The sequence below is a fragment of the Camelus bactrianus genome, chromosome 2, assembly GCF_048773025.1.
Source record: "Camelus bactrianus isolate YW-2024 breed Bactrian camel chromosome 2, ASM4877302v1, whole genome shotgun sequence".
Classification (NCBI taxonomy): domain Eukaryota; kingdom Metazoa; phylum Chordata; class Mammalia; order Artiodactyla; family Camelidae; genus Camelus; species Camelus bactrianus.
This window is the reverse complement of record NC_133540.1, coordinates 53182359-53326537: the sequence shown is the minus strand read 5'-3', so window position 1 is coordinate 53326537 and position 144179 is coordinate 53182359.

Sequence of the window (144179 nt, the reverse complement as noted above, 5' to 3'; positions counted from 1 at the left end):
AGTATGTTGGACTAGAATTACCAGATTAGGTTTAAGGACTTTGGAAGCTACTTCTTTTTAAAAAAATTTTTTATTGAAATGTTGTTGATTTACAATGTTAATTTCAGGCATACAGCAAAGTGATTTAGTTATACACATACGTACATGTAACATATAATGGAAAAGAATCTGGAAGCTCCTTCTTTTATCCAGGAATTAGCGCAGCTGCTGGCAAGAAGAATATATTCTCTTTAAAAGATACTTGAATGTATCTTTGGAAGTTTTCAGAGTTGTTTAATTCAGTTGTGGATATTGGGTTCTAGTTTATGGACTTGGACAATCATGCCAACATATTTTCAGCCACAGTAGCAGAGAGCTCTACTTAAAGTGGCTTAAACAGTGAGAAAAATTATCACACAGACTATGTCCCAATGGATGACAGTTAGTTAATTCAGTGACTCAGTAAAATCATCAGGTGCTCTGGTTCTTTCCATTTAGTTTTCTCTGCAGTACTTGGTTGTGAGCTTTATCCTCAGGCTGACTGCCTTCAAGGTCACAGCATCTCACAACATTTCTTGATACCACATACATAAAAGAGGAAGATAGTCTGGCGTGTCTCCTTCAGACAAAGAAAAGCTTTCCCATACATCTTCCAACAGATTTTTCTTCCTATCTCGTTAACAAGAACCGCTTCATTTGTCCAGAGAGGGAAATGGCATTACTGTCACTGGGGAGATCAATTAGAAGCTACCCCCTGATGGATACCCTTTTGTCATTTATAGATGTCATATCTAGAAATATTGTTCCACAGATCAATGATGCTCTTTTCATTTTTTAAAATGATTTCCCCCTATATGTTTCATTTTGCGTACTTTATATTGCTATGCCTTCAGGTTCATTATTTTTCACTCCTACAATGTGTAATATGCCTATTAGGCAAATTATCCTTATCCACATTATCCAAATTATCATATATGTAGTGTATTTTTCCTCTTTAATGTTATAGCATTCATATCTAAAAGTTTAACTATCTTCTTACATTCCCCATGTCTCTAACTTTTTGAACAAATGGAATATAATAAAAAGTTTTAATATTTTTATCTGCTACTGGTAACATTCATCCCAGTTCTATGTTAACTTTTATTGAATAATTATTCCTCTTATTATAGGAGATATTATTCTGGTTCTTTGTATGCTAGAAAAATTTTGTTGGATGGTAGACATTGTGTGTTGGATATGTTTATATTTCTATAAATATCCTTGTGCTTTGTTCTGTGGTGTAATAAAGTACCTAAAAGCAGTTTTATCCTTCTGGGTGTTGCTTTTTTCTTTCTTTTTTTTAAACATAGCTTTGGGGCAATGCTCCAGCTAGGGCTATTCCCAACTACTGATGTAAGACTTTCCTGAGGACTCTGCCCAGTGCCCCTTGGATTAAAAAATTTTCTAGCCTGGCTTGCGGGTGGAACTACAGGCACTGTTTCCTTAAATCCTTTGGGTGGTGCTTCCCCAGGCCTCAAGTGTTTCCTCGCATATATGATAAATACTCTTCTGAATACTCAAGATGGACCTGCCAATCTCTCTTTGTACAGCTCTCGTCTCTCTGGTACTTTGCCCTGCAAACTCTAGCTTCCTTGGTTTCCCTGCACTCAGCTCTATCTTCTCAACTCAGGGAGTTCCCAGGGCTCCACATCAATTTCTCTTCTTTACACTAAAGTCTGGAAACTCTCTCAAAGCAGTAAGGGCAATTTTAGGGTACACCTCATTTGGCTCTTGTATCTCAAGGACCAATGTCCTTCTTTGCCCAATGTAAACTATCTTGAAGACTGTTGATTTATATATCGTTTTAAAATTTTCTTTTGTTGTTGTTTTTTCAGGCACAGAGAGGGCAGGTAAATCTGTCCTTTGTAACTCTTCTTTACCAGAAGCAAAGTCTTCTATACTCTGTATCTTCTTTATTTTTTTCTATTTTCCATAGCTTTTTATTGTTTTGGAGGCCTCTGAGGAGTTTTTCACCATAAGTGCTACCTCTCTAATTTTAGTTTTTTCATTCACTTCTAGAACTTCTGTTTATTTTATTTTTGTGCTTTCCAATTTTCAAGAAAAGTTTGCAATCTCACCTTTTATTTATTTTTTATTGAAGTATAGTTGCTGTACAATGTTGTGTTAGTTTCTGGTGTGCACCATAGTGATTCAGTTATACATACATATTCTTTTTCATTATAGGTTATTACAATATATTGGATATAGTTCCCTGTGCTATATAGTAGGAACTTGTTGTTTATTTATTCTATGTATAATAGTTTATATCTGCTAATGCCAAACTCCTAATTTATCCCTCCCCCCAACCCCCCTTTGGTAACCATCAATTTCTTTTCTATGTCTGTGAGTCTCTTTCTATTTTGTAAATAAGTTCATTTGTATCATTTTTTTTGGATTCCGCATATAAGTGATACTATATATTTTTCTTTCCCTGACTGATTTACTTCACTTAGTATGATAATCTCTAAATCTATCCATGCTGCTACAAATGGCATTATTTCTTTTTATGGCTGAGTAGTATTCCATTGTATACACACACACCCCCCACATCTTCTTTATCCAATTATCTGTCCATGGACATTTAGATTGCTTTCATGTCTTGACTATTGTAAATAGTGCTGCTATGAACATTGGGGTGCATGTATCTTTTCAAATTTAAGTTTTCTCTGGATATATTCCCAGGAGTGGGATTGCTGAATCATATGGTAACTCTTTTTTAGTTTTTAAAGAAATCGCCATACTGTTTTCCATAGTGTCTGCACCAAATTACATTCCTACCAGCAGCGTTGGAGGGTTCCTTTTCTCTGCAATCCCTCCAGCGTTTGTCATTTGTGGACTTTTTAATGATGGCCATTCTAACCCGTGTGAGGTGATAGATACCTCATTGTACTTTTGATTTGCATTTCTCTGATAATTAACAATATTGAGCATTTTTTCATGTGCCTATTGGCCATTTGTGTGTCTTCATTAGAGAAATTTCTGTCTAGGTCTTCTGCCCATTTTTGGATTGGGTTTTTTTTTGTTGTTGTTGTTGTTGTTAAGTTGTATGAGCTGTTTATATATTCTGGAAATTAAACCCCTGTCAGTCTCATTGTTTGCACATATTTTTTTCTCAGTTCACAGGTTGTCTTTTCATTTTGCTTATGGTTTCCTTTGCTATGCAAAACTTATAAGTTTCATTAGGTCCCATTTGTTTATTTTTGCTTTTATTTCTATGGCCTTGGGAGACTGCCCTAGGAAAACATTGCTGTGATTTATGTTTTGCCTATGTTCTCTTCTAGAAAATTTGTAGTGTTCTGTCTTATGTTTAGGTCTTTAAGCCATTTAGAATTTATTTTTGTGTATGGTGTGAGGGAGCGTTCTAACCACTGATTTACATGTGGCTTTCCTAACACCACTTGTCAAAGAGACTGTCTTGTCTCCATTGTATATTCTTACCCACTTTGTCAAAGATTGACCATAGCTGTGTGGGTTTATTTCTGGGCTCTCTATTTTGTTCCATTGATTCATATGTCTACTTTTGTGCCAATACCACCGTTTTGGCAATCCCACCTTTTATTTGCTCAAATATATTATGCATACACATTTTAAAAGTCTGTGTGTGATAATTCCAATGTAATGAAGAGACAATTTATAGTATCTCTTTGAATTCTGATCATGGTGTCTACTCTTGTTGAGTGCCTGCTTAGGTTGATTAAATGGTATACAGTGAATTGAACATTTGTAAACGTTATTTGTGGCCTAGAACGAGGTAAGCATTAAGTTTGCTTTTTGCAGACACTTGGTGTACTAGCAATCTCAAACCACTTAAAATTTTAGGGGTCCAAATATTTTAAAGTTGGGCCTTACCCCATTCCAGGCCCAGTTTGTTTCAAGTTTATAGTTATATCTGTAAGTAGAATAGTATCTTTTTAGGTTTCAGTTAAAAGCATGAAGCATTTATCTGGAAACCCCTCTTTGGGAGCTGCAAACTAAAATTTTAGTTCCTTTAGCCCAGCAGGTCTTTATTAGGCACTATTTTGTCCCAGGATATTTTTGGTATTACCTGGGGGCAACTTTGTTATCATATCTTGGTAGAGGAAGGTTGTTGCTGCTAGCATCTAGTGGGTACAGAACAGGGATACTATTATACTTTCTACAATACACAGGACAGCCCCAGAACAAAGAGTTATCCAGTGCAAAAATTTAATATTGAAAAACCCTCCCTAGCCCTAGGAAACAGTGAAAAGTTCATTTCAGCCTCAGAGTTTCTCATTTGCTTCTTTTTGAGTCAGCAGAGCAGAGGGGAAATGCAGCCCTAAATGCCATGCTCACATCTCTGTTTTCCTTATTCTTTTGGTTCTTGCCCATAATTCTTTCTTGCCTACTTAAGTCTCCAAAGCCTTTGGTTTGATGACTTTTTCCTCATCTTTTTCCATATTCCCAAATGATTCTTGATAGGAGAGCATCACTAGACAATCATATTTTTCCGACATCTTAAAATGCATGCATCCCCTATTAAACTTTGCTGTAAAATTTTGAAATACTTGTTTAAATTTTGCTTTTGAAATAATTTGATAATAGATGTACACTATATGTCAAGTTATTTCAAACCAAACCAAGAATTGTATGAAATTATATAAATTACATGAATCTAAAATGTCTAATTTTTTTACTTAAACAACTTTTTTTCCATTTTCGCTTTTTTATTTTTACTTTAACATTTGGTGCAAAATTATTCTTCTTCCAACTTAAAATATTTTCCCCCATAGTTAGAAAATGATATAAGCACCTTAAAATTTCACAGAGATCTATTATTTAATGTGAATATATTAAGTACCACATTTTTAATTTATTACAAAAAATACTCTGGGAGAAAAACAAATACTTGCTAGCAGCATACACCCATCACTCAGGTATGAAGTGATTTTGTTGCTGGGTTTTAAAAGGCTTATAAATAACTTTCATCTAGCTATCTCAGAGCTGCATGTATTATAGCTGATGTATAATTGACAGAGGTAATTCTCCTCTCCTTAAAACATTAATTGCAACAAGCATCTCCCAGTAAGCTCATGAATACAAAATATCTCAGGTCATTTGATGACACTGTGCAACATATATTTTAAGGTCTGACCAGTCCCATTTGATGGATTGACCATCAGAAGACCTACTTTATGGAAAAGAGTACTTAAATGTTAGGTAATTTAAGCTATGTTTATATAATGTAGAAGCACCTCACAATTTCTAACTTTAAACATAAATTTTTCTCTTTTGTTATTATAATCAATTTCCAGGGTTAGAAAAAACAACATTAATAGTTCCATGAATTTGATTTATTTTTCCCAAGATACCAAGATACTACGTGATTATGTTGCAAACACAATTATTTAAGTTTCAAGATTTTAAACTTCTCCTTCTTGTTTCTATATTCTTACCTGTTTTTTCACCATATTGATATATTCACCACTACTGAACATACAATAAATTTTTCCAATGATCTGATAAAACCTTAGAAACTCACATAAGATCATCAATCAATAAATTCAGCAGAAACCTGGAAGACTGATCCTTCATGTAAGCATTATAATTTGGATCTCAGTATGTATATGTATATGTACTGGGGTTGAATAGTTTCCGCTCAAAATTTGTGTCATGCCCACCTGGAACCATATAAGAGGGAAATTCAGACACAGAGGCACAGGCACACAGGGGTCATACTATGTGACAATGGAGGAATGATAACCCTACAAGTCGGGGAATCCTCAGAAGTTATAAGAACCAATGAGGTCTTCCTGGGAGCTTTCAGGGAGTGATCATGGCCCTGACAACCCCTTAATTTAAAGCTTCTAGCCTCCAGAATTGTGAGAGAACACATTTCTGTTGTTTTAGGCCACCCAGTCTGTGTAATTTATTAGGGCAACCCTGGGAAACTACTACATTCAGTATTATAAAACAATCAGAATAATATTATGCTACCTTTTCATATTTTAATTGTATATTTAAGCATATCATAGCCAATAGATGCTTTAAAAACTCCTCATTCCAAAATATGAGCATTTTTATACAAATACATACCTACACATTTCTACTGATACTTTCTGGGTTCTGAAATTCAATGTATCTTTATAATAACTTGATGTGGTTTTACTTTTTACTTTATGGCAGAATAAACTAGATTTTTTTTCTTTTTTTGGTTAAGGAAATAATTCATTTACTTTTACAATCAGCTTCAGGATAACACATCATCTACCCAGTAAAATGTGTAGTTACAAGCATTCAAAAAGGAAGAACAAAAAGCAGTAATCCTTTGCTTTACCAGAAACTATACTTAAACCACACTGCAAACTAATCTACCTCAGTCTAGGCTATGCAAATTATAATCTCGCAGTGCACCATAAACCATTTCAACTCAAAGCAAAATTCGTATAGTTTTCCTGCAGGAGTACATCCCTTTGGTGGCAAACTGAATTTGTTATTACATGTTAGTTTATTTATTTCAGTCACTTACCAGTATCCTTTTCTAATTAAGTATTTATAAATTTAAAATTAAGTATAAAAATTTGATTGTAAGGAAATAGTTTAAAACCTTATTGAAATACACATATAAATAAACAAAATTTGAAATTCTGAGCCCGTTATTAAAGTCTTAGGCAAATGACATTGGATTCTAAAGTGTGGGTACTATGATCTGTATAGTATAAATTGCTGTTTTACTTGATTAAATGCCTTCATATTATATGACTAAACATAGTCATATAAAATTAAACTATAATCAATAATTTGATGAAAGTGTGAATTTTATTTGTAGAAAACATTTTTTTTCCAATTCAGCAGACACCTTTAGATAACCATTATAAGGAATAACCAAATTCCCACAGTCTTCTGAAGTATATTCTAGCTACCAACAGGCTTCTTATATCACCAGTCTTTCAAAGGTATGCAATAAATTGTATAAATTTCAGGTTACCTAACATAGAAGCCAAACTAATGAATCGCCCCCATAACCTCATTAGCTCTAGATAATCACCCAAAATAGCTATGAATATAGCTGAAGAAAATAAGGTTCATTTAACCTTTTTCTGAATTGGTAAACACTTGTAAGATTAAAGAAACGATCCTTTCCAAGCAAAGTAATCAAGTCCACTTTCTTAGGTTATGTTAGTGTGATTAATTCATCAATCCTGATTTTTTTAGGAGCTATCAACATGACTGTGAGATTAATATCAGTGTAATATTTTTACTATTTAACTTCCATTTCCCCTAGAATTTTGAAGTCTTAGTACACACACTGCTACATATTACTCTATCTAGTAGCCCATTAAAAGCAATTGTGTGTTTGTGTCTATTGAGTCAAGGAGCTCCACAGTAAAACAGTTTTCAACAAAATTAGAATGGTTAAACATATTAATAAGTACTGTTAAAACTGCTTATATTTATATGCTGCCTTATAGATTATACAGAGCACTTCAACTCACATGTCATTGAATTTTCTAGCAATGGACCAAATAGGAAAATATTAAAAGAGTTTGAAAATTCACTGTACCTCTTCCAAACACAAGGGTCAAGTAGAAAGTTCTCTCTATGGTAAGACATTGATTCTAGCAGTCTGCATTTTTAAACTAGAACTCTTGAAAGGAGGGTAAAATATATTATAAATACAAAATACACACACACAGACACACACAGATAAATAGCAGCCAATCAGGAAAAGAACAGGTGACTTCTGTTTAAACACATGGCCTTATTAAAAAATTCAAGTTCCATTTCTTTAACTATTCATGCTCATTTCTTTTCTTCATCATCATCATTTTCCCTAAAAGTTGACATTTAATGAGTGCCTACTATATCCTAAGCATTTTAATTGTATCTCTCCTCTTTAGCAAGTATGATTTCCACTTTCTGGGTGAGGTGTCTCAAAGAAAGTGTGTTTTTGTCTCAAGCCAAAGAAAGAGTAAAAAGAAGAGCTAAGATTGAGAAGAAACCTGTCCTAAGACCACATTCTTATCAGTTGGCCGAATCAAGTAGCTTATACTATGTAGATGATCAAGAGGGAGAGATATTTGTTCCTTAAGTGCAGAGTTCAGAAATTAAAGGGACAAAAGGAAAGATTCTTTCCCCCTTTGTCAAACTTAGCTGTGTGTTAAAACATAAGTAACTATGTAAGTGCATGTGGGATTAAATAAATATGAAGATGAATCTAGTGTCCTTTGGAGAATATGGTTTATTTTTCATTATGAATGTTAAAATTTATGACAATTTATACATAATTAGAAACACATCATAAATTTACATGAATAATATACATCAATATGATATTAATCATAAAGAGAAAGACAGTAACTTTAGAAAGGGGAAACCTATCAGATACCACACTAACCAAAGTGGACATAGGGTATGTTTTTGTAATTACTGTTTTAGTGTTTGTTTTTATGCTTTCTACTATCTGTATAATTTTTGGGTCAGTTTTTGTTTTCTCTTCATTAGATTTTCTATTTTCCTCCTTATGTGCGTATCTGGTCATTTTGTGGGGCACCAATCATCATGAATTCTACCTCAACTGTTACTGAATGTTTTTATGTTACTATATTCTTGAGCTTGTTTTGGGGATACAGTTAAGCTTTTTGGAAATAGTTTTATCCTTTTGAATCTTGCTCTTAAACTTTGTTAATCTGGATTAGAACTGTGTTTAATCTAGGATTAATTTTTCTACCACCTTTGTGGCAAGACCCTGCTTAATACTGTAACCAGTGGCCCCCAATTGTAGTTTTCTACTTTGGTTGTTAAGAACATGTGTTGTTCTATATCCCCTTTAAATGCAGATACTCTTACCTCTAATCTTCTGGAGGGTTCTTTTCCTGGCACCAGGTGGTGTCTTTACTTCATTCTATGACCAGTAATCAACTGAATATTCAAGAAGCTCTTCTCAATGGATTTGAACTTCTCTCTCTGGGTACCTCTCTTTTCTGTAGTACTCTGTCCTGCAGATTCTACCCTCCTTGGCTTCCCAAGACATCTAGCTCCATCTCCTAAATTCAGGGAGAGTGTGGGCTCTGTCTGGACTTCCTCTTCCTGTACTACAGCCTGGAAAGTGGGCCACCTCCTTATTTCCCATTCTTTGTCTTTCACTTCTTGATACCCAGGCCCTCAAGTGCTGTTGTTTCAAATATTTTGTCTGATTTTTTGTTTGTTTTTACTTTTAGGCAGCAGTGTATCATTACTCCATCTTCACTGGAGTGGAAGATACCACGATTATTTTGTAATACATATTTAAAATGTGTACTTGTATTATCTCACTGCTTTTTATATTTATGGGATTGATCACTCCGTAAAACAAAACAGTTTTGTGTTTCTTGTACTGTTACAAGAAATATGTAGTTTTTAAAAAAATACTTCAGACAATTAGATACATTTCTACACATAGTATCACTTCTTTCATAATATCTATATGGATAGATGTATTGGAGACTATCTGCAGTTTGTTTGCACTTCCTATTTGGAAATCGCTTTTAGGTTTTAACTTTGGGTTTTATTTTCCTTTAATTTAGTTTGATTTCTTCTCTAACCCAGTTGATAAGTTTTAACATATATTTAAGACCTAAGTAATAGTCCTTTGAAATCATTCTTACATCTTTCCAAGTTTTGATCCCTCCCAAGAGACTTGACAATTTCTACTGAAACTGATGCAAAAAAAAAAAAAAATTAACTCAGTTAACAATCAAATAAATAGATGTCCCCAAATCAGTGTTTCAGTTCATTACAGAAAGACAGTAACCTCACAACACTTAATTCTCTGCCTGTAAACTGACAAGTTGATTTTGTGAGTTATATAATCTCCATCCCAATTATGAGAGATGCTGAAAAGTTGTATATTTGAAATGAGGAAATATGGTATCTTTCCTAAGTTACAGAGAAACAATCTGTGATTTTAAGACCTAAATTATCTCTTATACAGAGTCACAGAGCAAGAAACAGATGACAAAAAGGTTTGAACACAGATCATTCTTTCAGTCCAAAGTCCTTTCACCATACCATACTGCCAATCTTTAGAATTTTTAATTAAAAAAAAGTAAGCTATTTTAAATCTTATTGTTAACTTAGGACCTGATTTGTCCTCTTTGCAATGTTTGAAAATCATAAGGTTTGATAAATGCATTCTGAATAAACGTATTAAGATATATAATTTGGATTGTTCAATGTGTTTTGAGTCAGTAACTTAAAGAGATTCCTTATGCCATGTCTAATAATACAATAATAGTAACAAAAATTTTTCTGATATTTTTCATTACTTTACATAGCACATTTTTCTTTATTTTAAAGCATAAAAAAGAAACAGAAAGAAACAATGCTTTAGAAAATATGTTACTTAATCTATACTTACCTGAAATCTATTCTAAGTGTCCTCCAATATTAAGATGAGACTATCTTTAAATTTTAAAGAGGTAAGAGCTATAGTAAACTATGATATTAGAAATGACTCTCAGGGAAGAAAAAGTGCCAAATACATAATAATAATGGAAATAGACCACAGCTACTGTTTATGAATTGATGTGCACTTACCCTTCTGTCTGTAAATGGTCTTTACAGATTAGACATTGTCTACATTCACTTGAACTGATGTAAACTGCCAACGATATGTGTGTTGAGAATAGCTTTTTCCTGACACTGATCAATATGATTTTTCATCTTATTCTACTTTAGCTGTTTTTCTGAAAGTTCTCTAATTGCACTTCAGTGAAAATTACAGAATCTGAAAAGTCACATTTTCATCTAACAAGGCATTGTCTTCAGCCATCGTAATACACGTTCAGCTTTAAATAAGTGAAAATACATAAGTAGAAGAGACTGTTAAATGCCATTCAATTTATTCTTTATGTGTAGTTTCTTTATTTCAAGACAGATGCCAGGAAAAAAAATGCTAGTATATAGTAGAAAGTAGAAAACATTTGGAGATAAATTAAAAAGAAAATTAGGAAATGCAAATATGTTGTGATTTTATTATTTTTTGTATAATTTTAGCAAATTAGCATAATATAACAAATTGATATACTCCAGTTACTCGTGATTTTCTTCTTTCTTCCTACATTGATTGTTTTACATTTTCCCCCAAGTCTTTGATTTTGTCAAAAGCCAACCCTTTTATATAACATGTTCTTTCCCATCCCAATTGATCTTTCTGCTGAGAGACAGAAAAGGCTTTAAGAGAATAATGGAGAAATAAACAATAAAAATGTAAATAATTTCTGTAAATTGAACCTGAGAGAATACTTTTACACATTTTAAAATTTGGGGCACTCTTCACGTAGTAGTTAGTTTTGGGGTACCTACATTGAACTTGGCTCTGAAAGCCATTCATTTTTCATCTAACTATCCATTCCTTTCTCTCAGTAGTCAGCTCTCACATAACGGATGTATGGATAGAACGACATGTCCAAGTTCCCTCCAACACCACCTTCTACCTTGTTCACAGCTAATAGCATTAGAGAAAGATATTGCTGAAATTAGACCAAGGTATAATCTCTAACTCTTAGGAAATAGAGTTGGAATATGAGAGGTATGTTTCAGTTATATATAAGACCTAGTCCTTTAAGACGTATTGATCCATTTGCTAAGGTTGCCATATTGGAGTCACAACATTCAGGCCACGCTAGTCTAAAAGCATGAAGAGGGAGCTTATTAGTAGAAACAAAAAAAATGAATAAACATATTCAATTGTGATTAAGAAGTAGATCATTTGACCCTAGCAAGTAAAAGAAGAAATAGATGCATTCATTTTTCTGGAGGTTTACACTTTCTGTGTCTTAAGGATCTTGCTTGCTATGGTTCTTGCCCGTAAGTTCCAAGATATGCATCAGTTTACTTACAATATTTTACTTAGGCTCATTTGGATATACGTCTATTTCCTTCAAACAAATGATTCCTGATGTAGAAGCAAAACACAATATTTTCTGCCTTTTCTTTTACTTATAACGTAAATGTAAATGTTTTAAGCCTGTTCTCTCTTCTACTGTTAATGTTGAATTCCATTGCTTAGCCTTGAAAATAATGATAGTGAAAAATAATCTCAAAGAGAGAATATACTGTTTCTCCTCTTGCAGCTAGAGAAGTGCAAACACAATTCAAATTCATAAAGTTAGAGCTTATACTAAGTTGAGAATATTCTCAAAATACCAGGCTTATTTCCTTTCAAATATGGAAGATGCATTTTTTAAAAATGTACAGCTCTGTTTTATTTTCTGTTATTGCAAAATTCTCTTTGGAAGTATTTGAACTAATAAGTCTTTTAAGATGCCTAGGTTGCAGAGATTAAAATTATTCTGCTATTAAACAGTTAATAGCTTCTAACTATCCAGATTCTACAGTTACAGCTGTTGCCTGGTATAACAATATCATAATTGACTCCTGAGTATTCCTGTGAAGGAAGTATGGATACACTTGTAGAATTTCTTGGCCAAGTGAAAAAAAAAAACAAAAAGAAATTTAACACTTCTTTCTTCTTCCTTCATGGTTGAATGAAAAGACAAGCCACAGATTGGGAGAAAATATTCGCTATTTGCACACTATGTGTCCCACAAAGAGCTTATATCCAGAATATGTTCCTTGGAAAGAACGCTAAAAACTCCAACTCTTAATGAAATCTATTATAAATCATACAATCCAATTTTTCAAAATGGGCCAAAGACTTAGACACTTTCCCAAAGATAGATGACCAACCAACTCATGAAAACACGTTCAATATCATTAATCTCTGGGCAAATGCAACTTACAGTCACACAACAGCATTATTTATAATATCCATCAACATAGGAATAGGCACAAATTGTAGGGTTTCCACACAATAGAATACCACACAGCAGTAAAAATAAATTAACTATTGATTCATGCTACAACATAATGAATCTCAAAATAATTATCTGAGTGAAAAAAATGAGACCAAAATAAAGGATATATAGTCTATGAATTCTTTCAGATAAAATTTGAAATCATACAAACTGATCCACTTTAACTAAGCAGATCAGTAGTTGCCTGGGGATGGGGTGTGAGGGCAGGAGGGAGGCATCGCAAAATGGATGTGATCATTATCTTGATGGTTAAAGGAATGTATACATATATTCAAGCTTTTCAAATGGTATGCTTTAAATATGTGCTTCAAACAGCATAGTCTCATAAAAACAAGCAAATAAAAATAAACCGAAAATGACCTCTGTCTAGGAGAGAGATGTGCTTTTACTTTCTCAACACTTGAGGCTATTCCAGAAACATGAATAAAATGCAATAAGAGTTCATTTTTCATTAAAGCAGACCTCTCATTATAAACAAGTGTTATCAGAGTTACACTCCCTTCTTGGTCAAAACTTCTGTGATTGAATGTTGCAAGAGTTTTTGCAAATGCTAAAAAGACATCATGACAGATGTGGTGAAATTTTTTTAATTTTGATAGGACATAAATAATGCAACCGGGTTTGAGTAAAATGTTCATAGAGCAGCTAATTCTTAGTATAAAGAAATGTCAATTTTTAAAACATCACAGTTTAAAAAAAAATACAATTTAAAATAAGCTGTACTCCATTCTTGTTTGGCTGCATTTGGATTCTGTAACGGTGACTTGCAGTCTGCTAAAGCACGAACAGCATTGACCTGGCCTCCACTAGTTTGGAGAGATAAAAGTTACATGCAACCTGCATTTTGTGTCCAAAGAGAGGTCTAAAACCGTTTTAATGCAATGTCACACAATTTTCATGGTGTCTTTAAATTTAACTGATGCCAATGGAAGGTAACGTCTGACTGTAAAGGGCCAGCTTCTTTTCACAGCCGGCTTTCTCACGAAGCAGTTTTCTCGAGGTGTATGTTCCAACAATCTTTTTTTTTTTTTCCACTTTAATTTGCTTTTTCAGGGAAGAAAACAACCTTTTTTCTATCTGTGAGAAATAACAAAGTCTTTTCAACTGGAGAGAATAAGATTGGCTCCACAGAATTCATTATTGCCTCAGTAAGATACTACTAAAGCTAGGGAAGAGAACCCTCAAACTACAATTAGTTAAACAATTTCACTAGTTAATTATAATGTTACTCCGGGTGAGCATGTAATATGTGTGTTAAACAAAGGGAAATGGACTTGGATTGCTGACCATTTGTGTGGAATAACTTCTATCATTTCTCAAAATAATTGACATGGCAGAGTCCAAAATCGGTAAAAAAAAAAAAATATTAGTATTCATTTTGTGATCTTCTGAGAGATAATAATTACTGTTTGGCAAACAGAAAATTGTTTATGCTGTACTTCTTCAATGCTATCTAGAAATTTCGTCAGCAGCTGTCAAGTATGAAGTTATATCAAAGAGGAGAAATAAAACAAAAAACCTTCCAATCTACCTACTAAAGAATTTTTTTTTAATTTTCTTTTGTATTTAAGCATCCATGTGAATTATTTTTCTGATGGTTACTTCTATGTTAAAAAATATAGTGGATGAAAACATGAAATATTTATAAGCATACTTTTGAATACTTCTAAACAAAATAATTCACAATGTGAAAGATGTATCAGGAATTAAGGCTTTCTGCATGTCTCTTAATAGGTACCTTAGGTAATTCACTCATTGTACTACAAAGTAATTGTGTAATATTAGGCATTCAAAATGCAAAACTATGTCACAAGACATATGTTATCTAAAGTGGCCACTTCTTTGCTTGCCTTGTATCAACATGCCTTTGACCCTATTATCTACCTCTCTTTTTCCAACCTCTTCTCTGCATTAAAGATTTATAAAATAACTTCTTTCTGAAAGCCTCTAACTGGATGACTAATAAGTGAATCTTTTTCCTATTGCTGTTGTAACAAATTATCACAAATTTACTGGCTTAAAAAACATAATATATTACATTTCTGAAGATTAGAATCCTATCACTGGTTTCCCCAGGGCTAAAAGTCAAGGTTTCAGTAGGGCTGAGTTCCTTTCTGGAGGTTTTATGAGAAAATCATTCCCTTGCCTCTTCCAGCTTCTAGCAGCCACCCACATTCCTTGGGTTATGGTCCATTTAACCATTTCCAACATCAGCATCATAGAGCTGAGTCCTGCTCACTCTGCCTTCTCTTTAAGTTCTTTCTTCTGCCTCTCTCTTCCACTTTCGAAGAGCCTTGTAATTACATTGGGCCCAACCAGATAATACAGGCTAATTCTCTATCTTTAAGGTCAGCTGATTAGCAACTTTAATTCCCCTCTACTCTATCAAGTAGCATCTTCAGAGTTTCCAGAAAGCTGAATGTAAATGTCTCTAGGGAAGTCATTAGTCTGCTACCACAATAAACCATCTTAAGATACACAGAATTCTCTCTACTTCTCCTAAATGATCAGTTCTGCCCCTGAGTAATTACTTCTCCATCTGAGTAATTACTACTGTCATGGCCAATACCTAGGAATAAGTAACCCCTTGGTTCCTCTCAGTTCCTCTCCTCCATATCCAATCCAGCTGCAAGACTTGTAGGCTCTAACACCAACAAGAATCCCAATATCTCCATTTCCACTGGGACTGCACAAATCCATTCCTGGATCATCTTCACCTGGGGGATCACTGTAGCCTCCAACCAGTCTGTAGTTCTCCACACAGCTTCCAGGGTAATGTTTTAACCATACTTCTATTTCCATTATTCACCAGCTTAAAATCTTTCAAAAGCTATTTCATTTAGAACAAACATTCAAACTCCATATTTTGCACACCCCCATCCCCACCTCTTCCTTTCTTGCTTGTTTTTTGAACACAATTTTGCCCTCTTTCTGCTCATCATTTCTTATAAATTCTGCAATGTAATTCTGATACTAATGACCTGGAGTTACTGTAGATGTCTCAGGCTGAGATCTGAGTCTCCACAAGACTCCCTTCCCTTCAAACACTAGCTGAAAGCTCTGGGGTTCGCCAGCCACCTGCACAACTGGCTACTTGACTACAAATCTATTGGTTCCCACTGTCCTTTCAGATCAGCAGGAAGGACTCACAGAGCTCAGGAAACCACTACGATTATGAATGCAGTTTTGTTTTAAAGGATACAAATCAAGACCAGCGAAAGGAGACTCAAAGGGTGAGGATGGGAGGGTTCCAAACATGGAGCTCCCTTGTCCTCCGGATGTGACATTCTCCTGGCACATCAGTGTGTACCAGCAAGTATACTCTAGCTATGTTCAGAGTTTTTATTGGAGTTTCATGACACAGGCATGACTGATTCACTCATTGACCAGTGATTAAGTTCAACCTCCAGTCCACCTCCCCTCCTAGGAAATCTGAAATCATCTGAGCCAATGCCCATGTTTTATATCTCAGAATTCCCAGGACCTGGGGGAGACCTACAAATAGTTAAGCTGACTATTTGCTTCTCATGTTTTCTTTTCCCTACGTATCTTCTTCCTCTCTCTTTCCAATTTTTATGTAATGTGCTTCAAAAAGAGGCCTGAGTGAACTTGATTGAAATACATGTGTGAAACAAGTCTATTTAACTGGAAAAGAATTTAGATTATGTATAAAAAAGAAAGATGCAAGAACAACAAATGTCTAGTAAAATTATCATTATAATGTGACTACAGAAACATTTCCATGTGCATTCCTTGGCAAACACACTAAAACAAATACACAAATAACCATGGAGTGCTGCATAGCATTCATGATTTTATTAAAGGATCCCTAATAATTCCTCAACAGAGTCAAAATATTTAATGGGTTGAATTATCCTGAGAGATGAGAACACTGAGGTTTTCAGATGCCGACTCTAGGATGTCACTGGTATGGCTTCTCATAAGGAACATAATCCACCAGCACCTGCAGCCTGCTGTGTGGGTGGGTAAATGCTGCAGGCATGCTTGCAGTGCAGTGAAACGGTGAGTGAAGGGTGGACATGGAGGTGGACAGTGCCTACTACAATCCCAGCACTAAGGATGTCACAACTTATTTTATGTTCACAATAGGTTAACAGTCCCTTTGACATATGAGAAAACCAGAGCTGATAGTGAGTTTAAACAATCTTCTGGTCACAAAGGTAGCAACTGACAAAGCTAATTATTTGGAATCTAAGTCTCTCTGATTCCAAATACTTTTCTTTATACCACTACAGTCAGTGTACTCTCCCTAGAAGAACAGCTCTTTATGTCCTTTGTAGTCTCCACTTCTGTATTTATTTTTAGATTAATTTAGTTAAAAAAAATTGGGTATGCATGGCAATAACTCAGGATATAAATCTTGGATCTCATTAATGTTTTAAATGTTTTAAATTGGATGATTTCATCTACTTCTCAACCTCTATAACATACATTTAGGTCTGCTGTACAGCTTATTTTGAACAGAGTTCCAATGTGATTGATATATTAAATAACTTTAACATAACACAACTTTGCATTTACTTGTTTGCAATTTCTCCTGAAATAAATTTTTTCTTTCTTTCTTTCTTTCTTTTTTCTTTTTTTGGATGGGAGTGAGGTAATTAGGTTTGTTTGTTTGTTTATTAATGGAAGTACGAGGCATTGAACCTAGGACCTCATACAGGCTAAGCATGCACTCTAGCCTTGAGCTATATCCCTCCCCCAAAATAAACTTTTCCTGAAAGCAACTAACTGCATTCAACCAAACCAAGCCAAGTAGGGCTACACAAAATGAGCCTGTGCGCACACACACACACACACACATTCTTCCAACATCTACCTGCTAACCATGTGTGAGCCATACCCACCCACATCTGGTCGGTATTACAGCTCCCCCTCCAGTTATAGACAAAATCCTCTGAGCACTCCTCAATAATTCAAAAGCTGCAGCTGGCAGTCCTTCCCAAACCCATCTCCACAAGCAACTCAGAGGTCTTTTTCAAGATAAAATGTCATATTTATTATAGCATTTATGCATTTCTTAACAATTTGACATATGAATAACTGTGCCACTGTTTTTATTAGTTTCCTACCTTCTTTATGGGATCCATAATGAAATTTTTGAGTATCGTGCCTCTAATAACATTTCCCAATAAGTTCTATGATTTTTGTGTGTACCTTTCTGTTCTGCAGTGTAGTCATTTTTAAGAATGCATAGGTAACATTAAAGCAGAATGGACTATATCTCTAAACACATTTTCCATATTCAGTATTTCTCATCTGACTCATTTTCTATATTTTACATTTTAGTTAATGGCATCACAAAGCTAAGTATCTTAGAATTATACTTGCAATATACATTAAGGCATATCAACGCCATTAGAGAAATGATTATAAAATTCGACCTCATACTGATAGCTCTCCATCAGTACAGTATGTATGAATGTATGTATGTATGTATGTATGTATGTACATATGTATGTATGTATGTATGTATGTACATATGTATGTATGTATGTATTTTCTGGAGGAAAGACCTCCTAATTGTTCTGATTGACCTATCAATCAACTTCAGTGTCTTGCCTAATTGTCTAATAGTCACCTCCAAATATTTTGTATGTTACCACTATTGTCATACATGAAATACACACACACACACACACCCCATTTATGTGACTCTATTTGTGTGCCACTATGGAACTGTCACTGTACTGCAAAACAAAGTGTAATCTAATTGAAAGAAGTAGATGAAATAATAGTAATTATAGTAATCTTAAATGAATTTCATTTCAATTTATACAGTATCAAAATCACTAACTGAATATGCTTCATTTGTCTGAAAATTCCAATTTAATTCAGTATGATACAATGATTCTGATACCAGATTCTAAATTCATTTAACATCATCATGTGAATTTAACAACTGTTGTAGTTGAGAAAGATATCAAAATATATTGATCCAAATGGAGTAAGTGCCTCACTAGCTCCATTGTACTAATTCAAGACATTTGCTTTAAATTCTCTTCATCAGCTCTGCAAAGTTTCACCCAGAAATTTTTGAAACAAAGCTCATGAATTACTGTCGCTTTTGATGTCAATCAATTGTTCTTTAAGAACCAATGTGTTGCATTTTAATAATTTTAGCAAATATGTTTGAACCCCACAGAAGGTTTTCATGTAACAAAACTTTGAAAGAAAGTAGAACATTTCTTTACCCATTTTTCTATAGTTTTCCATTATGAAATTTTTTTGGGGGGTGACAAATTTCTATTATTTTTGGTATCAAAATCAGCGTGTAGTGGATAGAGAAATGCTAATAGGCAAAATAAAATAATACAAGTTTCTTTAGGTAAAAGTTACATAATAATGGCACTCAGTGTGAGAGACAAACATCCCTGTCCCCACAAGGGACCCCAGTGACACACATTCTCTGGACACCTGCCAGGGAAGAGCCTATTCAATTCTTCCTAAAGTTTAACTTCAGTATTTTTTCCTTCCTCTTCCTCTCTCCCACACTGTTCTAGAGAGCCTGGACTCATCCCTTGTTTGCTCACCAGGGGCAAATGACTAGAAACAACATTACCTCCCTATGTGTTTATTGCATGTTTACTTAAACCTAGGTGAACTCAAGTTAATTTCCTGGCAGCCCTTAAGCAGGTTGAAATGTCACATCTTACAAAGATCTCTTTTAGCTGATGGAAACTCTTCCCATCATCTATTTTCAAAATGCTCTACGAAATTCTCCTGAAAATCAGTTAACTTTACCTTAAAATGTGTACACTTATTCTTTCAAAATCATCTGCTTTGTGGTGTATTTTTGACTTTCTCTTTCATACCGGAAAAGCCAATCAATTTAAAGCCTATGTCTTTTTGGAAAAGATGGTACTCGTATCTAGGTTTGTCCAGTCTTTTGAATGCCCTGTAGATGTAGATGTTTCTCTTCACTTTCAGTGTTCTGACTGCTTGGTGTTAAATTTCTTAACAATCCTAATTGGTTGACACTATCAGCTAATATTCCAAGTTACCGAGTCACTATTATACTACTTTTTCGGGCTGTACCTATTTGTTTTCGAAGAGGCATTTGCCCAACAGGAAGCCTACATTAAGTCATTCACAGTATTCCTCACAGAGGAGAGGAGACTCTGGCCAACAGACTTTAAGTCATGGTTTACCTTCCTGGTGCTTGCAACTTTGAGAACCAGTGCCTTACTTCTAGCCAGTGGAATGCTGCCAAGGTGATGTGATGTGTGCGGTTACAAGCAAGTGATTACATAAGAGGAGCACTGTTTCACTAGAGTCAGCCTTTCTCACTTGCTCTCTCTCACTGGCTGTGAGGAGGCTATCTACCATGAATCTTCCAACCACGAAGAACTGATTTATTGTCAACCCTATGTGAGCTGAGGAAGAATATTTTGTCCTCCTCCAACCTCCAGATGGACTCTCTGACCAACACGTGGACTGCAGCTAGGTGAGACATTGTATACAGTGTTCAGATAAGCTGTGCCCAACTTCTGGCCTGCAGAAACTCAGATAATAAATCTGTGTTTTGAGTCAATAGGTTTGTGGTTAAAAAAAAATGCAGCAATAGGCAATTAATACAGCATCTCTGCATTTCCCAATCTGTGATTTTCTCCTTTTTGGGGCAGTTGGGACAGTGTAGATACACAAGTCACAGAAGTCATGATAACACTGATTTCAAACCAAAATACATTTATTTCTTTGATCTTTCTCTTTACTCATGAGGTTTCCTATCCAGTGTACCTTGCTCAGAATCACCTGAAAGGACTACTCCTTATAATTGCATATTTCCATTTTTAAAAAATTGTTCCTTTATTTGAGTATGAACAGTGCTTTGGTACACCTTCTACTCTTTTTGCTCCTTTGTGATGTCTGATGATAACTGGTTTTCTTCCAGGTATGTACAAAATATAATATTCTTTCCAGATTACAATATTACAAATGACTGAAAGACCCTAGAGGTCTGAAATATTTCCACTGTGATTTCTCAGCTCTTTCTCATTTCTTCTCTGATTAAACCCAAAGTGTTAAACAAACCATTCCTGCTGTTCCCCACATTCTGTCCTGATATTAATGCAGCCTAATAATTTCCTTATCTTCTGAGAATTTGAACTAATGGACAAAATGCCCAAGAAAACTGATTCACTAACTGAAAAGTAGAAAAGGGATGGGAAAAAAGTCAGTATGGTAAGTGACAATGGTTTCAAGTTGGGGTTAATTTCTCAAATTTTATAAAAACTTATGAATATGTGAATACACTGTTAATCCTTTCCTGCAGGGTTTTAGAAAGTTTCATGCAAATGATCTGCTCTGCTTTAACCTTCTTTAGCTTTTCTGTGCCTGCCTCTCCACTATTAATATCACTACTATATCCTGCAGTAATGCCAGAGTTATTTATTTAAAGAATTAAACAATAAAAAGAAAATTTTCTTCAATTCATGATGCACAATAGTATAAACTTTTCAATAACCAAATCATAAAGTCTAAATTACTTAAGAAAACATATAAGACCTTTTATAATCTGATCTCCACTTTGATCTTCAATCTGATCTCCACAAGTCTCCATCGCCTTATGAACTGCTTTCTATATCGCAGTCACTTCAAACTTCTTGTCTTGTATTCATTTCACTGGGCTTTATATAGATTATTCCTTCTGCCTGAAGTCGACTCCCTGCTTTCTCTCCCAACCAAAATGAAGACCCATCTCCAATGTCAACTCATTTCCAAACCTTGTTCGGAGTCTTTTGACAACTGCACTATTGCATTATACCACAACTGCTCATTTACTAGTGTATATTTCTCTGGAAATTATGGGCTCTTTGAATGAAGGAATCAGGTCTGTTCTATGATGAGCCCCAGTGCCTGGATTAATGTTTTTCCCTAACGCAATGCTAGGTCAGCAGTTTTCTTTTATTTTCCCCTCATTTCTCTCTTTTCCTCTCAGTAGGCACACTTGTATCCTTTTCCCAAGCTCGTAGTGGTAGGTCAGAATCAGACAAGACAAATACATATATGTATATATGTCTTTCTAAACAATATGTCACATTTTTGGAAACATTTAGGATGTTTAATCTTTGAAAACATTAGGAAATGTACTTTCATTATTTTCCCTTTGCTATTACTTTTCTATCAACAATAAAAACACATAGTTACTCACCTAATGCAGTTTTTGGATTGCTCTTGTTACTGTGAAGGCTCTTGTCCCTGTGGGTTAATGTGTGTGTATATATACACACATATATGATATTATATATTATATGAATGAATGCTATATGAATATATTCTATATCATATCATATATATGCATATACATATAAGTAGTATATATATTAGTGTGCGTATATATATGTAGGTTGTTATATATATATGTGTGTGTGTATATATATATATATAAAATACCACTTGCCAGGCAGCCAAACAATATAAATACAGGTGAAAATAGGAAAGTATATAAAAGTATCCTTAAAATTAAAAATAAAAGAATGGCAAAGAGTTCTGTGAATAAAATATTAATATCAAGTCTTGAAGTTAAGTTTTGGTTCAACATGCCAGAGTTTGTGAAATTCCAAAATCTTCATTATGAAATATATATCTTGTGAGTCTAACATTGGTGGTTAATGCATTATATTTAAAAACCAAAACCAAACAGCAATGAAAACCCTAGTATATGAGTCTGGTATTTTTACATTCTACATATAAGTGAGATTAAACAGTATTTGTTGTTCTCTGTCTGACATATTTCAATTAGCATAATGCCCTCAAAGTCTATCCATGTTGGTGCAAATGGAAGAATTTCATGCTTTTTAATAGCTGAATAACACTCATGTATATAGCTCTCCTTTTCTTTATCCATTCATCTGTCAGTGGACATTTAGGTTGTTTCCATATCTTGGCTGTTGTGGATAATGCTGCAGAGAACATGGGGGTGCAGATATCTCTTCAAAACAGTGATTTCATCATCTTCAGATACATACCCAGAAGTTGCTAGAAAGCAGAGGTTTAATGTTCTCACCATAAGAGCAAAAACAACATAATAGTAATTATGTGAGATAAAGTATGTGTTAACTAACCTTATTTGGGTAAATATTTCACAACATATTCGGTATTAATAATCACATTGTATACCTTAAACTTACACAGTGCTGTATGTTAATTATATCTCAATAAATCTGGGAAAAAGGGGGAAAAAGTGTATACTAAGAATATAGTGATCCAAAGGGAGGTTGGTTATCTATAGAACCTTTGAGTAGAGTTGCATGTTGGCAGTGCCCATCTGAGCAATCTCTAGGATAGAGGCAATCTTGACCGAGGATCCAGTGTATTCCAATCTAACCGAGGCTGAGTACTATGTTTCCTATTGCAGACGTTAGGCAACTTGACTATAATTCTTAAAATACTTTAATGATGAAATCCTTGTTCTGAGGCTATGCTGATTATCCCCTAAAAACATTATCTCCTTCAAAATATATCTGGACACATGGCCTCTCAGAATGTAGTTTTTATTTTCTAGCACCCTGGCAAGTAGTAACAGTCATGTGACTAAGTTCTAGCCCATGGAATGAAAATTAAATGTATGTGCAACCTTCAGAAAAAAAATAGTTAAATGGAAGTAGCATGCCCGTCACTTCTCTTTCTTTCTGCTTCTTGGTTGGAATGTGAATATGATAGCATGAGCAGAAACAGCAGTTTTAAACCAAGAGCATACTACAACAACCAGGTCAAAGAAGCCCATCTTCTGAAACAGGGGGCATCATTCCAGCCCTGGAGCCACTGCCTTGATTTAACATGAGAGAGATTTTTTTTTTCTTTAAAACAATGCTAATTTGGACTTTCTGTCACTTTTGGCTGATGCAAGGAAGTATATTCAGCCAGAAAATTTATGATTTTAATTTGGCTTCCAGGTAGATCTGAATAATGGGAGAAGGTATTTTAATCTTGCAGATTCAAGGAGTACAACCCACATGGATATTATGTTTAGTAGTATAAATTATGAATATATTAAGAACACACTAATGAAAAACACAAAGTATATTAAACACTTGTAATGTCACCTGTTCAGAATTAGCAGGAAGATGAGGTCCAAGTTAGTCTCACACGTTAAGTTTCATAACTCATAAATGGATTTACTCTATATGTCTTGAATTCATCATTTTCAAGGCTGCTAGACTGAAAGCTGACCTGAGTGGAAAATTCAGTAATGTTATCTGGCAAGGACTTGTCAGTGACAGTCAGCAATCCTTTCTCTGAATATATTCCCAAACTATGCATCTTTTCGATTTGAAATACTATCATTCCCTATAAAATTAAAAGATTGCTGAAAATTTTGGAATGAAAGCATATCATAAATTTTGAATCCTAGTGACAGTGATCATTGAATAGAAGAGAAGCTCCTGCACTTATAGAAACAGGAGAGATTTCAAGGCACAATGGCTAATATTGGCAGAATACAGAAATAGCTACTTTTCTATTTGCCTAAGAGAGTGACATCACTGAAATGCAGTCTTTGTATCTGGATGGTCCTGCATAATAATTTCATCTGGAAAGGAAATAATGCAAACTTACTAACCTTTTCATGGTGTTCTGTGAACGTATAGATTCAGGTAAATGTCCCAAATATTTATCTTTACAAGTTCAGGGAAACATATGCTAGAAATAATATGAAAGGTTACTTGCTTTGTATTCAACATTTGGGACAAACCTAGGTAAAAAAAAAAAAATGGTAAACTATTATTCTGAATTTTATTTAAATCCCTTTACCCCATTTTATTAAAATCGTACTAGTAATCTGCATCATTGCAGGCAGACCGAGGTCTCTCTGCACCAACATTTTGAAAAAGGTACATTCTGAGATCAGTGAGTGACGATAAGAGCTTAAGTTTCATGGCTCTTTCAAATCATTATAGATAGATAATACATTTCTAAGCATTTCTGATGTCTAACTATTTTAATCAATTTTCCAAATGCCTCCTAAAAAACATGAGTGCACAGATAATATACTTTTAAAAAATCCCGTAATTTAATGGCAGATTTAATTCTGTTCTAAAAACTTAGTTTGTTTAATATAAAATCATGATAGACTATGCTATGGTAACAAATAACCTCCAAATGTCAGTGGGTTCATGCGGGAAATGTATAACTCACTCTCGCTCAAAATCTGCTGTGCATCCAGGCCATGTGTCCAGGCAGTTATTGTCCATGTGTAGATTCAGTGGTCCAAGCCACTTCAACCTGAATATTTCTCTAGTTTTCACAGAATTCCTTTATTACTTCTAGCCATTTCAGGCCTTGGAGAAAGACAGAGGCAGCCCTGATAGCTGTCAGCTGGTATCTGGCCCGGTGCTAACAGCTACACTGTGATGTTCCCTTCTTAAGATGGAGACTCCCACAGACCACCATTAAATGTGCAGTTCCATGAATGTGTTGGAGCAGAACAAAAACAAATCACTCAGTAATCATGTCTGACCTCAGACAAAAACAAGAACACTGCGCAAACCAGAAAGTGACCAAGCATCCTCCTCTCTTAGTTGCCCGTGGTAAACAACACTTCTTTACCCATTACATTAGCCTCACTTTGTTTCACCAGTCTCCTCGGTGATCAAGAAGCTCAATCATGGAATTACCCGAACTTTCTGACGCCATCTACTCTAGAGGAAACCCTTGCTTCTTTGAACCTTGCCCAAACCACCCAGCACAAACCCAAACCCTATAGTGCCGCACCTGACACCCTTTTGTTGAGATGACTCATGGCCCCTGTGATGTGTGAGCAGCTGCTCTCAATTTTTTAAGCTACAGGCGGGCTCCTGGTGGTCTTCAGATACCAGACGTTAATACCTCTGAACTTCTTTTTCTCACTTTATTCTCTATTTCTTCTACAATAGATCTTTTTAAATTAAAAACAGCCAAAATCAAACACACATTCCAAAATAACTAAAACATACAAATGCACATGATTTCTCTATGTGGTCAAATTTATTGAAAAAAATTTGCTTATAATATACTCTTAATATCCTTTTTTTCTACATTTGAAGGATCTATGATGATATCCTTGTTTTCATCCCTGACATTCACAAATTGTTTTTTTCTAATTGTCTTTGTGAATTTTTCAGGGTTTAGTAATTCTATTACTAAAGGAACAAGGTTTGTCTTAATTCTTTTGTTTGACTGCTTTTATATTACTCATCTCTGTTCTTATCTTCATTATGACTTTACTTCATTTTGCTTTTAATTTGCCATACTAATTTTTGTTCTTGTTTTTTTTTTCTAATGGAATCTTAGATCATAAATTTTAATCCCTTTTGCCTCCTGTGCTGAATGGTCCTCGAGACATCTAGGTATTACTATCTCTTGGATCTTGTGCATATGTTATCTTATATGGCAGAAAGAACTGTAAACATGTGATGGAGTTAAGGACTTTAATATGGGAAGAGTAGCCTAGATCATCCAGGTGAGTTCAATTGATGTAATCACAAGCGTCCTTATAAGAGGGAGGCAGAGGCCCCGCCTATGGAGGTGGGAGGCAATGTGCTGACTGAGGCGAGATGTTAGGCTCCTGGTTTTAGAGGAACAGGCAGGGAGCAAGGGGTGCATGTAATAACAGCTCTAGTCACTGGAAAGAGTGAAGAGATGAATTCTTCCCTAAAGCCTCTTTCCCTGCAGCCCAGCCGGCATCCTGACTTCTGGCCAGTGGAACTGATTTTGGATTTCTGACCTCCAGAACTGTAAGAGAGTATATGTGTGTTGTTTTAAGTGACCAAGTTTGTGGGAATTTGTTACAGTAGCCACAAGAAACTATTGCAGTCATCTTATCTAAACTTACAAAGTTTTAAGTTTTCCTATGATTAAGCCATAGACACAAATATTCATTTATTGTGATTTCATTTTCATTTAGTTCAAAAATTTTTAAAATTTACTTTGTGTTTTTTTTTTTCTGCTGAGTAAAAGTAGATTTATTTAGAGAGATACATGCTACACAGAGGGTAGGCTGTTTTCGGAAGGCGAGAGAAAGTCTGTGAGGTGTAGAGGTTGGTGCTCAGGTTAAAGTAAAAGTAAATACATTGTCCACAGACTGAGTGTGGGCCGTCTCCCAAGACGAGGGAGGGAGCAAGAGAGGCGGCCATGAGGCCGCAATTTTTATGGGCTTGGTAGCGTCATATGCTAACATGTTGGAGGATTTTGTGATTTTTTAAAATTAGATTCCTGTGTTAATTAAAATTCTTACAGTATAATTTCCAAACACTTAGGGATTTTCTATACACCTTTTAAATACAGATGAATGAAACACTGCTGTGGGCAGAGAACATATTCTGTATGATTTCAGTCCTATATTTCAGTACGGTTTGAAATTTATTGAGATTTATTTTATGGCTCAGTATATGGTTTCTTTTGATGAAAGTTCTTTGTGTACTTAAACTAAATGTGTTTTCTGTCACCATTAGGTATAGTGTCCCATAGATATCAATTAAATCAAGTCGGTTAATAGTATTTTTTAAAATATTCTATATCCTTAAGATTATTTACTTGTTCTACCAGTTATTAAAAGAGAAGTGTTAAAATAACTATGGTTATGAGTTTATGCTCCCTTGATTCTAATTTTTAAATTATTTTGAAACTTAATTGCATACAAATATTTAGTCTCTCATAACTTAAGTAGTTGATCAGTTTTTTCATTCTGAAATGTGTTTTATCTCTAGTATTTCTCAAGGTCTTGAAGTATACTTTGAGATATTATGAAATGCAAAAGCTTCCTTATAGTGTTTGCATGAATTTTTTGTTTTCAATCTTGAATGCCCAGTATATCTTTTATTCATTTCCATCTCTAACTCATAGTATAATTTTAGAATATGGAAATAAATTCCATTAATAAATAAAATTTCGAGAAGATCACTATTTCTCTACAATATGGAATTTTAACCCTAGAATCTTGATTGTAACAGCATGAAGATATTTCACAGAGAATCTAAAAATACTAAAACAACTGGTATATATTTTATGGAATTACCTCATAAGCTTTTATTAAAGAGGTTTTAAAATACTGATCAGGTAATGATCAGGCAATTTTTTCTTAAAATTAATGTAAGGGCATTATTACTCTTGAGTGCTCTTGTGGGAACATAAGTGTGACTCTATCATCAATTTGAGAATTGTTGGAAATTCACATACTTTTTTATATTAAATAAAGGGGAGAATGCAGCATTATCCCTTACAAATACAGTCTGTTTTTCAGCAATGCAGAGCTCCATAAACAAAAAGATAAATAATAAACGCAATTTACAGCACATGAATGATATCCTAATTCAGAAATAGCATGCAAACATATTTATTCTCTCAGCACGCTGACGCTAATTTTTAACGACAAAGAATTAGCAGCTGAAAGCAGGTTTCCCTCAGACAGCTGAAGGCAGTCAGTCCAGCTGGAACAGTATTGTGAGGCATGGTGACATCCCCAAAGATCTCCCTGGGTCAGTTTGACTTTCTCCTCTGCCCTGGAAGTGTTTACTTCACAGCTCTTTCTGTGTGTGAAAGAAACCACTGCTGCTCCACCTGCCTTTTCTGGAGGCGGTTTTCTGCTCTTCTTTTCCCCGCTGAGCTCCAGTCCCGCTTCACATCTTTATCTATCAAAGTCTCTTCACACTTTATTTTATAAAGTAAATTCTATATCTACTAGGATACCCTTTATTTACTAGAAACTTTACTGCATTATTATTTTGATTGTGATTTAGTTAATGCTCCAGTGACAAAGTTTTGTAGGTTTCAGTGACCCTCTGATCTATTTCCAAAGAAAGACTTTTCCATGAGTACCCAAATAATATTTTTAGTGCAGAAACTCCTGTACTCCTAGGAGTACAATGGATCTGATTTTAAAATTTAGGTCATTTGATAAAATAGTAAAACAACAAAGTCATACTGTTCAGCACAGGAAACAATAGTCAGTATCTTGTAAAAACATAGAGAACATGAAAAAGAATATATATGTATAACTGATATAATGTATATGTATAATATGTTGTACACCAGACACTAACACAAAATTGTATGTCAACTATACTTCAAAAAAAATCAGTACCATTTGACCATCTGACATAATCACAAACAATGCCATTAACTTTGAAAATACTTTTAACTCATTTTTTGGAGATGTATTTTATACATTGATCTCTAATCTGATTTTTCATCAATAAAAAATAAACTGAAAATATACACTGAATTTACATAAACTCACCTAATTGACAACCAAATAAACTGACCTGCAGCTTTTTAACAAGTAACCACACCACTAAGACAAAAAGGAATTTAAGAACCATAAGATTAAAAGCTCTGGAAATTTGCTTGTGTTTGTTATTTTTTATTATGATGGTTGTAAATAGTTGACCCATCATCTTGTAATCATCAAGGAATTCTATTATAAATTGTGCATTTTAAGATATTAAGAATATCAAACCACACTAGAGAAATCTGTGAAAGATAGTTGAAGAGACAATATATAACACTGTCACCAAGTCAAAGTCTTTAAATGCCTTAAAATTCTTAGTCCTTTAAAAACGAAACCAAATGGTGATGAAGCAAGTTAATACTGAATTCATAAGTAATGAAAGCAAAGAGAAAGGATAACGTAACTGCTTTTCTCGAAGCTTTAAAAATGAATGAAGCAAAACAGCAGAAAAAATACTGCATCATAGAAAATGATTTGCTGTTTCAAGATTCATTTCAGGTTCATAATAGATTTTGTTTCCCGGCTTTTGCAGTAATACATTTATTTCATGCCCAATTTAGAGCAAAGTCAACCACAGAATCCCTTATAAATGTCAGATGAAGTTACTTTTTACCTTTTGAGCTACACTAGTCTGCAACCTAGAGGATTCTAGTGCAACGTGGAGAGAAAATGTGAGCAGGGTTCTAGTGCCTTACTGAAGGAAATACTATTATTTCACTGACATACAGCTGCAATCTATTCAGCCATTACAAATCCATTTCAGTTGACTCAGTTCTAAGTATTTAGGTTGGACACTCTTTTTTGTGTTGATCACTAAGTTCTCTCACATGGAGAGAGCTATAGTACACCTCCAATAAGCTGGCAAAACCTAGCAGGCCTTCCCTCTCTGTTTGGGGTGCTCCATAATGCACAAGCTTTTGAAGTAGAAAAACAAATCTATCAATTAAGCAACCAGTTAATCAAATATGAAACATGTGTGTGGTTTTTTAAATAACCATTGCTGAAGGAAGAATTTTTCCCTGAGCCTCGAAATGGCCAATGGTAATAATGCAGAAGTGATACTTGTTTAACGAGACGGTCTTGGTGAGATTAGGTATGAAACGCACAAATCTATTTAATGGCTGAGAAGCAGTCTCTTTGCCTTCATCAGCTAGGCTAAGAAGTCTTTCTATTTCTAGGTATGTTTACTAATACCGGCTTTTTTTTTTTCCCCTCAGCTACATTGAACTTGGTTTACTTTTCATCAGATTAATTTAGCATGGTTTTGTGAGGCTATGGGTCTCAACAATAGAAATAGATCTTAGAAGTGGGGGAAAAAAATCAAATAGAATGAAATTATTGTGACCCTAATTTTGTTTAGAATGTGCATTTTTAAAGAGTTTTAGCTGAAAGTCTATAATATTTATTGAACATTTATATTCAATAGTCAGTTATTAATATGTTTATATATTTCAATGTTATTGGATACAATTTATAAATTTTCAAAATAAAATTGATTTTGTACATACACAAAACATGGCCCACGTTTATATACTGCAGTTATATAGCTGTGTATTATCTACAGTCAATGGTAGGCTGGATTTGCTCTTGAAGATCAAGGGCAGATTTCTCTTAGGTAAATGTGACACGTTGAGGGGTTGAGCAGGTACTATAACTACACTGAGCCTCACTGGATATCTCTCAAAGATTATCTTTATATTAAAAAAAGAGCACTTAGACCCATGTAACTCTCTTTCCGATCTTTTTTTATCCTCACAGGAATGATCAAAGCAACACATTCTCATATCATAAAAAGCAAATACTACATAATGAGAATCATTGTCCATCCTCACCACCCACCAACCTACACCCCAGTGGCGAGCACTGTTGGCAATTTTTTAGCTCTATAAAATTTACTGCCTTGTTTAAAATACAGTGCTTTTAAACTTGGATATATAGAATATGGCTACATTTTACTCTCCACCTTTCTTTAAAACCTTCAAATAATTACACTAATAGTTTTGATTGCCTTATAGGTTTTCACTTCATCTTCAAATAGCATATAATTCAAACCCTATTTTATACGTACCACAGATTGCATTTCTCCCATTTTGTAGTGACCCCACCCACTCTTCTCCTGACCCCCTCTTCACCTTCCCAGACCCTCACAGCTGTCATTACAATTTTCTTTTGTCTAAGTTATAACCATTGTAAAACATTCCAAGATTGTCCTCTAAATTGATGGCAAAAAATGGAAAACTGGTGAACCGTTAGGAGATTTCTCTGGCAGACACACCTATGTGGTGTCCATGGAAAGGATGGCGCTCAGTAGCTAAGGGAGCTGAAGATGAACTTTTTCAGGCTATAGATACTCACACTCTTATTTTTCTTTTATGTATTTGGTTCTTAGAAAACAAAGTCATTTTAAATTCTGAATATGCTGCTTTATTTTCTGCAGCATCTGTTACCTAATTTTCAGTGTACATACAATTTTAAAATATGATAGTGGAATGTCTGTCTTGTATTTTCGTTGGGTACACTCTGTGCAGTGAACTGAATAATTTTTTCAGTAACATCCTTATTACAGGAAGTTTTTTAATCTAGGTTTTTTTCTCAGCACACTTTATAGAAACTTATTAACATAATAAAATACATGTCACTAAATGTATTTGTATGGAAACAGCCAGATGCAGTCCAGGTATACAGTTCTCTAAAGTCTTCCTTATGTTAACAGATACATAGTAGATTATTTAAAGAAACAAGCAGCAAAATTTTTAGACAATAGCTCTCAAAAATAATCTAAAAAAGGATACAAATTCTATTTATAAACTGAAAACAGACTCATGGACATAGAAAGCAATTATGGTTACCAAAGGGGAAAGGGTGGGGAGGGATAAATTAGGGGTTGGGGATTAACAAGACATGTTACTATATGTAAAACAGACAAACAAGAACCTACTATATAGCACAGGGAACTATATTGAATTTCTTGTAATAAAATAAAGTGGAAAATAATCTGATAAAAACATAAATGTATACATATGCATTACTGAATCACTTTGCTATACATCTGAAACTAACATTATAAATCAACTACACTTCAATAATTTTTTTTAAAATAAGTTTCCAACAAGTTCAGGGTTTAAGTAATGTTAAGAATGTATTCTCTGAAAAAGATCTGGAATATGGCTTTTCTGTTGCCCAATAATGTGAGAACTTCAAATTTTAGTCAACCTTGGATTTGGGTTAATGCTCCACCAAAATAATCAGGTGGACAGACAACTTCTGAAAAACAAATTACCTTACCCACCTCTACTGGGAGCCCAATAAAATGCATTTTTTTATTTCTCAATTTACCACATTGTTCTCAGAAAAAGGTCTGTATAATTAAAGCTTTTGAAAGCCTTGGTGTCTTCTTGGCCTAGAACTATTTTTGTATTTGTACAAGGAAAAAAGAAAGGTAAATTCTCAGTTTATATGGTACAAGATCAATATATTTTAAAACATGAATTCTCTTACCTTTGATCTGAATGTCTGCCATGAAACCTTCCCTGCTTTCAGGCTTTGCTGTGATAGAAAGCAATGCTTGGTACACAATTCACTTGAATAGATCTGACCTAAGGGTCACCATGGACTGCCGGATACTTTTGTAGCTTAGCAAGGGGAAAAGGAGCTAGGCCTAGCAGTCTCGAAACAAAGAAATGCGGGAAGAAGGTGCCAATTAGCAGTGAGAACTGAAGTGTATATAGGTTCGAGGAAAAGAGGCCAAAAAAGTCATACTAACTACATACAAATAAAAATTTGGCTGAACAGAAGCTTTGGGCACACTGAAATTAGTCAATTTACAGTGAGGAAAGAATGAAATAGGTATGCAGATAAAGGAGAAATGTCATATGGACAAACAAGGGCCCTCATCCTGCAAGCCTGAATATAAGCAGCAGTCAACGCTGAACCTCTAATGAGGGCTGCATCCCACACCTCGAACAAGCCGCGAACCCGGACCACTGTCCTTCCAAGTGGACTGGAATCTCCATCACTACCAAAGGCGCAGCCCATCAAGGTCATGGCTGGTGAGTCCTTTAAACATCCTTTTGGGCTCTAATCCATTTAGGGTACTGCCTTGACAAATACTGTTTTAAAAAAAAAAAAAGTTCTGGCCAGTTAAACTATCAGACTTTATTTTCCTGGTATCTGTATTGATTATCTGTGATGGGGTCGTCTCTGGTTATATGTCCCCTTGGTTAACCAAAATTTCAGAAACAAAGAAGTATTTATTTGGTGTTTATTAGGACTGGAGCCCGGAGACACAGATTCAAGGAGCGCGTGAATTGTGTTCCCCTGCACTACAAAATGGAGAAAGCTTATAAAGGCAAAAACTTCAAGACCATGGTTAGTTACATAAGTTGTTTGTCAAGAATTACAATTGGAGCTAGCAAGAAGTCAGGGTTCTGTTAAGTTAGGATTGGTTGGCATCCAAAATGATAGTTACAAGGAGGACCTTGAGACCGTAAAGTTGCAGCTGGTGGATGTTATTCCAAATATGTCTGGTGGTATCCTTGGGTTTGATACAGTTCGGAGAGAATTCAGGTTGTCAGTGGTGCAGGGACATGTCTGAGACCTGATCCTCAATCCTGTCCCTTAAAAGATCAGCAAGTATCATTGGGAACAGACATTTAGGGAGAAGCAGTGGCTGTAACTTTATCAAGTAACTGAGGCTGGGTGTTGATGGTTCTCTAACTCCATTTCTATCTGCCTGAACTCTGATCGCTCCATTAGAATCTCAATTTGTCATCACCTTCCACATTTCCATCCTCATTTCAGCCTATAATTCCTTTTGTGTCACCCAAATCCTCTCTCATACACACCCAAATAATTTCACTGCATGCTCTGAAACCTTGGAAACTCACTCCTAACTGTTCTCAGCTCCCTGCTGTGACTGAGATCTCCTATGCTCTTTCCACTGCTGCCCTCTCCGGAGGGTGGGGCTGAGCCCTGCTAGCTGTCATGTTGCTCTAGACCTCTCCTCTCCACCCTCTGTAAAATAGCTGGGCCCCGTTGAAAGGAAGGTCATCTCTTCTGTTTTCAAGCAAACTTACTCAAGTTGTGTTGATTTTGGAACTTCGCTTATGTTTTCCTCTCTTGCATATTTGCCATCAGCCTTGCTGATTTCAAATCTGCTTGGAATATTGAACATCACCCAGCCTCAGTTACTTGATAAAGTTACATCCACTGTTTCTCCCTGAATGTCTGTTCCCAGTGATATTTTCTGCTCTTTTATTTTTTTTTTAAATATAGTCAGTTTACAATGTTGTGTCAATCTGGCGTACAGCATACTAATTCAGTCATACGTATACATACATATATTCATTTTCATATTCTTTTTCATTATAGGTTACTATAAGATATTGAATATCGTTCCCTATGCTACACAGTATAAACTTGTTCATCTATTTTTTATATAGTAGTATCTGCAAATCTCGAACTCCCATTTTATCCCTTACCACCCACTTTCCCCCTTATATGGAATCTGGGGGGTAAAAAAAAAAGGACAAATGAACTTATTTACAAAACAGAAACAGACTCACAGACATAGAAAACAAACTTATGTCTACTTTCTGTTCTTTTTAATAATAACATCCTAGGTTTTTGAAATGTTAAGTTCAAACATCTCATAGTTCCATACTTTATCTCATTCAGTTCCCCCTACTACATCTCTTCCTTAACTTTGAGAACTCCAATCTGTGACGCCTGTACGTTTTTTGTTTCTTTTGTTTCTGTTTGTTGCTGCTGTCCATACAATTCTGGGTTATGTATGTCTTAGCTTTCCAGTCTAGGTAAAGTGGTGTATCATTTGAAGCACACTCTTAACAAGAACCTCACTCTCACTTAGTGTTGCCCTTCCTTTGAACCCACCTGGCAAATCTCTAGTCATGGGAAACTCTAAACGTATGTTGTTTGGCAATCTAAAGTCATAAAACTTTAAAGGTTTTTGCCAGTATGAATTCAGAGGATTCATCCTCAGTTGTGCCTTCAATCTTGCAGGATAATCATCTATTTCACTCACAGTCTTCACAATAGCTATTTAAATAGTTTCCCAATTTCTCTAGGCATTGAACCCTACAAATTCTCCTCTAGCAGCAGGAAAACTCAGTCTCTTGACAGAGAAAATAGTATCCAACTCCCTGCCATTAAGCCTACAAATATATTTGTATTCCCACTCACTAATTTTCTGATTCTTTTTTCAGTAACTGAAAAAAATCTATGTCCTGGAGCTCTTCCTCTTGTTTATCACCTCCTAACTCTATAATGGAAGTGAAAATTTTAATATCTTATGGGTTAAACTAGCACCACTAACTTCTTCCACCTTATAAGCAATCCGTGTACTTAGGATATTCTCATCCCTACGTTGACCCTCACAATCATAGCCTCAGTTTTCTGTTACAGCGAAACTTATTCCACAATTGATCAACTTTGGTTTCTTTACGACTCTCTTACCCCTCAATGCACAGTGATCTCCACCTCCAGCAACCCAGTAGAATGGCTATGCAGTGATTAGCACTGGGCTACTGATTGATAATCTGAATTTTATTCAGTCAACAGACATATTATCAGAATAGCAGCAGAATAGTGATTTTACTATTTGACAATACTAGGCCTTAGAAAAAATAATTTCTTGCCAGAGTTGAAATAATGTTCCTTTCTTTTATTTATTTTTTTTTTTGAATTTATAGATCCATAGACCATTTTATATCTGAAATAGCTAAAGGTATTTTAGGAATTCAAAGGAACTGAGAGTGAAACATTGACACTGTCATTATAGATAGAAATTTCTGAATTTCTTTTTAGGAAGATTATCTGAATTTCTTTTACAAATGTGATCATTTACAGATTTGTTTAATACAGATTGTGAACGATTGCCATTTTCCTAGCCCCATAAAGAACATTTTAGATAAGAGTTCAGAATCGAGTGATTCAAAAACCATTTTGACCAAAACTTTTTTGTCATCTAGAAAAAAAATACATAATCTACATAATATCAAAGGTATTTTAAAATAAATTGCATACTTTTGTCTTTCTTTGCCAATCCACTTAATTTTTCTTGCAAAATGACATTTTTTCTTTATGCGTCTTCCTTCACTGATACTTGGGCTCCCTGACATAATATGGTGTGCATCCAAAATAATGTTATTCAAAGTGTTGATACATCAAGTCAGTAAGTAGGTTGTTTAAATGACTTTACAGATTGATAAGCAACTGTGTGCAACAGGGAGAGTGACAGTGTCTCCATATAAAGGTAATGAACTAAATTGAAGGAAATTGAACAATTTCAGTTCTGTTAAGATCATCTTCTAATTTAGCAATAATGAGAAAACATTTACATCACATAAAAATTTTTAAATGAGAGTTTTGGTAAAACAGATAAAGTACTTCAGAAGTCTGCAAAATCAACACTCATGCTGACATTTATTTTACAGAATCGTTTTCATTTCAGGCATGATCATCAAATCACTTATTTGCATATTTCTCTCCACCATCTTTTTGTTACCACAGCATTTAATTTATATACATGGCATTGTGCAGACGCTCTGTGGATAAGATTGAGACTTAGACTTTGTGTGAAATAATCTTCAAAGACAGATACTTAAAAAAAAAAAAAAAGCTACTTATGTGCTAAAAAACAGCACTCTGCCAGTTTGGTCTTTGTGGGGTCATGATTGTTACTTTTAACTAGTTCAAATGAGCAGAAAATAGTGGCTTTTTAGTAGAAATGGGATATAAAATTAATAATAACCTCACCTGTAAGCCTAATGTCTCACTAACTTGAGTTATGGGGTGTTGACTATATTAACTAATTTAAATGTTCTTTGAGATAAAGTATATACATGTTCCTAGTTGAACCTGGAATGAGTCATGTATTTGCATAAGATCAGCATCTATCTATTCAGGAAATGTTATTCTGGACATTTATGATTAGCAAATTCCTTTTAAAGATTTTTGCAATTGCTCTAGGCAGCAAAAGCTAAAGAAACATACAATTAAATGTGTTGGTCAAATCAATAAGACATCTGGGTAACACTTGTAATTAGATTGCTTAAATAAATGTTTAATTTGTATGTACACAGTTGTTAGTTATTTGAAAGTCATTTAATCTAAGATAATTCATAGTTTTCTCTCTAGTTAACTGAGAAAGGTGGTGCTATAAAGTATAGTTTTGCATTAGTTTTATTTAGGCATAGATGCTATTGGAATTTTTGGTATATTTTTAAAATTGAAGTATAGTCTGTTTATAATGTAAGTTTCTGGTGTACAGCATAATGCTTCACTCATATGTGAAAATACATATATTCATTTTCATATTCTTTTTCACCATAAGTTACTACAAGATATTGAATATAGTTCCCTGTGCTATAAAGTGTAAACTTGTTTATTTTATATATACTAGTTAATATCTGCAAATCTTAAACACCCAATTTACCCCTTCCCACCCACTCCTGCTCCGGTAGCCATAAGCTTGCTTTCTATGTCTGTGAATCTGTTTCAGTTTTGTAAATTGCCTTTTTTTCTTTTTTTTTTTTTTTAGATTCCAAGTATAAGTGATATATGGCATTTTTCTTTCTCCTTCTAACTTACATCACTTAGAGTGACATTCTCCAGATCCATCCAAGTTGCTGCAAATGGCATTATTTTATTATCTTTTATGGCTGAGTAGTATTACATTGTATAAATATACCACAACTTCTTTATCCAGTCATCTGTCAATGGACATTTGGTGTGTCTCCATGTCTTGGCTATTGTAAATAGGGCTGCTATGAACATTGGAGTGCATGTATCTTTTTGAATTAAGGTTCCTCTGGATACATGCCCAGGAGTGGGATTGTTGGATCATATGGTAAGTCTATTTTTAGTCTTTTGAGGGATTTCCTTACTATTTTCCGTAACGGCTACACCAAACTATATTCCCAGCAACAGTCCAACAGTGTAGAAGGGCTCCTTTTTCTCCACAGCCTTTCCAGCATTTATTGTTTCTGGACTTTTGAATAATGGCCATTCTGACTGGTGTGAGGTGATGTCTCATTGTAGTTTTGATTTGCATTTCTCTGATAATTAGCAATATTGAGCATTTTTTTCATGTGCCAATCGGCCATTTGTACATCTGGAGAAATGCTTGTTTAGGTCTTCTGCTCATTTTTGGATTGGGTTGTTTGGTTTTTGTTATTAAGTTGTATGAGCTGTTTATATATCCTGGAAATTAGGCCCTTATCTGTCTCCTCTTTTGCAAATACTTTCTCCTTCTCTGTAGGTTGTCTTTTTGTTTTGCTTATGGTTTCCTTTGCTGTACAAAAGCTTATAGGTTTAATTAGGTCCCATTTTTTAATTTTTGCTTTTACTTCTATTGCCTGGGTAGACTGCCATAGGAGAACATTGCTAAGATTTATCTCAGATAATGCTTTGCCTATGTTTTCTTCTAAGAGGTTTTTAGTGTCTTGCCTTATGTTTAAGTCTTTGAGCCACTCTGAGTTCATTTTTGGGTATGGTGTGAGGGAGTGTTCTAACTTCATTGATTTACATGCTGCTGTTCAGTTATCTCAACACCATTTGCTGAAGACTGTCTTTACTCCATTGCATGTTCTTGCCTCCTTTGTCCTTTGTCAAAGATTACTTGACCAAAAGTTTGTGGGTTTATTTCTGGGCTCTCTATACTGTTGTTTAAATATAAACAAGTATATTAAAATTTACCCCTCTTTTTTGACAATATAATAAGTTTAATCAAATACGTAGTTAAATCTGACTTTAGCATTGTCAAATTAATGGTATAAAACAAGGGCTGACAAATTGTATGTAAAGAGCCAGGTAATAGGCTCAGCTTTGGGGGGGAGGGGGTGCACAGTTGCTATGGCAACCACTCAAATCTGCTGTTTTTAGCCGGAAATCAGTCGTAGGCAATATTTAATTAAGCGAACGTAGCTGTGCTGCCAGAAATTTTACTTAAAAATAAAACTGGGCTGTAGTTTGTTGACCCTTCATGTAGAAACTAGCATTAAAATGAGCATTAATTAGAAGGTAATTTAGTGTCTAGCATAAAGCCTTTTTGAGAGAATGTTCCAAATTTTTGTTTTAAATGAATTAAGAGAAGTGCATCTCTGTCTAAAAATAAGTTCAAATTATCAAGCATTACTTTAAAAATACTAGAAATATTTAAAAAGCTTATCTGCTTGAGAGGCCAAGATCAAAATAGAAAAATATCAGAAAACAAGGCAATGCCAAAGATACTGCAAGTTGTCTATTTGCTCATACTATTTGGTCTCCTGAATCTACTTTTTGAGTCTTGATCTTGTAACTACAGCTAAAACAAACATTTTATCGAGATAAATAATAAAAATTTGAGATTTTAAGATATTTAAAGATAATTTTGCCTCCCATAGGGTAACTTTTTCTATTGATAACTAGCCTGACAATTAGGCAATGCTTAATCAATTTTTTAAAGATAAATAATGAGTAATATTGTTTTTTCCCTGCCAAATTTAAGTATTTCTAAATATATCATTGCTAACCAAAGTTTCAGGTAGCTAACAAAATTATGAGCACCCTATCATTGAGAAAATGCATTTTCCCTCCCATTATAAATAATCAACTCATTTATAAAATATTGGACACCAATTATGGCTAAGAACCTGATATGACATCTATTGGGGACTAAAACTTAGAAATATCCACAGGAAAAAGTGAAGGAAATTGTTCCCCAAATTCATTCCTCTTTTTAATGTTCTGTCTTCTCTATCTGGAAGGTCTTAGTCTCAGAAAGACAGAAACAAAATTATATCAAGTGTATTCAGTGGCAATTTCAAGAACAAAAGAACCTCAATCAATTTGTTTTAGGAATGGGTAAGCCATAGGTATAATATCTAGTATAAAATTTATTGGAGTGTGTTATGATACGCTTCAATATTTAACACATACTTAATTATTGAAAATCCAATGTGTCACTATTGAGTGTACTAAAAAAAATGGAAAATTTAGTGAAGCATGACTAATTTCCTCACCAGTTTCTCATTCCTTGGTGTGTGTGCGTGTGCATGCATTTTGTGGTGTTATGACCACGGACTAGTTTCTTCTTCTTTGTCCTAGATGGGATAACTAAAAGATAAGTATAACTCACTATGTTCAGGATCATTTGACTATCACTGCTGTAAATTAAGTAATTATGAACAGAACAACAGTCTCATCCTTGCATATGAATTTGCAGGAAGGGTACAAAATAAGTCAATGGGAAAATGTGATTTTGATGACAGAACTTCTAAAGCAACTGTTCTAGGGCTTCCTGAATTCCTCATAGAAAGTGATTTTCCATCTCTCAGAAACAAAATGGGAGGGCTTTTCCTCAAAACTTCTAGCTGCTCTTTCTCACCTCTCATCTCACTAACCAGTAGAGGAAAATAAATTATTTTCTTTAAATTCTACAAAATCCCTAGGCTGTTGCTAAATTGTTGAGTATGATTTTCTGTAGAGGAGACAAGATGTCTCATTCAGGAGCAATACTCTCAGCTGGGTCTACAGGCAGTAAGAGAGTAATATGAATAAGAACACCACTGTGAAAGTAATTATACAAACCTGAAAATATTCCAAGATAGTTTTAGGAACTAAAGTATTCCTAAAGGTCTAAAAAGCTTTTGGCCTCTTAGGAAGAATATTGACCTTCATTAGTTTACCCAACATACTTGAGGAAGCCTTTTTAAAAACCATCTGTCAGCCTGTTCTGAAAAGCCTCTTTTATTTGGGAAACACTTTTACTCCTCAGAAGGGATTCAAGAAGACAATAGGGACAAGAAAAAAATGCATGAAATATCAAAAATGAGCAAGAAAAGTGATGTTATTAAAAGTCAAGAAGATCTTCTGAAGCTATAAAAAATTTTTTTAAAGTATTTTTTGAAAATATAATGGATGTGAATCATTTTTTCTTCATCCCCCATTTTCCTCTTCACAGTAATTAGAATTAAAAGCAAATGTTTACTAGAATGTCAAAACAAGGGAACTAAGTAGAAAATTCAGTTGAACTAGTTAGTTGGCATTAAGCTAACTAAATTTAGATTTTTTAATCTATAAAAAATTTTCACTAATATTTGTGTGTACTTAAGTGCACAGAAAACTGCTTGAAAGGGAGTTTGCAATACTAGACATTACAGATTATAAAAAGGCTTCATAGTCATCTCATATAAATTTTTACCCTCTATTCTATTTTCCAGGTTTCTATTCAATTATTAATTATATATATATATATATCTGAAAATATACATATATATCTGAAAATATATATTAGCAAATGTGTGCTTTACCTTACTCTTATGATATTTAAAGTAAACTTTATAAATTAACATTTAGCATATAAAAGATCGAAATTGATCATTTGAAAATTTATCTCTTTTGTAGATAACAACTTTATTGTCAACAATCAATACTCTGATCAAATTACTTTGTGAATTTGGTAACTTGTAATTATTTTTTCTGTAACGAATGCAATTGATTCATAGATGATAATCCTTTTTTAAGCTTATAGACAACCCGTTTTTTGTTTGTTTATTAATCACTGAGCCAAATCAAGGTGTGGTCAAATAGATGAATTTAAAATATGTCATGTCACTTTTTCTGTACCAATATATTGTTCTCCATTGGTCTACTGTTACACATTTTTCTCTTCCTACAGTACATATAACTATCATCTATGGTCATTTCTTAATACTAAACTACAAACGTGGTACACAATTTCATCAAAAGGCTATGTTCAAAACTTGGGAGGCAAAGAATGACTTATGCATAGAGGTACTTGTGAATTCAGGAGTTCATGTGGGTTTTATTTCTCAGTTGAAGAAAAATTATTTGAAAGAAAAAGCAGACCTGAACTTGAAGCAATGAATAGAATAATTTTTAGAAGGAAAAAAATGTGTTATGGGGATAAATAAACCTTGGTAGGTCAGATGTTGTGGAGGACTCTGTGGTGACTCCTTCCAACCAGGTGGGAACGTCAGGAAACAGAAGATGGAGCACAGGAACAAGGACTAGGATGAGAATGCAAGGGACGTGGTGGGAAATGCAACGAGAGTAAGGTCCCAAAGACAGACATCAACTTTGCACCTTCATCTTCCATTTTATTTTCTCTGTGAAAGTCAGGATGAGGACCTGTCTTTGTCTTTCTGTATCGAAAATTCAGAGATCTCATTAACGAGAACAGTGAGAGTTGGCAACATTATAATTAAATCTCTCCCTGACTAGTAAGTTTAAGGAATAAAATGTTACAATATTTCTGTCCCATTTGAAGTTTAATTCTTCTTACCAAAATGATGGCCAACTTTTCTGAATTTGTTTTTACTATAATATTTCCATTTCTTAAACCTCATTTGAATTTCTTATTCCCCTTTATTGGAGTTCGATTATTCATTTTGTTCTTTTATGGTAAACATCAAGAATATTTAATATTTTTATTCATACCTATACCCCCTCACACAATTAGTCTGATCTGCTTAAGCAGCTACTTAGCAAGAAAAATGAGGGAATCCCCACCATAAATTATGTGCTCATAATCTAAAAATGCCTAGTAGCTCGTGCAAATCTTTAACATTTCTCCCTCCAGATGGTGAGGTTTTTGAGACCAGAATATAAGCCAACATATATAATAGCTTTTGGGGTGGTGTAAGTACACTGTGATTAAATATGGAATGAATAACTACCAGATAATGTGATTAAATAATTCCCTATATAATAAATAACACATGCAAATCCCTTGATCTGACGCATACTTGTTTTGACTGCATACCATTAAGGGTCATTCAGATGGCTGCCAGCCAGTTCCCCTTGTCCATTTCCATTGAGATACCTTGTACTAGGCATGCACATTTTTACCTTTGAGATTTTTCTCCTTTTGGAGGATAATTTCTTTTGTATAACATAAACAGTTTTAAAGAAGTTGAATTTTTCCCTGAGCCAGATTTTCCCATCTTAAAAGTAAAATTTTCTCAGTGATAAAGCTGAGCACTTTTATATATTGTCCAGCATTCGTGTTCTGGTGTACGTGCATTTTTAAACCACTTAGTGAATCAACCAATTGTGAAACACCATCTATTAAAATTCCATATATTTTCAAGTGGAGCATTAAATTTATCATACACAGACTAAATTAAGATAGGAGATCCAAGACTGAACATAATGGATTAGCAAGAATGTGAAAGAAATCAATGATTCAGCATTTTTGATTAATAGTATATTCAATTTCTGCAAAACTGCTGGACTTTGATAAGAACATCCATGTTTCTTAATATCACTGAATAATAAAGCTCTCTACAAGCCATCATACACTTGGTGACTGGCATTCCTAGCAAGATTCAGTATCATAAAGGTATACCTCAACTGTGAAAAGTACTATGACAGGCTGAACTCCAAGTATTTATTTCTCCCTCTCCATTAAATTAAGCCTGAATCTGTTCAGCTCCAGGAAAATATATTTTCTTTTAATACCCGTAAATTATATGCTCTTTGTAATCGAAGTTTTAAGAATTTTACAGTATGGGAATGAAACCTGTTCATCAAATTTCTCTTAACTTAATAGGGACCCAACCACATTAATAAATTATACACATGATTTTTCCAATATAATGATAGTGATTACTTCCCTGTTTTACAACTTAAAAAGAGATGATTCACTTTAAAATGACTAAACACCAAAAAGCTAGCGTGGACATGATAAACAGTGGATAAAACTGATGGATTTCCTTCCAAAACTCTAGTGTGAAACAAGTGTATTTGTTATGTGTGCTATGTGAAAAAACCATAACACACTTAAGGGCTTAACATGATACGCAGTTATAATTTCACAGTATTTGTGTGTCAGGAATCTGGATATAGCTTAGCTTGGTCCTTGGGTTCAGGGTCTCTCATGAAGCTCAGTCAAGGTATCACCAGGCCTTGGGTCTCATTTGAAGGCCTGATTGGTGAAGGGTTCAGTTCCAAACTCACTTACATGGTGGTTGGCCAGGATTCACTTGATTTTGGGCTGTTGGACTGAGGATATCGTTTTTTTTCAAAACCCAGCTGGCTGTTGACAAGTGGCCACCTTTAGTTCCTTGCCACATGGGCCTCACTGGCATGGCAACTTGCTTCATCAAACCAGCAAGGGAAAGAATATAAAGAGAACTTGCTAGGTGGAAGTTATAAATCTCCTTCAGCCTAATCACAGAAGTGGCCCCTTTGCCATAGTCTATCTTAAGAAGCAAGTTACCCCACATCAGGGGAAGGGAATATACAAGAGCTTGAATGCCAGAAGGTTGAGCTCACTGGAGTCCATCTCAGAGTCTGCCACAACAGAATGTTAACTGCAAGAGAATCTTTTTTCAGTTAAAAAGAGCAACAACATTTTCAATATAAGACACATGTGTGCATATGTATGTGTGCCCATGTGTGTGGACGCATGACTAAATGATGTTTGGCTTTAATATTTAGAAGCTACAAGAGGACCATGTTGCAGGATTTCTTTTTTCTTATATTCCATGGTTTTTAAAATTTGATTATCCAAAGTCTATTCTTCATAGATGGTTTGGTGCTACAGTATAATGAACAGGAATACATTTTGAAAATGTAGTTGAAGAAATAATGAGATCATGCATATGCTTTTAAAAAGTCAGGTCTCCATACTCCCAACAGGGACACCATGTAGGAAGAACAAATGTCTAAACTGTAACACCAGGGAGAATTCTTACGCATTATTTACTGAAGCTACATAAAAGTAATAAAGGAAGTAATGATTCAAATACAATAAAAGAAAAATTGTGGAAATCTTCTAAACAGACCAAAGAGAATACTGAGTATCCTCAGTGGAAGCAAGGTGTGATGTGTGAGCTAACTAATTTGATAATTTTTATATACTCCAAGTTTGTCACTGAGAAATTATATTAAAATTTATAGCCAGCTATTTTAAATTGCAATGAAAAAACACTTTAGTAAATTTTAGTAATAAAAAATTAAGGACATCTTTTAGAAATGAAAAGAGGTGGATATAGTTAAAATGTTAAATTATAGTTGAAACAAAGATCATAATCATAAAATGTAATTGTAAGAAGTTCATTATTTTGTACCCTGTGTTCTTCCATTTCAAAATGTACATTATATATTTGCTATTAAAAGAATAAACAGTGAATGAACTAAGGTAATAAGAAGTGTTACAAACTATACACTTTAGAGAATGAATTTTTCAAATATTCATTTTTTTGTTCTGTATATGCAATTTACTCTTTAAATCTCTGGACTAGTAAATTTTCTTTATAACATTAGAGGCTAATACAGTAATGGTCTTCAGTATACGAAAACCTTTACATTATGTAAGCATTCTTTGAATCATTAAATTGTAAGGTATTCATTTGATAGCCTCTTATTAAACTTCTGACTATGTATATAAATTATGAATATAACTATAGATGGTTATCAATATTATATATTAAGTGGTGCAAAACATCATGCATTATTATAAAAAAATGAAGCATAGATAGAGTGTACACCTAAGCACTTGGGATCACTGGCTGCTGCTGTTTTAACTCTTGAGTGGGAGGTGGAGTAACAGTGTAGTGGAGAGAGCATCCCCTGGGAATAACAAGAATTTCTTTAGCTATATGATACTGAAAATAAATCATCATATTTCTCTAGGCTATCTATGTTCTTTACATCTGTCAAATAAAAAGATGAATGGCCTCTATGACCCATTGTATGTATAAATCTTCTGAAACAGATCTTCATAGATCTACAAGAAACTATAGGGATTGTAGATATATTTTATTTTCTGCCTTGTGTTCTGGAATTCGGCTAAAAAGGTATTTGTCTGTCTTTTATTTTTGTAACTCATGCAAGGGAATAAATCCTGTATTTGAAGTCAGCTGTACACAGTGAATTATCGCCTAGAGAACATTTAAGAGCAGATTTGAGGGTGTAAAATACTGTAAAATAATAATGCAGATAAGAAAGCTTTTAGCATAACAGATACCATGATGATGACGACCCAAATGAGGTTTCAAATTTGTGGATAAATCCTTTAACAATGTTTATCTTTTGTATTGATTTTTACATACTATGTAAAATATACTGAGATAGTTTTTGTAAATATTGAGATGACAAGTAACCATAATAAGCTATCTATATTTTACACCATGTAATTCTTGAATTGCCATTTCCTTCCTCAAAGTTACTTTATCCATATTCCAAAATATCTACGAAATGCAGAAGTTTTCTGGGAAAGTATTCTATCCTGCTATTATTTTAGAAGAGAAATAATAAGCAACCTTACTCTTTATTAATTAAGCAAAAAAGGATAGGAGAATGGCCTTAAAATTACTTCATCTCATCTTGGTTGTCAGAAGTATGAAGATTACATGTTATATATAATTTACAGTTGTACACATTGATGGTTTTATCCTCCAATGGATATATTCTGTTCTGTAAAACTCAAGCCATAGATAATTGTGTTTGGGGTTCTTAATAATAGAATTTATTTTCTCACTGAAATATCCCTTGAGGGGAGAAACACAGTATTTTATGTACATGATATGGTCATTTCCAAGTTCACTTAGTGATTTTTATTTGCTTAAAGAACTCAGCTTTCTGGGTTAAATGTTGTCTTGACAGAAAGGAAATTTTTAAAATGAAAATTGTCAGTCTAACAGTTTTAAAAGTGAAGTTATATTTAAGATGGTCTATTTCCTAGTAAATCATGATAAAGAAGAAATGTGGACATGTACCCCAGAAATATATGTGATACTGACAACATACGCCTTACCCATCACTAAATAGATTTTCCCTCGTTATTGTATGCAGTGAAGAGTCTCATAACTTTCTGTTTAGAAAAACAACTGAGTCATTTCAATGAAGAACCTGCAATGTAGATCTAATGGTTCTTTGGAATACAGAATTCTTCATCCTAGATTACATGCTAACACTGAATGGCTTTTACTCTGCCACATTGTTACACTGTAATTCAGTGTGTTTAGTTTATCGCTTTAACCTATGTTGATATTCAAAACTGAAAGAGAAGAAAAACAAATCCATAGATTTTTGGAAAAGTAAAGAGAATATTTAATTAAAACTATGCAATCCTTAAAAAGCTACTTTATATAATACTACCATTAGCATTAAATTCTACAAATAGAAATTGATCTTAGACAGTAAATCTATTTTGGTTCTGACTGACTCCAAAAAAGTTACAAATTTACACTGTACAATTTCACAGCTGAAACAAACAATAAATTTTTAAATAAATTAGAAATTATAAGCAACTGATATAGACATTAGAGACTTAGTATCACATGAAAATATCACAGCAGAAAAAAATTTTTTTTCATATGGCAAAATCAGTGAAACTACAAAAGAATCTACCTATTTTGATTATGAAATCTGGTGTTGGTTATGTGAAAAGAAAAATAAAGTCCTCAAACCTAAGTAATCAAGATATATGTATAAACCTGTGTTCTTGACTGATAGCCATTTACCTCTATAGATTAGCAGCTATAAATGAAAAATGGTTGCATTCCAAATTTCCATTTATAATTAAATTGTTTGCATCTCTACTGATAATTTTGCACAGAAAAATTGTGCTGTTACATAATTCATAATGCAGCCAAAAAGGAAATCTTAGAATATTATATTACTAATGAGCATGTATCCTTTAGAACCACCATTTGTTATATAGTGTTTATAGTTCATATTAATCAAAACGCGGAATCTCAACTTTAGTTAGATTCTAACTTCTTGAGCTAGGGAGACTTTAGAAAATGTCTTATTGGGGATGTAGGTTATCATCCTGCTGGTATGCTCATTAATAAGTTAAATTAATTTTTAAGCAAATTCAGCCTAAGTGTTATGATAACACGGTTTGTAACTTTTTTTTTTTTTTCAGCTGTTTAGAAAGCAAAACACCAGCCAAGCCACAGGAGAAGGGCATGTGCTCATGTCAGCAAACTCAAGTCATCCTACTCCTGGAGCCAGAATGGAGCTGAAAAAGCTTCCAGATAATTCTAGCTCCCAGCATTCAAGTCAACTCCAGCCTTTGATTCTTCCTATGGGAGGCTCCAGACTTCATGGAGGAAACAGTCATCCTCATCATTCATCCCCTCTCCAAATCTCTGAAACACAGAATTGGTAAGCATAAAAAATGTTTCTTTTAAAGGGCTAAATTTTGGGCAAACATAACTGGTCTATGAGTTTACCGTTGATAAAAGACTTACTTCTCACTTAATGAAAGTAAAATATTTTTCTAACTCTAGGTATATACTTTAAATGATCTTATACTACAGTAATAAGATAAAATAAATGATCTATCTTATCAGTATCCACACTAATAAGGCTAACCCAATTTTAACATAAAAAAGAGATGAATGCCACCCTGATTCACACCAAAAAATTCTATTAATATTTTAAATGTGCCCGGGTGAATGATACAGAAACAGAAAAACTTCTCCAGAAACTACTAGCTCAGAATCATTTTTCTGTTAGAATCCAAGTACACACTATGCATTGGAATCTTTAGAGAAATCAAACTAATTGGATAATTGAGGTTTAAATTTTAAAAAGAGCTGTATGTCTTTCCCTTTTTATCAGATTGTATATTTTAATTTTTAAAATAAGATTTGTGTGTTTTTCATGAAGAGGTTAGGTAATCTGAATGTCCTGTCTTATACTTGTTTATAGATCATATAAGCCAATACTATTATTATATATTACTTAAAGTTAACAGTAGTGTATAATTTATTTATATTGAATTATTCTGGTAAGTTTTAATATTAGTGGTAATTATATACAATAGTGTTTGTGCTTAAATATAATTTCCAAGATCTTTAATTGACTTTAAGACTGTTATTTCTAAGCTTGTTATTTTAAGATTTTATTTTGTCATCTTTTTAAATACCTTTCTGTTATAATTATAGAAAGTATCATTTATCATTCAGTTGGATTTATTTGCTTTTATCAGTTTTTACTGAGGTATTGCTGACATGGTGTATTTGTTTCAGATGTACTACACAATGATTAAATATTTGTACATTTTACAAAATGATCACCAAAATAAGTCTAGTTAACATCTGTCACCATACATGGTTACAATTTTTTTTTTGTTATGAGAACTTTTAAATCCTTTCTCTTAGCGACTTTCAAATATGCAATACAGTATTATTACCTGTAGTCACGATTCTGTACACCACCTTTATCCTTCTCATCCACCGCCCCTGTCTCCCAACTTCTGGCAAACATCCAAACATTAATGTCTTCTCTATATCTATGAGCATGGGTGTTCTGGGGTTTTTTGAGGCTTTTGTTTGTTTGTTTTGTATTGGTTTTAGATTCCACATATAAGTGAGATCATATGGTATTTGTCTTTCTCTGTTTAACTTACTTGACTTAGCATAATGCCCTCAAGGTCCATTCATGTTGTCACAAATGGCAAGATTTCCTTTTTTTTAGACTGAATAATAAATAAAATATATTTGTGTGTATATGTGTGTGTATATATGTATGAGAATCACTTCCAGCTGTGTCATTAAAGTTGTGTATGTCCATCTCTGCACATGCCTACACCAAGTGACTGTTTTCCCTCTGTAGAAATGCCAACACCATCTATCGTGGTAGAGCTCTTAGAATCAAAGACAGTCTGCTGTGATAATATATATAATCACAACTTCCTTATCCATTGAGGGCATGTCTGTTGTTTTCGTATCTTGGCTATTATAAATAATGGATCAGTAAACATGGGGCAATTATATTTTTGAGTTATTGTCTTCATTTGCTTTGGATAAATACCAAGAAATAAAATTGCTGGGTCATATGGTAGTTCTTTAATTTTCTGAGAAACTTCCGCACTGTTTTCTATAGGGGCTGTACCAATTTACACTCACATTAACAGTGCATAGGGGTTCCCTCTCACAACATCCTTGTCAAAACTTGTCATTTCTTTTTTTTTGATGATAGTCACCCTAGCCGGTGTGAGGTGATATTTCATTGTAGTTTTGATTTGCATTTGTCTAATGATTAATGTGGCTGAGCCTCTTTTTTTTAATTGAAGTATAGTCAGTGTCAATTTCTGGTGTATATCATAAGGTCCTAGTCATGCATATACATACATATATTGACTTTTCATATTCTTTCTCATTAAAGGTTATTACAAGATATTGAATATAGTTCCCTGTGCTATACAGAAGAAATTTGATTTTTATCTATTTTTATATATAGTGGTTAACATTTGCAAATCTCAAATTCCAAAATTTATCCCTTCCTACCCCCTTTCCCCTAGTAACCATAAGATTGTTTACTATGTCTGTGAGTCTGTTTATGTTATGTAGATGAGTTCATAGTGGCCTCTTTTTTCTTTTTATAGATTACACATATGAGTGATACCATATGGTCTTTTTCTTTCTTTTTTGGCTTACTTCACTTAAAATGATGATCTCCAGGCCTATCTATGTTGCTGCAAATGGAATTATCTTATTCTTTTTGTGGCTGAGTAGTATTCCATTCTATAAATATACCACAGCTTCTTTATCCAGTATCTGTCCATGGCCATTTAGGTTGCTTCCATGTTTTGGCTATTGTATACAGTGCTACTATGAACACTGGCATGCATGTATCTTTTCAAATTAGACTTCCCTCCAGGTATATGTGGGATTGCTGGATCATATAATAAGTCTATTTTCAGTTTTTTGAGGAATCTCTATACTGTTTTCTATAATGGCTGCACTAAACTACATTCCCACCAGCAGTGTAGGAGGGTTCCCTTTTCTCTACACCCTATCCAGCATTTATCATTTGTGGACTTTTGAATGATGGCCATTCTGACTAATGTGAGGTGATACCTCATTGCAATTTTGATTTTCATTTCTCTGATAATTAGTGACATTGAGATTTTTTTCATCTGCCTATTGGCCATTTGTATGTCTTCATTGGAGAACTTGCTTCAGTCTTCTGCCCATTTTTGGATTGGGTTGGTTTTTTTTGTTAATAAATTGTATGAGCTGTTTATATATTCTAGAAATTAAGCCTTTGTTAGTTGCATCATTTGCAAATATTTTCTCCCATCCCATAGGTTGTCATTTTGTTTTACTTATGATTTCCTTTGCTGTGCAAATGTGTATAAGTTTAATTAGGTCCCATCTGTTTATTTTTGCTTTTATTTCTATTGCCTGGGTAGACATCCCTAGGAGAACATTGCTAAGATTTATGTCAGAGAATGATTCATGTACCTGTTGGCCATCTGTATGTTTTCTTTAGAAAAATGTCTGTTCAGGTCCTCTGCCAATATTTTAATCAGATCTTTTGGGGACTTTGGGTTTTTTTTTTGTTTTGTTTTGTTTTGTTTTTTGCTACTGACTTGTATGAGTTCTTTATATATTTTGGATATTAACCCCTTATCAGATACATGACTTGCAAATACTTTCTCCCATTCAGTATGTTGACTTCATTTTGTGAATGCTTTCTTTTGCTGTGCATAAGCTTTTTAGTGAGGTGTAGTCCCAGCTGTTTATTTTTGTTATTGCTACCTTTGCTCTTGGTATCATATTTTTAAAAATCATCACCAAGACTCTAATTTATCTTGAGTTAATTTCTGTGTATAATGTAACAGTGGTCCAGTTTCATTCTTTTACATGTGGCTGTCCAGTTTTCCCAACACCATCTATTAGACTATTAGTTACCTAATGTATATTTTTGGCCCCTTTATTATAAATTAGTTGACCATATGTGCATGGGTTTATTTCTAGGCTTCCTATTCAGTTCCATAGATCTGTTTTTAATACCAATATCATACTGTTTTGATTACTACAGCTTTGTAATATAGTTTGAGGTAATGAAACATGATGCCTCCAGTTTTGTTCTTCCTTAGAATTGGTTTGGGTATTCAGGGTATTTTTTACCATAATGTTTTAAAATTTGAGTACTGATATTATCCCAGATTTTTATATAAAAAGTTTCATAAGGAGAGTGATTTTATTTTAAAATTTTAGAGAATAGTTTAGATTAAATTATGAATTACAAAAAAGTACTTTGTTCTAAAATTTATGCTTAATATGTAAAAGCACAATTATAGACATTTCATATAAAAGTCAAATAGTGTACATAAACTTGTGAAATTTTACTTAAAAATGAGATATACTTTTGATACAAATCCAAAATAATATAAATAGGATAGAAACAATAATTGAGGATGTATTAAATATTATGATAATTTTGTCTATAAATATGAGCTATAATTTATTTAAGTGAAATTAAAACAATTGAATATTTGTACTATGTAAAAACATGACTTAATATAAATAAGTCAAAGAAATATGTATGTGTAGGTATATTTATACTTATGAAATTTAAGTTACTTAACTTCACAAGTCTTATAGTTTTTATATTTTACCCTTATCCTAACCTGGTATTTCTAGCAATGCCTACAGAAGTTTTTATCTACTATGAAAACAAAATTCAACATTCATAAGTGTTTCTAATTGGCCTATGAATATAATGATTAATTTTTATTTACATTGCTCTTTAATAAATTTTGTGAAGATTCAGGTAATGTATTACTTAAAAGAAATGAGTGTGATATTTTGGTATTACTACCATGCTTTTGGCAATATACATTAGTTTAGCCATCCATTATTCATTGATTCACTCATTTAACAAATAAATATTAAGCATCTACCATGCGGTAGGCACTGTTATTAGGACATGATATTAACCAATGAACAAAATTTGTGTTTATGTTACATTGGATCCATTCCTCACATGTAGCTGCTAAAAAAGACCAACCCAACCTGGCCACTACCACTACAAAAAAAATTATTTTCATTTAAGACTGTTCAAATTAAGACTGTGCCAAATAACCTGCATTAATGAACTCCCCACAACTCTATTTAAAAGTCCAGCCTTAAGGATCATGCACATCTGTCTTTAAGCATTTTCATCAGGTGAATATTCTAGTCATAATTTTTTCTCATACCAGTGAAGCCTATTATTTGGCATTTATTAAAAATTACATTTTCTACATATAATGCTCCATCTTCTGTTATCTTCCCAATTTCTTTCACTTAACTGTTTAAAGCCTTCAGTGGTATCTTGATGATCTTCAATATAGGAGGAATGACTCAGGATTTCCATCTGCTACCATGCTACCAAAGAGCACCCATAGAGTGCTGAATATTAAACAAAGAATAAGCTCTCTTCTTAATAAACAAGAAAGGTACGTCTAAAAAAGCAAGATGAATAAAGCCATCTGCTTGAAGTCATTGATGTGAACTAGAAAAAAGACAAAATCATAATCTGTCATTGGCATTAGCAAAACCTTGGTTTCAATTCTATTACTATGATTAGTAATTGTATGACTACAATTGCAGTCAATTACCCACTAAATTTCACTTTGCTTATCAGGAAAAAATAAATAATAGCAACTATCTCATAATGTAGGTTTCATAATTATATACATAATACACTATTTTATATTTAGGTATAGTTGATTTACAATATTATGTTTCAGGTGTACAAAATAGTGATTGACAAATTTTAAAGGTTACACTCCTGTTACAGTTCTTATAAAATATTGGCTTTATTCCTTGTGCTGTACATGATATCCTTGTAACATATATTTTATACTTGGCATTTCGTAGTTCTTAATTTCCTAACCCTATCTTGACCCTCCCCACTTCCCTCTCCCTACTGGTAACCACTTGTTTGTTCTCCATAGGTCTGAAGTCTGTTTCATTTTTACTGTATTTACAAGTTTGTCTTATTTTTTTTAGATTTCACATATAAGTGATATCATACAGTATTTATCTTTCTCTGTCTGATTTATTTCATAAGCATAATACTTCCAAGTCCATCCATGTTGTTGCAAATGGCAAAATTTCATTCTTTTCTGTGGTTGAGTAGTATATCAGTGTATATAAACATATCACATCTTCTTTATCCATTCATCTCTTGATGGACATTTAACTTGCTCCCATGTCTTTTTTTTTATTTATTTTTAATTTTTTAAATTTATTTTGATTTTGTTTTTCTTGAGGGGAGGAGAGAGGTAATTAGGTTTGTTTATTTATTATTAATTTTTATTTAACAGTTACTAAGGATCAAACCCATGACCCTGTGCATGCTAAGCATGCACTCTACCACTGAGCTATATCCATCCCCTCTCCTTTCATGTCTTGGCTGTTGTAAATAGTGCTGCTATGAGCATTGGAAGCATATATGTTTTCAAATTAAAGTTTTGTCTGGATATATGCCCAGGAGTGGGATCACTGGATCATATGACAACTCTATTTTTAGTATTTTGAGAAACATCCATACTGTTTTCCATTGTGGCTGCACCAATGTACACTCCCACCAACAATGTACAAGGGTTTCCTTTTCTCCACATCCTCTCCAACATTTGTTATCTGTAGACTTGTTGATGATAGCCATTCTGACAGATATGAGGTAATATCTTGTTGTTTTGAATTGCCTATCTATAATAATTATCAATGTTGAGCATGTTTTCATGTCTCTGTTAGTCATCTGTATGTTTTCTTTGGAAAAATATCCATTCAGATCTGCTACTCATTTTTGATTGGGTTGTTTATTTTTTGATATTGAGTAATATGAGCTGTTTATATATTTTGAATATTAACCCCTCATCAGTCAAATCATTTGCAAATATTTTCTTTCATTCTGTAGGTAGTCTTTTGGTTTTGTCATTGATTCCTTTCCTTCTGCTGTGCAGAAGATTTTAAGTTTAATTAGGTCCCATGTATTTAATTTTGCACTTATTTCTTTTTCCTTAAGAGGCAAATCCAAAAAGATACTGCTTTGATTTATGTTGCGGTGTTCTGCCTTATTTCTCTTCCAGTAGTTTTATGATTTTAGGTCTTACATTCAGGTCTTTAATTCATTTTTAATTTACTTTTGTATATACTGTTAGGAAATGTTCTAATTTCATTGTTTTACATTGTAGCTGTCCAGTTTTCCCAGAAACACTTGTTGACGAGACTGTCTTTTCTCCATTGAATATTCTTGTTTCTTCTGTTAATAGATTAAATGACCATAAGTGCATGGGTTTATTTCTGAACTATCTATTCTGTTCCATTGTTCTGTGTGTCTGTCTTTGTGCCAGCCCCATTCTGGTTCGATTAATGTAACTTTGTAGTAGAGTATAGTCTGAAGTCAGAAGGATAATACTTTCAGCTTTTTCTTTTTTCTCAAGATTGCTTTTGCAATTGTTCGTCTTTTGTGAGTCCATAAGAGTTTTAGGATTATTTATACTAGCTCTATGAAAACCATCATGGGTGTTTTGATAGAGATTGCATTAAATTTGTAGATTGCCTTGGGGAGTATGGCCATTTTACAGTATTAATTCTTCTCATCAAAAAGCATAGGATTTCTTTCCATTTCTTTGTATCATCTTCAATTTATTTCATCAGTGTTTTACAGTTTTAGAGTATAGATCTCTCACCTCCTACATTAAGTTTATTCCTAGGTATTCTTTATGTGATTTTATTCATGACTTTTTACTTTCTCTTTTGGATATTTCATTATTAGTATATGGAAATGCAGCAGATTTCACTATCTTAATCTTCTATCTTGCAAATTTCTGAATTCACTTAATAGTTCTAATAGTTTTGGGGTGGAGACTTTAGAGTTTTCTATTAAAGTAAGTCATCTGCAAATAGTGGCAGTTTTACCTGTTCCCTTCCAATGTGAATGCCTTTTATTTTTCTTGTCTGATTACTATGGCTAGGACTTCCAATACTATGTTAAATTGAAGTGGTGAGAGTGGGCATCTTTGTCTTGTTCCTGAACTTAAAGGAAAGGCTTTCAGCTTTTTAAAAATGTGTATGATGTTGGCTGTGAATTTGTCATAAATGGTTTTTATTATATAGAGTTAAGTTCCCTCTAGACTCACTTTGATTAGAGTTTCTATCATGAATGGATGATAAATTTTGTCAAATGTTTTTCTGCATCTGTTGAGATGGTTGTGTGATTTTTATTCTTCCTTTTGTTAATGTGGTGTATCGTACAAATTGATTTATGAATGGTGAGCCATCCTTATGACCCTGGAATAAATCCAACTTGATAGTGTATGAACTTTTTAATATATTGTTGGATGCAGTTTACTAGTATTTTGTTGAGAATTTTTTCTCCTATATTTATAATTTTCTTTTTTGTAGTATCTTTGTCTGGTTTTGGCATCAGGATAACAGTGGTCTCCTGGTAGGAACTGGAGATGTTTCTATCTGCTTCAATTTTTTTGAAATTGTTTTACAAGAATAGATATTCATTTTTCTTTATATATTTGGTAGTATTCCCCTGTGAAGCCATCTAGTCCTGGACTTTTGTGTGCTGGGAGTTTTTAAATTACATATTCAATTTCACTACTAGTGATTGGTCTGTTCAAATTGTCCCTTCTTGATTCAGTCTTGGCAGGTTGTATGTTTCTAGAAATCTGTCCATTTCTTCTAGGTTGTCTAATTTGTTGGCATGTAATTGTTCATAGTTTTCTCTTATGATTTATTTGTATTTCTGTGGTATCAGTTGTTATTTCTCCTCTTATGCCTTATTTTGTTTTTGTTTTTGAGTCTTCTCTCTTTTCTTCTGATATGTCTGGCTAAAGGCTTATCAATTTTGTTAATCTTTTCAAAAACATGCTCTTGGTTTTATTTCTTTTCTAATTTTTTTTCCCTATTTCTTTTCTGATCTTTGTTATTCTCTTTATTCTGCTGACTTTGGGCTTTGTTCTTTTTCTAATTATTTTAGAAGGTAAGTTAGGTTGTTTGAGATTTTTCTTGTTTTCTGAGGAAGGCCTGTATCTCTATGAACTTTCATCTTAGAGCCACTTTTGGGCTGCATCCCTTAGACTTTAGAATGCTGTGTTTTCACTTTAATTTATCTACAGGTATTTTCTTATTTCAAATATGATTTCTATACTCACACATTGAGTTTTCAAAAGTATGTTGTTTAGTCTTGAAGTATTTGATCTTTTCTCATTTTTTCTTAGAGTTCTATAGTTGAAATCTAGTTTCATATTGTTGTGGTCAGAAAAAAAAATGCTTGCTATAATATCTGTCCTTTTAAATTTGTTGAGATTTGTTTTATGGCCTAGCATGTGATCCATCCTATAGAACATTCCATGTGCACTTGAAAAATGTGTATTCTTCTGTTTTGGGGTACAATGTCCTCTAGATACTTACGAAATCCAACTGGTCTATTGTATCATTTAGGACCACTGTCACCTTACTGATTTTATGTCTGGATAATCTGTCCATTTATATCAGTGGGGCATTCAAGTCTACTATTACTGTATTATTGTCAAGTCCTCCTTATACGTCTGTTAGTATTTGCTTCATATATTTAGGTGCTTCTGTATTGGATTTGTATATGTTAATGAATGTAATATATCCTCTCCTTGTATTGATTCTTTTATCATTATATAATGCTTTTTTTTGTCTCTTGTTGTAGTTTTCACTTTACAGTCTATTTTGTCTGGTAGGAGTATTGCTCTCCCCACTTTCTTGTCATTTTCATTTGCAGGAGGTATCTATCCATCCCCTCACTTTCAGTCTCTGTGGGTCTAGCTCTGAGGTGAGTCTTCTGCAGGCAGTATATTGAAGGGTCTTGGATTTTTTTAATCCATTTAGTCACCCTATGTCTTCTGATCAGAGCATTTAGTCCACTGACATTGAAAGTAATTGCCATTTTTATTACTTGTTTTCAGTTTTCCCTTTTCATTTCTTTCTTTTTTTCTTCCCTTTAGGTTTGATGATCTCCTTAGTAGTACACTTGTGATTCTTTCATTTTGTTTTTTGTATAGCTACAGGTTTTTGATTTGTGGTTCAATGGATTCATGTATGTTGACCCATAATGTTTAAAACTAGTAGTAATTTAAGCTCAAATACATCGTAAGATATCTACATTCTTTACTACCTTCCCCCACGTTTTGGGGTTTTGTCTTCATATTTTACATCTTTCATGCTCATCTCTTAACTGTTTACTGTAGTTAGAGTTGCTTTTATTCTTTTAATCTACATATCTTCAATTCTTACTATATATTTGCCTTTTTAATTGGGATTTTTCTTTTCCTATAGATTCTTACTACTTTTCCATTTAGAGAAAACCCTTCAACATTTCTTTTAGAGTAGGTTTAGTATTGATAAATTCTTTTAGTTTTTGCTTGCCTGAGAAATTTTTTCACTCTCTGTTCTAAATAATAATGTTGCTGGGTGGAGTATCCTAAGTTCTAAGTTTTTCCCTTTCTTTGGGACTTTGAATATATCGTGTCACTCTCTTCAGGCTTGCAAAATTTCTGCAGAGATGATAGCCTTATGGGGATTGCCTTGTATGTGGTTCTTTGTTTTTCTCTTGCTGCCTTTAGAATTCTCTCTTTATCTTTTGCCATTTTAATCATGAGATACCTTGGTGTGTGGATCTCTTTGGGGTCATCTTGTTTGGGACCCTCTATTCTTCCTGTGCTTGGATATGTTTCCTTCTTCTGCATTGGGATGTTTTCATGCATAATTTCTTCAACTACATTTATGATCCTGTCCCTCTTCTTCTTCTGGAACCTCTATATTGTGAATGTTATAATGCCTAATGTTGTTCTAAAGATCTCTTAGATTGCTTTCATTTTGTAAATTTCATTTTCTTTCTCCTGTTCTGATTGGTTGATTTCTGTTATTCTGTCTTTCAAACCACTTATGTGTTCTGCTGTATCACTTAATCTCCTTTTCATTCCTTCTAGTGTGTTTCAGCTATGAAATTGTTTTTATGGTTTATTTATATTTCCTGGTTCTTTGAAAAATATTCAGTGTTTAGATCAATTCTTTTTACTAATTCAGTTAACATTTTTATTACCACATTTTGAGTTCTTTATTGGTAATTATTTATTTCTGTTTCATAGTTTTTCAGGGTTTTTTTTTTTCTTGCTCTTTCAATTGAGAGTAGTTACTTTGCCTTTTCATCTTAACTTTCTCTGCCTTTATGAATTTATGTGAAATGGTTACTTATGGTGGTCTTGAAGGGGTTTTCATCCCCTTCAAGGTGAGTGCATCCCTATGCAGACTGCCCAGTGCTTTGGTGGAAGGGCTGGATTTGGTACAGATGCCAGTTAAGTCTTTGCTCAGGATGTGCTGGCAACTCTCACCTTGGTAGTGGGTGGGGTTGGAGGTGGAGTGGTTAGAAACTGGCAATGGTGTGAAGTGGGACTATGTCTCTGGTTAGTGACTGTCATTACCTCCTCAGGGATAGGATCTGATCCCAAGTTGCTAACAGAGCACTGAGCATTGGACTTGGGCTAGCTCTGTTTCCTTTAAGTGTAGGATTTTTCCTTTCCCTGTACCAGGAACTTTGCCTCAGTAGAGGGGAGTGCTGAAGCAAGAAGAGCCTGTATGCATTCAGAGGTCTGATGCACTGCTTGTGTAGGTGTCTTCAGCTCTGCTCAAATGCAGCCCATAGTCGAGCTGGTCCTGGCCGTCACATGTCCAGTGCCATACTGTATGGTATGATCTGAGTAGGACTGGAGCATTTTCTTGGTTTGAGTTGGGTGTACTAGGCTGAGGCATACTGTGAGGTAGTCATGGAAACCAGTCAGCCTCTAGAGCACACCTCTCTGAAATGTCTAAGGAACAATATATCCCTTTGTGTCTCATAGCTGATCACTGTCCCCAGCTTTCACTACTCCCATCTTGCTCTAGCACCACTCTGCACATGAGGCAGGGCCCATATGATTTCTCTGCATGTATAGTTCCTCATGAGTAGAATCCAAGCTTCTTCAGTCTTTCTGTCTGTCCCATAATTTCTTCAACTAGCCAAGGGGCTTGTCTCCTCCATGTAGGACCCCAGAACTGGGATGCCCAGTCTATGGCTTAATCCACTAACTCCCCTGGGTAAGTGTCTGCCAGTTCAATCTCCATTTTCCTCTGAGTCCCCTCCCAGGAGCATAGGTCTGACCTGATCATTTTTCTTCCCTTCCTACCCAATTATGTGTGTATCTTTTTTACCGTCTCGGTCATACAGGAGTCTTTCTGCCAGCTTCATTAGTTTCCAGTGAGGATTGTTCCACATGTAGATTATTTTTGATGTGTTTGTCAGGGGAGGTGAGTTCCACACCCTCTTATTCCACATCTTGATTACCCTCACTATGTCTTTTCAGTGGGGTATATAGTCTATATTTTCATCTAAAGTAATAATTTATAGAAAAAATTTATTGTCACCTTGTTTTTTTCTCATGATTTTTTTAGTTCTTTTTTTTTTGGAGGGGGGTTCTTTTCCTTTTTTTTTTTTTTTTTTTTGCTATTGATATGCTTTGATTCTTTTCTTTTTCTTTTGTGTAACTTCTGTAGCTATTTTATGTGTGTACGGTTACCTTGGGACTTACATTGTTGTTATAGGATATTTCATTTATTTTAAGCTGATAACAAACTTAAGTTCAATTCCATACAAAAACTCTGTTAATGTCTCATCTATCCACATTTTAGGTGTTGTCACAATTAACATCTATTTATGTTGTGTATCTTTAACATTTTAGTTATAGTTATTTTTAATACTTTTATACTAGGATTAAGTTATCTACCCACCACCATTTCAGTAATGTAATATTCTGTAATATTTTGTATTGGGCTGGTCTAGTGGTTATGAACTCCTTCAGTTTTTGTTTGTATGGGAAAGTCTTTATCACTCCTTTATTTTGGAAGGACAGTTTTGCTAGATACTGTATTTTTGGTTGGCATTCTTTTCCTTTCAGCCTTTGAATATATCACCCATTCACTTTTGGCTTGCAAAATTTCTGCTAAAAATTATTTCCATGATGTTATGGAGATCCCCTTGTATGTGACAAGTTGCTGTCCTCTTTTTGTTTACAAAATTCTCTGTCTTTGACTTGATAATTTCTTTGGGTTTTTATTATTTGATTACATTTCAGCTAGCTATTTGTATCTATATGTTAATTTCCATACCCAGATTTGGGAAGTTTTCAGCCATTTTTTTGGAATAAGCTTTCTGGTCCTTTCCTCTCCTTCTCAAATTCCTATAATGCATATATTATTTCACTTAAGATATCCCTTAAGTCCCATAAAATATATTCACATTTTTAAAAAATCATTTTTCTTTCCTGATTGAATTATTTCTCCTGATTTGACTTTGAGTTCACTGATCCTTTGTTCTGTTTGATCTAATATTATTTTAAAATTTATAATCAAATTTTCAGTTACCATGATTTGTTTAGTATTTTTTTTTTAATATTTTCTGTCTCTTTGTGGAATTTTCACTTTGTACATAGATTGTTCTCTTGACTTAGGTGAGCATCTTTACAAGAGTCATTTTAAAATTCTCTATTAGGTAAATCATATAACTCTGTTTCATTAGAGTCAGTTTCTCAAAATTTATCTTGTTCCTTTGGGATATCTTTGCCTGATTCTTTATTTTTCTTGACTCTCTTTTTGATGTTTGTGCATTGGACAAAGCATTCACTTCTTGTAGTCTTCATAGACTGGCACCTCTCCCTGTCTCAGTGCTGAACTTGAATGAGCTTCAAAGGTGGTAAGAGAAAATTTAGTTCTCTGGGCAGCCCCAGAGAAGTTTCAATACTGATGCACAGATAAACTCTTTCCCTCTCCAGGGAGGAAGCTGAGCGTGTCATTTTTGCCTGTTCACTCTGTGCTGGGCAGGGAGTGGGAACAATGATGTCTGCCAGCCCAAGTCACCATTTCTGTACTCCCCTGGGCAGCTATCTTGTGCTGGAACATTAGACTTTCAAGAAGGCCAAGACAGAAGCCAGACTTCTGTGTATCTCCCTTGGAGAAGTTGGGGTGCTAGATGCATGAGCAAAGCCTTCTCTTCTTGAATGAAGCTGAGAGGTATAGAGTCTCTTCCTGATCACATGGCACTGTACTAGAGGCAGTCTTTAGTCAGCAGGTATCTTGAATCTCCCTACTTGTTCAGTGAGTCTGTCTTTGTGTTCTCCTGGGGTGTGAGAGACTTTGAATTCATTTCTGACTTCTCACAAAGGGAATGTGTTCATGAATTGTTACTGAAATTGTGTGTTTGTTGGGGAATGAGGGTCCAGGGCTTGCTACTAGGCATCTTCCTAATATAATTCCTCTGACCTCTTTGGCCATTGTTTGATGTAGGGGACAAGGCTTTTTATTTAAACATGGGTTTATTACTAGAAATTCTAGCTGAGCCTTATTAATAACATATTTATAGTTTTCAGTTTTGGTTTATTTCAGTTTACTCAGAGTAAATCAACCTACTAATCAATACAAGTATATAATCTTTCATAGATTTTATAAGATTTTCCAGTCTTTTACCATTATCCTGTCCACACAAAATGCTGTAATTATTTCCTAAATGTCTGACTTACCATCAGTTTTTTTTAAATCAAAAGTATAGACAGCATCAGTCAATGAAATGAGTAGGACTGTAGAGGGTAAGAAGAGCTTCTGTGAATACAAAAATGTAAATATTAACTAAAGGTGTCAGACATTACTAGGTGTTTTGGGGAGATTAATTATACCATTAGTATTAACCCAAAATCTGTGAAGTAAGTCAGGACCCAAATGAAAACAAACCAACCATAATATACAGAATGATTAGGCAAAATCTAAAGTTAACTGGCTACTAAATGATAAAATCAATATTCAAACTCATAACTGTCCATTCTTCCCCTATGGCATTTGTCTCTTCATAAAATATAAACTTCATAATAACATGAAATATTCTTTAATTTCAAATAGAATATTTGAGTCAATATAGCTTTTCTATTTTAATAGAAAATTTTTATAAATTCTTATTTTATTAACTGTACATTAAATTTGAAAACATTCAATGAATTTTCAACAGTAATACCTTACTGTTTAATGACTCTTATATAAGGTAGTTTAATGCTCCATAAAGCCAGAAAATCACATATTTGGCATATACAATGACCACTTTTCTAACCCTCCTATTTCCATTAAATATTTTCAGACAGAGGAATATACTTTGTTTAAAAAATGCAATCCAATAAAATTTCAGTAAATGCTTTTTTTAGTAATTTGTGTTACCATAGTCATTTGATAGTTTCAGCTTCAAACTAAAACTGAATTAATAGCAGTCACCAAGAAGAAAATTAGGGAAGCAGAAAAAAAAAATAGGAATTTCAATCATAGCAAATGCATTTTCCTTAAAGAAACATTCACTATAATATATATAATATTATAATATAATATAAAAACATTCATTATAAAAATTCTTTTTAATTTTTTTCTCTTGCAAGCTTTTTAAAGAACACTAAAGGTCATATAAATGATAGGATAATTTTTATATCATTTTTAATAAAAATTATTTTAGCTCTGCTTCAAAAATGAATGTCTTGTATGTATTATTTTCTTGCAGTTTTTCCTTCCATTTGTCTCTTTTCTCATTTATTTTCTCTATGCTCTGCTAAAACTTCTCTATTTTTCATTGACATGAGGTAGTACTGTAGTGTTGATGTCACATTAGGAAATTTATGCTGTTATATCCTTTAAGAATTTGAATCTACTGTGGGTTTTAGTGTGCTCTGATTTCATTTTTTTTAAATTATGTTTTGGTTTAGTTGACTTGAAATCTCTAGTTGTTGAACAAAAGAAGTTTCTCTAACAACTTAATACAATTCTTCAATAAACTACCACCAACATTAAAACTTCTGCAACTAGTACATATAAATTTAGCATTTCAGTATTTGGGCACATAAATAAGTGGTGATGTTGGCAGATATGTAAGGCAAATGAAAAACTTTAAACTCGTATATTTGAATATTTCAGATAATATTACTTTGATCTTCTTATACTAACCCATTTCTACAGTTGCACACATGATAAATAACTTTATAAGGCGTGAATATGAATTTTGAAAACTACATGATAAAATGAAGTCCTTACTAAGGGTACCTAAATGACCACCCACCCAACAGCCATATTTCAACATGGCTTCCTTTTTGTGTGATAAAAAGAATAACTTTGTTGAAATATTGTATGATGAGAAATGAAGCAGTTTATTATGATACAGAATATTGAATATAGTCTTTTTAATGCATAGCATCTACATTACTTAAAATATAAGCACATCTATTAGTATAGCTTTTGCTCATATCTGTGATGTTTACTACTCATTTTGTAATTAAATGGCAGAATGACAACTCATGAAAAAGTAAAGCATAATTTAAATTATTAAATAAATTGATAAATAAAAAGTAGTATTTTATTTACCATAAAATGTACAACTATGTAGAAAAATCATTAGGTCTTTTCAAATTATATTCAAGTAATTGCTTTTTGGATAACAAGAATGTAGTTGTCTGTATATTGTCTTTTCATTTTGTTTGTTTCCTTTGCCATACAAAAGCTTTTAAGTTTAATGAGGTTTAAACTGGTTTGTTTATATTTGCTTTTACTTCCATTACTCTAGGAGACAAATCCAAAAAAATTTATTGCAACAATTTATGTCAAAGAGTGTTCTGCCTATGTTTTCCTCTGGGAGTTTTAGACTAACCAGTCTTACATTTTGGTCTTAAATTCATTTTGAGTTTTTTTGTTTTTGTTTTTTTGGGCTGTTTTTCTGTATATGATAGAGAATTTTCTAATTTCATTCTTCTACATCTAGCTTTCCAGTTTTCCCAGCACCACTTATTGAAGAGGTAGCCTTTTCTCCATTGTATATTCTTGCCTCTTTTGTCACAGATTAATTGACTATAAGTGTGTGGGTTTATTTCTGGACATTCTATCCTGTACCACTGATCTATGTGTCTGTTTTTGTGCCAGTACCATATTGTTTTGATTAATGAAGCTTTGTAGTATAGTCCAAAGTCAGGATACCTGATTCTTCTAGCCCCATTCTTCTTTGTCAAGATTGTTTTGACTATTCAGGGTCTTCTGTCTGCATATAAATTTTAAAATTAAAAAAAAATTTTGTTCCAGTTCTGTGAAAAAATGCCATTAGTAGTTTTACAGGGATTGCATTGAATCTGTATATTTCCTTGGGTAGTATGGCCATTTTAACAATATTGATTCTTCCAATCCAGGATCACAGTATATCTTTCCATCTGTTTGTGTCATCTTCAGTTTCTTTCATCAGTGTCCAACAGTTTTCAAGTACAGGTCTTTTGCCTCCTTAGTAGGTTTATTCCTAGGTATTTTATTTTGATGCAGTGGTAAATGGGGTTGTTTCCTTAAGTTGTATTTCTGGTGGTTTATGGTTAGTGTAGAGAAATATAACAGATTTCTTTATATTAATTTTGTATCCTGCAACTTAACCAAATTCACTGATGAACTCTAGTAGTTTTCTGGTAGCATCTTTAGGGTTTTCTATGTATAGTATCATGTCATCTGCAAACAGTGACAGTTTTACTTCATTCTCAATTTGGATTGCTTTTATTTCTTTTTATTCTGATTGCTATGGCTAGGACTTACAAAACTATGTTGAATAAAAGTGGGGAGAGTGGCCATCCTTTGTCTTGTTCCTGATCTTAGAGGAGATGCTTTCAGCTTTTCCCCATTAAGTATGATGTTATCCATGAGTTTGTCATATATGGCCTTTATTATGTTGAGGTATGTTCCCCCTATGTCCACTTTCTGGAGAGTTTTTAGCTAAATGGATGTTGAATTTTATCAAAAGCTTTTTCTGCATCTATTGATGATCATATGGTTTTTAATCCTCAATCTATTAATATGATATATCACACTGATTTATTTGTGGATACTGACAAATCCTCACATCCCTGGGATAAATCTCACTTGATCATGGTCTATGATCCTTTTAATGTATTGTTGGAGTCAGTTTGCTTGTAGTCGGCTGAGGATTTTTACATCTACATTCATAAGTGATATTGTAATTTTCTCTTTTTGTGATCTCTTTAGTTTTGGTATCAGGGTGATGGTGTCCTCATAGAATGAGTTTGGAAGTGCTCCTTCCTCTGTAATTTTTAGGAAAGTTTCAGAAGGATAGGTATTAACTCTTCTCCAAATATGTGGTAGAATTCACCTGTGAAGCCATCTAGTCCTGGACTTCTGTTGGGGAGTTTTTAAATTACTTACTCAATTTTAGTTCTGTTAGTTCATTTTCTATTTCTTCCTGGTTCAGTCTTGGGACATCATACCTTTCTAAGAATTTGTTGATTTCTTCTGGGTGTCCATTTTATTGCCATATAGTTGCCCATAGTAGCCTCTTAAAATTCTTTGTATATCTGTGATGTCCGTTGTAAATTTTCATTTGTGATTTTTATTTATTTGGACCCTCACCCTTTTTCTCTTGATGAATCTGGCTAGAGGTTTATCCATTTTGGTTTTTTCAAATAACCAGCTCGAGTTTCATTGATCTTTAAAATTTTTTAGTCTCTATTTCCTTTACTTCTGCTCTAATCTTTATGATTTCTTTATTTATACTAACCTTGGGTTTTGTTTGTTCTTATACGTAAAGCAGCTAGGGAAATGTTAGGTTGTTTATTTGAGATTTTTCTTGTTTCCCTGAGGTAAGCTTGTATTGCTATAAACTTCCCTCTTAGAACTGTTTTTGCTGCATTCCATAGGTTTTGGACCATTGTTTTCATTTTGATTTGTCTCTAGGTATTTTTTTCTTCTTTGATTTCTTCACTGAGCCATTGGTTGTTTAGTAGCATATTGTTTAGCCTTCACGTTTGTGTTTTTGGCAGTTTTGTTTTTTTTTTCTGTAGTTGATTTCAAATCTCAGAGCACTGTGGTCGGAAAAGACACTTGATATGATTTCTATTTTCTTAAATTTACTAAGGCTAAGGCTTGCTTTGTGGCCCAGCATGTGGTCTATGCTGGAGAATGTTCCATGAACACTTGAAAAGAATATGTATTTTGCTGCTGTCAGATGGAATGCTCTATAAATATCAATTAAGTCTATCTGGTGCAGTACACATTTAATGCTTGTGTTTCCTTACTGATTTTCTGGCCAGGTGATCTGTCCATTGATGTACATAGGGTGTTAAAGTCCCTGGCTATTATTGTGTTCTGTCACATTCTCCCTTTATTTCTGTTAACATTTTGTTATATATTGAAGTGCTCCTACATTTGTTACATTTTTAGTTTTTTTTTTTTTTATTTGGGGGGGTAATTAGGTTTATTTATTTATCTTTAGAGGAGGTACTGGGGATTGAACTCAGGACCTTGTGCATGCCAAGAATGTGCCCTGCCACTTAAGCTATATATATCCTCCCCACCATTGCATTTTTACTGTACACTTAATAATGTTTTAAATGGTAAATTTTACATTATATATATAACCACACTTTTAAAGTTAATAAAAATTCAAATATATCAAATGTATCAGATTTTTTAAAAATAAATGGAAAAAATTATTGTACCAAGATTCTGCTATTGACTGAATTGTGTCCTCCTGGATCCAAATTCATATGTTGAAGCCCTAATGCCCAATTTACCCCCTTTATGTGTAAATATTTCAGTGTTTTTCCTCTCAAAAAAGATTCTCCCTTACTTCATTGTATTATGAAATGAACAAAATTTAACTTTGATACAATACTATATCTAATCTATCTTCCATATTCAAATCTTATCAATTATCCCAATGTTAAATAGTTAAATTTGTGGGGGTAGTAACTTCAATCTTTTATTGGTTTAACCAGATGTCAAAACAGGCGTCTCTTCTTTCCACCATTTCAAACACAGCATTTCCTCTTTGGCATTTACCTTGAAAGATAATTTTAAATCTCTCAGGACTATAGATCACATCTTAAATATTTGAATGAATATGTGCACTTAATGTTGCAGGAATTTCTGTGTTGGTCCATATAGCTCCTTTGGAAATTTCATAGAACTACACTTGTGATACATAACAACCCCTCTGCAAGATGAGTTATTATAGTTGATTTCTGTGGCATTCTATTGTCTCACCATATCATGTTGTATTTGCATAATGTCAGTAATACCAAGACACAGATTAAAGGCTTCTCATCCATATCAAAATGAAGAAAAAAATTCCCGATGAAATTAGAAAAGCAGAGACCACTTTGGAAATGATAAAGAATCCAAGCTCCAGGATAGCAGTCTTAAGAGTGAAAGTCTATTTCCTTCCACTGCTGAACCTAGAAAACCTTCCTATGATACACTGATGAAGAGAGCAAGAGCTACTACAGGAAGAAGAGAATAATGTTTTGCCCATGTGGGGCTTTTAGATTAACCTGAGTGATGACTACAATATTTACTCTTAAGATAGATGTTTTCTTTACCACATAATTAACTAATTTAAATGAACTAAATACTTAATTGGCTATCTTGAGAAGGTATTCTTAGCTCTCCTAAGGGTAAAAATATTTTATTGTGAGCCAGTATGACTGAATTGTTTTCATTAATTTACCTTCAAATTAACTCCTTGCCTGTATATTTATTCCATTTAAATTCCTCACCATTAATCTTGTGCCTCCATCTAGAAAATTATATTATGTTGGCTTATAATTCTTTTTCATTTTGGGAATGCAGTCATTGGAAAGAATAGAACATTTTTAACTTCTGAATAATCTAACAAACATATGTATGCCTCTCCCTTCCCATCGATACTGGTGCAAATCAAATGCTCACTCTTCCTAACAGAAAAATTCCTGTTTCCAGTCAAAGATCCTTCTAGTCATTCCTCCCACAAAATGCCAGAGTAATATTTTTAAAACACCAATTCAGCTATGTCTTTTTTTCCTGATTTAAATAATTTGGAAACTTCACAGAGGTGAAAAAAGTACTCAGCATAGCTATTGTAATCTGTTCCTTACCTGCCTCTTACAAAGATTTATTTTCTCTTAGCACCTGTATGTTCTAACCATACTGAACATATTCCTCAAATGCAAATGACTATATCATGGCTTTTAGTTAACTGTTTTTTATATTTATTATTTATTCATTTGTTTTGATGTTTCCATAGGAGTTTCCTCCAGCCACATCCTGCACTACCCACTCAAAGCAATGGGAAAACAATAGCTTTTAAAGCCATAGAAACTGGAATCCAAATTTACATTTTACCTTTTTAAGCTACAGGACTTTTAAACAATTACTTAATATTCCTAATGTCCATTTCCTATCTAGTATATTTGATAATATCACGTTCAAAAGTTTGTTACGAAGACAAAATGAAATAAGGCATAGAAGCTAGCTTCTGATCATTTCCCATTTGTATCTGTTTTTGTTTGGTTGGTTATTATTTTTTGAGTGTTGTTGTTGTTGTTTTTTTTTAACTGGAAGTACTGGGGATTAAACCCAAGACTTCGTGTATGCTTAGCACACACTCTACTGCTGAGCTACACCCACCCCTCTGTATCTACATAGTTGACTTAACTGCCTGTTTTATATCTATCTCCACATAGATGTATGTATAACAGGCATCCTGATCTCAGCAAGTTTAAAGACAAACTCGAGAATTCATTTGTCCTCACAAACCATACAGATTCTCTATCCAAAAATATAATCACCACTAACTTCTCCACCCATTAGTGAATTCTTTCAGTTCAAACTCAAATATCCTGTGAAGATATTAATACCTTTTCATCCTCACTATTATTTCTTTAGTCTACACTAAAATCATTTACCCAATACCCTCTCAACAAGTTCACCAGCCTTCATGTTTGCAACCCCACAGAATTCTCTATCCACATACTAGAACTTCTTATGGAAAGTTAGATCATCTCATTCCCCACTCTCTGGCTTCCCATCACACTGTATAGAAGTCCTAAGTCTTTGCCTTCCCTTACAGTGAGCTTCAGAACCTGGCCGAGTCTCCTTCTCTCTCACTCACCACGAAGCAGCCAGGCTAGCTCTTCTTTCCTCTGAAACCTGACCAGGCTCCCTCCCACCTCAGGGTGGCATCAGCATGTATAATTCAGCTAAACTGATCACTTTCTTGTGAAAGGAGTCTTTGTATTTTCCTAAAGAAAAGTTCTTTGTTTACTCATTATCTATATGTCCCACACTAGACTAAATAGATAATGTAGTTAGTAATCTTGTCTATAGATCTCACTTCTGAAATCCCAGATCCAACAAAGTGTCTGATAGGTTATCATACTCCAGTTGGATTATTTCCGCTCTAGGCCATGCGTTATTTAAGATTGAACTCAAATGCTAACTTTGTATTTTCTTTCAGTTTTAATGAGATATAATTGATAACCAGAACTGTATATAAGTAAAGTATACAGCAAAATGATTTGATTTATATACGTCATGAAGTGATTAAGTGAGTATCAAATAAGTTTAGTGAATATCCGTTATCTCATATAGATACAGAATTAAAGAAATAGAAAAAATTTTCTCTTGTGATAAGAATTCTTAGGATTTTCTAGTAGCAACTTTAATATATAACATAGAGCAGTGTTAATTATGTTTATCATGTTGTACATTACATCCCTAGTACTTAATTATCTTATAATTGGAATTTTGTAGCTTTTTAAACTGCCTTTATCCAATTCCCTCACCCTCTTAGAAACGATAAAGAATCCAAGCTGCTAAGGTAGATTCAGTCTTAAGAGTAGAAGTCTATTTTCCTACCACTGCTAAACAGAAAACCTTCCTATGATGTACTGATAAAAAGAGTAAGAGATACTACAGGAAGAAGTGAAGAATGTTTTGTCCACATGGGGCTTTTAGATTAATCTGAGTGATGAACTGGACTGCACTCTCCACCCCTCTCACTGCTGTGACCACCAATTTTTCTTCTAAGAGTTTGTGTGTGTGTTTTTCAAGTATAATGGACCTACAGTGCTATATTAGTTCCTGTTATACAACATAGTAATTTGATATTTCTATACATTTCCAACTGATCACTATAATAAGTCTAGTTATGATATGTCACCATAAAAAGATATTACATAGTTGGTGACTACATTCCCCACACTATGCACTTCATAAGACTGATTTATTTTGCAACCAGAAGTTTGTACTTCTTAACCTCCCTGATCTATTTCTTCCCTCCCCACTGGAAAACACCTATTTGTGTTCTGTATCTATAACTCTACTTATGTCTTATATTTATTCATTTGTTTTTTAGACTCCACATATGAGTAAAGTCGAACAGTATTTGTCTTTCTCTTTGAGTTTTTTCACTCTAGATCCATCCAGGTTGTCACAAATGGCAAGAATTCACTTATTCTTATGGCTGAGTAATATTCCATTCTATATATCTATACCTCATCTTCTTTCTCCATTTATCTGTTGATGGACACTTAGGTTAAACCTTGGCTACCACAAATAATGCTGCAATGAACACAGGGGTGAATAGATATTTTCTAATTAGCAGTTTTATTTTCTTTGGATAAATACCCAGACACATGAAATTACACTAGTTTCAGATGTACAGCTTAATGAGTTGATATTTGTATATATGATGAAATGATCATCACAGTAAGTCTAGTTAACATCTGCCAACAGTAACAGTTTTACTTCTTTTCTAGTTTGGATTCCTTTTATTTTTCTTATCTGATTGCTGTGCCTACAACGTTCATACTACGTTGAATAAAAGTGGTGGGAGTGGGCATCCTTGTTCTTAGAGGAAACATTTTCAGCTTCTCATCATTGAACATGATGTTAGCTGTGGGGTTTGTCATATATGGCCTTTATTATGTTAAGGTATGTTTCCTTTATGCACACTTTCTGAAAAGTTTTTATCATAAATGGATGTTGATTTTTGTTAAAAGCTTTTTCTGCATCTATTGGTGTAATACTATGGTTTTTATTCTTTAATTTATTAATGTGGTGTATCAAATTGATATGTGGATACTAAAACATTCTTGTGTTCCTGGAATAAACCCCACTTGATGGTGTGTGATCCTTTCAATGTATTGTTAAATTCAGTTTTCTAATATTTTGTGGAGGCTTTTTACATCAATTTCATTAGTAATATTGGCTTCTGATTTTCTTTTTAGTGATATCTTTGTCTGGTTTTGATATCACGGTAATGCTGGTCTTATAGAACGAGTTTGAAAACACTCCTTCTGCAATTTTTTGGGATACTTTGAGAAACCTAGTTGTTAACTCTTCTCTAAATAGTTGGTAGAATTCACCTATGAAGCCATCTGGTCCTGGACAGTTGTTTGTTGGTAGTTTTTTAAACTACTGGTAATTTCATTAATGGCAATTAGTCTGTTTATATTTTCAAGTTCCTCCTGGTTCAGTCTTGGGAGATTGTACATTTCTAGGAATTTGTCCATTTTTCTCTGTCCATTTCATTGTCATATAATTGTTCACAGTAATCTCTTAGGATCCTTTGTATTTCTATAGTATTGATATTAACTTCTTTTTAAATTTAGATTGTTTTGTCTTGGCCCCTATTTTCCTGATGAGTCTGGCTCGGGGTTTATCAATTTGGTTTATCATTTCAAAGATCCAGTTCTTAGTCCATTGATATTTCTGAAATGCTAACTTCTTTATAACTATTGTTAACATATCTCCCCAATCTCCTATACTAATATTTGCATTTCTCAGTTGAACATTTAACACATTATTGTTTTTGTCTGATACATTTTCCAGTTTCCAAACATTACTTAAATCTAAAATCTATAGCTTTAACTTTCTATTACTGGGAACTATCAAAGTAGTTAGCAAGAAATTAACAAGTTATTTCACATAACTAGAACAGATCATAATAAAATATATATGGAACCACAGAAGACCTAGAATTGCCAAAGCATTACTGAAGAAAAAGAAAGAGGTTGGAGGAATAACTCTCCCAGACTTCAGACAATATTATAGAGCTACAGTAATCAAGACAGCATGGTATTGGTATAAAAAACAGACATATAGACCAATGGAACAGAATAGAGAGCCCAGAAATGAACTCACAAACTTTTGGTCAACTAAACTTCGACAAAGGAGGCAAGAATATACAATGGAATAAAGACAATCTCTTCAGCAAATGGTGTTGGGAAAACTGGACAGAAGCATGTAAATTAATGAAGCTAGAACACTCCCTTACACCATACACAAAAATAAACTCAATATGGATCAAAGACTTAAACATAAGACAAGATACAATAAACCTCCCAGAAGAAAACATAGGCAAAACATTATCTGACATACATCTCAAAAATGTTCTCCTAGGGCAGTCTACCCAAACAATAGAAATAAAAGAAAGAACAGACAAATGGGACCTAACTAAATTTACAAGCTTCTGCATAGGAAAGGCAACCATAAGTAAAACAAAACAGCAACCTATGGAATGGGAAAAAATTTTTGCAAATGATGAAACTGACAAAGGCTTGATCTCCAGAAAATATAAGCAGCTCATATGACTTAATAAGAAAGAAACAAACAACCCAATCCAAAAATGTGCAGAAGACCTAAACAAGCAATTCTCCAAGGAAGACATACAAATGATCAATAGGCACAAGAAAAAAATGCTCTATATCGCTAACTATCAGAGAAATGCAAATCAAAACTACAATGAGGTTATCACTTCACACCAGCCAGAATGGCCATCATTCAAAAGTCCACAAATGACAAATGCTGGGGAGGCTGTGGAGAAAGGGGAACCCTCCTACACTGCTGGTGGGAATGCAGTTTGGTGCAGCCACTGTGGAAAACAGTATGGAGATTCCTCAAAAGACTAGAAATAGACTTACCACAGGACCCAGTCATCCTGCTCCTGGGCATATATCCAGAAGGAATCCTACTTCAAAAAGACACCTGCACCCCAGTGTTCATAGCAGCACTATAAACAATAGCCAAGACATGGAGACAGCCTAAATGTCCATCAACAGATGACTGGATAAAGAAGATGTGGTACATTTGTACAGTGGAATACTATTCAGCCATAAAAATGACAACATAATGCCATTTGCAGCAACATGGATGTTCCTGGAGAATGTCATTCTAAGTGAAGTAAGACAGAAAGAGAAAGAAAAATACCATATGGGATCACTCATATGTGGAATTTAAAAAAGAAAAAAGAACATAAATACAAAACAGAAACAGACTCATAGACACAGAATACAAACTTGTGGTTGCCAAGGGGGCGGTGGGTGGGAAGGGACAGATTGGGATTTCAAAATTTGTAGATACTGTCAGGCACATATAGAATAAACAAGATTATACTGTATAGCACAGGGAAATATATACAAGATCTTGTGGTAGCTCACAGCAAAAAAAAAAAAAAAAATAATGTGACAATGAATGTATGTATGTTCATGTATAACTGAAAAATTATGCTCTACACTGGAATTTGACACATTGTAAAATGACTATAACTCAAAAAAAATAAATAGAAATTAACAAGTTAGACAATGGATTGTTATGGGGATATAATTCACATATTACATTATGTTAGTTTTAGATGTAAAACTTAATTATTTGATATTTGTATACATGGTGAAATGATCACCACAATAAGTCCAGTTAACATCCATCTCCCAACAGTTATAATTTTTTCATTCCTGCAATGAAAACTTTTAAGATCTACTGTCTTAGCAACTTTCCAATATACATTACAATACTGACTATATTAATCATGATATATCTTACATCTTCATGACTTATTTTATAACTGGAAGCTAGAGATTTTTCCACCTTTCCCCATTTTGCCCACCCCCCACCTCTGACAATCACCAATCTGTCTCTGTATCTATGAGTTTAGTCTTTGTTTATTGTTTGTTTTATTGGTTTTTTTTAGATTCTACATATAAACAAGGTCATACTGTATTTACTTCGTCTGTCTGACTTATTTCACTTAATTTAATTCCTTCAAGAATTATCCATTAGTCACGTGTGGCAAGATTTCATTATTTTTAATGGCTGAATAATATTCCATCTTATGTATTACCTTATTTCTTTATCTGTTTGTTTATCAATGGACATTAGGTTTGTTTCCTTATCTTGACTATTGTAAACAATGCTGTGATGCCCATAGTTGGTGTTCTTTTTAGTTAGTGTTTTCATTTCCTTTGGATAAATACAAAGACATGGAATTGTTGCATCATAAGGTAAGTCTAATTTTAAAATTTTGAGGAACTTCCATACTGTTTTCCTTAGGGTCTCAACCAATTTACGTTCCCACTAACGGTATCTAAAGGTTCCCTTTTCACAACATCCTTGCCAACACTTGATGCTTGTTGCCTTTTTGATAACAGTTCTAACAGGTGATATTGCACACTGGTTTTGATTTGCATTTCCTTGATTATTAGTAATAATGAGGACATTTTCATATACCTGTTGCTCATCTTGTATGTCTTCAATACAAAAATGTGCATACTCAGAACTTCTGCTCATTTTTAATTGCATTGTTTGATTTTTTTTGGTATTGAGTTTTATTAGTTCCTAATATATTTTAAATATTAGCTCCTTATCAGATATATGATTTGCAAATGTTTTCTCTTATCCTGTATGTTGTCTCTTAGTTTTCTTGATGGATTTCTTTGCTGTGCAGAAACTTTATATTCAGTTACAGTCCCATTATTTTATTTTGTTATCTCTGCTTTTGATTTAAAATGAAAAAAAAAAAAAATCATTGCTAAGACCAGTGTCAAGAAACCTAGGTTTTCTTCCAGCAAGCAGTTTTACTTTATGTCTTATGTTTAAGTTTTAATCCAGTTAGAATTGATTTTTATATATAGTGTAAGAGAGTAGTACAGATTTACCATTCTGCATGTGGCTTTCTAGTTTTCTAGCACTATTTACTAAAGAGACTATCATTTCCCCATTGTACATGCTTGGGTTCTTTATTTTAAATTGTCCATATTTGTTTGGGTTTTCTTCTGGATACTTGATTCTGTTCACATGATAAGTGTGTCTGTTTTTATGCCAGTATCATACTATTTTCATTACTATAACTTTGTTTTGTAGTTATAAATCAAGAAGCATGGTATCTTCAGCTTTGTTCTTCTTTCTCCAGATTACCCTGCCTATTCAGGTCTTCTGTGGTTTTATACAGCTTTTAGGATTGTTTGTTATAATTTGTGAAAAATGACTTTGGAATTTTGATAGGGATTGCATTAAACCTGTAGATTGTTTTGAATAGTGTGGACATGTTAACAATACTAATTCTTCCAATTTATGAGCAAAGAATATATTTCCATTTATTTTTGTCTTATTTAGTTTCTTTTATCAGTGTCTTACAGTTTTCAGAGCACAGGTCTTTTACCTCCTTAGCTACATTATTTTATTCTTTTTGATGCAATTGTAAATAAGATTTTTTTCTTAATTTCTCTTTCTGTTACTTGTATATTAACAGGATCCCTGTATATTGATTTGTATCCTGAATCTTTATTGAATTTGTGTATTAGTTCTAATAGCTTTCTTGGTGGAATCTTTAGAGTTTTCTGCATATATAATACCATGTCATCTAAGAATAGTCGTAGTTTTATATCTTTTCCTGTTTGATTGTTTTCAATTTTTCTTTTGGTCTCATTGGTGTTGCTGGGACTTCTAATACTGTGTTGAATAAACATTGTGAGAGTGGCCATCCTTGTCTTGTCCCTGACCCTAGGGGAAAAGCTTTCAGATTTCCACCATTGAGTATGAAGTTAGCTGTGAAGTTATCATATATGTCCTTTATTATGTTAAGATAGTTTTCTCTACACTCACTTTAAGAGTTTTAATCACAAATGGATGTTGAATTTTGTCAAATGCTTTTTTTGCATTTATTGAGGTGATAGGATTTTTTTTCATTTTGTTAATATCGTGTATCACATTGATTTTGCAGATAATGAATCATCCTTGCATCACTGAAATAAATTCCACTTGATCATAGCGTATGATCCCTTTAATACATTTGAATTTGGGTTGCTAATATCTTGTTGATTTTGCATCTGTATTCATCAAGGATTTGGGCCTATCATTTTCTTTTCTTGTGTCATCCTTGTCTGGTTTTGGCATCAGGGTAATGCTGGACTGCTAAAATGAGTTACGATGAGTTACCTTGTCTTTAATTTTTTGAAATAATTTGAATAGCATTGGTATTTTTTTTTTTTAATGTTTGGTAGAATTCACCACTGAAGGCTTCTGGTCCTAGTCTTTTATTGATGGGAGATTTTTTTATTACTGATTCAGTCTCCTTACCTGGTAAACAGTTGTGTTCAGATTTTCTATTTCTTAATGTTTTCATAGGTTTTATGTTTCTAGGAGTGTATCTGTTTCTTCAAGGTTGTCCAATTTTTTGCTGTATAATTGTTTTATAAGAGTGTCTCATGATTGTAATTCTGTAATATCAGTTGTAACATCTTTTCTTTCATCTCTAATTTTATTTATTTGAATTCTTTTTTTTTTCTTGGCAAGTCTAGTGAGTGTTTTGCTGATTTTGTTTATTTTTTCACAAAAATAACTCTTTATTTCACTAATATTTTCTAGCTTTTTGCCTCTATTCATTTCTGCACTGACTGTGTTATTTTCTTCTTTTACTAACTTTTGGTTAAATTTTTATTTTTCTAATTCCTGAGATATAAGTTTAGGTACTTATTTGAGTTCTTTGTTGTTACTTAATATAGACACTTATCACTATGAACTTCCTTTTTAATAACTGCTTTTGCTACATCCCATAAGTTTTGATATTCTGTATTTCCATTTTCATTTTTCTCAAGTCATTTTTATTTCACTCTTGATTTTTATTGACCTATTATAATCACTAGCAAGTTGTTTAATCTCTATTTATATGTGAATTTTCAGTTTTCTTCTTGAAATTAATTTCTAGTTTCATACCATTGTGTTTAGAAAAGATGGTTGATATAATTACAATCTTAAATTTGTTAAGATATTTTTTGTGGCTTTGGTGTGAGAAGAATATGTATTATGTTGATTTGGGATGGAATTTTCTGTATATGTCTGTTTAGTCTATCTGGGAATGTGCCATTTATGTCCAATGTTTCCTTATTGATTTTTTTTGTATGAGAAGAAGGATGGAGGGCAAGATAGGGGGATGGGATTATTAGACACAAACTACTATGCATAAAATACATAAGTAACAAGGACTGCACAGGGAAATGTACTCATTATTTTGTAATAACTTTAAATAGTCAGTTTTTTATAGATTATACTCTATGTTGTACATCTGAAACTAGTATAATATATTAAATCAACTATACAATAAAAATATTTTAATAAATAACAACAAACAAATCCCTTTAACATTTTTTGTAAGAAGCCCATTAGCTCTTTGTCTAAAAACCTCTTACTTTCCTACTCTCGGTGACAACTTTGTTCAGGAGAGTATTACTGGTTGGCGGTTAATTTTGAATATATTGTGCTACTCCCTCTGACCTCCAAAGTTTCTGCGGAAGATCTCATAATCTTATGTGAGTTCCCTTTTATGTAGCAAGTTGTTTTTCTCCTGTTTTTCTTTTTTTTTTTCTCTTGTGCTTCTCTTGATTTTCCTTGTTTTTAAGTTTTGAAGCTTTATTTACAACATATCTTGTTGTGGGTCTCTTTGGGCTTATCTTTTTAGGAATATCTGGGCTTCCTGAATCTAGATGTCTTTCTTTCCTCTGCTTATGGAATTTTTTTAGCCATTATTACTTTGAATGAGTTTTCTGTCCCTTTATTTTCTTCTGGGACACCTAAAATGCAAATGTTAGTCCATCTGATGGCTGTTCCTACGTCCCTTAAGCTATCTTCACTCTTTCTCTTCTCTTTTTCTTTTTTTTTTCCTGCTTTATGTGAATTCCAGTGCATTTTCTTTGAGTTTGCTCATCCTTTCTTTTATTTACCTAGTGTGCTGTTGAATCCTTTTAGTGTATTGTTCAGTGTAATGTCTTCTTCATCTCTGTGACTTCTGTTTGATACTCTGTTATATTTCCTATCTTTTTGTTCAAATTCTTAAGTTTGTTCATACATTTTCTTCTGAGTTCAGTGAGCATCTTTATGATCATTATTTTTGCAGTCTTTCATGTTAGTCACCTGTCTCCGTTTCATTAGGGTATTTTTCTGAGGTTTTATATTGTTCTTTCCTTTGGAACATACTCCTTTGTTTCTTTATGTCCCTGGACTCTGTGTTTGTTTCTAAGCATTAGATAAAACAAGAACCTCTGCCTTCTGAAGGAGTGGTCTTGTATAGATGAAACGTACCGTTCAAGTGTCATAGCTTTTGGTTGACTCTCAAATTTTGCGATTTTTTCAAGCAGCTTATTTTATTTTTAGAGGTTCCCATTAGTTGAGGCTGTAACAAGACCTATCAGCTATCCCAAAGGGTAGATCTGAGTCACCACCTAAATTCAGGCTGATTGAAAGCCAGACCCTCATGCGGCAGCTTTCAAAGTATGCAAATATACTGCTTTCAGGCGAAGACTGAGAGATGCGTTTTTCTATTTGTTCCCTCTGCACTGAGCCCTTGGGTGATAGGCAGTTAAGAACTGTTTCTTCTTTCTACCAACTAGTTCAACTCATGAACATAAGCACTACTGGGCATCAGGTCCATGAAACCAGGGAACATCCCCTAGATGAAAGTCACAAAAACCAGGGCACCAAACTTAAAAATCTTGGTACTAGACATGAGTACAGGCTCCTCTTTGGGAGATACTGATGCCCTGGAGCACGGCAGAGGAAGTGTGCAAAGACAGCATCCTTCTGAGGTCTGTGGAAGGTCAGCCTGAAGATGTGTGTCTGATTAAAAGCCTACCCTCTCAGGTCTCAGTTACGAAGATAAACTAATAAGCCTCTTTCACAGGAAACAGACTGAGGCTCCCAGTCTATCTTCCATGCCCTGGATGTGGTAGTCAGTTAAGAGCTCTTTCTTCGTTTGTTACAATCCCGTGGGACCCATGAACATAAGCCCCAGTGGCCGCTGAGCCAGGCAACATAGAAGTATCTCCTGGGCAGTAGTTGCAAAAATTAGAGAGCTAGATGAGTGTGCAAGCGTCTTCCAGGAGATACTAGTGAGCTGGAGTGAGACAGATGGAGACAGAAAAAATGGTGACCTGCAGCCTCCATCGTTGGAGGGTATTTCAGTAGGCGCCTACGTGTGTATGAAATTTGACGCTTGCCCCTGAGTCTGGTGTTTTAATACAAGCAAATAAGCCTCTTTCACAGAAAGTCTGGGTGTGTTTCAGTTGCCTGCCTCTGTGCTGGGCCCTGGGGTGTGTGAGTTTATGTACACAAGCCCTTTAGATCTGTTTCTCAGTTCACTATGTTACCGAGTCCAAACTCAGTCTGCTCGCCACATGATAGGCCAGTAAATTGGGAGACAAAGTGTTGAGACAAGGAATAACGACTTTATTCATAAAGCTGGCAGACTGAGAAGATGGCAGACTAACATCCTGGAGAACCATCTTTCCTAAGTCAGAACTGAGGTTCTTTTTATACTAAAAGGGGAAGGAGTGTGGTTGGTTGGTGCATATTTCTTAGTGTCAGAATCCTTGGTTCTTGCAGCTGTCCATATATGTCGGGTCCTCGTGTCCCTGTAAACTTCCAACAAGACAAATGTTATTTTCTACTCTGCAACTTTTTAATCTCTATATGGACAGAAAACTGTTATACCCTTTAAGGTCAGAGCCTTGAGAATGAGCTGTCCTGTATATTTCAGGCTCTAGGCCACATTCTTTTATAAAAGGTGCAGAACCAGCATGACTAAGCACAGGAAACAGAGCACAGGGTTAGACCCAAAGGAACAGATCTAATATAGAATCAGATTTGTTCTTCCCTGCGACAGCTATAGCCCTGTGTGTTCTGTGGAAGGCAAGCCCTGTTAGCTTTCACAGCTAGATGTTTTAGGGGCTCATCTCTTAGGTGTAGGTCTTAAAAGTTGGGGTGCCAGATTTGGGGTTCAAACATTCCCTCCTCAAGGAGAAATTCAGGGTTGTGAGATTCCTCCGAATTGCAGGTTGCCATGTAGGCATGAGGATTCTGGTGATACTGTGTCTCATCCTTTCCTACCCACTTTGTGTGGATTTTTTTTCTTGTTTGTTTAGTATGTAGGAGCCACTCAGTTTTTGACTTTATTTCAGAGGAAATTGTTTTACTTGTAGCTATAGATTTGGTGTGTCCATGCGGGGAGGTGAGTTTTGGATCCTCCTACATCATTATCTTTTACTGGACCCTGGATTAACTTTAAATAGAAAAAAAAAAAGAAAAAACTCAAATTAATAATTGATATTTTAAGATTATTTACATCATATTAACCTAACAGCTTAAAAAAATCTCTATTTTACTTATTCCAAGTAATTAATAGATAAACATGAGAGTACAGAATACTGTATTAGCATACCTGTGGTTTACCTTGGGCTATGCGTCAGGGTGCTATGGGATATGTTCCTGAAGAATTTTAAACCCCAGTTACTTAGTTGGTACAAGGCCCAGCCTTAATATTCTCAGAGGTCTTTGTGTCTAGCTGCAAGCATATACCAGGTACTCTTAAATCTTTCTGAGGTCTCAATAAAATATAGCTGCATCCTTTAGCTGAACTTTACCCTGAGGCTATGCTTACTATCAGAGCCCTGGATTTGATCTTTTTCCAGAAGCCATTTCCTTCTTGGGGATTCTTGTTTTCTAGGGAGGCAGCTCTGACTAAGAAACAGTTTTACCTTAGAAACTAAACAAGCCCTTTTGTTTCCTTTGGAGACTGTCTAAAGCTGTGCATTCTTTTTTTTTTTAAGATTACCTTACTTCGCTGTAACAGGCAGCTAAAAGAAGCCAGTTGACGCTTTCAGTCATCTGCCAGGAATCTCCTTAGCTCAGTCCACAAAGCACTTGGGTTCCCTTTCTACATATGCTGTTAGTACAGGTTATAGCTTTGCTATTTTTGTTTCAATGCATATCTGGAGTCCTCTTTGCTCCAGACTCCAGTAACTATTTGCTAATTGTTTTTCAAGGATTAACTGTCATTTTGAGGTTCTTCTGGTTCTGCTCACTGACTGCATACAAAGTCAAAGCCACAAATTTAAGATATTTGTTATGTCCGTAATCTGCTTCAAGTATCAAATGCTGTTGCAATTATCTGTTGCTCTTATATCTCATGGTTCTATAGGCTAGCTGGGTCTTAGTGGAGCAGTTCCTTTACCGGTCGCTCTTGGATTTCCTCACACACAGTAATATAGTGACTTGGATGGCAGGTGGTGCTGAACGTCTGGCGCCTTAGTGCTTCTTTTTCTGGACTCTATATATATATGGTGTCTCATTCTCCAGGACCTTTCCACATGGCTTTTTCTTTCTCCTGAGAGAAGCCTGGACTTCATCTCAGGTGGCTCAGGACTCCAAGAGAGAGCATTCCTAGATAGAATATTGCTTTAAAAAAAAAAAAAAAGCAGAAGTTTCCAACACTCTCAAGGGCTGGATGCAAAACTAGTCCAACATAGCTTCTACTTTATTCTACTATTAAAACAGACTAGAATCAACTAGAATGAATGTGGTGGGGGCTGCATAAAGGTATGAACACTGAGAAGTTAACTGACAATAACTTAGGTAGCAGCCTGCTACACTTGCTCTTATTATTATTGGTTATTTTTTTCTTCTTAACTAGACTGATTAAAGTCTGAAAATGATTTTACAAGTTGGATACCTAAAGCTGTATTTTTGAGGCATTTTGAGAGGGGGAAAAGCTGGGAAAGAAGGAGAAAATGGAAAAAAAAGGAAAAACAAGTAAGAAAAGTGAAAGGTTAAAGATAGTTCTTTGTAGATGTTGCTGCCAGGCATCAATGAAGGACAGAGATGGAAGGTGAAACCTTCCTCGATGTATATTAGCAGCTAGAAAAAAATTCAGTAGCAAATTTTTATTGCCCAAACTTGTAAGACAAAGCAAATACTGAGTGGAAGTAGGGTGCTAAATGAAAGCAGTAGGGTGCCAAAAGACTAACATTATTGGCACCTTATAGAAAGCCATAAAGAATGTTGTTCAGAATGTAAATGCTTTAGGAAAGAAAAGTAATACATCATTATCACAAAATGTGAGAAAATTATTTCAGCATGGTGTTTTTATAACTATAACTAGAAGTGACATACATGCAAAAAATAAGGGGTTCCTGCATAGATAATGAAAGCTCTATTAAATAGTAGTTCAAACTAGTTGTAATATTTGAATTTATTTATTTAACTGCAGTAGCATTTAGAGTTTGCATATCTGTAATTGTTTAAAAAAGTGTCAAAACATGTGTTGAAACATTTTCACTCTAAAAACAATTTTGTTGACAGGTTTAAAAAATTGCAGGAAGTCTCATGGTTCATCCAGCAAAGTATGATATTTTTCATAATGCTGTACTTAAAATGTTTTTCACAATTCTATTGATTTCTGGGTCTCACAGAGCAATTGCCTTAATGCTATACTTGAGGAAGCATTTCGTGTTCAAGTATTTTAGTTGAAACACACTTAATGAGAAGTTGCAATATTTTCCCCTGCAATCCTTAGCCTTCTTTAAATGTTAAGGAAATTTTAAAGTAACCCAATTTTAAGATAATGCTACTAAATTTGTGGACTACAATAAGGTATTTTATGTATTGTGGATAGAAAAATAGCATGAAAAAAACTTAAAACTACTTTAGTTTTTCTGATTTGACAAATATTCCAAAAAATACTAATCATTTTTTTTACCTCCAATCTCTGATGTATGGAAGAATAAGAAATTAAACATATTGTGATTTCTATTTGAAATAATTTTAATCTTTCACAGCTATAGAAATACTTATAAAATTAGTGTTAAAGTTCAAAAACTATCATTTATCTAATATACTGTTTAATAAACATTAAATTATATACAGATATCTGTATAATCTATTATAATTGAATTAAGCACTACTTATTCCCATATTATGGAATCTAACTTTATATATTTACCATTATCAGCGAGTTTTATGCTGTCCCTTTCTGTTTTCACAATGTTAATAGCATCCTTTCACTTCCATTTAAAGAGCCCCCCTTAGTGGTCATGGACTGCCTCATCTTTTATTTGTTTGGGAAAATCTTATCCCTCTTTTATTTGTGAAGAACAGTTTTGCTGGCTTTAGAAATCTATTTGGGCATGTTTTTCTTTTAATATTTTGAATATATCATCTCATTCTTTCTTGGTCTGAAATATTTTTGTTGACAAATCCACCTAAGGTTTTATGAGAGTTCCCTTGTATGTAACTTCCTTTGTTCCCTTGCTGCTTTCAAAATTCTTTCTTTGACTGACTTTTGACAAGTTAATTACAATGTGCCCTGGTGTAGCCCTATTCAGGTTCAACCTCTTTGGGGAATTTTTTGGTCCTCTTGGATCTGGATGTCCATTTGGCTCCACAGGTTTGGAAGTTTTCATCTAGGATGGCTTTAAATACATTTTCTGTCTCTTTCTCTTCTTCTGGAATTCCTATCATGCAGATATTGTTTCTTTTCATTGTGTTCCATAAGTTCTGTAGGCTTTTCATGGTTTTATTTTTCTTTATTTCTCTGACTGAATAATTTCAAATGCTATCTTCTCGATCACTGATTCTTTCTTCTGTACGGTTGTGTCTGCTTTTGAAACTCTCTATTGAATTCTTTGGTTCAGTCCCTGTATGTTTGAGGTCTGGAATTTTTTTCTTTTGTCTTTTGTTTTTGTTGTTGAGCTTCTCATTTTGTTCCTGCATTGGCTTCGTTTTCCTAATTTCGTTTTGTTGCCTATGAGTTCTTGTAGTTTACTAAACTTCATTGTGAAGGTAATTCTGAAATCTTTGGAAGTGTATAGATTTACATTTTTCAGAGTTATTAGAGCTTTATTAGTTTTCTTTCGTGTCATGTTTACCTGATTTTCTGTGATCTTTGATTCCTTACATTGCTATCTGCACATTTGAGTAAGTGGTCTTCTCTCTCAGATGTTAAATATTTGCTTTGGCAGACAGTTCTTCATCAATCAGCTTTCGGTTTTTGGATGTTAGTTAGTGTCGCCCTTGGATTGGTGCAGCATGCACTTAGGGCCTAATTTTGGATGATACCACTGCCTAAGCTCAGATCAGAGTGCTGCTGGATGACAGCAGTTGGCTAGAACTGCCGGCTTGCTTCCCTGCCCAGGCAGAACTGTAGGGTGGGCTCTGTTGTTGCCTTGGTTCTCTAGTCAGGCCTAGTAGACACTCAGAACTGGGCACTATACTCAGGAGCATATGAGCCTAAATTAGCTTCCCCGGCCTGGCAGGGCAGTAGGACAGGGCCCAAGGCCTGCGTGGCTCACTGTTTGGAGACCTGAAGCAGGTAACACTGTGCACTAAATTCCCTGGCTAAATAAGGCCACCGGTTTTACTGTGCACATGGGGAAAGCCATAGGCCATGCTCTCTGTGCAAGTGCCGCTGTGAAGGGGCTGCTGGATGCACTACACAGCTGTCCATGTGCTCTGCTTAGACTCTCTGGCTGGGTAAGTTGAAGGCTGTGTTCAGGAATGGGAGGGATTATGAATATGTTTCTCTGCCTTTGCATGGAAGAACTAGCTCCAAGCCTGGCAAGGCTCTTTGTGTGTGACCATGACTCAAGCTAGCCCATGCCCCCAGTGCCCTGCCCAAACATGGCCACTGGCTCTGGTGTGAAGTCTATCAGCTCTGCTTGCAGGACTCTCTGCTCAAGTGTTGCTGGGCTACACAGGTTTCCAGGTATCCTGGCCAGGCGTCCAGGCTAGGCAGGGCTGGGAGCTACACTCAGCAGTGGATGTGGTTATGAATTAGCTACCCTGCCTGGATGGAGCAGTGGAACACTCTGCACCTCAGATAGTTCTTTGGGGTCTTGAATCAAGCTGACCCACTCCGCTGGCTCCATGGCTGAACAGTGCCAGTTACTCTGCTCTGTGAGTGATCAGCTCTGTCTGCTCCATTCTGCTGGAGCACTGTTGGGCGATGCAGCTTCCAGCTGTTGTTGACAGCATTTCTGTTCAGCCCAGGCCAGGGCTGACAAGGCACTTTGTTTGATGACCCAAATGAAGCAGACCTATACCCTGCCCTGTTCCTTGTTCAGAAAATGCCATTGACTTGGCTCTGTAGTGAACAAAACCACTGGTTGGGACTACAATTTGGGTGCTGTAGGTAGGAACTTATTCTGTCAAGATCCAAGTGCTGGTTGTTAAAAACTTCTCCCACTTCTCCATCACAGTCCAATTCCCAGTGTTCAAACCCTACAGATTCCTCTGCAATCCCCGTGGAGTGAGACTAGAGTGAGGGCTCGCAAGAAGTGATCCATGACACTGGTGGCGCTGGAGGTTCACAATGGGCTCTCTTTACTCATTAGAGAAACTGCAGGATCAGGAGAGGCCTCTCAACATGGGGCCCAGGCCTGGAGGGGAGCAATGTGGTCAGTGTGTAGGGGCTCCTCTTAGCCTTCTAACGCAGTCTCCCTTGGTCTCTGTGGCGCAAGGGGTGATTTGGTCTCACCCCTATGTTGTAGGATTTTCTCAGTGGTGTCTTGATCATGAATGGTTGTTGGTTGTTCTACTCATGAGCTGAAGTGAAGTCAGTCACTCTCTTGGTGATGTCAATTTAAATGTCAGGAATTTTACAAGAAAATTAAACTTTAAAAGAAGGACTTAGAAGCCATTCTGAAAAAAAAAAATGGGTCCACTAAATAAAAACAGCCATTCTTAAAGACATTTTTTTTTTGGTTCAGATTTCAGAGACATAAATCTTATTTAGGCTCTGGATGTCTTTATTACCCAAATACACTTAGGGTGAACCTTACCTGAATTTCAACCATAGAACAAAATACATTTTGTTGCACGTAGTGATAAAGAACAGGGTCTTTTCCAGTTTTAGAAAAAAAAAAAGACAGAAAAAAATATCTTAATGATAGCTTTAATTAGTCTATGAAACATACCTAGATAGATTTTTATGACTTCTGACGTTCAGTTTTTAATTTCTGTTTTGAAATTGTGACACTGCCTTGGGGTATAAATCGTTAATATAGAGATAACAGGGTTAGTCTTACTCTGATTTCTGTCTTTGCCTTTGCTTAAGGGCAGGTGTGCCCAGGAAATGAATGTCACCAAACATAAAAAGTAAATAAAGATATTATGCTGTTAGGTTTAGATTTAACAACAACATAATAGCTTTGAAAAAACTTTGAAAATCAGGATAAAAATAATTTACTTCTATTAAAAAATGACTGTTGTAAAATAACCAAGAAATAACTATAGTCTGCATGCAAAAGATGCTAAAATACAAAGATGCCTGTGACCAGGAGGGCTTCAGCGTTCCTCTAAGCTTCACTTCATTTTAGGGACACTTCTTCCTGTCTCCCTGACGTCCCACCCTCCCAGAATCTAACAGAATCCAGATGACCTAACTACAGAGCTCCCTCTCCTCTCTCTTCCAAGAGCTTTTATTTAAATAGCTTTTAATTATAAATTTTTCCATGCCCCTTTTACATGTAAATAGTTTCACAAGCCTCTTGCCAGCTTTACAACCCAGTAATATCTTTCTCAAAGACTTGAGGACCATCTCTTTGAAATACAGTCATCAGGGAAGGTCGCGCCTCTATCCTCAATTTCTGTAGGAGAGGAGCCTAACTTTGGTGAGTGTCCTGATCCAAGTTCCAAAACTACCTCTTGCCATAAAGATGTAAGAAATTTATTTTCTACGTATAAAGCTGATTAGTTAACATAGATGTTCACCCCAACAACCAACTGAATTTAGGATGAACTATGTGTGACTAATAGTGCTGTGAAATCCTTTTACGTGGGGACTAGTTTTTGTTGATATTTAAAATATGTATGTAATGGGTTTATCTACTTAGCTCTACTTAGCTATCTAAACGGGTAAGTTTCTTTCTTTGTAATTTCTTAGTGGATTGCCTGTGATGCACATCACATTCTGGTTTAATGCTTAATTGATAAAAAAAAAATCATTCTCTTCTATATTTATGGAGAATTTTTCTGAGTTGGGAGATTTCATTTTTAGTTATATTGCTGGTGATGGGGACTAGATGTCTAGAAACTACTGAATTGATTAGATAAACTGAATGTCTGTGGCCACACAACAGTCAGAAAAGAGACCCTAAATTATTGAAAAAAAGGAAAAGTCTCCCTCTAGGTGTCCATTATTTTGGAATACTAGCTGAATGGAACTTCTCTAAATTCAAGATCTTACTATTAACTAATCATGGGTAATGTGGGCTCTAATCTTCCATCAAGATCACCATATAGTCATAATATGTGGGAAGCCAGGAACATTGCCTGCAGAACTTCCTCTTAAAGAGTTAATAACTCTATGTCATATTTGGAATGGATAAATGAGAGTCCAATTACCTAATGATTGTCATTTGATTTGGATAAATTAATGTATTTGCTGGGGTTCTTAAGACAGGAATTGTCTCAAGTAAATGAATGACTGGCTCTACGGGATGAAAATCACTCTAAGGAAAAAAAAAACTATTTGGATAACTGGAAGAAAAGACTGAGAAAAATGGAAGAGGAAATCTAAGAATTAAAGGCACTTTCCTTTTCACAGAACTTTTCACCTTTCTCTGCGGTGCCCACTCCCACCGCTTCCCCGGCTCTCTATTGCTCCCTGCCTCACGCTGACTCTTGGGGGAGAGAGGGATGCATGGTTCCCTTCATTAGTGGGTTTCCTCCTGAAGGGGAACGAGGCCACAACTTCTCCAGCTGGTGAAGATTACTCTCCTTTCGAGGACACAGGCTTGTGCGCCCCATGGCCTCTCCCTCTATCCACTTTATATCTTAGTCCAGATTCCACCTTCAAAAATCCCTTCTCATCCCCACACCATGTAGTTAGAGAGCATCTGTGATAAGGAAACCTCCTTAGGAACAATGGAGAACTTGGATAGGAGACCGTGCACCCATGTGAAGGCAGCAGAAAGGAGAGTTGCTATACTAGTCACTTGGGAAAAGGCAAACAAATAAGGTGTTAAACAGATGAGTGTTAATATGAAAAGGAAACCAACATGCCATATAATTTATACTTTTCTCATCCCGATGTGAGGAAAATTAATCTCATCCTGATGTGAGGAAAACTAACCCGTCCTATTTGGATTGCCAGCTAAGCTGATGCTACTGAGAAGCTACGAAGGACTCAAGGGGAATTCAGATGCTGTTCTCACCAGCTGTTATTACCCACTTAAAGACTTCTTTTCCCTGTATCACAGAAGCTTGCGGAAGTACGCTCCAGCACCTTTCAGTTGACGGCACCACATGTGGGAGTGTGCACTGACTGTGTTAGAATTCTGCAGCTGGTGGCTGCATGGCATTCTGAAGGCAGCAGACTTTGCTCCTTTGACACAGCAAGCACACTGGAGTCTACCAGATCCCCACATCAAGACAATAAAGGGGTGTGACAGCTCAGGGAAAACACCTCCCTGCCAGGACTCCACAACCATGAAAGATCAAAGGGCATCAAGCACGCATTAGAAGGGACTGCTAACAACCTTACTTGAAGCCTTCCCACTAAAAGCAAACTTGGAGAAGTAACAGCATTCTAAACCTCCTCAAAAATCTTATTTTGGTAAAGAAAAATGCCATTAACACCATCTAACAAGACTAAAAGGTAAAAAGAAGTTAACCTTAGGGAGGTTTAAAAAAAAAAAGCTTTAATGCCTTTCTAAGATGATGGAGAAAAAAATCAGAATTCAATTTTTCTTTTATAACTTCTTGCTGCATGGAGAACAAAAATTAGTATCTTTATTGATACCCAGCCACAGTTTCAACATTCTGAAAGTGAAAATATGTACATGAATTAAGCTTTTATAGAATGTGTGAATATAGATTCAATAACTACTTTTAAAGAGTGAACTTCAATCTAATGTCTATTTTACAATGCCAAATAAGCATATATTTATAAAACTTTATTTCCCTAAGTATTATATTTAATATTAAAATCTTTCATTAATAAAACCACAGAACATGCTTCCCACTGTGTATAGAGCACAAGGTCGATATTTAAGAAACAAGCACACCACCTAGCTGCTTATCAACACAGATGACAGCACCCACACTAGATACAGTTCTGATCTACATTCAGTGTTAAATTATATAAACCAATGAAAATTAACACCTGAGGATTACAAAGCCAAATAAGCTATGTCTATAATCAACTATTTTGATATTCATGTAAGCAAAAAAAATTGGTGTTTAAATTAATATTCTAACACTACCTCATAAATTTTTGAAATATAAATTTGAGCAATCTTGGAAACTTATTTGCAATGAATCCTGATTTTTGTTGCTGAAAAATATTATCTAAATGTGATTCTCTTGAGAGTCAAAGAGATCGTAGTTAATAATTACAGTGGGACAAAAGATGGTTGCAGGCAATCTAATACGTATGGTCGTACCCTGTGGTATGTATGGACACTATATTTTGGCTCAAAACTTTTTCTCAGAAATGAGTAAGATTAACTATCCTTATTTGGTAAAAATAAATCAGGTAAAATAAAGATCAAATAAAGTCTATCCCTATACCACTCAGAGTTTTTCTCTGTGACAAAAGCAAGTGTGTTGAAATAATACAACCAGTGGTTTTGCTTGTGGACAGTATAGCTGATGTTATTTTCTTGAACTCCTTATTAAATTTTTATTTGTATTTTTTCCAGCTTTACTGAGTTATGATTGACACAAAAAAATTGTATATATTTAAGGTGAACAAGGTGGTGACTTGATATACATTCTGTTGTGAAATGATTACTACAATGCAGCTAATTACACTCATCACCCTGCATAGCTACCATTTTACGTGTATGTGGTAAGAACACTTAAGGTCTATTCTCTTAGCAAATTTCAAGTACATAATATAGTATTATTAACTATAGTCATCATACTTTCCATTGGGTATCCAGAACTTACGTATTTTGCAACTGAATGTTTGTGCACTTTGACCAACATTTCTCTGTTTCTTTCAGACCCCAGACCGTGGCGATCATCATTCTACTGTCTGCTTCTGTGAGTTTAACTTTTTAAGATTGCACATATAAATACTGTATATTATTTGTCTTTCTATGTCTGGCTTTTTTTACTTAGCATAATGCCCTCCAGGTTCATCCTTATTGTCACAAACGGCAGAATTTCCATTTTTTTGTGGCTAAGTAATATGCCATATATATTACATATAATTTCACATTTTTTACCCTTAATCTGATAATGGATACTTAGGTTGAATCCATGCCTTGTCAATTGTGAATAATGCTGAAAAGGAACATGGGGGTGCAAATTTCTCTTTGGGATACTGATTTCATTTCTTTTGGATATATACCCAGAATTGGAACTTCTGGATCATATAGTAGTTCTATGTCAAATTTTTTGAGAAACCTTATGTTGTTTTCCATAATGGCTTACCAATTTACTTTCCTGTCAACAGGCATATAGGGTTCTCTTTTATCCACATGCTCAACAATGCTTACTATCTCTTGTCTTTTTGTCAATAGCTATCCTGACAGGTGTGAGGTGGTATCTTGTAGGTTTGATTTGCACCTCCCTGATGATTAGTGATGCTGAACATTATTGCATATACCTTTTATGTATTTGTGTTTTTTGGAAAGATGAATATTCAGGTCTTGTCTGATCAGGCTACCATAAAAAATAAAACACAGATTGAGCAGCTTCTAAACAAAAGAAGTTTATTTCTCATAGCTCTAGAGGCTAGGAAGTCCAAGACGAAGGCACCAACAAGGTTGTATTCTGGTGAGAGCCCTCTTTCTAGCTCATAGCCAGAGCTTTCTTACTGTGTCCTTACTTGGTGGAAGAGGGAAAGGATCTCTGTGGGTCTCTTTTAAAAGAACACTAACCCCATTTAGGAAGGCTTACCCTCTTGACCTAAACACCTTCCAAAGGTTTCACTTCCTAATACTATTATCTATGGGGGGGGTTAGGATTTCAAAATATGAATTTTGTGAAGACACAAGCAAGGTCATTTACCCAGTTTTAAATCAGGTTACTTTGTTTTTGTTTGGTTGGTTTATTTCGCTACTGAGTTATGTGAGTTCCTAAAGTATTTTGGATATTATCGCCTATCAGATGTATGGTTTGCAAATACCCATTCTCTACATTGCCTTTTCATTTTGTTGCTTGTTTCCTGTGAAGAAGTTTTTGAGTTTGATGCTATCACACTTGTCTATTTTTGCTTTTGTTGCCTGTGCTTGAAGAATAGCTTGGCCATGTAGAGTATTCTTATTTGGCAGGTTTTTTTTTTTTTTTTCTTGTCAGCAATATTATCCAACTCCCTCTTGGCCTAGAATTTTCTGTTGAGAAATACACTTGTAGCTTTAAAGGGATTCCCTTGTATGTGGCAAGTCCCTTTTCCTTTGTGGCATTCAAAATTTTCTGTCTTCAATTTTTTTCAATTTGATGCTACTTTATTTGTGGTTATCTTCTTTGGGTTCATCTTGCTTGGGTCTTTTTAGCTTCATGAACCTGAATATCTGTCTCCCTCTTAAGATTTGCAAATATTCAGTCATTATTTCTTTAAATAAGCTCTCTGCCCCTTTCTCTCTCTCTCCTTCTGGGACTCTCATAATGAGTACATTTATTCACTTGATGTTACACCACAGGTCCCATATACTTTCTTCACTTTTCATTTTTCTTTGTTTCTGTAACTGGCTAATTTCAAATGACCTATATTCAAGTTTGCTGATTCTTTCTGTTACATGATTGAGTTAGCCATTGGAGCAATCTGTTTAATTTTTCAATTCTGGCATTGTACCCTTCAGCTCCATTATTCCTTTTTTTGTATTTTAATATATATTTTTGAAGTATAATCAGTTTACAATGTGTCAGTTTCTGGTGTACAGCACAGTACTTCAGTCATATAGGAACATACATCTATTCATTTTCATATTCTTTTTCACCATAAGTTACTACAAGATATTGAATATTGTTCCTGGTGCTATACAGCATAAACTTCTTTGTGTGTTATATATATTAGTTAGTTAAACTTTTCATTTTGTTTATACTTTGTTTTCCTGATTTTATTTAGTTATTTGTGTTGTCTTGCATCTCACTGAGCTTTTTTAACATGAGTATTCTGATTTCTTGTCAAGTACCCATTAGATCTCTATTTCTTTGGGGTCAGTTACCATAGTTTTACTAGTGTCCTTTAGTGAAATTATGTTTGCCTTATTTTTTATGATCTATGTAGCCTTGCATTGATGTCTGTGCACTTGAAGAAGCAAACATTTCCTCCAATCTTTACAGACTGGTTTTGGAAGGTAGAGGCATTCCCTGTTAGTTTCCTGGGTTGAAGGGACTGCTTCTGGGGGTCACAGCTGAGTGAAGTTGGAACTGATCACATACCTACTGCTGGGTCTGTGGAATGGCCTGTAGTTGACTGGTCTTTTGCCAGGGTTTTGGGCAGGCTGGGATCATGTCTTACTCCTTGGCAAGTGGAGCTGATTCCAGGACGCTGTTCATTAGGGCTGATGCTAGGACAAGTGTATGCAAGGTCTGTAGAAAGTAGAACTGTTACTAGGTTTGTGGACAGGGTGGCTCCTGCAGGGTCCCTGGAAAAGCTCCCTCTGGGTTACTGTGTGGGAACCTGGCCAGGCAGGACTGCTTCCAGACCATGCTAGGAATGGCTGGAACAAGGCTATAGAGCCACTTCAAGATATGCAGTCTGACTGGGATCAACAGGTCTGCTTCCAGTGGCATGGATAGGCATGTCTCCCAGTGGGCCTTGGGTGAACAGGCTTGCCAGACCACAGCTGAGAGTTGCTGGAGCTGGGTCACAGGATGCTTCAGAGTCCACAGGTAAGGCTGAAGTTAGTGAGCTTGACACCCAAGGAAGAAGCAGGCATTATTCCTCAAATCATTTAGTGATGGTGCTGGTGATGGGTAAACTGGGCTGTACTTGAGTCTACAGAGAGACAGAAGTATTTATGGATCTGTAGCCAGGACCATGACCACTGAGCCTGCCACATGGATATGAGCCTGCCTTTTCTAAAGGTCACTCTTTAGTCTTGAGTTTCACCTGAGTTTTACAACCTCCTACCTGAACCCTGAAGCTCTCACAAAGGGCTGCCAAAGTATTGTTACTGTGCAGGGGATACAAGCAGGGGCCCTCCTACACTGCCATCTTACTTGTGTCACTCCCAAACTCCCTATTTCTTTTTTAATATGAGGGACTCTCGTGGTTCAATCAAGACTTCATTAAATTTTAGTCTTATTTAATTTACATGGCTACTATGTCAGATTGAAAAAGTGCTTTCTAAAGAAAAATCTTTACTTGATTTTCCTTTTCACTTGGAAAAATCCAGTGCCTTGTCGAGGATTTGGGGGATTTAAGTGGTACATTTACACAAGAAGCATGTATTTAACGTATATTCATATCAACTTCTCACCACTGGAAGATAGATGAATTCTAAAGCAATGTCAGCTCCAGTTTTTTCACACTATATAGCTATCAAATATCTCCATAAAAATATAATCCATAGGAAGCTGTGTATACTGTGATGCCCAGTGAAGATACTGGGTGGAAAGACTATAATGGCTTCATTGATTTCAATTACAGTTCTCTTAAGCTTTTAATTTTAAAACAATGTGCATGATTTGAAGGAAAAATTTAGGAATTATCAAACCTGAAATTATATTTTAACCAGAGGCAGCATTATATTTTTAAAAGAACTTAGGTTTTAGAATGCTAAGCTAAATTATTAAAATGCATGCATTATGTATTACTGACTTTTGTTTAAAGTAGTTGCACAAATATTTTTCACTCCATAAATTAGAGATAACAATTATCTTGCAGGACTGTTTTTGAAATAGATTATATAACATATGCTATTGTCTCAAGCCTTATCATAAATAAGTAAATCCCAATTTTATTAATTTTGATGACAGAAAAATTTCTATTAAAGTTTGCAATTTTAGTGATATTTACCTTTTAGTGCCTATATTTGCTGGCAACGTGTGGTTCAGTCTAAAACCAACAAATTTAAAGCACATGTAAGTTATAATGCAACTATGTCACTATAGAGCAAAATTTTATTAGAGCAATATTTTATACTTAATTTATATTAGATTGCATCTTTTTACTTATTAGGACACTAACTCTCTACTATGAAAAATTGTTGTAGGTCACAACTGAAGTTACATTAATTAACAATGAAAGCATTTATTTCCTCTCAGGCTATAGGAAGCCACGGTCATTATACTGTATGTGCTGGTATTATCAGGATCAAGTCCTGGGTTGTCTTTTCTTTTTCAGGACTCTTAGAGACAATATTTTACCACAGTCCCAGAATTATAAATAACATTATAAATTGATAACACTTAAATTCACATCCCTAATCCTGAATTGCTACCTGAGCTCCAGATTCATATATAGACGACTTGACTTCTATACTTCAGTGTATAGAAATTTCAAACCAAACTTAATCAAAACAGAACACTTGATTCCATCTTTTACTTAAAATCTCCAATTTTTTTTCTCATTTCAACAAACATCTCAGCTACCTATCCAGTTGCTTAAATCAAAACACAGAAGATCCTCAAGGAATATACCAAGGATGGTCAAAAAGGATATTCAGAGGTGAGGTTATAGGAGATTTTGTTGAAGATTCATGATTTGGAGGACAAAGTGAAAGTTTTCCAGGTGCTATATGAGGATATATGAATATGAGGATAGAATAGTGCAGGTACAGACAGAGAAACAGAAAGAACAGATTATGCAAGATAAAAGGACTCTAGGAGTTCTCATGCCTTTGGTGAATGATATTAACGGACACAATACTGGATAATTTACAAAAATGTCTGCAGTTATTTTCTTCCCTGTAGCCATTTCTGTTTCAATATGACCTTGGGGGTTCTACCTACCAATAATCAGTCTATTTATGCACTATTGACATCTCAGATGGTCTTGTAACTTGCTTGGTTTAATAACATTTTAAGAAAATGACATTATACATGGTTAAACCTAGGTCCCTGCGTGTGATCTAACAGGATGCAGTCCCAGTTGTCCCAGCTGAGACCCAGAAAATTGAGAAAACCCAGCTAAGATCAACAAAGCTAACCTTTTCCTGAGCTTCAGATGACAACAGACATTTGAGGGGCTCCCACTGAGACAAAAATGATCTTCCAGCTAAGTATGGATGAAGTGGAGACCCCCATAATTGTGAGTTAAATAAGTGGCTTCGTCATAAGCCATTAAATCTTGTAATAATTGGTTTTACAGCAGTAAATAACCAATAAATGAACCATCCATGTAGTCCTGGGCAATAGAAGGCAAAAAATGGTGATAAGGCTGTGAACGTTAAGATGATAAGGAGGGTAGTGTCTAGGTCCTCCTTGGTGTGTAGACCTGTGGATGTCTTGACCCCTGAAGATAAAAATGAGTCTATAGTAGGAGTCTTACTTTGATACCTAGAGCTTCATCTTATCCCTGTTGGTGTAGGAAAATTTAAGAAGCCTTAATTTTTTGCAGATCTTAATATATTCAATGAAAAAGATTAGGTCATCCCTATTTCTTTGGTATTAAACCTTCTTTATGAAATTGTGTTGAAAATAAAATGTATTTTGCTCCTTTTAAAATCAGTTTTAATACAGCAAAATAAAGCACTGACTAGCTTAATACTATCAAATTCTGTATCTCTTCTTGGACCAAAGGAAGAATATAGTACACTGTATCACTGAAAACAAATTTGGGGTTTGTGCATAGTTTTGTTCAATGGATGAATCTTTCTTGGATTTTTTTTCGTTGATTGTTAGTTCATTCTTTCTCTCCTACCTGTGTGGCTAAAGGACCCTGGCATTAAGAAGCTGCATGAGAGAAGGAAGCCAAGTTCCTGAGTCTCACCTGGAAGGAATTCAGTAAAGTCATGTGAGCTTCATTGGAAATTGGTATGAGAAACATTTTATTGTATTAAGCAATTGAAATAGTTGAGTTGTTTAATACAGCCCCTAGTACATATTACCCTGTTTAATAAGGTCATAAATATTTTACATGACTCAAGAATTCTAACTAGCACTGTTCTTGTGTATTACAAATTATCTTATACCTTCTTAAAAAGTCCAGATTTTATAATATTAATTATATGGTACAGAGAAATGACTGTTTATTTGCACTTTATTTTTATTTCATTCTACTTGCCTCTTTCTGTATTATATCTATCTTACAATTTACAGGAAATGCATCTGCACTGTGACAGATGGGAGCCTCATGTTTTGCTTCACTGATTCCTATTCTCATCGTGCATGGCTGCCCTTAATACATGAAGTAAATGTGCAGCAGTTATGTTTGCAAACTGAGTCTTCGTCTAACCATGAAAACAGTATGGCTTTATAATTGGCATGACTTCTTCCTGTCTTGGAAATGACTATGTTAAGTTAGAATCTGTTGGGCAGAGATTTTATACAGTTTTTGATTGAAACTTACAAAACTGTCAGCCATGCTGAAGTAAATACAAAGCAGGATAGAAAATGCAAAGGTTTAAGAACTTTTGTAAGTAGCTTATGTCTTCATGAAAAATTTTCCAGAGCTATTAACTACAGAAATATTAGACTGGTGTTTGCTAAATAAAAGACTGCCTCTAAAAGTGAAAACCAAAGAAGGAAGAGGAAAAAGGAATTGGTGAAACCAAAACATGATGCTCAGAAACTGCTCTTTGTCTACGATGACCTCTACTGTGACACTCGGGGTTTGCATTCTCTAAGAAAAAGTGTGAAAAAACATTAGTCAAAGGTAGAAGGAATTGATTTTAATGTCTCTTAAAACGTAAAGACAAAAATCCCACTTTCACAGGAGTTTGAAAAATATTTAGGCATTAAATGATTATATTGGTGGTAGTTATAATGGATGCATCTACCTACCTACACATTTTCTTATATTTTAGGCTTTAAAATCTACCTATGCCAGTTTGCACAGTACAAGGAAACAGACAAAATATGCCCAGTTTTACTTTTTTTTTTTTTTTTTTACTAAATTTGTTTTAGTCTTTTTTAAACTTATAGGTTTCTTTTTCCCTCTATAGATGATATTAATCATTGGCATGTCTCCATGTCCTCTGGGCCAATGGGTGTGTAAACACGGACACAAATGCCCTTTGGCCTTACCATTTTCAGAGCCAGTACTCTTGAGCTTTCAATAATCTAAGGATTTGCTTCTGGCGACATGATACTCTTTTGCCAGAATACAACTTTCCTGCAAGGGACATGGTCTTTAAAACTTTGCCCTTTTCCATCAAGTTCTTACTGTCCTCAGACCAAGCTCTCAGCTACTTGACAGAGGACTTCATGTGATATTTGTTAAGAAAGTTTATGATAGATATGGCTGTATACAATGTGTTTGTTAGTGTTCTTAGATGAACAGGCTAGGGCTTGGTGAAAATACACAGGAGGGCTGCTAACTATGGTGGCTTCAGACACTGTGGCAAAGAAATAAAGGTGAGATTTTAGATAAAGTGCCTCCACAAATACATTACATACAACATTTAACACACACATTTGCAAAATTAAAAAAAAAAGAGTGCCTTAGAGAAATTATAATTTTCTCATTCATTTCTAAGGTAAGAAGCATTATCTATATTCACATTTTCATAGACTGTTTTGCTAACTATAGCTAGATGATTTCCTGACATCAAGAGTAGTATTAAGAAAGAGGGCCAGACTGTATGAAAATACATCTATTCTCTTGCCATATGCTGGGTATTTTGATTTATTAACAATATTATATACAGCAAACAACTTTGCTGCTTTTACTTATTATTTCCATCTGTCAAACTGGTACTCTCTGGGGTCAGCTGTAGAAAATTACTTCAAAGAGAATATTGCTTATAAACCTCTCTTTATATGTTATATACTTTGAATAAATGAAACACAATTATATTGTGATTAAGGAACTCCCTTTCAAAGCTGTTAAAGCATAATTCCTTATAAAAAATGTCTTGATTAAACATTAATTTATTGAAATTTAGTATAAAGTTATCTTAGTCAAATAACATAGTTATCTTTAACTATGTTAGTCAAAAATATGAACAAATCTTCATTGTGTCTATCAGAATAGCATGTTAAAACTTCTGACTTATAAGGATGCTTTCCTAGTTTAGAGAACAAAGTTAAAGTCTCTCTCATTAACCTTGAAGAGAGATTTCTTAACATGTTAATAAAAAACAACTCTTAGCTGTGGGATGTCATATGAATAATAATAGGTCAGTTGGGGTACCTTATTGGATAAATTTAAGGAGAGTTGGTAACATTTCATCCCAATTGTTAGTTTGATAAGCTTGTCACAATTGTCCTATCACCTACTCACTTGCTCTTTGTCACAGGTTTCAGACACGAATTTATAATTGCTGAAGTGAAATTAGCACTTGGCCTTTGATATCCAAATTAAATTTGATTTAAAGTGGAAGTTACTTATTAATGGATGTATGTATATATTTGTATTTTTAAAAAGATTTTGGTATCTTTATACTACTGTCTTGAATCTTTTCCATTTAAGATAACCAAGGTATGATTTTTAAAGCTTAAATAATATATGAAATGTGTTATATACACTCTATAGGACTCAAAAGTCAAAGTACATTTACTGTGTCAAGATTTTACAAAGGCTAGTAGATAATATATAGTATTTTCAGTAAGAACGATAATTTGGCATTGCTAACTTTGTAATCTGCCTCTTACAAGTTACAAACCTAGTTTCCACTCTTAAATGAGATTCCTCTTTGGGAAAAAGTTTTTCTCCTATTCTTAAATGACATATTTTTATAGTAATTTTTTCTTACATTGTTTCATCTCACATTTAAAGCTGTAACTTCTAAGTAGGAATGCTATTTTCATGAGCTGTTGGATACTTTTAGGGTGACCCAAGGGGCTACGTTTAGCCTGTAAATTTCCCACCTGACTTCAATTATTTAGATTCAAGTTAGTCTAATCAGTCTCTCACCCAGCAGTTTAGAATTAGGACTGAATAAATCTATTCCTTGAGATTGAACAGTGTAAAAGATTCAATCAGTGGGTGGCTATATGTAAACAAAGCTGACAAGAGACAGTTTATAAAGGTAGGGGAGCAGAAAGTTCAGAAAGAAAAAGTAATACAGAGTTTCCTGTTTCTAGTCCAGCGTGAAAGAAGTTTAGAAGTTGCCACTCCCAACAACAACTAAAAAGCTAAGCAAACTGAAAAATCAACAATTCTTCTTAGATCCATCAGATAAGTGAGGGAGGTCACAAGACAAATCACTCCTTCATCCAAATGGGAGAGACCAATAAATAAATACAGAGAATCACAACTACCCAGAGCAGCAATCTCTGCAGGAAACACCATTAGGGCAGGGAAACCTAACTAATTTCTGGAGACTCAGTGGACAATTCTGGGAACTGAAAACTCCAGAGGGACCCAGTCATTGGGTGGGGGAGAGGGGGCTCCCATGCTTTTGAGTTTACCTCATAAATGTCTACAAAGTACAATGTTCTCATAGTCAATCTCAAAAAATTCATCTAAACTTCTGGCACAAGGGGAGGAACCATTTGGAAATACCCAAGAGCATTCTGTCTTTCTTAACAAAGTCTGCTCTTAGGAGAAATTATTTAAGCAGAGCATAAGCTCTTGGAGTTTTATCGGAGCCTAACTGACTTGGGGGAAGGGAAATACTCAATTCCAAGTGGTGCTAACATTCTGAGAAAAGGAAGGGAATTGCCCAACTCCAGCCCATTTGAGCCATTCTGTTCCACCCAGGGGTAGGGGACTGAGATGCATATGTGCAGTGAAGAGCCCAAAAGCACAGGCTCACTGAAAGACAAAAAATGAAAGAATGTATTGGAGTAGACCGTCTTGCAAGAAATGTTAACAGAAGTTCTTTGGAGAGGGAAAATTACACAGATCAGAAACTCAGATAACTACATATAAAAGTAAGAACTTACTTTTCCTATTCTTAATTGAGCTAACAAATAAGTTTAAAATAATAGTAGCAACACTGTATTTGACTATATATACGTGTGTGTATGTATATGCTTAAAATAAAGTGAATGACAACAACGAAGAATAGGAGGGAGCAATTAGAGGTGTCTTTGTTATTATGCATTTGTGTAAAGTGGTATAGTGCAAACTCTGGGACAACCACTAAAACAAATACACAGAGACGTTTAATATGCTAAGAAAGCAGACTCATAAAGTGCTCAGATTAAAAATGCAAAAGCCAAAAAAAGAATGGAAGACAAAAATAGAAACAACTAGGGCAAAAATAAAATACAGTAACAAATATGACAAATTTTAATTAAAATATATCAATTACTTTGGAAATGATCTAAATGTACCAATTTAATGTTATCAGAGTGGATCAAAAAACATGACCCAACTGTATGTTATGTATAAGAAACTCACTATAAATGTGATTAAATAGATAGATTAAATACATAGATTAGTGTTAACATGGTGTATCTTTCTCCACTTAATCAAAAGAAAGCAGGAATACCTATATTAATTTCCAGACAGAAAAGACTTCAGAGTAAGGAATACTGTCAAGGATAGAGAAGGGCATTACATAATAGTAAAGGGGTCAACCAGCCTTCTCATCAGCAGACCAGACCCTGCCCTGGGACCAGCTGTGCCCACCCACTAGCAGAAAAGGTCAATGAAACTAAGTGCTGGTTCTTTGAAAAGATAAAGAAAATTGATAAACCTTTAGCCAGACTCACCAAAAACAAAACAAAACAAAACAAAACAAAAACCCCAAATCAATACAATCAGTAATGTAAAAAGATGTTATAACTGACACTACAGAAGACAAAGAATCATGACTACTATGAAAAATATGCCAATAAAATGGACAACCTTGAAGAATTGTACAAATTCCTATAAATATACACTCCAATACTAAATGAGGAAGAAAGAGAAAATATGAACAGATCAATTAACAGTAATGAATTTGAACCAGTAATTTTTAAAAATCCCAACAAACCAAAGTCCAGTAACAGACGGTTTGAGTTCTGTCAAATATTTAGAAAAGAGGTAACACCTATCCTCAAACTATTCTTCCAGTGTAATTTTCTAAGGCCACCATCACTGGTTACCAAAGCCAAAGATATCACAGAAAAAGAAAGTTAGAGGCCAATATTACTGGTGAATATAGATTCAAAAATTCTCAACAAAATATTAGCAAAATGAAACCCACAATACATCAGAATCCAACAATACATCATACACCATGATCAATAGGGATTTATCTCAGGGATGCAAGGATTTTTCAATATTAGCAAATCAATGTGATATATCACATTGAAGAATAAAAACCATATGATCATATCAATGGATGCTTTCAAGAAAACTCAACATTTATGATAAAAAAAAAACCCCAGAAAGTGGGTATAACGGAAATACACCCAAACATAATAAAAGTTACATATGACAAACCTATAGCTAACATCATACTCAGAGAAAAAGCTTTTAGCTTTTCACCAGTAAGTTCAGGAACCAAACAAGGATAACCTACCTTGCTACTTTTATTCAATATTGGAAGTCCTAGACTCAACGATTATACAAGAAAAAGAAATCTAAAACAGAAAGGAAGAAATAAAACTAGCACTGTTTGCAGATGACATGAATAGTATATACATAGAAAATCCTAAGTATGCAAATAGAAAACTACTAGAGCTCATCAATGAATTTGGTAAAGTTGCATGATACAAAATTAATATACAGAAATCTGTTGCATTTCTATACACTCAAAATGAATTATCAGAAGTACAAGGAAGACAGTCCCATTTACAATCACATCAAAAAGAATAAAATACCTAGGAATAAAGCTATCTAAGGAGGTAAAAGACCCGTTCTCAGAAATTAAAGATGACACAAACAAATGCATAGACATACTGTGTTCATGAATTGGAGGAATTAATATTGTTAAAAAGATGGTACTGTCAAAGGCAATCTATAGATTCAGTGCAATCCCTATCAAAATACCAAGCAAGGCATTTTTCACAGGACTAGAACAAATAATTTTAAAATTTGTATGGAAACACAAAAGACCCCAAATAACCAAAAGAATCTTGAGAAAGAAAAACAGAACTGGAGGAAGTACTCCCTGACTTCACAATATATTATAAAACTACAGTTATCAACACAGTGTGGTACTCACATGAAAACAGACACACGGATCATTGGAACAAGATGAACATCCCAGAATTAAATGCACACACTTATGGTCAATTAATCTACAACAAAGGAAGCAAGAATATACAATGGAGAAAAGACAGTGTCTTCAAAAATGGTGCTGGGAAAACTAGATAACTGCATGTAAAAGATGAAATTGGAACATTCTCTAACACCATATAGAAAAATAAACCCAAAATGGATTACAGACCTAAATATAAGACTGGAAACCATAAAGCCCCTAGAACACAGATGGAGCACTCTTTGACATAAATTGTAGCAATATTTTTGGATCTGTCTTCTAAAGCAAAGGTAATAGAGATGAAAATAAATAGGACCTAATTAAACTTAAAAACTTTTGCAAGGCAAAGAAAACCACTGGTAAAACTAAAAGACAGCCTACTGAATGGGAGAAAATATTTGCAAATGATATGACAGATAAAGGGTTAATATCCAAAATATACAAACAGCCCATAGAATTCAACATCAAAAACAAACAACTCGATTAAAAAATGGGCAGAAGACCTGACTAGACATTTCCCAAGAAGACATACAGATGGACAACAGGCACATAGAGATGCTCAACTCTGTTAATCATCAGAGAAATGCAAATTAAAACCACAATGAGATACAACCTCACACTCGTCAGAATTAATAGCTTCAAAAAGACCAAAAATTTAAATGCTGCAAGGATGTAGTTGAAGGGGAATGCTTATACACTGTTGGTGGGAATATAAATTAGTGCAGCCATTTTGGAAAATAGTATGGAGATTTCTGAAAAACCTAAAAATATAACTGCATTATAACCCAGCAATTCCACTCCTGGATATATATCCAAAAGAAAAAAAAGAAAAACACTAATTTGAGAAGATACATACACTCTAATATTTATGGCAGCATTATTTACAATAGCCAAGATATGGATGCAACCTAAATGTCAATGAATGGATGAATGGATAAAGAAGATATGGTTTACATATACAATGAAATATTACTCAGTCATAAAAATAAATGAAAGTTTGCATTTGCAATAACATGGATGGAATTGGAGTGTATTATACTAAAAGAAATAAGTCAGACATTGTATGATGTTAATTATAGGTAGTATCTAAAAAATAAATTAGTGAATATAACAAAAAAGAAATAGAATCACAGATAAAGAGAATAAACTAGTGGTTACCAGTGGAGAGAGGGAAGGGTGGAGAGGCAACATAGGCGTAGGGGATTGAGAGCTACAAACTACTATGTATAAAATAAATAAACTACAATGTTATATAGTACAATACAGGAAATTTAGTCAGTATTTTATAATTATAAATGAAATATAACCTTTAAAAATTGTGAATCACTGTTGTACATCTGAAACTTTTATAATATTGTACACCAAATATAGCTCAATAAAAAAAGATAAAGTGATTTTTAAAAAAAAGTAAAGGGGTCAGTTCTCAAAGAAAACATAACAATCCTTAAAGTATATGTGCATAACAATAGGGTGTCAAAATATGTGAGACAAACACTGATTAAACAGGAAATAAAGATGAATTTGCAATTATAGTTGGAGACTTCTATACTGCTCAGTCAGAAATGGACAGTACTAGCTAGCAGAATATCATTAAGATTACGCTGGAACTCAACAACACTATTGCTCAAACCAGTATAATGAACATCTATAGACTACTTCATCCAGTAACAGCAGCATATACATTCCTCTCAAGTTCACATGAAACATTCACCAACATAAACCACAACCTGGGCTACAAAACACAACTTAACAAATTTAAAATAATAGAAATCATACAATGTCTGCTGTAAGATCACAATGGAATTAAACTAGATATCAATAATGGAAAGATAACTGGAATATCCCAAAATGTTGGGAGATTATACAAAACATTTCTAAATAATACATAAGCTAAAAAAAGAAATCTTAAGAGAAATTGAATATTCTAAACTAAAGGAATATGAAAACACAACTTACCAAAATGTGTGGGATGCAGCAAAAGCAGTCATTAGAGTGAAATGCGTTGAATGCCTATATTAGAAAAGATCCAAAATTGACAATTTTAGATCTACCTTAGGAAGGAAAAAAAAAAAAAAAAGAACAAATGAAATCCAGAGTAAGAAGACAATAAAAAAAATTAAAGGAGAAATCATAGAAATTGAAAATAGGAAATAAACAGAAAATAATCAACAAAACCAAAAGTTGATTCTTTGAAAAGATTAATAAAATCAGCAAGTCTCTAGCCAGGCTAACTATGAAAAAAGAGAGCACACAAATTATTAATATCAGAAATTAAAGAGGAGATGTCACTATAGATGCTATGCATATTAAAAGGATAAGGTATATTATAAACAACTCTATGCCCACAAGTTTAAAAACACAGGTAAAACAGACAAATGTCTTTTCTTGAAAGACACAATCTGCTAAAACTCACTCAAGAAGAAAAAGACAATCTGATTAGTACTATATCTATCAAAAAAACTGACTAAATAATTAACAACCATCCAAACAGAAAGTCTGAAACCCAGATGAGTTCACTGGTGAATTTTACCAAACATTTAAGGAATAAATTATACCAATATTCTACAAACTCTTCCAAAACATAGAAGCAGACAGAATACTTCCTAATTCATTCTATGAGGCCAGCATTACCCTAATACCAAAATGAGACCAAGGCATTACACTAAAAAAGAAAACTAGCACAGTAGCTTTCAAAAACAGAGATGCAAAAATTCTCAATATTAGCAAATGAATCCAACAATGCATAAAAAGAATTATACACCATGACCAAATGTGAATTATTCAGATATCCAAGTCTGGAATGACATTTCAAAATAAATTTATTATTACTGTTGTTGTTGTTAGTTTAATCCACCACAGCAACAGGAGAAAGAAAAAAATCATGTGATCATATCAATAATGCAGAAAAGACATCTGACAAAATTCAACATTCATTCATGATAAAAAAAATACTTAGATGAGAATGAAATGCACGTTCCACAATTTGATTAAGAAAATCTACAGTAAATCTACAGCCAAAATCATACTTAGTGTAACGAGCTCAAACTTCCTCACTAAAATCAGTTAGAAGGAAAGGATATACCCTCTCACCACTGCTTCTCAACATTGTGCTGGAAGCCCTAGCTAATGAAATCAGAAAAGAAGAAATTAAATGCATACTGAGAAGGAAGAAAACTCAAATGACATAACTGTATGAGTAGAAAATTGTAAAAATAAATAAGACTTCTGGAACTAACATGTGATTATATCAATGTTGTTAGACACAAGGTTAATATACAAAACTCAATCACTTTCCTATATACCAATAATGAATGAACAACTACAATTTGAAATTAAGACAAATACCATTTACATTAGCACTGAAGAAAATGAAATACTTAAGTAAAAATCTAACAAAATATGGACAAGAGCTATATGAGGAAAATAACTCTGATGAATGAAATAAAATAAAACTAAATAAACTGAGAGATATTCCATGTTTATGGCTAGGAAGACTTTATATTGTCAACATTTCAGTTAATCCCATCTTGATCTGTAGCTTCCATGGACTGCTAATAAAAATCCCAGCATGTTGTCTTTTGGATACTGACAAACAGATTCTAAAGTATATACTAAGAGGCAAAAGACTCAGAATAGCTAACACAATATTGAAAGAGGAGAATAAAATTGGAGGACCAACACTACTGAACCTTAAGAGTTGCTAGAAAGTTACAGTAATCAAGGCAGTATGGTACCTTGAAATAACAAATAGATCATTGGAACAGAAGAGAGAAACCAGATATAGACCCATATAAATACAGTCAACTAATCTTTGACAAAGAAGCCAAGGCTATATAATGTAGCAAAGATAATTTCTTCAACAAATGGTATTGGAACAACTGGACATCCATATCAAAAAAATTTAATCTAGACACTGACTTTATACTCTTCACAAATATTAACTCAAGATGTGTCACATTTAATTTATCTAAATGTAAAATTAAAAATGATAAAACTCCTAAAAGATAACAGAGTATAAAACTTAGAAGACCTTGAGTAGGGCAATGACTTTTTAGATACAACACCAAAGGCATAACCATGGAAGAAAGAATGGGTAAGTTGGATTTTATTAAAACTAAAAAGTGCTCTATGAAAGACAATGTGAAGATAATAAGATGAGCCACAGACTAGGAGAAAATATTTAAAACAAACAAACAAAACACATCTGATAAAGGACTGTTATCTAATATATACAGAGAACTCTTAAAACTCAACAGTAAGAAAACAAACAACCCAATTAAAAGGTGGGCCAAAGACCTTAAAAGACACCTCACTAAACAAGATATATAAATGGCAAATATGCATATGAAAAGATGCTCTATGTAATATGTTACCAGAGAATTAGAAATTACAACAAAAAGAAATACTACTACACACCTATTAGAATGACCAAATACTGAAACACTGACAACGCCAAATGTTGCCAATGATATCGAGCAACAGGAGCTCTCATTCATTGCTAGTGGAAGTACCAAACGGTACAGCTGCTGTGCAAGACAGTTTGGAGCTTTCTTGCAAAACTACACTCATTCTTACCATATGATCACAAAAGCACACTCTTTGGTATTTTAGTAAATGAGTTGAAAACTCATGTGCCCAGATGTCTGAGTATCTCTATTGACGTGCTCCTCTTTCCAACTTGTACCATAAACTCTCGCCATTTCAGCAACTGCAAACACCTGTTTCTTCCTCTTCAAATCACTCTGCCTGGGCTTCTCTGTTCCTGTACCACCCTGGAAAATTGACACCAGACAGGGAAAAGTAGGGTTCACCTAATGTATTCCTTCTTCTCAAAGGTGACATGAGTGTGTTCTCTGGTGTACAGTATCTGTAAACAGTTTCTTCATATATTTCATCAATATACTTCTTTATCACAAGAAGGGAATTCTGAAACCAGCTACTCTACTCTGTTACAGCCAGGAATCCCCTTACCTCCATGCTAGCTAGGCCTGTCATTTTTGTCATTTTGTGTCTGCTTAAATGTCACTATTTCTGATTATCCTACACAATGCCATACCTGTTTAGTGACTCCTCCTCAAATCACTATTTTTGACACTTCTCATCTTACTTTTTGAGAATGCACTCTAGAGTAATGATTAAAGTTACAGAGCATGAAACAGGATGGCCAAAGTCTGCATGTCAGCTTCAGTATTTAGTGTGTAGCTTTGCTAAGTCACTCTTTGTTAAGTGAGCCTTGGCTAATACTATATACTGTTTCATAATTCATAAAATTAGATTATAATTATGGTACTTACCACATATGTTTTTGTTGAATTTAATGACATTATATATATATAAACATTTAAAAACACATAGTACCAAATAAATGTTGGCTACACAGTATTCCCCATAGAGTTATTATTTTTAATTATATATACATTTCATAGTTATTTTACTAGCCCTTTTATTAGAATGTAACTATATGACAGCTGGGAACTTGTTTATTAATCACTTTATAACAAAAACCTAATAAAGTGCTTTGAACACAGTAGGAAGTATTAAATGTTTTTGAATGAACACATGAATATATTTGAACAAACTTAATATATTCACTAAGAGAAGATATATGTATGTATTAATTACAATGGGGTTATCAAAGTAATCTGTAACTGAACATAAGAATCTATGCCAGTTAAGGCAGAAGTTGGTTGCCTTGCTTTTTCCTTAATACTTTTGAGATTTATCCATGTTATTGCAAGTATTGGTAATTTGTTCAATATTACTGAGTAGTATTTCATTTTATGGATATAAAGCAAGTTGTTTAGTGACCCTCCAGTTGATGAACATTTGAATGGTTTCTACTTTTTGGATATTATACATAAAGCTTCTTTTTGTAGATAAGATTTTATTTATCCTCGGAATGAAATTATTTATCTAGGAATGAAATTGCTGTTATCAGTTTTCCAAAATGGTATTAACTTTTAACACTCCTACCAGAAATATTATGAGTGTTTCACTTGTTTTCATTCATTGTCAACTATTGGTGTTCCCAAATTTTGTTATTCTAGGAAGTTTAGTCTATTTTTGAAATGGTATCCAAGATAGTTTTAATTTACATTTCCTGGGTTACTAGTAAACTTGGGGATATTTTCTTGTGATTGATCAATGGCCATTCATACATTTTCTTTGGTGAAGTGTCTGTCTGTTCAAAAAGTAGAGATGACAAAATTAAGGACTTAATGAGATGCCAGAGAACAGATGTCATCATCTAGTTGGTTTTGAAAAAATTACCTATCTGAAAAGGAAAAGCTATGGAAAATTATTTCGGCAGTTCTTTACTCCCTCTATTTTAAGGCTTAGGTCTATCGCTTTTAGCAACAGCATTATTTCTGCTTATGAAATATGACTAAACGACTGGTGCCTAAAGTGTCTCTTGCACATGCAACGCTAATGCAGGCCAGCACCAGATTTCCTGAATAGCTTCTTCAATGCAGATTTTAAAATCAATAAATACAATAAAGCTGATAACTGAAAAACAGTGCATCTGTTGCTGGATTGACCTAGGATTTAATTATTTGTAAAGAATAAAAGAAAATAGAAAAATTTGAATTTCAAACTGCATTTACAGTTATGGGTTGACACCCAAGGATTCAAAATGTAAATGATTACAAACTATCATTCAAAAGAATTTCAGATGATTTTGTTGTACTGTCCTTTAGAGTTCTAAGTCATAACCTTCTCATGTCAAGTAACCTTGTTATTTACTTTTGATTTGGTTATTTTAAATTGAATCCCATGTGGGAATTACCATTTAACTAACATAGTGAAACTATTTCTACATATTTTATATTGAGGGGTTGTTAATAAGATAACAAATAATTTAATCTTAGTCTAAGATTATTACATTCTTGAATTTCTTTAATAGTGCAACATTTAATTAATTAAAATAATTAACATTAGAATCCCAAGATTTGCCTTGTTAATCAAGTTTTGTTGGAAATTTTGACATAAATTATAGAGTGGATAATTTAATTGCAACTGTTTTAGAGGTATGATACTAATTTCTCACTTATGACTATTATAAGATATTGGTAATTAAAGAACATATATTAAAAAGTACATATGATGGATATTAGAGTGGAAATAAAAGTACAGTATTTAATAAGTTATTACAGAATATCCCAACTTTACTGAATGAACACACTGTACATATGCATACAAATTACAGATTTTGAAAGTAATGAAAAGACTAATAAAATGGAGAGTATGGAGATTCATGTTTCTTAAATTCTATTAAAACTTTGAGTCAACCTTTTAAAATATTTATATTTGGAGGATTATAATATTGTGATCAATGAATTCCTTGACAAATACCCCATTTGAGTTGATGGGGAGGACACTGGAAGACACTGCAAAATCTATCATTTGAAAAATATTCCACTACAATTTTATGATTTCTCTTAGTGAGAGAGCTTTGCTTTCCTGCTCATTGCAGAATCCAGGATCATCAGTTTCTAGAACAGAACCATACACATACTGGGAGATCTATAAATAAATGGGGGATAAATTAAAGATGACTCCATTAACAAGCCTATTCTTGTTTAAAGATCATTTAAGCAAATCTCTGTTCATCAAAACACACACTACTTCAAGCTGATATTACATTAAATGGCTTATGTTAAATAAAATTCTTTGGAAATGTACTTAATTCCTGAAACTAAACTCTGCAAAAAACATCACTGATTTGTGCTTTACACAGACAGTATTCCAGTTCACTTTCTCAAACAACTTGCAACTTACTAGGAGGAAATTGCATGCATCCTACTAAGTTTAGTTTAAGTGAAATCCATATATTCTATAAGAGAAGTATAAAAATCTCTGGTATTTAAAGAATGAAAAATGTATTCTATAATATAGACTTCAAGATGAGGAGGAAGGAAGGGTGTGTAATGTTGGCTCTTGATAGATGAGTCAGAAATACGGAAAGTAACATGTGACAAGACAGAAGAAAAGCATAGCACGTGTCCAGGGAGTAGTATTTAATCAATCTGGGTTTATAACTTGAGACTTAATACACAGCAACCCTTTCTGAGGCTAGTATGAGTGGTTTCTTTGAAAGGGCTGAAGTCAGTGGTGGAAGACAGGTGAGCAAACAAATGCTTGTTGGAGGCCGTGAGGCAAGAGACAGAGAAGCTCTTAAGCACATTAGGGGCCTTGTTGATAAAAATTAATCAGTTGCAGTAATTCAAAAACTAAATCACCCAAAATGTAAAATTTGTCAACAACTGATACAGGAGGAGAAGCTATTGCAAATGCTGATGTTTTGAAACTTTGTGGGTGGTGTCATTTAAGAGAACTAGCTAGGACAGAGGGGAATCTATTTTGGTAGTGGTTGTTGGATTTAATTCTGGTTCTGTTGAGTTTGAAGTACTGAGACATGAATTTGACCCTGGGATATTTTACACACCTTAGATTTCAAATGGACCTTTACTGAAAATGTCAAGTGATATGTAGACCCATAGAATTGAGCACTATTGTATCTTTCCCTATATATTTTTTACTTTTCTTTACTTCACGAATTGAGTCTTTCTAGTCTCTAGCCTCCTTTTTTTTTCCCAATTAATTTGACTCAGGATAAAATATGGTGTTTAATATTTAAACTTTAAAATGAACCAATTTAATTGTGTGTTTAAATGTTCTGTTAACTTTGATTCTAATGAAAACCTATAATTACATGTTTAATATTTAGTAAATTTATACAGATGCAATGTATTACTGGAAGAAGACTGTGAACTAAACAAGAAAACTGCCTTGGTAAACCTGGTCTTAAAGCAGCACTTCCTGTACTTTATTTAATTTTATATTTGCATTTTATTCATATAAGCCACTCTCTCTCATGGAAATCTCTTCCTCCCACTCTTCTCATCCTTTCCTCTTATTTTTCAAAGCTCAGCTAAAATTAAACTCCTAAGCCAGGCTCTCAAAAGCCCAATATAATCTCCTCTGTTATTTTCTGACTCATCAGAGTTGTCACTTTTTATGATTACATGTCTTCTAATATGGGTAAATGTTTATTTCCTAAGTCACCACCAGCCTGTAAACTCATGAAGACAGAGGTGGTATCTGTTTTGTTTACAAATGTAAAATCAACACCTAACTTGGTGTCTCTTCATAAGGAGAATTTAACATATTTTTGAGTGACTGAATGAATACTGGTGGGAAAACCAGTAAAATACAAACCTCATGCCCTACTAAGTAATTTATTCAACATACACCTGTTCTGATACTTAAGTGTCTGATTTCCAAGAATATTAAGCATGTGTGGCAGATATGAACAACTTTATCATGACAGTTATCATATATTATAGCTCAGTTAAATTTTGATAAATATATGAGTCTCTCAAAATCTGAATACTCCATTTGCAAGCTGCTCTCCATTTCCTCTTAAAATCTTCTCCATTAACTATTATGTACCTTCAAGTTGGCACTGCCATATTTTAAGTGATTCTAGGTCGTGCCAATCATATGGAAGAGAAGAAGCTTTGCTTGTGACTGTTTGGGTTTCGTAATTAATTTGAGTAGCTTGAAGTACGGTTTGTTCATGGAGTCATTGGAGAGGCATAATATTATTAAAAGCCAGATGGCAGTACAATTTACATTGCCTAGCAGGCCCCAAATCATCTCCTAGTAGAACATTATGAAAATGGTTTTAGTTCCCCTCAGTAATTACCAATTCAAATAATCTCACTTTTATTCTAATTTTATAAATGACAAGTATATTGCTATCTGAAATTCTTTTTTTTTTTATTTGATGTAACATTGATCTTTTTGGCAAGTGAATTCATTTACTAGGCATATCTTATAATGTTTAAATAGGAAATTAAAAGATACAGCAATCAAATTACTTGAAAAGTAGAAATTCCTAGATATGTTTCTCAACACATAAAATTCCCTTTCTTATTTTACTTTGGTCATTTATTCTTTATTTCATTTATAACAGGTATTTTTATAATTCAGTATGGCTTGGTATCTCCAGAGAATCATATTCTCAAAAATATTCATTTTATTGTGCATTTCTTTACATACAGTGTTTGCCATAATCAGCAAAGAACAAATGTTCCAATTATGCTATCAAATGGAATATAAGATTACCTTACTTCAAAGGGTGCATTAATTTGGCTAGATTGTAAGAATGTCTTTTAACAAAATATATCACACTGGAGAAAACACATTTTCTTAGGACATTATCTAAGATGTTATAGACAGGATCTGAGAAACCTATATAATTGCTTTAGAAAGGAAAAACAAAAACTACTACTCAGCAATAAAAAGCAACAAACTGTTGTTTCATACTACAACTTGGATGATTGCCAAAATAATTATACCAAGTAAAAGGAGTCATGTAATAGAAAGTATGTACTGTATGGATTCGTTCATATAAAACTAAAAAAAATGCAAACTAATCTATACTGGATGAAAACACACTAGTGTTTGCCTGGGGAGGGGAACTGGAAAGGGAGAGAAGTATTTAAGGGGAAGAGGGCGCTGCTGGGATGCTAAGTATGTTCACTGTTTTGATCGTGGTAATGGTTTCATGGGTTTATCCACATACCAAAAATATATCAAACTGTACACTTTAAATATGTGAAAACTTATTATATGTCAATTATAACCCAGAAAAGCTACTAAAGTAATAAATTGAAAAGAACCATAATTAATTAATCAACATACGTTTACTGAAATCTAAGCTTACGTTTCTATGAAGACTGGACAATTAAAAGAAGAAAAAAGATAAAGCTTGTAATAAATCTCAGATTTTACCTTTATGTGTCAAGTAATTTTCTAGCACTCTAAAAGCTTTATTTCATTTAGTGATTATGATAAAACAGGAACTTAACTGACAATAAAAGTATGAATTGAGGTTCAAGGTCAAGTGTCTAAAAAAGAATGATTCATCCATGCCATTTGGGGTTTTTTTTTGGGGGGGGAGCACTAATTAGATTTATTTACTAATTTATTTTAATGGAGGTACTGGGGATTGAACCCAGGAACTTATGCATGCTAAGCACACACTCTACTGCTGAGCTATACACTCCCTGCCTAAAAATGTTTTAAAATAAATTCTTGTACTTATTTATAAGTTTGAATCTTCAAATTAGTATTTGATAATCTAAAAATATAATTTCTATTTAATATGCAAATATCTCATATAGATTGATAATAACAAATAATCATAATATCAAAATAAATTAGATATTTTTTCCTTTATAGAAATATATAACTTATAGAAATATATAGAATAATATTAGCAAAGACAATGTCTGGTTCTTTGAAAAGACAGACATAATGAATAAACCCCTAACTAGTCTGATCAAGGCAAAAAAGAAAGAGGTAACACAAATTGACAGTATCAGAATGAAAGGTGAGAGAAGTTATCACTATATTTCTATTAGGTGTTAAAAGGATATTAAGAGAATAATAAAAACTAACAATTCAGGTGATATGGATAATTTTGAAAAAAATAACAAAATGGACATAATTTGAAACATAGTCTGAATACCCCCTACCTACAGCTATTAAATTAATTCATGATCAACTTTACTACAAAGAAAATTCTAATTTAGATTGCTTCATTGGGAAATTTTATGAAACACGTTAGTAGACAAAGACTATCTAACTTACACAAATTTCATCAACAAATAGAAGTGTGACTACTTCTGAATATCAGGGCCATATTATCATAATTCCAAAACTTATTAAAAATAAAATTATTGCTAACAGTTGTCAAGAATTTAGAAAAATTCCTAAGCAAGTATAGCACAATGAATCCACTAATGTGTAAAATAATAAAATAATATATTAATACTGTGACTTACCCCCAAATTTCATGAATATATAGGCATTTGAAATAGCATTTGTTGTAATTAACCATATTATCAAAATAAAGGGAGGAAAAACCATGTGATCATTCCAGTATACATATGATCTTCCTTTCTTTTATACAGAAAGGCATTTGATAAAATTTCAAAAGGAAGTTTTCAATTGAAAAAGAAGAAAAGAAAGGAAAACCACTTGGCAGTTTAAAAACAGAAGGAAACTTTCTTCTTCCTCAGACTAAAATAGGGTCTCAGCTAAAAATTGATGGCTGACCTAATAATAAATGGTAAGTTATTGAGTAATTTAGTCTATTATGAGGAAGAAGGAAAGGAAATACACCCTAACCATTTCTATTCAACATTACACAAGAGATGCCAATCACTGCAATAGGCAAGAAAAAGAAATAATGGGCATAATGATCAGAAAGTAAAACTTCGTTGATTTGCATATGACAATTGTCTACATAGAAAATTATTAGGAGTTCACAAAACAATTACTACAACTATCAATTAATATAGATCATAGTATAAAATGTAAACAGAAAAAGTATGTGTTAAATTACATGTATATGTATTACTTATACAGTAACATGTAATAAATATACATGTTACCAAAGTGTTAGAAATTGACACTAAAAACAAATATATAATAGCATCAAAATAATAAAATTCTCAGAAATAAGTTTATAAATATAAGCTCTGAACACTGAAAACTATTGAGACAAAGTAAATAAAACCCAGGAGAAATGTGTTATCATGTTCATAGACAAAAAGACAGTATTATTATCCTACCAATTTTCAACTAAATTTATCTAGATTCAATACAGCTTCAATCAAAATTTCAGCAGAAGTTTTTGTAGAAATCAACTATTTATATGGAAATTCAAAGGATGTTGAATATCCAAAGCAATTTTGATAAAGAAGGGTAGTAGATTGGAGGACTTTTACTACCTTAATTCAAGAGCCGTTATATATCTACGGTAATCAACTCAATGTTATATTGTCATAAGAATAAAATAATAGAATAGTGAGTCTCAAAAGAAAGCAGTTTTACAGACATCTGATTTTTGATAAAAGTGCCAGGGGAGATGGGGGCGGGAAACTAGCTGAGCAACTCTTACACATTGGGCGAACAAGTAAAAACTACATGAAAGCAGGTGGAAGAAGCTGAGACACACTCTTGCCTGAACTCCACACCTGACATGTTGATCCACAAACAGGAGAGTCCTTAAAACCCTAAGCTTCTGCCTGAGCTCTCCTTGAGTTGGAGTGCAAACACTCCAATTTTTTGACCAACACCTGAAAGATGAGCATCCAAAACACCTATCATTGAAAGGCAACAAGGCTCGTATGTACATAAGATCCATAAAGCTAAGAAAACCGAGAAATGCTTCTTGAAGGATTCACGCGCATGAACTCACTTACTCCAGGTTCCATCTAAGAGACAGAACCCACACTTTCTGTGAAAGAGGCTTATTTGCTTATCTTAAAATATTAGCCAATCAGGAAGACGTCTAATTGAACATACATCTAGAGACTTACTGAATTTGTAAAAGACTGTAATAACAGACAAAGAAGGTCATTACATAATAATAAAGTGATAAATCCAATAAGAGGATATAATATTTGTAAATTTTTATATACTCAACCCAGGAGCATCTTAATATATAAGTTAATATTAACAGACTGAAAGGGAGAAATAGATACTAATATAGTAATAGTAGGGAACCTTATTACCAGACTGTCACCAACAGGTAGATGATCCAGACAGAAAATCAACAAGAAAAACATGGCTTTAAATGACACATTAGTCCAGATGGACTTAACATAGACAGAACATTCTTCCCCAAAGCAACAGAATACACATTCTTTTCAAGTACACATGTAATATTGACCATAACAGACCATATGTTAGGCCACAAAACAAGTCTTAATAAATTTAAGAAGACTGAAATCATATTAAACATCTTTTCAATCACAACTCTATGAAACTAGGTATCAATTAAAAGAATAACTGGAATAAAAGAAAACTGGAAAACTTAAAAATATGTAGAGATTGCACAACATGCAACTGAACATAATAGGTCAAGGAAGAAATCAAGAGAAATAAAAAAATATCTTGACATAAGTAAAAGGAAATACAAAATACCAAAATTCATAGGATACAGCAAAAGTGACACTAGGAGAGAATTTCATAGCTATAAACATACTCTTCAAGAAACAAGAAAAATACATTTTAAAATATCCTAACTTTACATATTAAGGAACTAGAAAAAGATGAAAAAGCCCAAAGCTAGAAGAAGAAAATAGCAAAGATCAGAGCAGAAATAAATGAAACAGAGCCCATGAAAACTAGAAAAGAGCAATGAAACTAAGAGCTGGTTCCTTAGAAATATAAACAAAACTATCAAATGACCAACTATATTCACCAATGAATAAAGGAAACAGACCCAAATAACTAAAATCATAAATGAAAGAGAAGGCTTTACAATTGATATCACATAAATACAAAGAATCAGAAGAGTACTATGAATAGTTGTATGTCAACATATTGGACAACCTAGAATAAACAAATAAATTCCTGGAACATACTATCTAGTAAGACTGAAACATGAATAAATAGAAAATCTGAACAGACTGATGACTAGGAAAGAGACTGAATCAGTATTAAAAAGAAAAGAAAAGAAAGAAAAGCTCAGGACCAGATTACTTCACCAGTAAATTCTACCAAACATTTAAAGAATTAACACCAATGTTTCTAAAAGTCTTTCAAAATTTAGAAGATGAAAGGCTTCCAAATTTATTTTATGAGGTCAGACTTACCCTTATACCAAAACCAGACAAGGAAACCACTAGAAATGTAAAATACAGGCCAATTTCCCTGTTGAACACAGATGTAAAAATCATCAACAAAATATTAGCAAACCAAATCCAACATTACATAAAAAGGATCATAAACCATGATCAAGTGAGATTTATTCCAGGGATACAGGCATGGCTCAACATCACAGATCAATCACAGCCATACACCACATTAATAAAATGAAGGATAAAAATCATATTTCTCAGTGCAACAGAAAAAGCATTTGACAAAATACAACCTCCATTTATGATAAAAACTCTTAACAAAGTGGGTAGAGAGAAAATATACATCAACATAATAGGGGGCATACAAGACAAGCCCACAACTAATGTCATACTCAATGATGAAAATTTGAAAGCTTCTCCTCTAAGATCGGGAACAAGACAAGGATGCCCACTCTTACCACTTTTATTCAGTGTAGCACTGGAAATCTTAGCCAGAACAACTAGGCAGGAAAAAATAAGTTAAAAGAACCCAAATGGGAAAGGAACAAGTAAAACTGTCACTATTTGCAGCTGACATGATAGTATATATATTGAAAACCCTAAAGACTCCATCAAAAAAACTATTAGAACCTAATAAATGAATTCAACAGTCACAGGATTAAAATAAATATACAAAAATCTTACATGTTTTTACACTTATAACAAAGTAGCAGAAAAATTGAAACAATCCCATTTATAACTGCATAAAGAAGAATAAAATGCCTAGGGTTAACTTTAACCTAGGAAGTGAAAAAAACTGCCTGCTGAAAACTGTGAGATATTGATGAAGAAATTGAAGAAAACATGCATAATTGGACAGGTATTCCCTACTCATGGATTGGAAAAGTTAATATTGTTAAAATTCCTTACTACTCAAAACAATCTACAGATTCAATGTAATCCATGTCAAATTTTCAATGGCTTTTTCTCACAGAGATAGAATGAACAATTCTAAAATTTGTATGGAATCACAGGAGACCTTGAAGAACAAAGTTGGAGGTACCACACTCTGGTTTTGAAGTATATTACAAAATTAGAGTAATCAAAACAGTATAGTATTGGCATAAAAATAGACACATGGGTAAGTGAAATGGAATAGAGAGCTTGGAAATAAACCTACATGTGTGTGATTAATTAATTTATAACAAAAGAGCCAAGAATATACAATGGGGAAAAAACAGTTTCTTCAATAGAAAACTGGACAGCAACATGCAAAAGAATGAAAATAAACCACTCTTACACTACACAAAAAATAACTTAAAATGCATGAATTAAATACTTGAGCATAAGACTTGAAATCATAATACATCAAACAGAAAATGTGTTAAGCTCTTTGACAAAAGTTTTGACGATGATTTTTTTGGATTTGACACCAAAAGCACAGGGACCCAAAGCAAAAATAAATAAGTGGGACTACATCTCACTAAAAATTTTCTGCACAACAAGGGAACCATCCACACAATGAACAGTCAACCTATCAACTGGAGGAAAATATTTTCAAATCATATATCTGATAAGAGGTTAATATCCAAAATATATAAAGAACACACAAAACTCGATAGCAAAAAATAAAATAATGCAATTGTTAAAAAGGCAGATGATCTGAATAGACATGTTTCTAAAGAAGATATACAGACAGCCAACAAATGCATGAAAAGGTGCTCAAAATCACTAATCATCAGACAATGCAAATAAAAACCACAATGAGATATTATCTCACATCTGTTCAAAAGGCTATTATCAAAAAAGTGTTGACAAGAGATAACAAGGGTTCGTGAAGATACGGATAAAAGGGAACTCTTGTACACTGTTGGTGGGAATGTGAATTGGTGCAATCACTAATACAGTACAGAGGTTTCTTAAAAAATATATAAAACTACCATATGATCCAACAATTTCACTTCTAGGTATTTATCTTGAGGAAACAAAAACACTAATTCAAAAAGATGTATGCACCCCCATGTTTACTGCAGCATTATTTACAATAGCCAAGACACAGAAGAAACCTAAGTGTCCATTAATGGATACATTGATAAAGAAGATATGGTATATATACATGCACACACAACGTACATGCACATATGTATACACACACAGAGAAATATTTTTCAGCTGTAAAAAAAGAAGGAAATCTTACCATATGTGAAAACATGGATGGACCTTCAGGGAATGTGCTAAGTGAAATAAATCAGAAAGGGAAGGAAAAATACCATATCTCACCTTTATATGGATTCTTAAAAAAAAAAACAAAAACTGAACTTACAGATACAGAGAACAGATTGATGACTGCCACAGGCAGGGTATGGGGGAGTGTAGATGAAATGGGTGAAGGTGGTCAAAAGATACAAACTTATTTATTTTATAAACTTAGTTATAAAATAAGTAAGTTATGGGGCTGTAGTGTACAGTGTGGTGACTATAGTTGATAATATTATAGTGTATATTTGAAAGCTGCTAAAGATTAGATCTTAAGTTCCATGACAAGAAAAAAAAATTAACTGTATGTGGTGATGGACATTAACAAGAATTATAGCAGTGATTATTTTGCAAAATATATAAATATTAAATCATTGTTTTATATGTGAAACTAACATAATGTTACATATCAACTATGTCTCAACTCAAAAATATGTAGAAAAGAACAACAAAAAAAAGTACAATTATGAAGTTTCTATTAAGCAGAAGAAATTAGCAAATTGTTAACTAATGTCAGGTGAATAATAGTGTTCCAGTTATATATTTCTGCTTATAAGTGATCGTAAAATTTGAGGGGTAAAACATCCACTTTACTTTGGCACCATTTCTGGAAAAAGGAATTTTTTAAGGGCACATTTGGAAGTTTGTCTCTGATTCACATGTGTCAAATGGGACAGAGGGGATTGAAGGATCACATCTAGTCCTGAGAGAACCTAGGTAAAGGATATAAAAATAAGAATAAAAAGCAGTAAGAACAAGTGTTTCAAGAACTCGATGTTTCTCATATATGGCATTGATATATTCACTGTCTACATTATTATAAAAAATTATAATTGTTTATTATCCATTATGTTAAAGCTTTAGTGCATTCTGTAAGAAAACACATGTATCAAGGTAGTAATTCAAGCTACAATGAAATTATATTTATTTCACTTTCTTTCTGTAAACAGTACTTCTAACGTATATGGAAAAGATACATGGGTGAGTGTCACTTTAGATATTGTCTTCAGATAACATGTGGACAAAGCACATTAATAAAAATTTCAGGCAAAGTCTAGGGGAAAAAATCTATTTAAAGTGCCTAAATGAAGGGAATGGAAACAAAGAGGACAGAAAGGCACTGAGAGGCACTGACCTCACCTGGATAATTGTTCAAAGTCTCTATAGCCCAGAATCTATGGAAAAAAGGAAGTGTAATAAAACTGGTTAGATTAATAAACTGTTAGCAAAACTTTTAAGTTTTTTTCAATGTAAGTGTAAATGGACTAGACTTTCTGAGCTGGTAAAATAAATTGTTTGACTAAACACATGCAGCAATCAGAAAAACAGGACAAATAAATGCAAATCTTTGTGGAACTCTATCTTTAACAAGTTTTAAGGTTTGGCAGTAGGATTAGCTAATCGGATGTTAAAAAAATCCTAGTTAGTTTATGGTCTTGTGTCTGTATTTTTCACATTTAGTACTTTGAGGTCTTCTAAAACATATGCAAATATTTATGAATCTATTTAAAGACCCCTTATTTATTTTACCTTAATTAAGAATATTTTGTATTTTTGTAGGTACAAAAAGAAAACAGATTTCTCAACAGAAATGGTCTAGAAGTGGATTTTCTAGTGAACAGTATGAGTAAGTCCTTCCTTAGAGCCAAAACAACGCTGTGTTACTTTCATATTTTTTGCTGAACATGTAACTGACACTTGTGACAAGCTAGCTTTTGTTACAGCTAGAAACATGCATCTTCAGTGTTATTGTTCTATATTTATATGATTAATGGTCAAACTGCAAGAATTTAACAGTCACTTTGTCACAAAAAGCATTCATCTGAAAGCACTTTTACTTTTTTAAACAAAATGACAAGCCTCTCTTGTCAACAGACTGACAGCAACAAAAATGGAAAGTTTAACCAGATCTGATCTAAAATGTGTGCATTATTTGGCAATACCCGAGTTTGCTGAACTGAGCTTTGTAATATGGCCCCAAATGAAGTTCTTCTTCACCTTTCTGACTGTAAGGCCATACAGTTGTCTCACTGTTCCAACAAAATTATGTATATATTGGCTTTCAACCACTAATATGTGAATAATGGATGAATTGTATGAATTCATATTCTGTATATAAAATGCATATTTTTACTATTTTCTGTAGCATAGGGAATAACTTGGGAATATTTAGTATTATGATATATATGTAAATGATGGCTAACTTAAGGAGTTTGCCTGAACTGATATACTGTTCCTATTTTAGTATAATCTAATGAAAAACCAATTTAGTACAACCAGAATATACCTCAGGCTTATTCTTTGCAGACAGTAAATAGTCCCATTTATATTTCAAACTTCGAGCCTAGTGATTCATATGTTTATCAAGTTAGATTTATCATTTACTAATTAATTAATCTGAAAGTGACAAGGTCTACCATATTTTATTGGAATCTCAAAAGAAGGAAAGAGAATGAAGTATAGCAATATTTGAGGAGATGATAATTTTTCTGAAATAATGAATGATATCAAGTCAAAATTAAAGAAACTCTATGAAACACAAGCAGATAAATACAAATAACATCATGTTGAAACATAACACATGAAAAAGCTTAAATCCAGAGAAAACATAGGTATCTTTGAGGCACTGAGAGATAATGATAGATTTATTTTAAAGGGAAACATAGAGGAACAGCTGTGTTTAGAGCAAGATCTAGGCAAATAAGCAATGAGGAAAAACTAAAAAACAGTGAGTTAAGTAGCTATCTTTAGAAAACTGACAGATAAGAGTAAATTAAACCCACAGAACTAGAACAAAGTATAACAAGAGAAAACATTAATAATACATGAGAAAATAAAACAATAGGGAGATCAAAAAAGGAAAAAGTTGGTTCTCAGAAAAACATAATGAATTTGATGAATGCCTGTTTAAAAAAGAGGAGTTATATATAATCATTATCATGAATAAAAGAGGTGTACGAGAACAAATAGTACAAGACATAAAAGGTGGTGCAAGAAGAATAGTATAATCAATATTTTCTCAAAAAATTTAAAAATGTATAAAAAGTTTCAGAAAGTAAAAAATGAAACCTTCAATTGACCTGTGAATAAAAATTGTAAACTTCCCGTGCAGCAACATGGATGGACCTAGAGATTGTCATTTTAAGTGAAGTAACCAGAAAGAGAAAAATACCATATGATATCACTCATATGTGGAATCTGGGAGAAAAAAAAAAAAAAGGACACTAATGAACTCACCTACAAAATAGAAACAGACTCGCAGACAGTAAACAATCTTATGGTTACGGGGGAAAGTGGGTGGGAAGGGATAAATTTGGGAGTTTGAGATTCATAAATGTTAAACTCTCTATATAAAAATAGATTTTTTAAAAGTTTCTGCTGTATAGCACAGGAAACTATGTTCAATATCTTGTACTAACATTTAATGAAAAAGAAAATGAAAATGAATATATGTATGTATATGCATGACTGGGACACTGTGCTGTACATCAGAAACTGACACATTGTAACTGACTGTACTTCAACTAAAACAAAAAAACTTCACCATTTCTTGGTTGTGAGAAGTTGTGATTAATTGCAATTAGCAGCACCTTCAGGATATGTAATTAAAAACACAAGACAATCCCATTGCCACATATAGGTAATTCGGAGGTAAATTCACAGGCCTCTATGCCTCTCCTGCAGCCTACCACAGACACTCCAGCTTTCAGTTTTACACTTTGGCTTTAGCTTTTCTCCATAGCGAATGACATGACTGGCAGAAACCACCCCTGTTGACCAGGCCAATCTGTAGAATAGCCACAGATGACCACACTAGTTAAAATTTCAAATAGAAACGATTCCGTATGAGCTCTTCAGCCCACTTGCGCTCAGATCTTCCCTTGGTTCTATGAACTATATTTTCCAGGTTACTTTGTCATCTGGCTTCTGGTTGAATTCAGCCAATGTAAGTCACTGTCAGAAAACTGGAGGATGGAAGACAGAATGAAGCCAGCTTATTTCTGACAGTTAGGATCTCTTGGGAGGGACAGATGTTATCTGAAATGTGAATGTAACTGGGAGTCCTGTATTTACTCTGGCAGCCCTAACCCAGGATTCTACCAGGAGGCCTTGCTTCCTTTTGTGTGGTTCCAAGTAGCAATACTTCTTCCCTTTGACTCTTTAGCTTAGTGGTGGCAGCAGCTTCCAGTGTTGCTGTCTTTGGGTTGTCTCTCCATCCTCCTTATTCTTCCTGTATTCCAGCAGATGGAATTTGATATAGGGAGGAATAATTATATAAGACCCAGAAAAACAGGGGGGAACCAAATGATAGTACTTGACTACATCAAAATTAAGAGTTTCTGTTTTGTAAAGGACTCATATCACATAACTAAAGGAAAGTTAGCATGCTACTAGGAAATATTTGCAGTATCTATAATTAACACATCTTAGTATCTTGAATATGAAAAGAACTGCAAAGCATACCAAAAAATCAGAAAATCCAATTATAAAATAGGCAGTTAAACAGCCAATTACAAAAATGAGAAAACAGTGTCAAATAAGAAAATGAATAAATGCTCAGATAAAAAGTAACGAGTCACACAAATTACAATAGTAAGATTCTACTTTCTATCTATTAGACTGACAAAAAATAAAAATTCCCATAATCCTTTCTCCACTTTTCAGAAAGTGGTCCATATAGCGTTTGTTACCAATTCCTGTCCTGATCTCAGGAAAATGTTCAATATCTAGAGCCCTTGAAATCCTGCAGGAAAAGGAGTAGAATAAACACAAATTCCTCCCTGTGCGATATATGTCACTAAAACTGAATTTCAGAGGGAATAGTGTATCTTCAGAAAGAAAAGTGATGGCACCTGCATCATTAACATACAGCAGACCGGAAATGCTTCTGCCTGGGGGCTCGTGCCATTGTGGCCTCTGAAAATCCAGCTGATGTCAGAGTCATATCCTGGAGCAGCACCAGCCAGCATGCTGCACTACAGTTGATAGCTGCTCCCTGAGCCCCATCTATTGCTGTATGCTTCATTCCTAGTCTTTACTAAGCAGATTCAGACAGCTTTCTGAGAGTCCTACCCTTTCTTCGGTATTGATTCCAAGGCTAAGCTCTCATCAAGGCATCTGACTGTAGCCTGATCATCATGGGTCTGTTTAACACAGATTCTCTTCTGCATTATGTGGACACTGCCACACATGCCACAACAAGGGGACATACTCAATGGGTCTCATGTGGTGGGTGCTGGCTCAGAAAATCCTGGTCTGTGCAGCAGCATTCCCCTTGGACACGTGGGAAATAATGCCTGACCTCTGCTCCTACAGCTCTGAGACAGGAAGGGGGCCAGGGCACAGCCATTCAAGGAATGCTATGGCGATTAACATCAAAGTGGTGCAAGATTCAACCCCCAGTAGGCCTTGAGGCTTAAGATGGGAGATTTGACTTCTAGCAGATCTTGAGCTTCATTATATACTCATTGTAATATATTAACATGGTGAATAACAAGCCCACAGGCACCATGGCAGTCCCAAGGCTAGCCACAAAAGGTCAAAGAGTGGGAAATGGCCAGCTTCCTGGGAATCCCAGCCCCTTCCCCAAACTAGTTAGACTGGTCCTTCCACTTATTAGCATATGAAGCCACTGAGCCCATAAAAACTGGCAACACTGTGCGGTGCCTCGGGGCCCCTGCCTCTCTCTCTCTCTCCCACCCCCGTTTGGAGACGGCCCACGGTCTGTCTATGGAATGTGTACCTACTTTTACTCTGAGCTCCCAACCCCCACACCTGGTGGCCTTTCTCTTGCCTTTCAATGTATCTCTCTGAATAAATCTACCTCTACTCAACCATGGCTCGCTCTTGAATTCTTTCCTGCGCGAAGCCACAGACCCACACTTGGCAGGGCATGTCCCAGGGGCTCAACCAAAGCCTGGGACACGGCCTTCCTCATGCCCCACATCCATTTTTCCTGCATCAGCTATAATAAGAAACTTAAAAAAGAAAACGTAGGTTGTTGCTGAAAAAGCTGTAGCCAAGCAAAAATGTCAGGGTGGATGGACTTCCTCAACTGCTGAATTGATTGCTAGTCTACCTGAGATTGAAGGCTGGCCTGAAGTCTCCCAGGTTTCCTCTTGGCCTAATCAGCTCTTCCTTTTACCTACTGGAGACCAGAGTTCTCAGCCTGTGACTGAAGTCAGGTAAGCAGCAACATCTGCTCAGGCTGAATAATCTTAATCTCCTCTTCTTCCATAGGTTAAATAAATATGGGTGTGGTGGGGATGGAGGGGAGTTGACAGAAAATAAGCATCACATGGTATTTATTAAATCACATGACTCTGAATGCAGGTAAGAAAGTGAGAAAAGGGAATATTCACCCAGTGGTATCAGTGATTTCTGAATGGAAATAGGCACTTTTTGATAAAAGTAAATCATCTCATCGCTCTAGGTCTTATACATGTATAGAAGGAGAACTTTACAAGATGATTTATGTTAGCATCATTTATACTAAGAAACAGCTGGAGATAGACTCTGTCATGCAGTGGTCAGGAGAGAAACATAGTTAGATCTGAAAAAGATGGTTAAACAACAATATAATAAAAAGCTAACACTAAGATTTACTGACATATCATTTGGCTAAATTTAAAACTAAATGGCTATTATTTCACTGATGTAAGTATTTAAATAAATATGTGGAAAATATACATTAAAACAAGCATGTGTACTATTGAAAGGAGAATGGAGGGATGGTTAATGGAAAAATAAAATACAAAACCAAAAGCTAGCAACAAATGGGCAACAAAGATAAAATGTTATGAACCTAGAAGAATGAATAACTCAATTTGTACTTGTGAGCCATGTTTTCTAAAACAGAAAAAAAAAACAAAACCTAGCAGGTTACAATGTGGTAAACTGACTGTACTTCAATAAAAATATATTTAATATATAAAAAAATAGCAGGTTAATTTAATTAACTTTAAAAGTGCCTGCTAGCTTCATTCAATTGCATAGTAATGTTGGTACTTGCTAATGTACATAACAATTGGGTTGTATTCACACAAACTTCATAGAGTACGCTGCAAAGATCTAATTTGTATGTATTTGAATATACATATGAATTCAAAAATATGATACAAAATGAAATCAGCATAAAATAATTCATTTATAAGAGTTAAATTTATCTTCAAAAATTACTGATTATCTTAGTACATATAATTGATAGTGGAAAGGTATTTTAAAATATAGTGCAGATGCAAAAGAAAAGGTACAATTAATTCAGCATATTTTAATAAACAAGTAATTATAAGCTAGTTCCAGGTTATGTTATATTTGATTCAAGAGTTTGAAAGTCATGATTAACCGTCATCTCTAAGGCAAGATTTAGTACCCAGTTCTTCAGAATGCTTAAGGCTCCTGAAAATGTCATTGACTTTCCTATACACTAGCAATGAACAAGTGGAATTTGAAATTAAAAAAAAACATTTACATTATCACTAAAAAAAGGAAATACTTGTTAGATTTGTATCTAACAAATATGTCCAAGATCTAGATAAGGAAAACTATAAAACTTTGATGAATAAAATGAAAGAACTAAATAAATTGAGAGATACTACATGTTTATGGATAGGAAGTCTCAATATTGTCAAGACGTCAGTTCTTCCCAACTTGATTTATAGACTCAGTGAACTCCAGTAAAAGTCACAGCAGGTTATCTCATGGATATTGAGAAACTGATGCTAAACGTTTGTAAGAGAGGTGAAGACCTTGAATAGCCAACACAGTATTGAAGGATAAGAACAAAGCTGGAAGACTGATGTTACTTGACTTCAAGACTTACTATAAAGCTACAGTAATCAAGAAAGTATGGTATTGGTAAAAGACAAATGGATCAATTGGTAAAAGACAAATGGATCAATGGAACAAGATAGGGAGCCCAGAAATACACCCACATAAATATAGTCAACTGGTCTTTGACAAAGGAGGGAAGGCAATCCAACGGAACGAAGACAGTCTCTTCAACAAATGGTGCTGGAACAACTAGACATCCACATGCAAAAAATGAATCTAGACAGAGGATTCATACACTTCAATAAAATTAACTCAGAATGGAACACAGACCTAAATGTAAAATGCAAAACTACAAAAATTCCAGAAGATAACATAAGAAAAAACCTAGATGTCCTTTGGTATGATAAAGACTTTTTCAATACCAATGCCAAAGGCATGATCCATGAAAAAAAATTTATAAATCTGAATTTTATTAAAATTGAAAACTTCTATTCTGTAAAAAAAAAAAAAAAAAAAAAATAAGTAGAGAATGAGAACACAAGCCACAGTCTGGGAGGAAATATTTCTAAAGGTCACATCTGATAAAGAACTGTTATCCAAAACATACAAAGAACTCTTAAAACTCAACAATGAGAATACAAACAACTCAATTAAATAATGAGCCAAAGACCCTAAGAAACACATCACCAAAGAATATATATAGATGGCAAATAATCATGTGAAAAGATGCTCCACATTGTATGTCATCAGAGACCTGCCAATTAAAACAACAACTAAATACCACTACAAACCAAAATCCAGAACAGTGATACCACTAAATGCTAGAGAGGATGAGGAGCAACGGGAACACTTGTTCACTGCTGGTGAGAATGCAAAATGGTACCCTGGAAACAGTTTGGCAGTTTCTTACAAAACTAAACATACTCTCCCCATATGGTCGATCCAGCACCAATATGCCTACTCATTTCATGAAGTCAGGTATAGCTAGCACTAAGGATCTGACTAAGCATTTGTCTTAGCATTTCGATTGCTTCTGAGCTGACAACTGAGTTTTCTCTGTGGGCTTCATCCTAATTCTTCTTCAAAATTCTCACAGACATTTCCATAACTGGCCCAAAAAGGGAGTTGTATTGTGCAATTACCTAGGGTCTACTTTGCCTACCCATACAGCAAAGCCATTGGCTAAAACCCAAGACTGCTTAATTATCCATACACTTCCTTGATGGCAGGAACCTAACTATTCTTCCACTGATAAACAGTTCAACTTCTCTCATTATTCAGGCTTGCCCTTGCCTTCTTTCATCAAGGTTCTATCACCTGCGGGGCACCTTGATGCTGATTTTTCTTGTAAAATGGTCCTCCATACATAAACTCGTGTAAGTAAAGCAAGCATCCTGTATTGTCTAAAAGCCAGAGAGCCCTGGGCTTGGCCCACACAGCAGTGGGAGTAGGGAGGTACTCAGAGGGCTTCATTACCGACTCCACAGGGAGTAAAGCAATCTTCTCGTGTATGTGGTGACTTTCCCTGAACTCCCTCCTTCCACGTAGCATGCTGTCGATAATCGCATTTCTGCTTTATGAGTGAGTTATCATGTGCCACTCTTCCTACTGAATGTGTCTTTGACATCGCCCAAATTTGCTCAATGTAACTGGACTCAGAATTGAGTCCCTTCAGTTGTAACAGTGATCTCTGTCAATGCTGAGTAATATTTTAAGGTAGGTATAATTGATATATCCTTTTTTCTTTCAAATAATAAAGTAGAGAAATTAAGTGACCTGTACAAAACCATCCAGTTAAGATGGCACACACTGAGGTCAAACCTTGTCCTCTGCCTTTGATAACGGGTTTATTAATCTGCATCACAAACAGCTAAATTTCTCCAAATGTTCTGTATTTGTGACAATGTTAAGTGTATACCAGTAGTACCTGCCATGTTTTGGAACAGTGTTTGCCCAGCTCATTATTTTACTTATTCATTCATTCATTGACATTCCAAAGGTGAATTTCAACCAAGACAGTACTGAATGATCATAATTCAATACTATTGGAGCCCGAAATAATGGAGATTTCTGTACTTATTACATATAGGTTGGAAATTAGTATCTTATTAACCTATTAACCTAAATTAACTGTCTATATAATAAATAATAATGATAATACATTTAGCAGTGCATTAAAGTACACACTCAAAATATCTGTGGCTTAACACAATAGAAATTTACTTCTCAATCACACAAATTCAAAAGTACATGTTGTATTCCTGATCTGTGGCAGGAAAGGGAAAAGGCAATGGAACTGGCTGGTGACAAGCATAGTGGAACAGGGGCTGATGGAGTCTGACATCTGCAACTTGTGGTTTTCAAGGCCATCCATCACTATCCAGCAGAACCAAGAAGAGAGAAGGTGGAAAAGTTCACACTTTAACTGCTTTGGCTGGGGACACAGGCATTTCTTACATTCAGCTTTTGTTGCTAGGAAATGTTGATATGGGTCAGGCTGCCAGTTCTGAGCAGTAACTCTACACTGTGAAGAGGGATCATGATTTGTTTTTGCATCAGTAGGTGTCCCCGCCACAAACACAATGCCAATATTTTGGAAAAACTTCATGTGGGAATTTTGTCAACTCTTTAAGCAAATGAATAACCTATCACAGGAAGTGTTTTGGAGATGCTTATAACTGACGTGTACTTGTTTAGTTAGGTGCAAGTCACAAACAGAGACAAAAATTGTGGCAGGGCTAGGGATTTAGCAAAACAGAAGTATTGTAAATTATCTGCTCCAAGCCTTAAAGCTAGCTTACGGAGTCATAAAAATGCAGCAGCAGTATTCATAAATTCCTTTTCATGGAACAAATGTAGCAATGGTACTCAAGAGAAGACGTTTTACAGCCCTGAGAGGTCCTTGTTATTCTCCACATTGATCTTTGGTTGCTTCCTGGCTGGAAGCACATGAGGCAAAAGGCTGATGAAAGTGCCAAAGCGACAGAGAAGCAAGGTGCCCAGTGCTTCCAACGACATAATGAAGATACATGTGGTTACATGAGAATTAAGCTGGTCCCAGATCAATAATGTAAATCAAAGAATAAAAAGACAAACTTGTGTTTCTCTAAAAGAAGAGTGAAACTATAGATCACAACTAATTTGTAGAGTAGTAATGCACGAAGTATGCTTAAGATCTCAAACCCTGACTAGCTTATTTGGCTGAAATTAAACACATATATCATTCTAACAAATATCTCCCAGCAGATTGTGAACTTTGGAAATAGGAAAAGGAATTAAAGGCTATGTATTTTTTATATCTATGTTCTTCTGTCTCAGCATTCAATTATTTTTCTATCAAGAATTTATATTTTCTATTCAACAGATGTTGATCGGCTTTTTAATAGACATTGCAAAGGTAGTGCAAAAAATGAGCTTCAAAAACAATAAACTCAACAGCTATTATTTATCTAATTTCTAAGTGACAGGCCTATTATTCCGTTTCAAAATAGCAGGAAGGGATGAAAGAATAGGACACAATTCTTTTGCTTCACTAAAGCTGTGATCAACTGCCAGTCTCAACTAAAAACAGTGAATAGTTTTAAACAAAGAGATGCTAGCTTGCCAGAAGGAAATCCGTTAAACACATGATAACTATGGTTTATCGGAAATGCAACAGGCCAGCCTACCAGGGAGAAAAGGGAAACTTAGCAACTATTTTTTTTCTTAATGCAAACTTACCCTTTATGCCAGTCTCATCTTTAACAGTAACAGAACAAAAGAATAAAACTAAGACTTATTGAGAATTATTTGAATACACATATGAATTTAAATAATCTATGTGTGGTTTATATTATTTTCCACTTATATATGTGTGTGTGTGTATAAATAAATACACTCACACAATTTTTCAAAGGGAGGAGATAAAGGTAAAGTCCATGACATGAAGAACTAAAGGCATTTTGACTAAAAAACTCATTTTTAAAGGAAAATTACCCCATGAAAGGAGGAGTGTGAATGTCAGTGAGCCATGTTTTATAAACTACATTTTTGTAATTATAAGTTGTATTTATATTTAGACTTTTAAATTCACAAGTTCCTAAATAAAAATTACATTCCACAGTACACATCCTTTGTAGTTAGTGGGAGTCTGGCTCAACCATTGTATTCATTATAGGAGCAGGCCCTGATTCTCCAAAACATGTCTTTTTTTTCCTAGTGATATTTTTCATTCTTCCATTGATTTCCAACCTGGAAACTCATTCTTGCTCTCCAACACATAAAAGTTGACTTCTGTGGGTTTATTGCCTCAGTTGTCCCAGAAATTGTTTATAGTTTTTAATTGGGTAATTAAAAGAAAGGAATGCTTTAATTTTAACTTAGGAGTAATTCAACTTAGACTTATGGTTCTACAACAAGGAGATCTAATTTCTGAGTTTCTCTAAAACACATCTATATGAAGGTCCCAGCCTGTCTACTTGATGTGAAAGACGGCTCTCTAGAGAAGGTTGATGTCCATTGCTTAAACAGCTCAGAGGCCTATAGGCTGTGATTTCCATTCAAGAAAAGAGTAAGTGAGAGCCAGAATTTCCCGGCTAAGATCCTGAACAAATTGTTTTTACATTGTTGCAATATTAATACATCTACAAATAAAAATTTCTAGTTGTCTGCATATGAACTTTCAACAGTCAACTATTTCATGGTTTTGGAAAGGTCTTACAAAGTCATACTAAGTTGGGTGAATCTGCCATGAAAATGTTTCTAAAGACTCAAGTGCTCCTAAAAGTTTTCATAAATACTTCTGAAATTCTTCCTACCTCTATGAAAATATAAGTTTAAAAAATTAAGATAATTATGTGCAAAGTATGAATTTAATTACATTTTATATGAGTAGTGAATATGAATTGGATTATTTCTAATGGATTTTTAAACTCATGAAAATAAAAATGAGATTGAGTACCTGTATTTATTTCCTATTGCTGCTTTACCAAACTGCCATAAATGTATGGCTTTAAATCCAAAAGTCCAGAATTACCTGTGATATATTTTAAGGTGACAATAGTTTGGCAGATTTTGTTTTTCTTAAACCTAAACTATGCTTCACATTTATCACAAATTGAATGAAAATACTTTAAAAAGGAATAATTTCAAATGGAAGTAATAGTAATAATAGTATTATTTCAACAAATGACTTTTATCATTTACTTCTAATTTGCTTTCCCTTAAACTTACATCAACATACTGCTCTATTTGTCACTCCATTTGAAATCAACTTTCCTGTGTATGTTTGTGTGTTCTTCCTTCTGCAGCGTTCTCTCAACCCACAGAATATGTCTAACAATACTTTTCTGAAGCTGTGCACTGTTTCTAAGATCACCAAATGTGATTTCTTGAGAATCAAATTAATAGTTTTGTTAAGGTTTCACCAACTCTTGAGAGAACAGGAATGACACCTGTCATAAATTACCAAAGAAATTTAGCACAAACAGAAGAAACAGCAGTTAGTTTTTTCTAAGAAACCCTAAATTCAGTCTGTCTGGGGGAAACAGCATATAATCTATCCTGATGTTTCTATAAATATTGGAAGAGAATAATGCACTGCAGAGGCAGCATATTATATTATACACTGTGGTATTTTGCGATTAATATGATAGTAGGACACTCAGTCATAGCTATCAGTAGCCCTCAAGTCAGTCTTGCAGAAGGCAGAGTGGCTCATTAGGAACAAGATGAAAAAGACAAATCCAAAAATAAAGGAAAATTGAATTCAGGAATGTCTCAGTTTTAACCAAAGTCATTTTCAGGAGAAATTAGAGCAACTTACAAATATTTGGAAAATTGTGTTGTAGAAAAGATAGTACTCTCATCCTATGGGGCCCCAAATGGCAGAATTGAAATCATTATAATAAAACTATAGGGAAATAGATTTCAGCTCAATAAAATAGAGCCAGGCATCATAGACTGAGCAGGTCACCTTGGAAAAAAAATCAGTTTCACAAGACAAGAGACATTACAGATGGTAGATAGAGTGGGCCAATAGGTAATGTAATAGGGAAGAACAAATCTGGCTTCATATTGGATCTGTTTCTTTCACTTTAACCTTGTATTCTATTGCTTTTGCTGCAAGCTAATCACGAAAGGGATATTGCCAATATCTGAAAGTATACATAATGACCCATCTCCTGGAACTCTGCCTCCCATGCCTGAGTTTTAGACTAAAACACCTTTATTTAAGCTCACAGGAAACATCCTAACCAGGTCCACCTGTGAATGGCTGGAGGCAAGAAGAAATTAACACAACCCTTCCAGAGCCTGGCCGAAACCAGGAAACATTTGCAACAACTTATGGCCTTTATATTTTACCTCCTAACCTCCCCTGTCTTTGTTCTATAAAAGAAGCTAGCATCCAGACCCTGGCAAGATGGTTCTTTGGGACACTAGTCCACCATCTTCGCAGTCAGCTGGCTTTCTGAACAAGGTCACTATGCCTTGTTCCAACAACTCCTCTCTCAATTTATTGGCCTGTCCTGTCATGTGGCAAGTGGTATAAGCTGGGACTCAGTAACAGTAGCCCCCCAAAACGTACGCCCAAATCTTAATCTCTGAAACCTATTAAAGTTGCCTTATTTGGAGAAAGAATCTTTGCAGATGTAATTAAGATCCAGGTCAGATTTTCCAAACTGGCCCAAAATTCAAGGAGAAAGGACCTTATGAGAGACATACAGACAAGTCAGGCACAGAAGAGAAGGTGATTGTGAAGATGAAAGAGAAACTGGAGTGCTGTGGCCACAACCCAAGGAAGCCAGCAACCACTAGCATCTAGAAGCATGGAAAGAATGTGGCTCTAGAGTGTCTGTAGGGAGGCCTTCCCTGCTGACAACTGGATTTTGGACTTCGGGCCTCCAGAACTATGAAGGAATAAAGCTCCGTAATTTTAAGCCACCAAGTTTGTGGTAATTTGTTGTGGAAGCTACAGGAAACACAAAGCTGATGAGCATTCATCTAGAATGTAAAAGTTATTCAAACACTGATAGAAAGTTATACTATATGATGTTTACATTCTTCCTCCTAAAACGTCCTACCATCTTTTTGAACATTTTCAGAAATTTATCCATCAACCTAGAGCCACTGATGCTATTTCCAATAATTTCCAAAAAAGGAAATTTAGGACGATTACTCTGTTTCAGATGGTTAGCATTTAAAATAAATTCTATGAGAACATTTTCCCCATGGAAATTATGGTGGAACTAGTAAAAATTTCAGAAAACTGCAGACTATTTACAAAAATGTCTAACACATTACCTAGTACACAAAGTTTTCATATATTTTCTTTTCCTTTCATCTTGTTTTTATTTTCCACACTGTAAGCAACCATATGCACTCTCTATAAATTCCAAATAAATTTAATCTGCTATAGAAAAATAGTATAGTTAGAAAAAAATAAAAGTAAAAACTTCTATAATGTTTCTCTCTAGGGTCCATGTTTCTTATTTTATACTTTAGCTTTGCTAGTTTCTCTAACAAGATTAAAAACACTTGGCAGAACTATTAGTCTCCCTTTAATTAGAAGGAAAAAAAAAAAACTTGTGCATAGTTTCAAGAGGTTTTTTGTTGTTGTTTAGAGTGAACTTGACCTAATTTCTCGGTTTGCCATCATGCCTAAAGAAGCACAAGGGATTCCCAGCAAAGAGTGCAGAAAGTATTGTTTCACCTTGAGGACATGCAAGCTTTTGTGCCCAGGCTTATGTAGCTAAATACCTGCATGATCCACACTTGGGTAAATAATTTGTGTAAAAGGACAACTGAACTTGAGTTTTCTTCCTAGAACTCACCACAGCAGAACTGTAAAAGATTAGGATTTTATTTTCTTTCAAACATTGCTTGGAATGTTTTCTTGGCAGCAATGCAGATAAATTATTGCAGAGTATTTAGGAATCATTTGCATGAATAGAGATGATATTATTCAAATGTTTGACTTAAGCTTTGGTGGTCTATCTGAAACTGCCAAATGTCATTGATAATTGAGTGGAAGGAAATGTTAGTATGAAATAGTCCAAGTTCCTAATCCAAAAGCTTTTTCAAATTATTTTTGGAATGGTAAATAATGCTTTTATCTCCAGTGATTCCCTATTAAAACACATTTTGGTTTGATAAGTTGGCCTTCTCTATAGGCACCTGGCAAAAAGAAAAGGCTGGTAAAATATATACATAAAAGGATCATCAAGCTGTCATCACAAGTTAGAAACCATCAAGACTCACAGACATAGTAAACAATCCTGTGCTTACTGGGAGTAACAGGTGCGAAGGGATAAACTGGGATTTTGAGAATTGCTAATATTAACTACTATACATAAATAGACAAAAAAAATTCTTCTGTATAGCACAGGAAACTGTATTCAATATCTTATAGTAACCTATAATAAAAAAATATGAAAATGAATATATGTATGCATATTTATGACTAAAACATTATGCTGTACACCAGAAACTGACACATTACAACAGACTATACTTCAATTAAAAGGTAAACCATCAAAATTTCCTGTAGATAACTTAAATTATAATTTGCTTTTTTTGTTTGTTTTCCTGAATCACATCATTAAATGGCATTCCAGAGATCATAAATAATATATTTTCTCTCGTGTGTGTGTGTTTATGCACATTTGTAGGTAAGAAAATAATTCCTTGATAAACAACACAGAAAACAAAACTGACAGAAAAAAGTTCTTGCTAACCCTGTCTCCCTAAATTTCACTCTTGACTTTGAGCATACAATTTGCAAATGAGTACTTCATTCTCTTGAAAATCTCCTAGAATGGCTGAGGCAGGTTGAAACAAGCAAACATACACACATAAATGTACTCAGGTGTATAGAAATTTAAGATATAGTGAGAGGATAAATAAAAATCAATATGGATAACTTTAAAGAGCCTCTATATCAATCAGAAGAGAGAGCCCTCAGATGTTCGATAACTTAGAGCAGTTCAGAACCACAGGACAGGATTATAACCATGATTATATTGGTGAAGTCACTCTATCCTTTCTGTACTGCTCTACACATTTCTCCCACAAATTCACCATTCCACTATTGACATTTCTTACAATCCATGCTGCTATGATCACTGGATCCCCAAGTTCATCATGAGTAAACTCTCCCTAATCCTCTACCTCCTCACAGGTGATTTTATACATCCCCTTGTCCTTCACATCTCCTTGTTCCTAAAAGATACTACTTTTCGTGCAGCCATCTTCAGTGGTGGCTGTTCCTCCTACAGCTGTATCAGTCACGCGCAGTGCTGGCATCTTCCCTTTAGATGACAGAACACCTCTTCTGCACTCTAGTGATACCCAGCCAAATGGACCAATGATGTATTCCTTTGCTTTGACTCCTTATTTGCTTTCCATTCTGCTGGATCATGGATCCATGTCTGTTTTTTATTTGTTTGTTTGTTTATATTCTACTATCACCAGAACATTTAACAGCCCTCCTTTTTGCATTTTTAGGTGTTAACCCAACTTGTATTGTGGCTACAACTGACCTTATCTAACATTATGCTCAAAAATAGAAATTCTAAATGGGATGAAAATAGATCATGCTTTTTCAGTCCTTAACACTTTTCATTTAACTATTTATTTTATCAGTTTCCCCCTCTCAAAAAAAAAAAAATACCCTCCAACTTTAACATATTTCTCCAGACTTTCAGAGTTTGGTAAGAAAAGAAAACCATTACCATCCCCTAGTTTACCAGAGCCCAGGAGTCTTATAGCCACTAGGTGGGCTAAGTTGGGAGTTCAGGATTTGCAGATACTATTATATATAAAATAGATAAGCAACAAGGTCCTACTGTGTTGCACAGGGAACTATATTCAATACCTTGCAATAGCCTATAGTGAAAAAGAATATATATATAAATTAAATAGTCCCCTGTGACCTCAGAGAAATGCTAAGTCTCCTGTGTGATATATATATATATATATATATATATATATATATATATATATATATATATATATATCTGAATAACTATAATGTATGCCAGAAATTAACACAACATTGTAAACTGACTATACTTCAGTAAAAACAAAACAAAACAAAACAACAAACAGAAGGGCTTCCATAGGAACTAGATGCACAGAGGAAATACAGCCTTTACCAAGGATACAGACAGAATCAGGAAAAAAAAATTGGGAAGATGTGCTCTGGCTTCTTTGTTTCTTTCCAGCCTCTGTTCTCTCCCTGTGACATTAGCCAGAGCCAATGAACAAGGGAACTTGGGATACAGTGCTGTGGTGAGCCTCTAGCTACTCAGAGTAGAGCAGAGGAAGGGCAAGAAATTGATTCCAGAGCAATCATGCAAATGACCAGCAACCCAGCAATGGTGAATGAGTCAGGGCCTTTCTGCAGGCTATTTTTTGGGTTTTGGAATAACTTTGCCCAACCTTGAGATTGCTTCTATGTACTCTTCTCTGATACCACCAGAGAGACACTATTTTCTACCTGCTATATATTTCCCTTGTTCTGCCTTCAACTGAAATATATTTGCTCAATGTGTTCATTTTTGTCTGCTGAATATTTGCTGTTTCTAAATAACAGTTTAGAACTTACAAATTCCAGTAAAATCAGAAAGGAAACAAATTGAGCTTTGAAATATTTTGTCCCCAAATCACTATACTCATGTCTAAGATAAGCAAGTACAACTTAATAGACTCCATCTCATGGCTCCTGCTAGCCATAGAGATAATGCTCTCTTTTTCCATAATGCAAAAATGCCCACATTTTAATCTCCCTTTGTTTGAAGACAATTAAAAGTGAAACTGTTATACTTCTTCCTATACTCCTAAGATTATAGCCTAGGGACATATCTGACTCACAGCTGGCGAGGTGCTGCAGTGCAGCAGGAAGCAGACAGGTTCAAAAGTCAGACTCTGTAGATTGGAATTCTGACTCCATTACTACCAACAACTTACCTTCGCCAAGTTATTTAACCTCAGTGTGCCACAGTTCCCATATCATAAAATAGGATGAATAATAATCTAATTTATAAGTTTATGGTAAAATTTAAAAGAGCTAAGATCAGTAAAAATCTTTGAAAAGCACCTGTACGTGGTATGCACTATATAAGTGTTTAAACTGAGATTTTATTTTGTATTAATAATAAATTATTATTTTAGTCTTGTAGGAAGACAAATTCAGATGAATTGTTTATACCATAGGCAAGAAAGTCTTCTTATAAAAGCCCCATAGTAAAAGTGTGTAACAAGATATTAACATGTAATAGTTAAAACAAAACGAATGATTTTTACGTCTGCATGTGTGTGCACACACGCATGTGTAAATATCCAAAACATATGTTGTTAACTACAAACTTACAATAACAGGAAAGATATTCTGTATTATATAATCAAACTAAAAATTAAGTTTAAAAATATTTCTGTATTTTCATTATTTTTAAAATTATACTTTGCTTAGCCATAGAAAATATAATTACTTAAGGACTTCTCTCCTTAGAATCTACACCATGTTTCTACTTCATTTTCACATCTGTTCTGTTTTGTTATTTAAATTCAAAAGAGTCCAATTTTAATTTTTTCCATTTTTGAAACTGTGATTAGTTTTGGTGGCTTATGAAGAGAAAGTCAGTGAAAGCAAATATTCATGACTGAGAGCCACTGAAAATGAATACCAGATATTGAATTCTGTTTTCTGGCACTTGTACTTATAAGAGAAACTTCTTGCTCAGTTTCTGGTTCCACATGTAAGCAGTTTAGAAGTCACCACTCCACTCTACAAACAAGTAAAAAGCAGAACAGACTGAAAAATTAACAGCTTTTCTTGGGTCCATAACAGAACGGAGAAACCAGAACAAACCACTGCCTCTAAGGTTGGAGAGACAGACTGGTGAATACAGAATCACACCCTATCCATAATGCAGAGACACTTGAGAGGAAACTGTCTCAGGAAAAAGTCACAGCATAGAAAAACCTAAACTGTAGATGATAAATTGCTGGAGACTCAGAATGGACACCTCTGAGACATAAAAACACCAGGGGACCCAATTATTGGAGAAAAGAGGATATAATATTGTGAGATTTATGAGGAGGTTGACCAGGTTCCCATATTAAACATAGAAAAATTCTCTGGGTCTTCTGGCAGGGGGAGGGGAAGGAACCAATTTGAAATACATCAGAGCAGTCTGCTCTCCTTAACGAGGTCTGCCCTTGAAGGAAATTAATTAACTAGATCCTAACCTGCTGGGGTATTAGCGGAGCCTGTACAGGGAAAGAGAAATACCCAACTCTAGCCCACTAGAAACATCCTAAGTGAGGAGAAAAAAATGAGAAACACTTGTAATGTTCGCAGTCCAGAGGCAAAGGATCATGCACCATGACAAAGTGAGATATATCTCAGGGATGCAAGGATGATTCAGTATCTGCAAATCAATCGATTTGATACACCATATTAACAGACTGAAGAATAAAAATCTTATAATCATCTCAACAGATGCAGAAGAAGCTTTAAACAAAATCCAACATCCATAGTATGATAAAAACTCTCCAGAAAGTGGGTATAGAGGTAAAATGCCTCAACATAATAAAGGACATATATGACAGGCACACAGTTAACATCATACTCAATGGTGAAAAGCAGAAAGCATTACCTTCAAGATCAGGAACAAGACAAGGATGCTTACTCTTGAAAGGTCTACTGAACACGGTATTGGAAGTCCTCACTACAAGAAATAAACAAGAAATAAAAGGACTCCAAATTAGAAAGAATGAAGTAAAACTGTCACTCTTTGCAGATGACATGATAGTATACATAGAAAATCCTAAAGACACCACCAAAAAACTACTAGAGCTCATCAATAAATTTGGTAAAGTTGCAGGATACAAATTTAATATACAGAAATCTGTTGCATTTCTAGGCACTAACAATGAACTATCATAAAGAGAAATTCATAAAACAATTCCATTCACAATTGCATACAGAACAGAACACTTAGGAATTAATCTTGCATTTCTAGGCACTAACAATGAACTATCATAAAGAGAAATTCATAAAACAATTCCATTCACAATTGCATACAGAATAGAACACTTAGGAATTAATCTAACTAAGGTGGTAAGGGACCTGTACTTGGGAAACTGTAAGACACTGTTGAAACAAATTGAAGACTACACAAACAGATGGAAATATATTCCATGCTTATGGATTTGAAGAATTAATACTGTTAAAATGATGATACTACTCAAGGCAATTTACAGATCTGATGCAATCTCTATCAAAATTGATGGGTTTTTTTTGAACAGAACTAGAATAAATAATTCTAAAATTTGTATGGAAACACAAAAGACCCTGAATAGCAAAAATTATCTTGAGAAAGAAGAATAAAGTTAGAGGGATCATGCTCCCTGATTTCACGCTATACTACAAAAGCTACATTCATCAAAATAACATGGTATTAGCACAAAAACAGACAGATCAGTGGAGGAGAATAGAGAGCCTAGCAATGAATCCACAATTGTATGGGAAGTTAATCTATAACAAAAGAGACAAGAATATACAATGGGGAAAAGACTTCTTCAATAAATGGTGCTGGGGAAACTGGGCAGCTAAATGTAAGAGAATCAAACTGGATTGTTCTCATACACCATGCACAGAAATAAATTCAAAATGAATTAAAAAATGTAAGCCCTAAAACCATAAAACTTCTGCAAGAAAACATAGGGAGTAGGGCCTTTGGCATTGGACTTAGTGATATTATTTTGGATATATCTCTTCAGGTAAGGGAAAGAAACACAAAAATAAACAAACAGGAGTACATCAAACTAAAAGCTTTTGAACAGCAAAGGAAATCAAATAAAACAAAAAGGCTACCTACTGAAGGGGAGAAGTTATTTGCAAATGATATATCTGCCAAAGGATTAATATACAAATACACAAAGAACTGATACAACTCAACATAAAGGACAATTTTTAAATGGGCAGAGGTTCTGAACAGACATTTTTCCAAAGACATACAGATGGCTAGAAGGTACATGAAAAGATGCTCAGCATCATGAATCATCAGGGAAATGTAAATCAAAGTCACAATGAGATATCACCTTACACTTCTTAGAATGGTTATGATCAAAAAGACAACAATTAAGTGTTGGAAAGGATGAGGAGAAAAGGGGCACCCTTGTGCACTGTTGGTGAGAATCTAAATGTGTACACCTGCTGGAAAATAATATGGAGATGCTCAAAAATTTAATAATAGAACTACCATAATATCCAGCAATTCCACTCCTGGGTATTAAGCTGAAGAAAATGGAAACTGTCCATCAAAAGATGAATTGATAAAGATGTAGTATAAAGTGGAATATTACTCATCCATAAAAAATAATAAATTCTTGTCTTTTGAGACAGCATGTATGGACCTAGACTATCTTATGTTAAGTGAAATAAACCAGACACAGATAGATAAGCCCTGTATGATTTCACTTGTATATGCAATCTAAAAAACGAAATAAATAAACATAAAAAAGCAGAATCAGAGCTGCACAGAACAAGCAGATGTTAACAAAGGGGAGGAGATAAGGGGAGGAAAGAAATAGGTGAGGGAGATTAACAGGTACAATCTTTTAGTTGCAAACAAATGAGTCATAAGTATGAAATGTACAGGTGAGGCATATATCAATAACTATGTAATTTCTTCGTATGGTGACATATAACTAGAATTCTGGTGGTAAACATTATGAAATGTATAGAAATCCATTGCTTTTCTATACACAAATAATGAACCATCACAAAGAGAAAACAAGAAGAAAAATCCCCTTTAAAATCACATCAGAAGAATAAAATCCCTAGGAATAACCTTAATTAAGGAGGTGAAATACTGATACTCTGAAAACTATAAAACTTTAATAAAGGAAATTGAAGATAATACAAAGAAATGGAAAGATAACCTGTATTCATGGATTGGAAGAATTTTTATTGTTCAAATGTCCATGCTACTCAAAGCAATCTACAGATTTAATGTAATCCTTATCAAAATACCTATAAAATGTTTCACAGAACTAGAAGAAATAATCCTAAAATGTATATGGAATCACAAAAGACCCAAATTGTAAAAGTAATCTTGGGGAAAAAGAACGAAGCTAGAGTTACAATGCTGCCTGATTTCAGACTATACTACAAAGCTACAGTAATCAAAACAGCATGAAACTGGCACAAAAACAGACACAAAACAGAACAGAGCACAGAAATAAACTCACACAGTTATAGTCAATTAATCCATGACAAAGAAGGTAAGAATATACAATGAAGAAAAGACAGTGTCTTCAATAAATGGTGCCAGAAAAACTGGATAACTACATGTAAAAGAATAATATTAGAACATTCTCTAACACTATATACAAAAATAAACTCAAAATGGATTAAAGACCTAAATATAAGACTTGAAATCATAAAACTCCTAGAAGAGAACATAGAACACTGTTTGACATAAATTGTAGCAGTATTTTTTGGATGTCTCCTAAAGCAAAAGAAAGGAAAGCAAAAAATAAACAAATGGGACCTAATTAAAGTGTTTTTCCCAGCTAAGGAAACCATCAATATATTAAAAAACCAAATGACCCAGTTTAAAAATGGGCAGAAGACCCAAGCAGACATTCTTCCAAAGAAGATATATAGATGGCCAAGAGGCAAACGAAAAAATGTTCAATATTGTTCATCATCAGAGAAATGCAAATCAAAATCACAATGAGATATCACTTCACACCTGTCAAGATGATTATCATCAAAACATGTACAAATAATAAGTGCTGGCTAAGATGTGGAGAAAAAAGAACTCAAGTACACTGTTGGTAGGAATGTAAATTGGTGCAGCCACTATGGAAAACAATATACATGCTCCTCAAATAACTAAAAATAGAACCACCATATGGCCCAGCAATTCCACCACTGGGTATGTATCTGAAGAAAACAAAAGCCTTAATTCAAAAAGGTAAATGCACTCCAATGTTTATAGTAGCATTATTTGCAATAGCCAAGATACCAAAGCAATCTACATGTCCATCAACAGATGAATGGATAAAGATGTGAGGCATATATACATATATGTATAATAAAGTTATACATTATAATATGAAATTATATTATCACTTACACATGGAATCTAAAAAATAAAATGAATATATATATATATATATATATATATTAAAACAGAAACAGACTCAGATACCGGGAACAAACTAGTGGTTAACACTGGTGAGAGGCAAGGGGGGAGTGGTCAGATAGGAGTATAGGATTGAAAGATACAAACTATTACGTATAAAATAGATAAGCAACAAGGATACATTGTTCACCACAGAGAAATATAGCCATTATTTTGTAACAGCTTTAAATGCAGTATAATCTATAAAAATACTTAATCACTATGCTGTATACCTGAAGCTCATATAATATTATAAATTAACTATACTACAATAAAAAAAAATTACATAGTTAAGGAAGGCCGTATCTTGTGAAATTACAGGTATATTTTCATTTTTGTGTCACTCTGTGCCATAATGGAATT